Source organism: Brassica rapa, chromosome A06 (genome assembly GCF_000309985.2).
Source record: "Brassica rapa cultivar Chiifu-401-42 chromosome A06, CAAS_Brap_v3.01, whole genome shotgun sequence".
Taxonomy (NCBI): Eukaryota; Viridiplantae; Streptophyta; class Magnoliopsida; order Brassicales; family Brassicaceae; genus Brassica; species Brassica rapa.
The window spans coordinates 16,157,711-16,298,420 of NC_024800.2; the positions used below are offsets into that span (position 1 = coordinate 16,157,711).

At 39.0% G+C, this 140,710-nt stretch overlaps 10 protein-coding genes and 2 long non-coding RNA genes across 18 annotated transcripts; 6 read left to right on the plus strand and 6 right to left on the minus strand.

Annotated features, from left to right (window-relative positions):
* Positions 1 to 7,277: 7,277 nt before the first annotated feature.
* LOC117126104 (uncharacterized protein At3g60930, chloroplastic-like) lies at positions 7,278 to 8,222 on the plus strand. The gene has a single exon (XM_033273496.1). The coding sequence runs from the start codon at positions 7,278 to 7,280 to the stop codon at positions 8,220 to 8,222; it is 945 nt and encodes a 314-aa protein (XP_033129387.1).
* A 2,797-nt stretch (positions 8,223 to 11,019) lies between these two features.
* Positions 11,020 to 32,018, plus strand: LOC103873601 (putative receptor-like protein kinase At3g46340). The gene is made up of 5 exons (XM_018659747.2): positions 11,020 to 25,081; positions 25,264 to 25,390; positions 25,478 to 25,543; positions 25,834 to 26,023; positions 26,180 to 32,018. The coding sequence occupies exons 1-5, from the start codon at positions 24,815 to 24,817 to the stop codon at positions 26,586 to 26,588; spliced, it is 1,059 nt and encodes a 352-aa protein (XP_018515263.2). The 5' UTR covers positions 11,020 to 24,814; the 3' UTR covers positions 26,589 to 32,018.
* Positions 32,019 to 33,004: 986 nt separating this feature from the next.
* On the minus strand, positions 33,005 to 35,278 carry LOC103873705. Its single transcript, XM_009152097.1, has 4 exons — positions 35,122 to 35,278; positions 34,271 to 34,685; positions 33,500 to 34,157; positions 33,005 to 33,427 (listed from the first exon to the last, which is right to left on the minus strand). Exons 1-4 carry the CDS (start codon positions 35,276 to 35,278, stop codon positions 33,005 to 33,007), a joined length of 1,653 nt encoding a protein of 550 aa, XP_009150345.1.
* Positions 35,279 to 42,001: 6,723 nt separating this feature from the next.
* LOC103873704 lies at positions 42,002 to 44,785 on the minus strand. The gene is made up of 5 exons (XM_033274055.1): positions 43,740 to 44,785; positions 43,346 to 43,475; positions 42,924 to 43,211; positions 42,625 to 42,852; positions 42,002 to 42,530 (listed from the first exon to the last, which is right to left on the minus strand). The coding sequence occupies exons 1-5, from the start codon at positions 44,252 to 44,254 to the stop codon at positions 42,120 to 42,122; spliced, it is 1,572 nt and encodes a 523-aa protein (XP_033129946.1). The 5' UTR covers positions 44,255 to 44,785; the 3' UTR covers positions 42,002 to 42,119.
* Positions 44,786 to 45,527: 742 nt separating this feature from the next.
* On the minus strand, positions 45,528 to 47,464 carry LOC103873703. The gene is made up of 5 exons (XM_033273497.1): positions 47,247 to 47,464; positions 46,969 to 47,148; positions 46,786 to 46,885; positions 46,308 to 46,698; positions 45,528 to 46,227 (listed from the first exon to the last, which is right to left on the minus strand). The coding sequence occupies exons 1-5, from the start codon at positions 47,462 to 47,464 to the stop codon at positions 45,902 to 45,904; spliced, it is 1,215 nt and encodes a 404-aa protein (XP_033129388.1). The 3' UTR covers positions 45,528 to 45,901.
* LOC117126252 lies at positions 47,351 to 50,530 on the minus strand. The gene is made up of 2 exons (XM_033274044.1): positions 47,690 to 50,530; positions 47,351 to 47,596 (listed from the first exon to the last, which is right to left on the minus strand). The coding sequence occupies exons 1-2, from the start codon at positions 49,800 to 49,802 to the stop codon at positions 47,469 to 47,471; spliced, it is 2,241 nt and encodes a 746-aa protein (XP_033129935.1). The 5' UTR covers positions 49,803 to 50,530; the 3' UTR covers positions 47,351 to 47,468.
* Positions 50,531 to 54,256: 3,726 nt separating this feature from the next.
* LOC103873600 lies at positions 54,257 to 78,473 on the plus strand. 6 transcript variants are annotated; one of them, XM_033274075.1, is made up of 6 exons: positions 54,257 to 58,141; positions 58,295 to 58,418; positions 58,582 to 58,613; positions 71,169 to 71,191; positions 71,679 to 71,794; positions 71,880 to 78,473. In XM_033274075.1, exon 6 carries the CDS (start codon positions 73,958 to 73,960, stop codon positions 75,197 to 75,199), a length of 1,242 nt encoding a protein of 413 aa, XP_033129966.1. In that variant the 5' UTR covers positions 54,257 to 58,141; positions 58,295 to 58,418; positions 58,582 to 58,613; positions 71,169 to 71,191; positions 71,679 to 71,794; positions 71,880 to 73,957; the 3' UTR covers positions 75,200 to 78,473. The 6 variants fall into 6 exon arrangements, with proteins under 6 accessions (XP_033129966.1, XP_033129965.1, XP_033129963.1 ...); XM_033274074.1 differs by having other exon boundaries at positions 58,295 to 58,613; XM_033274072.1 differs by having other exon boundaries at positions 58,492 to 58,613; positions 71,169 to 71,794.
* On the plus strand, positions 75,233 to 75,880 carry LOC117126105. The gene has a single exon (XM_033273498.1). The coding sequence runs from the start codon at positions 75,233 to 75,235 to the stop codon at positions 75,878 to 75,880; it is 648 nt and encodes a 215-aa protein (XP_033129389.1).
* Positions 78,474 to 87,474: 9,001 nt separating the features above from the next.
* On the plus strand, positions 87,475 to 88,623 carry LOC103873701. Its single transcript, XM_009152093.1, has one exon. It carries the CDS (start codon positions 87,475 to 87,477, stop codon positions 88,621 to 88,623), a length of 1,149 nt encoding a protein of 382 aa, XP_009150341.1.
* Positions 88,624 to 94,596: 5,973 nt separating this feature from the next.
* LOC108872343 lies at positions 94,597 to 95,982 on the minus strand. Its single transcript, XR_004448819.1, has 2 exons — positions 95,659 to 95,982; positions 94,597 to 95,181 (listed from the first exon to the last, which is right to left on the minus strand). It is a non-coding gene; the product is annotated as an uncharacterized LOC108872343 (long non-coding RNA).
* An 8,897-nt stretch (positions 95,983 to 104,879) lies between these two features.
* Positions 104,880 to 107,817, minus strand: LOC103873599. 2 transcript variants are annotated; one of them, XM_009152000.3, is made up of 8 exons: positions 107,574 to 107,817; positions 107,043 to 107,430; positions 106,676 to 106,821; positions 106,410 to 106,505; positions 106,043 to 106,299; positions 105,755 to 105,975; positions 105,273 to 105,664; positions 104,880 to 105,112 (listed from the first exon to the last, which is right to left on the minus strand). In XM_009152000.3, exons 2-7 carry the CDS (start codon positions 107,379 to 107,381, stop codon positions 105,284 to 105,286), a joined length of 1,440 nt encoding a protein of 479 aa, XP_009150248.1. In that variant the 5' UTR covers positions 107,382 to 107,430; positions 107,574 to 107,817; the 3' UTR covers positions 104,880 to 105,112; positions 105,273 to 105,283. The 2 variants fall into 2 exon arrangements, with proteins under 2 accessions (XP_009150248.1, XP_009150247.1); XM_009151999.3 differs by having other exon boundaries at positions 104,939 to 105,664.
* Positions 107,818 to 115,514: 7,697 nt separating this feature from the next.
* On the plus strand, positions 115,515 to 125,704 carry LOC117126275. The gene is made up of 2 exons (XR_004448818.1): positions 115,515 to 118,472; positions 118,585 to 125,704. It is a non-coding gene; the product is annotated as an uncharacterized LOC117126275 (long non-coding RNA).
* The last annotated feature ends 15,006 nt before the right edge of the window (positions 125,705 to 140,710 follow it).

The window sequence follows — 140,710 nt, forward strand, 5'->3', positions numbered from 1 at the left end:
TGAAGATAAATTCCAGTCGATCCAACTCAGCCGTTCGCCGAGTTGGACTGGTTCAGTTTGGCGAACGGACGAGCTGAATCTTGTGGTCGATCCAGCTCGGCCGTTCGCCTAACTGAACTGGTCCAGCTCGGCGAACGGCCGAGCTGAATCCCAAGGACGATCCAGCTTGTTCGTTTCGTCGAGCTGATCATTAGACCTTTAATTTTTTTTCGTTCTTTTTCTACTTCTTCCTGTTTTTATGGAAGAGAAGATTTTCTCGGGAAGTTTTCTAACGTTGACCCCAACAACGAGCGAGTTGGACTGGTTGTTAGGTTTCGTGATCCATTTCTCTCGAGTCTTTTGCTCAAGAACTTTTGTCAAGAGTGTGTCGAGAAAGCTTTCGTACAAAAATGCAATTTTTAGACATTAATTCCGTCGTGACCGATTTTGACCCCAACAGTTAGCCCCTCAGCTCGTTAGAATCGTTAGGTTTTAGCGTGAGGTTCTAGCGAGTGGCTTGGCAAGTTAGGCAAGTTAGGCGGAATTAATGGTTGAAAAGGTCCGTTGTTAGTGGTCTTCTCGTTCTTTTAAGAGTGGAATGCGATAAGATTGGGGCTGCATCTTATGACGGTTGCCTACGTACCCTTGTTGAAGGGATCAAGCCTTTCGTAGTTCGTCTTGGAGTTAAGATTCTGATGACCTGTTTTCCAGCGAGAACTTTATGGTCTAGTTTATATGTCGTGTGGAGGTTATCTGGCATGTTGCTGCCGTTGGCATTTTATATTTGTATAGAGGGAAGACTACGAGTTGTCATCTCGTAATCTAACCCCGTGAACTGCTATATCCGTGATCTATTTCGAGAGTTTTACGCAGTGCGTAAACTTGCAGGATTTCTGAAGACGCTCGAATATTAGCCAAAAGACAAATTTTGGGTTCTCGTATCAGGGTGTTAGAGACCAGTGTGTTAGGTTAAGGGCAATACCTAGGTCTAATCACGGCTTTAGGGGGTGTGATGACTACTTCGACTTATATTTCCCGTATCGTTTTCGACCTGATTCCGTCCCGCTTTAAAGTCCGCGATATGTTCTTGGCTTATGTGACTTGTATGGTAGGAATTGAGCATATCTTCTAGGACAATTTTTAAGTCTCCCGAAAGTGCTAACCAAAATTTTGGATTTTTTATATAGCGCTATTACCCTTGTGTCGGGTGTAAGAGATCTATCTCTTTGAGATCGCTTAGTCTGTTTAGGACGTTAAGAGTTTGTCGTGATCATCAACAAAATTATCGGTAGATATTACCGTTTTGAGTCTTCACGAAGAATACATGTTTCAGAAGGTGTTAGTATGTATGACTGTTTGGTCTTCCAAGAAGGTGCCTTTATCGAGGAAGGTAATTTTGTCGAAAAATTGTTCTTCAGGCGTCTGCGACGTCTCGCAATGCTGAAGATTGTTTTTTCTTTCGTATAATGCGTTTCGTGTTTGAAATATTCACGGGCTTGAAGATGTTTCGCGATGTTGCAAGGGTTTAGTCTTAACCCTGCATTTGAGAAACATTTTAGTTTGTCTAGGGATGTTTGCAGCCAAAATTGTTATTCCTGCTTGGATGCTAATAATTTGATTTGTGATCGAGGAATTAGGACCGAGGGGTCACGTAAATTTGTCCCTAGGAAAAAGCATTTTCTTTCGTAGTGCTTTGTATAGTGTTGGATTTCCAAGATCTGTTTCGTGTATATTTGAGGATTTTTGTATAGCTCTAGGAGCTCTGTTACTAGTTTTCCTTACATGCTGCATTTTACGGGTAAAACATAGCGGGCTTTTAAAGTTAATCGTGGAATGTACTGAGCCTGGTCGATTGTCGACAAGTTTAGGTTTTCTGTTAACTGTTTGGTTGTTAAGACTGAGTTTTCTTATGAAGAATTTATCATATGTTTTCCGACTATGGGTTATACAGTAATTATTTTCTTAACAGTCACATGACATTTTTAGACAAATCACATATTGTCATTTAGCCATTAAGTGACAGAGCGATAGTTTCACAAATACTTTGGCTTGGCATGAAGGATGTGTTCATTCGAATAGCCAAGGACGTGGTAGGTCAAGGATTAGACCATGGTACTTTCGTGTTAACATTAAGGTCATGTTAGTTTACGATTGTCCTTAAAGGGGATGCGGAATTCTGGTTCAGACTTTTACTGGAAGGCGTAATTGACCGAGGGCGAAAGACCGCTTGTCGAGATTGATAGGCTAAGTTTGCCGGGGTTATCCATGTTAATATGGCCGATAGTCATGTAAAATGATTCTCCGCTCTAGGTTTCAGTTATACGACAAATATGTCGTATAATGTTACCTGTATTCTTATGAAAGTCGATTTGTTTTTGTCTAAGGAAGCCGAAGCCGAAGAGGTTTGATACACAACCAGTGCGGAGTCAGTTGTGTGACGATTTCCAGCTCGGAAGTCACTGAGGGGAATGAAAGGCAGAAGTCAGCGAGCCGCATGGCTAAAAAATGAGATCTATTAGATCGTAATGCGAAGAGATAGAGTTTAGATTGTTCATGCAAAGTCAGATCTTACAGCTTTGTATTTGCTGTACAAAAAATACTTCTTCGTAAAACCTATTATATTTACTTTTGAAAGTTTCTTCGTATGACTTGATTGTAGGAAGGATTTTTCGCGTAAGTAATGGACGGCCGGTTTACGAAGGTTGTAAATCGGTGATACGTATACAAATGTCACAATAGCGTTGTTTCTGTGGGTTTTACGAGAAAGGTTTCTGCTTTGATTTCGATCTTTGGTGAAAGTTTCTTGGAGTTACTCAGGGAGTGTTACGGAAGTTTATTTCGCCACGATCTAGTCGTAGAACGTTTTTCATTGGCTTTTGAGAGGATTCTCATGACATATATTCGTTTCTGGAATGAATTGGTAAACCAGCGGTAGATCTAGCCAACGATCGGGAAGAAAGTGTTCCCTTTAATGTGCTCGCTGCTACTTTTATTCTTGAGTTTTCTTCATCACAAATGTTTTCGATGCTTTTCCGTGACTTACTTGGTTCAGCGGAAACTGAAATAAATGCTCTGATGCTTGAAGATTTCTCGTAAACGTTTTCTATACGAAACTGGCTTTATAAAGCCGAAAAGGGTTTCAAGACTTTTTCTGATTGTCGAGTTTCAGTTTGATATTGGTACAGGTTTTCTATACGCATGATTGTGACAAGAAATGCACAATAGTCTTTGAGATTATGTTCGTGATCGTCTGTATATGTTGCTCGTGTTTAGACAAATTTTAGATTGTCGTTTACCTTTTTGGGACGATTTTTGTGTGGCATCGTGTTGCCAAAAAAAACTGCTGCCTATTGGAGCGAGAGTTTGCTTTAACAAAAGCATTTTCTTGATGATGAGGCAAAAGTTTGGGAGTATGCGAGTATAGTATACGTACCTACTCCCCCTATTTTAACGACATTAAACAGTTGAACTGATATTTTGAAGGGTTGTGTATGTTTCTTCTTCCGAGGATTAGAATGATCGACAATCCGGGTCGATTTAAAGACGACGCTGGGACTGTGATTTGGTGGTTCTCAGGTTGACGACCTGAAATATGTCGGTTTTAAGAAAATCGTTAGATACGAATCGGTTTTAAGACGACATTTGTATCTCTAGTTTTCTCTTTCTTTAGGAAGCGAGCTGAATATGTGTGGCGCTCGTTTCTCGATTTTCAGAGAGTTTAGATCGGTTTGCAAAACCTGGCTGAAGAGTTATGGAACGATATATCAAGACAGGAAAAATAGCCTAAGACTTAGTTCGCTAGACTATCTACCTCGGTTTTAAGTTCCCTAAAATTCTATGGCAGTCTCAAAATTGTTTTTAATTCTTAGTACTTTCCTACAAAAATTCCAAATCTGATTTTAGAAGATTTCAAGTCGGACATACCTTAGTTCTCTCAAAGATTTGGGTTTACTTCTTCTCCGTTTTGCTTGCTCATTTCGCCTTCCTCTTCTCGTGTCTATACGCGCTTTTCAATATTAGTGTTTATCCTTTGAAACTTGACAATTATCTTTCGAACTTCACTTTTATCTTCTCCCTTGATACGACGTCAATTTTTATAAAAATGTTCAAATTACTCGTATAGTTGAGGCAGCTAAGGTGTTAGGTTAAGCGTTGCTATTTTATACGATCAATTTGAATTCATACGAGAAAACAAGTCTTTGCGGTTTTTATCGTAAAGTTCCAATGGTAACTCTAATCGAGACAAAACAAAAGAAGTTTTGATCGAGATTTGAAGGAGAACGCAAAGATGGATGTATGGGCGAGTAGGATGCCCAAGAGGGCGAGTAGGAGCAAGCCAAGGAGTTTAGGCGAGTATTACTGGTTTTCGTTGTAAAATCTCAACGGAAACTTTGATTGAGACGAAACGAAAAGCGCTTTGATCGAGATTAAAAGAAGAATGCAAAGAAGGAGCTTTTGGGGCTGGTCCAACTGTCCAACTCGCCAAATGGGAGAATTAGACGACTCGTTCAGCGAGTTAGATCAACTAGCAAGTCCTCCAACTTGTTTTTAATCCTAAAATCTCAACGGAAACTCCGATTGAGACGAAACAAAAAGCGTGTCGATCGGAATTCAAAAGAGAAAGCAGAGGAGGAGCCATTGACGGCTGGTCAACTCGCCAATAGGAAGAGTTGAACGACTTGTTCGGTCCAACTCGCCGAACGGGCGAGTTGGATGGTTCGATTTGTCCAAATTGAGTTTTGATGGTACGTTGATGCGGTCGTTTTGTAAATGCTGTCAATTTTATTCTACGAAAGTCGTATCGTAACGTATTAACTTGTTTCACCTTTGCGAAGGATGTTCCATAAAACATTGTCGAGTTTAATTTTACGAAAGCCGTTTCGAAAAATGTTGTTGAGCTTTAATTTTATGAAAGTTATTCCAAAAAATGTCATGAGTTTAGTTTAACGAATGCTATTTTGTAAACATCTTTTTGAGTTCGGCTGTATAAGAGTCCTTTTTGGAAAAGTCGTGTTTTGCGGTTCTTCTGAAAGTTTAGTTTATGGGTTCAAGTATCAGAAACTTTGGTTGTGACGAGTTATTATTGCGGTCAAGCTTCACTGGAAATTTTCTCATTTCCCTAAGATCGATCCGAGGGAGTTTTGTGTAGTTTTTCCGAAATAAGCTTGGTAGGCAAGTATCGAGAATTCGCTGAATATGTTACTATATAATCAAAGCTTGAGTTTTTACGAAACCGTAGGTTTCAGAAGACGTTTAACAGTGAGGAATACGATCTCCTGTCTTGCTTAGTTTAGTCTTCGTCATCTGTTTAGGTTTCGAGTGATTCAGTAGGGATCAACTTCGTTTCTTTGAACATTATTCGAAAGAAATACAACAATGGAGAATTGACAACTCGATTTGCCGTTCTTCTTTTTCGGCGATTAACCTAGATTTTCTCCGCGACTAAGTCGAAGCAATTTCTCAGAAGGCTTTTACGAAAGTTATTTTGGAAAACGTTCTGCCATGAGTTATGAACCCGATTTGTTGTGCTTCCTTTTTACGCGAGTACCCTAAGTTTTTTCCAAGGTCTTGAGAAGAACAAAATTTTTTTGCTCAAACTCTTATGCTCTGAGATTTCTCCAACTCGGTAGTAAGACAATATTTGCAAGGTTTGATAGATTTTATCGTTGCTTGTCGGAACCAAAATTCGCACTGTCGATTTTCGTTTAAATTAGGAAAGTAGGAGAACCCTAGTTTCCCAGAGGTCCCAAATATCTGCTAATACCACACGCCAAGCAATCCGAACACGAAACGAGAACATTAATAAAATAAGAAATCGAAAAAGAGAGCAAGATAGTTCTTATTCCGATTCTGCTATTGAGCGTTTACAACAAGGTAAGTGCCTGGACTACGAGAGCTGTCGGCAAGATTCCTAGTTCTAAAAACCCTAAGACGGAAAAAACCTAATTGAATCGCAGCTCGAATAACAAAAACGGAAAATTGCCTAAAATCGCTCTAAGTGCTAAGTTTGCTGTGTAAAAAGTTCCCTCCCATACCTCTCGCCTAGGATCCCTTACATACTGGCTCCTAGGTCGGTTTACGCTTTTTCCCTTATGCCCTTAAGCCGTCCTAGCAAAAAAAAATGGAGATATTCCATTTTTCCCGATCTTCGTAATTATCTTCCAAAATCCTAAGACTGTAACGAGAGCTGTCGGCAAGATTCCTAATTCTAAAAACCCTAAGACGGAAAAAACCTAATTGAATCGCAGCTCGAATAACAAAAACAGAAAATCGCCTAAAATCACTCTAAGTGCTAAGTTTGCTGTGTAAAAAGTTCCCTCCCATGCCTCTCGCCTAGGATCCCTTATATACTGGCTCCTAGGTCGGTTTACGCTTTTCCCCTTCTGCCCTTAAGCCGTCATAGCAAAAAAAAATGGGGATATTCCATCTTTCCCGGTCTTCGTAATTATCTTCCAAAACTTCGTATTTATCCGCGGAAACTTGACAATTATCTTTTCTTGCGAACCAAGCGTAAACCGTAGGACAGTTTACGGGCTTTTGGTTAAGAAATCGTAAAGTGGGCTTCGAGTCATGTCTTAGGTCCCTTTGGGCCGTCTTTTGGCTCGAGGCGTTTATTACGATTTCTTTCGATAAAACGAACTTTTCGCGGTTTTTATCGTAAAGTTCGATTGATGACTTTAAATGTCGAGAAACATGAAATGGGTTTGCTACGGTCTTCGGAAGATAGCATCAAAGAGTAGACGAGAATGCATGGATTCGGAAAAGCTCGGTCGCTACGTACCGACCGAACGGCACGCACGCTCGGTCGTTACGTAGCGACCAGGCAGTGTGCATGTTCGGTCGTTGCGTAGTGACTGAGCTTGTCTTGTCTGTGTTCCGATCGTCACACTCGAACCTATCCGTGGCTGGTTTAGATACGTTTCTGTTACCTTGGGTCAGCTTGTGTTTGATCCAACCGAGACTTGAACAAGGTTTTATCTCGAGACCATGTGTTGTGACATTCTTTTTACCAAGCATAATTGTCGCAGAAAGACACTCACACTTGTTTTTGCGGAGGTTTGGATATTAACTTCGTCGTAACCGTTTTTGACGTGCGGTATGGTGAGTTTGAACGAGATTGGCGTATTTGGGCGAAGTTCATATCCAAAAGTTTGCAAGTAAATAGTAATTTTTCATGCCTATAAGAAGGGAGGTAACTTCTTCATAATTTTTTCACTTGCTTTTTTCATAAGGAGCTTTCTTGAAAGATCTCTCTTCTCTCCATCTTTTTCTTCTTGTTTTCACTTGAAAATTATGAAATGTTGAGTAGGAAAAAGACTTCGAAGAAAGGCACCTCGTCCGCAAATGTCCATGAAGAGCTCCTCGTGCCGAAGATCGAGTTTGTGCCTCATTCGGTAGATCCGACTAAGAACGAGAAGTGGTGGGTTGCGAGATATGGTTCGATCACACCTCCCAACGAGAAATCGTTCCCAGTCTTGAACCATCGTTTGGTCGAAGAAAATGCACCGAGTAGGAGCACTAGCGACTTTCTTCGGACGGTGTGGTCGTTCTACCGAATTCCAGACACGGTGGAATTCCGGCTTCCTCGTCAAGGAGAGTGTTCTAGTAGTCCCCCGGAGGGTTACTTTACTTGTTATGAAGCATTCATAGTGCGCTGCCGCTTGTGGTTCCCGATTCTCGAAATCAATGTCCGCGTGCTGGATCGTTTTGAGGTGTCGATAAGTCAACTAAACCCCCACAGTATCCAGCACCTTGTTGGCGTTTTGATCTTGAGTTACGAGCACGGTCTCTCCCTTTCCGTCGACCACTTCGATGCACTTTTCAGGTTGCAGATCGTTCGGAATACGGATAACTACCAACTCGTCCCTCGGAACTTCATGTCGGTGGTCAAGGGGTTTCTTTCCAACTTCAACTCGTGGAAGAAATTTTTCTTCTTCGTTCGTATAAACGCTGCGTCTGTCGAAGAGAGTTGCATTCTATTGTTCTGGAGCCTGCTAAACGATCGTCCCTTCATCAATCTGATTGCTCCGTTTCCTGAAGATACGATCGCAGTGAGGGATCTTCTCAGGAATGGTCCGTTTTTCTGGACCTCCTTCACGCTAAATAGAGTTCGAAAGGCGTTGAGGCTTGCGCATCCCGGTCCTGCTTCGGGCGCAGAAACAGACAGCGACTCCGAGCCTGATGCTCCGGGTTTCGATATTGCTCCCGCGGGCACGACGGGGTTGAGTTCCTCGAAGGATTAGGATATCGAGGATGTTTAGTGTTGGAGGTCACCTTTGGTTCCTTCAAACAATCTCAACAAGTGTGAATAGTTGACATGCTGATCCACTTTAGTATATTTAGTACTATCTGTAATCAATAAGTCTAGAATGGTGCTAAAGAGTGGTTAAATAACAAGTAAAAATCTAATAAATTCATTATCCCCTTGTTGACTCAATAAAACTCTTTTGAAAACATTTTGATAAGACTCATGAACACACTAATATCAGTAAACATCCCCCTAGACTTAAACAACACTGTCCCTAGTGTGTATCTAGTCGGAGTTATGGTGATAAATAAATCATAAGTACTCAATTTAACAAGTGAAAACGATATACCTGACCGGATTAAGTGTCGATCGATGGAAAAGAGGTACCATCGGTCGCTGCAAGTAATATACTGTCGAGCGATATCGACATGCTCTCATTGATCGATATACTGGGCAATCGTCTACCCGGATCTTTTAATTTTTTTTTTATAAATAATTAACTAAGACATAATATTAGTAAAACCTCCCCCAGACTTAAACAACGCTATCTCCAGTGTTATACAGTCTAAGATCGGTGGGGAAATCAATCATAAGGACAATATGTAACAAGGAAAAACGGTATACCTGACGTTGATGTGAGTGTCGACCAACACAGTTAAGTGGCGATCAATACTCTTGAAGCTCTGTTGATCGACACATTTAAGTGGCGATCGATCGATGCTAGTGATGCTCTGTCGATCGATGCTGCGCAGCCATCGTCGATCCTCGGGCAAACTCATCTTCCTCGGGTCTTTTCCTTTTACCTAACATAATTTAATCACTAAAAGTCAATAATAGATAACTACTAAAACCCATCCATTTTTTTCGATGAACAGTGTTTTGCTACAGTAACGCTGTTACAGCAACTCCCGATTTTTGGCAACAGTGTCGACCAATTTATTTGTTACAGTGTCGATCAATGCTACAGTGCTTCTGCTATAGTGCGGTTGCTACAGTTCCGTCGTTACTGTTTATTTTTTTAACCTGCAATAAATAAAAACTTTAATCGGTAACAATCTAAATTAAACTGAAAGAAATTACCTAATAGTGGGTTGTCTCCCACTCAGCGCTTATTTTTAGTCATTAGCTTAACTTTTGGATATCTGATTCAGTCTGACTAAGGATGTGAACTTGCTCCAGAACCAGTCTCAGTGTCTCTCTTTCTCATCTTGTTGATGCAGTTGATAAAAGCTCTTGCAGAAACTTCTCCTTTCTCTCTCAGCTATGAATCACATATCACTCTTACCTTGGTAAAGGATTCAGAACCTTCTCTGCAGCGCACTCTATACTCAAGACTACCCTCTTGACATTGCAAAGGAACTACTGATAGGGGATCTGCATCTGCATTCCTTTTATTTTTCTTCTTTCTATTATTTTTCCTTCCCAGACTTAGACTTTTCAGTCTCGGGCTGTTCTGAAAGTCCGAGGGTATCGACCGATGCTGAAAGCTACGTGTCGATCGATTCTGAAGACTGAGAGTCGTTCGATTCTGAAGGCTTATTGTCGATCGATTTTGAGGATTGGAAGTCGACCGATGCAGCAACTTTAATGTCGATCGATGCTGATTCTGATATTGCAGGCTCGCGATTGGAATCAGCTGTAGGTCCTGGATCTTCAAACATCTCTATGCATGAAATAAGCTCCTCACTTTTCTTCTTTTCCATGGGATCATAGAAGACAGCTTCATCAACATTAGTCAAACACATCTTATTTCTCTTAAGATCACAAACTGCCCCTGCTGTAGCCATGAAGGCTCTTCTAAAAAGAAGAGAAGATATCTGGCCATATTTGCTCTTCACGACGTGAAAGTCCACAGGGATAATGCAGTATCCTATCTCTACTTTGACATTCTTGATCATGCCTGCTGAGTTTTCCTTGGAGTTATCCACGAAAGTGAAACTATCTTTAGAAGGTTCCATCTTTAGTCCTAATAGCTCAGTAGTGTCTATGGCCATGATGCTGACTGCAGATCCAGTATCACATAGAGAGTCTGGTAAATGGTGGCTACGTATAGAGCATGGAATCAGGAACTTTCCAGGATCTTGTTCCTTCTTCAGTGTCCTCTTGGGTTTAGGGCTGACCTTGTTGAATAGGAGCTCAATGTCCTTATCAGTCTCTCTGCTCTCTCTGAATAAATTACCAAGTCTATACTTATGATATGCATCCTCAAAAGACATATTCTTAGGAACCCTCTTCACCCTCTTGTGAAATCCGTCAAGTTCCTCTTTGTTAACTTCTCGCCTGAGGTGCTTGGGAATATACGTAGCGACCGAGCAAGTACACGACTCGGTCATTATGTAGCGACCGAGTATGCACACAGCTCGGTCGCTACATATCGACCGAGCACGCACACGGCTCAGTCGCTACATAGCGACCGAGCTCAAGCCAACTCTCAACTCGCTACGTAGCGACCTGTAAGGCCTCAGAAAGGTCCTCCTTTGCGTTCTCCTTTGAATCCTCATCGAAACGCTTTTTTTCGTCTCAATCGGAGTTTCCGTTGAGATTTTACGACGAAAACAAGTAGGACACTTCTTGGATTGCTTCTACTCGCTATGTAGCGACCTGTCAGACCTCCACTCGCTACATAGCGACCTGTCAGGCCTCAGAAAGGTTCTCCTTTGCATTATATTTTGAATCCTCATCGAAACAAAAAACAAACGCTTTTCGTTTCGTCTCAATCGGAGTTTCATTTGAGATTTTACGACGAAAACAAGTAGGACTCTTCTTGGCTTACTTCTACTCACTACATAGCGACCTGTCAGACCTCCAGCTCACTACATAGCGACCTGTCAGGCCTCAAAAAGCTCCTACTTTGTGTTCTCTTTTGAATCCCGATCAAAACACTTTTCGTTTCGTCACAATCGGAGTTTCCGTTGAGATTTTATGACGAGAACAAGTTAGACTCGTCTAAACTCCTTGGCTTGCTCGCCCTTACTTCCATCTTTGCGTTCTCCTTCGAATCTCGATCGAAACATCTCTTGTGTCGTCTCGATTGGAGAACCATTGAAACTTTACAATAAAAAAAACCCGCAAAGACTTGTTTTCTCGCATAAATTCAAATTAATCGTATAAAACGGGAACAGTCAACTTAACACCTTAGTCGCCTCAACTATACGATTACGTTGAACTTTTTTATAAAAATCAACGTCGTATCTAAAGAGAAGATAACAGTCAAGTTCGGAAAATAATTGTCAAGTTTCAAAGGATAAACACCAATATCGAAAATGGCGAACATACACGAGAAGAGAAAAGGGAAAGAAGCAAACAAAACTGAGAAGAGACAAAACTGCATCTTCGAGAGAACTAAGGTATTTCCGACTTGAAATTTTTAAAATCAGACTTGGAATTTTCGTAGGAAATTACTAAGAAATAAAAACGCCTTTGAGACTGCCATAGAACTTTAGGGAACGTAAAACCTAGGTGGATAGTCTAGCGAACTAAGTCTTAGGCGATTTTTCCTGTCTCCATATATCGTTCCATAACTGTTCTGCCAGATCTTGCAAACCGATCTAAACTCTCCGAAAATCAAGAAATGATCGCCACGCATATCAAGCTCGCTTCCTAAAGAGAAAAAAAAAACTAGAGACATGAACGTCGTCTTAAAACCAATTCGTTACTAGCAATTTTCTCGAAACCGACATATTCCAAGTCGTCAATGTGGAAACAACCAAATCACAATCCAAGCGTCGTCTTTAAATCGTCCCGGATTAGCGATCATTCCAAGCCTTAAAAGAAGAAACATACACAACCCTTCAAAATATCGGTTCAACCGTTTTCTTTCGTAAAAAAAAGGGGGAGTAGGTACGTATACTATACTCGTATACTCCCAAACTTCAAAAAACTTTTGCAAATCGTCAAGAGAACGATTTCGTCAAAGCAAATCATCCCAAATAGGCAAACGACAATCTAAAATTCGTCTAAACGCAAGCAACATATCCAGACGATCATGAACATAATCTCAAAGACTATACATCATTTCTTGTCGCAATCATGCGTGCAGAAAACCTGTACCAATATCAAACTGAAACTCGACGATTAACCAAAGTATTGAAGCCCTTTCCGGCTTTAGAAAGCAAGTTTCGTTTAAAATTTTCTAGGAGAAAAATTCAATCACCAAAGCATTTCTTTCAGTTCCGTTGTACCAAGTGAATCACGGAAAACATCAAAAATATTTGCGATGAAGAAAACTCGAGAATAGATGTAGCATCGTGCACATTAAAAGGAGCACTTTCCTCCCGATGGTTAGCTAGATCCACCTTTGGTTGACCAATTCGTTCCCGAAACGAAGGTGTCATGAGAATCCTCTCAAAAAACTTATGAAAAACGTTATGTGACTATATCGTATTGAAATAAACTTCGGTAACACTCCATGAGTAACTCCAAGCAACTTTCACCTAAGATAGAAATCGCAGCATAAACCTTTCTCGTAAAACCCGCAGAAACAACGCTACTTTGACATATGTGTACATATCACCGATTTACAACCTTCGTAAAACCGGTCCCCGTTACTTACGCGAAAAATCCTTCGTACAATCAGACCAAGTCTTACGAAGAAACTTTCTAAAGTTAACATAACAGGCTTTGTGAAGAACCCTGCGGCTCGCTGGCTTCTGCTTTTTTTTCCCTCGGTCACATCCAAGAAGGCAGTCATCCCGCCACTGACTCCACACTGGTTATGTAGCAAACCTCTTGGGCTTCGTCTTCCTCAGACAAAAAAGACTCGATTTTCATAATACTATAGGTCACATTACACGAAATATTCGTCGTATAACTGAAACCTAGAGCGGAGAATCGTTTTATACGACTATCGGCCATATTAGCATGGATAACCCCGGCAAACTTTGCCTATCAATCTCGACAAGCGCTCTTTGGCCCTCGGTCAATTACGCCTTCCACTAAAGGTCCAAACCAATATTTGCCATCCCCTTTAAGGACGATCGTAAACTAACATGGTCTTAAATGTTAAAGTACCATGGTCTAATCCTTGACGTACATCATCTTTGGCTATCTGAGTGAACACATCCCTTATGGAGAGAGAGAAACCAGCGGAGAAATGGGAAAAACCAGCTCCCATACAGCTGTTGAAGAAGATCATTGACAAAGGGATCAAAAATAAGCTAAGTTTGGTGAGTAGGAAAGGAGTGAAATGATTGGAAGGAGCTCTACAATTTTGGTTTGGAACAAAAATGTAAATATTGCAGGCCTCACCATAGTTCAGCATAGGAGTAGTAGATAAATAAAAAAGAAAAAGTATAAATTCCACTAGTTGTACAAAGGTTTTTTTTATGAATAAAATTTAAAATTTATTTTTTTAAAAAAAGAGCATAGGAGCGAATATCCACACAACAATGAACGACAAAGAAGTAATGGCAAAGACGCAATAAAAAAAATACCGGAAGAGCAACAATCAGAGAGAATCAAAAGTGGTTACCAACGAGAGTTGGAAGTAAAAGAATTTTTTTCATACAAACAATATCAGAGAGAATTAAATTGGTTACCTCCTGTGTGAAATTTGAAGTCAACTTATCTCAATCAGACATCAAGCCAAATTCGTGATTAATTAGGGGAACCAGTATCTTGAACAGGATCTTGAAAATCATAAACCAATGTGACAAATACGCCACCCAGATCAGAATTAAGACACGAACTGGCTGACAACTTGAAACGCGCCGGACTCCAAAGGTGCTACTGTTGGAGGTGGGTTTCACCCCACTCCAAACCCAGTTCAAAATCTGACCCAATAGTCAGAAGGCCCACTAGAATAAGGTACAATCTATAACAGAACCAAGACCCATCACAAACCCGAAGAAAATTAACCCCGTTTTGACCAGTCAACTCAAAATGTCGGAGAGATCAGGTCAATCAATGACGACTTAATGGCGCCATGAACACGCCAGAAAAATACGCCACATACCACCAGTTATAAATGGAGAAGAAGGGAGAATGAGATCTTGTATTCCAATTTACTTTCAATCATATACTTTCCATTCTTCCTCGTTGTATCAACGTTCACAATCAATAAGAAAAAAAAAACATTTTTCTTTTCAGATTGTAGTAAAATAGCCATTTTGTTTATTACTTAATGGGGAATTAGGTGGTATGGCTACAAAAAAAAACAATATTTAGATCAGTAGTCAAATACCCTAGAATACATCGATACAGAGTGTATTTTATATAATATTACACTTTTAACCTTCAACGCAACCGGTTAAACCTACAATTTGAAAAAAAAAAATTTATTCAAGAGAGTTAAAGTTAAACGTGGTCATCAAAAAGTCACACATTTCTTCTTCTTCTTCTTCCTAATTATTGTTATACTATACAATTTATTTTACATTTACTTTGTTATATGGATCCTAACACCTTTATCTTTTACTTTTGTTTCTCAGGTTACCAATAGAAGATTAGGCTGCCAAGTAGATTGTTCGAAACTGGATTTGAGCCATCTGGTAAATATATTCTCATTTATATGTAATGATGCAATGTGTATATAAGTGGAATAGATCGTGTGTACGTAGAATGGAAAGACCATTCATGTGAAATGAAATATTTGATCTTTACTATTTGTTGTATTCTATTATAATTGCATAACATAGACATTTCATGATATCATAGACATTTCATGATATTATTTGGAGTTAGCATTAACTTTTTCCATGATATCATATACATTTTATAAATTCACCAATATGTACTATACTATTTATCTAGTTCCATTCTATTTAGGTTGAGGGTTTATATTTGGGTTTAGGGTTTATATTTGGGTTTAGGGATTAGTGATTATGGTTTAAGGTTAAGTATATAAGGGTTTATGGTAGGATTGTTATATGGTTAATTATTGAGGGGTTTAGGGTTTAGTGATTAGAGTTTAGGGTGTAGTACTTCCTCTCAAGTCTATTTTCCTTTCCATTTTATATAGTATAGGTGATAGTACAAAATATTATATATTATTTTCATATTTTAATTTAATCTAAAATATTTTACATTTAGATTTGGGTTTAGGAATTCAAGTTTAGGGTTTAGTATATCAGTCTTGGAGGTGTGTTGGGTTTAAGGTTAGAGGTGAGTTGGGGTTGAATTACAAGAGTAGTCTTCATTCCATGTTAGATAATATAGAATAATAGTTCAAAATTTATATTTTTGTTATTTTTGTTGTTTTCCTTAAAACATTGTAACTTTAAATTAAATTTAACATTTGGGTTTGAATTTAGAGACTCGAGTTTATTGTTTAGTATTTAAGTGTGCAGGTTAAGTTTAGAGTTTATAATTCTGTTTGGTATGAAGATATTCTGTTTGTTCTATCTGACATAGTACTTTTATAAATGGAATACAACACTTACTTAGAATAGTTAACCCGTACGTGGACAATATTAAATTTCAATTTTTCTTGGACATGTGCTCTCGTCGACGTTAATCCTTGGTCCCACTGTCACCGGTAACTTAGAAAGGATAAGGACATAACCGGATAAAATGTGTATGAAATGTTATCAATTTAATAACGTCAAAATCAAAGCTATTTATTTAATGTTGACTCAAAACTTGGCTAGATAGCAAATTCACCCATACTTAATTATCCAATACAACAATCAATAAAAAAACATTTTTTTCTCTTCACATCGTACTAAAATAGCCATTTTGTTTATTACTTATCCAATACATTAGCTCAAACCCTAACCTAAATTTTTCACTGGATCCCATGGTTAAATCAAAAGGAGATAGGCTGAGGGAGATCTGTACACCTAACGTAGTTTGGTCCATTCAAGGGCCTTTTAATTTTGATAAAAATCGAAATGTTAGAAAAGATAGCCAGAGGGAGATCTGTGCACCAAATGTTTTTGTTTCATGGTGAGCAGTTTAGAACCAAAATGATCTAAGTTGACCTCAAATTTCACACAGGAGGCTTCTAAAGCAAAACAACAATTCGAGTCAACTGTTTCTCTCAACATTTCTTAAAGTTAGTTTTTTTACATATCCCTTTCTTAATGTTAGTTAGTGGCTATACGTACTATTATATATATAGCATATACTTTCCAGTCCGTTTCAAAAACTAGACCACTTGAATTATATGTTAACAAAAAGCATCTAATTTAGTCATGTTCTCACGTTTTGAGGCCTCACTTGAGAAAGTCTTTTTCTTAATATTCTGAAAGTAGTTGTGTGCTCCCACTGCTTCTTATAAGCATCATATATCATTTAGAATTTAGGACATTACTTCTCTTGATTTTTATTGGGAAGTAACAGATATGGAGATTACCCATGGGATTTTGTTGCTATCATTTGTGTCAACGTTCGCTGTTATCCACCTTGTTCAAGCTCAAGAACATGAAGGTACCTACGTTTCTCTATTCGTTTACAAAAAAAAAGAAAAAAAAAGAAAAAAAAAAGATGTTTTACGAAAAACATTGATAATATCATTAATTTACACAAAAAGGGTCTCTATAATTTGTGAAGACATAAATTTTATGGACCCTCAGAAAGTGTACTGACAATACACCTATCAGTTAGCATATTAAGAATGTCTGAAACTTCAACCGTTGCTTTGATTATCATGCATGGCATGATGCAGGGATGGACACAATCCGGTTTAACGTTCCGTTAATTTTTTTTTTTTGGTTATATAGAAACTAAAACTGTATAAAATAACTTAGTTTGGCTTTGCTCCAGTCCAATGCAATTTCATTTTGTATTCGTTCTTAGATTAAAAATACTATAAAAGTAACCTTTTCAAAAAAAAATCAAAGTAATGTTGTTTAATACTACAGTTCTTAATATGATTATATTATAATTTATATTTGTGACAATAATTTAAATTAATTTAAACTAGATTTAATCAGCAATTTCAAAATGCAAAATTATTTGTTCTGTTGAATAAATTAATAGAAACTTTTATTTTTGAACAGAATTTAGATATTTTAATTTTGACGTACATTATTTTACCTTACACAGTACTATTATTAATTTAAAATATTTAATTTTAATGAAAAAATAATTTCTAAATTTAATTAAAATTTATATAAATATAAATATATAAGAATCAGTTAGTATAACCAGTTATTTTAACTTACACTACAAGAAAACATATTTTTTACGAGGGCAATATACATTGTAAATTCGTCGTAAACGGGGTGTTACGACGAATTAACCTCGAAAGACGTTTCGTCGTAAAACGTCTGTCGTAACGGAGGTTTTGTCGTAAATGACTTGTTAAGTTTACGACGAAATATATTCCTCGTAAAGCGCAGGGCACCTTTTCGTCGTAAACGAGACGTAATATTTCGTGGTAAACTCCCCGTAATGGTTTCGATGTAAAGCAGACGTAAATACATTCGTTGTAAAGAACACGTAAACTTTTCGATGTAAAACCCTCGTAAATCTTTCGTCGGTAATCAGTCGTAAACATTTACGTGGAGTTTACATCGATTCTTATTAATATATAATAAATTTGAATATTTTTTTAACCTCAAATATAAATTTGAATTTATTTAAAATTCAGAATTTAAAATAATTTTAATTTTAAAACGAAATATGAAAATAAAAAACATATTTTAAAAAAGCATTTAAAAGTCATATAATAATATTTAAATTCATAATACAAACTGAAATATAAAAAAACTACATATCATCGAAGTAGTCGGTGGGGTTGCTCGGCTGTTGACGGGTTGGATCGGACTCTTGGGGATCTCATACTGGCAACCCAAGAGCGGCTCGTCTCTCACTCAACATTCTCTACATAACCGGGTAGCAAATCCTCAAGAGAGTCTAAATGAACCTGCTGGCTATCCATTCGAGCTTTCATCTGAGAAGTCTCTTCATCCCCTCTCGAAGTGTATGATGAAGTTGCCCTTGCAACTTCGTTAACAGAGCCTATACCGACTATTCGTCCCTTCTTTTTAGGAGCCACCTATAAAATTAAAACATATATTAATATAGTTAATTATGTTAAAATATTAAAAATAATGTAAACTAAAATTTTAAGTTGTACCTCTTCGAAGATTCTGTCGGCGTCTTCGGTGGACAATGTGACGGGTAATCCATCGAGAGACTCCTGGGTTAGTTGCGTCTCCCGTTCTTCAATCCGAGAAGCCACTGCTTGGAAGAGTTTCTGAGATGCAGGATCCACAAAAACTCCGTCGGATGTGGCGTGAGTCATCTTGAATAGGTCAGACAGAGATGGTAAAACTCACGTCTTCTCGAACTACAAAAAAAAAAAATTAAATTAAATATTAAATTAATTGAAAATTTTAAAATAAATATTTAAAACAAAACTTACAGCTTCTAGACGGATTCCTGCATGAGGTTTTTGTCCGGTTCTGTGAAGCATGGGCAAATGACCATCTTTATCCTTCGTTCTTCGAGAAGCCGAGCACGAATTGGCCTTTTTGATCGAAGAGGGGTGCTGCCAATAGGCGATGAGGCCATCCCACACATCCTTCGTGAGCTCAGTGGACTTTCTCCCTCATACCTGTAGATCTCCCACTTGTCCTTCCAATCGGAGACTGTGTTGCAGAGGCGGATCTTTGCCTTTGCAACGAATTCCGCCTTCACCCTCTCGGTGATTCCCAAAGACCAATGCCACCTTTGCTGAAACACAAAAATTTTGAAGAAACTATCACATGATAGATTCCAGAGACATTAGTCCACATAAGGGAAACAATTCTCAAACATCTTAGAGACTAAACAAATAGCCAAACATCTAAAACGAAACTGTTGTGAGAGATAAATGAACAAGACTCTACGCCTTTTGTCACTAACCGAAGAAACGACCTCAATTCTTCAAAGAATACCGAAACATAACCAAAGGGTATGAACAAGGAAAATGCACCAAGATTAAATACTCCACCAGAAAACTGGAGAGATTGAAGAAGCTTAACCGGGACTACCAGCCACAAGCAATGACAGAAGAAAACGAGAACCATCACCCAGAGAAAGAAAAAGAACCACTCTCACTCAGCCATTAACACCAACTGAAGCAATCAAGAAAATAGAACCTTGATCATCACTGGAAGAAAGTCAAGAAGGACAGCCAATTGTTGCACGCAGATGCTCGCAAACCAAAACGACAACCAATTTTTACACACGGATGCTTGCAAACCAAAACGGGCCATCTACAAGAAACAGCTTGGCCACCTCCTCACAACAGAAGAAAAGAAGGCCGGAAAAGCTGCAAAGTTAGAAGAAACCACGTAGGTGACTAAGCAGAAAACTCCATCACCAAGATGACTCCGAAACAATAAAAGGCCAAGTGAGAGTCGCAGAACAAGAATCCAGCAACATTATCCAAACAGAAATTTGAATTCAAACACGAACAATTACAAACTCCATAAATCCACAGCTAAAGCAAATTGTATACAAAGTGCTTCCTTGTACCCCACCCCCCCCCCCCCCCCCCATAATCTCCACATCACATAAAATGCTACATAGTACAAAAATGCTTCCATGTACTCCCCTAGCTCATGTGTGGTGGTACATAAGAGCTTCCTTCTACACCCCGCAAACTACACACAAAATATCAGCGGATGCAAAAGTAATTCCATGTATCCGGCTAACCAATCTCATACTAAACGTTATATATATAAACCTTTGCTTAACAGCAAAAAAAATCGATCAACAGTTGAATTCTCTAATTTCTTATCTCTGGTTTTAACAAAGAATAAATTAAATAACAAACAAGACTCCAGTCAGACTCAATTCACACAGACAAAACATGTTTTGATCCTACAATTTCCATTATATCATGACTAAAAGAATAAATGAAATAGCCCTCATCTTTTCAACTTATTGGAAAAGATCAACGGAAGATATAGTTAACTGCAACACTAGAATTGACAGTTTAGGTTCAGAATCTCCAGAAATAATGTTTTTATAAATGGAAAATTTCCCAAGATAGAATCTTTCACTAAATGGAAAATTTCTCTGAACAGAATCTTTCCAAAACTAAAAATGGGGTGGTAACAAACTTACCAGAATACTGCTGGAAGCTCGTCCGAAAATCTCACCAGAAAATTTATCGATGATAGACCGTCAGATAATTAACAACAACTTTTCTCGCGTTAAATACTATTATGTTTTGAAGGAGTAAAGAAAAGGGATGAAGCTCTTAGTATAGGAGAAAGAAAAAAGAGTAGTTTTATGAACTTTGATGTGAACAAACCAGAAAAAGAAGTTTTGAACTTCATTTTTTATTAGGAGTTATTCAACTCCTATTAACTCAAACCAGAAAATGAGTCTATACAGAAATCATGGATATTGCAAATTTCTTTTTGAATAAAATATCACTGAATGTTTGGTGAGTTGGAAGAAAAGATACATTTATCAAATGTTTAGTTTTTGGCGTCTTTGAATGTTTCTTTTAAGATACTATTTGTAAAACAATTTCCAATTGCATTGAAGTAATATTTCTTAATGTGTAAGTGAATATGCCCATTCTAGACGATTTTGTTGCATTGTCAACTAATCTCCTATACATTATTTATGAAGTGTTTGTGTGTCATCACCACATTCAATTTTTTTTTTTTTTAAAAGATGTGATGGCTTTGAAAAAATGTGACATGGCACTAACCTAATTGTGACATGTACAATTTTATTTATACATATTTATGTATTTTGTAAGGTTTTCAATATGGTAATTCCTATTAACTCATATATCATCATTAATGTAAATTTTCTATATAAATATTTATATTGGGTGATGATAAAATATAACTCATATCAATGGTGATTTATTTAACTTCATGGTTATTTATTCAACTCATATTAACTCATATCATAACTCCTATGAGATTTATTAATATTCGTGGTGATTCTCCACTATTTTTTGTATTCAAATCAATATTATTACATTTTGATTCATCCTGGTTTGATTATAATGACGAATAAGACATCATAGTACCAAACATGAACATTGGAATCACTTGATTTAAAAGTGAGATAACTTCTCCATCATAACTCCTGTGAGATTTATTCAACTTTGTGGTGATTCTCCACTTGTTTATGTATCCAAATCAAACTTTTCACATCGTGATTCATCTTGGTTTAATTAAAACGACGAATAAATTGTCATATTCCCAAACATGGAAAGCTGGAATCACCTGATTTCAAAGTGGAATAAAAATTTTCATCATAACTCCTATGAGATTTATTCAACTTCGTAGAGATTCTCCACTAGTTTATGTATCCAAATCAAGATTCTTACATTACAAATCATCCTCGTTTGATTAGAATGATGAATAAGTTGTCATATTTCCAAACATGAAAAACTTGAATCACATGATTTGAAAGTGAGATCATTTCTTCATCATAACTCCTATGGGATTTAATTAACTTTGTGGTGATTCTTCATTATTTAATGTATCCCAAAATCAAAATTCGTACATCGTCAATCATCATGGTTTGATTAGAATAACGAAAATGTTGTCATATTCCCAAATATGGAAAGCTTGAATTACATGATTTAAAAGTGGGATACCTTCTTCTAAAGCTGCATGAACAAGACTCTACACCTTTTGTCACCAACCGAAGAAACAACCTCAATTCTTCTAAGAATACCAAAACATAATCTGAGGGTATGAACAATGAAAAAGAACCAAGATTAATTACTCCACCAAATAACTGGAGAGATTGAAGGAGCTTAACCGGGACTACCAGCCACAAGCAAAGACATAATAAAACGAGAGCCATCACTTGGAGCAAGCAAAAGAACCACTCTTACTCAGCCATTAACACCAACTGAAGAAATCAAGAAAGTCGAGGCCCAAGGATAAATCTTTGATCATCAAATGGAAGAAAGTCAAGGAGGACAACCAATTCTTACACACGGATGCTCGCAAACAAAAACGACAACCAATTCTTACATGCGGACGCTTGCAAACCAAAACGAGCCATCTACAAAAAAAACAGCTTGGCCACCTCCTCGCAAGAGAAGAAAAGAATGCTGGAAAAGCTGCAAAGTTAGAAGAAACCACGTAGGTGACTAAACAGAAAACTCCATCACCAAGACGACTCCGAAACAATAAAAGGCCAAGTGAGAGTCGCAGAACCAGAATCCAGCAACAATATCCAAACAAAACTCTGGATTCAAACACGAACAACTACAAACTCCATAACTTCACAGCTAAAGCAAATTGCATACAAAGTACTTCCTTGTACGCCCCATTATCTCCACACACACAAATTGCTACATAGTACATAAATGCTTCCATGTACTCCCCTCGCTCATGTGTGGTGGTACATAAGTGCTTTCTTCTACACCCAACAATCTCCACACCAAACATCAGGTGATACAAAAGTACTTTCATGTATCCGGCTAACCAGTCTTATACTATATGTTATACTCTTATATATAACAGTTCCTTAACATCAAACAAATAGATCAACAGTTGAATTCTCTAATTTCTTATCCCCGGTTTTAACAAAGAATAAATTAAATAACAAACAACACTCTAGTCAGACTCAATTCACACAGATAAAACATGTTACTATCCTACACTTCCCATAATATCAGGACTAAACTAGGAAAATAATAAATGAATAGCCCTCATCTTTGCAACTAGTTGGAAAAGATCAACGAAATATATTGTTAATTGCAACACGAGAATTAACAAATTAGGTTTAGAATCTCTAGAAATAAAGTTTTTATAACTAGAAACTTTCACAAGATAATAACCCTCACTAAATGGAAAATTTCTCTAAACATAATTTTTCCTAAATTAAAAATAGGGAGGTCACAAACTTACCAGAAAACTGCCAGAAACCTGTCCGGAAATCTCACCTGAAAATTCATTGATGATTGATCATCAGATAATTTAACAACAACTTGTCTCGCGTAAATCCCTATTATGTGTTGAAGGAGAAAAGAAAAGGGATGAAGCTCTTTGTATTGGAGAAAGAAAAAAGAGTAGTTTTATGAACTTTGATGTGAACAAACGAGAAAAATAAGTTTTGAACTTCATTTTTGTTACAGAAAATGAGTCTATAAGGAAATCATGGATATGGATGTTACAAATTACTTTCTCAATAAAACATCACTGAATGTTTGGTGAGCTGCATGAAAAGATACTTTTATCAAATGTTTAGTTTTTGGAGTCTTCGAATGTTTCTTTTAAGATTCTATTTTTTAAGAAAATTCCAATTTGCATTTCAGTAATATTCTTAATGTGTAGGTGAATGTGCTCATGCTAGACGATTTTTTATATTTTAAACTAATCTCCTATACATTATTTATGAAGTGATTTGCACATGTTCATCAGCACCTTCAATTTCAACAACGAAAAAAGATTAAACGGCTTTGAAAAATGTGATATGCACTAACCTAATTGTGACAAGTACAATTATCCTTATAAGTTATAAAGATGTATATATATTGTTTGGAAGGATTCAATAAGGGAATGCCTATTAACTCCTATATAATTATTAATGTAATTTTTCTATGTATATATTTATATTTGGCTATGACAAAAAAAATATTTGGCAAAACTTTTAAAATATACTAATAATAATAACTCATATATCACTGCTAGGTTTGATATGAAAACTCTGTAAAGAAAAACAATACTTGGCTAAACTAAAGATTCAACTTTGTATGTGGCGTTTTTCACCTTAGTTTCCTTAATTCATAATCAATCACAATTATTTGTGCTTTATGCATAAACCTTAACCATGGCCAAGTTCGGCAAGATACCAAAACTTTCAATTTCTAAAAACATTCTCATTCTGCCATTTTAGTTGATATGAGTCTCAATGATTTTGTAATTTATTTCTTTCAACAATGATATTATTCAGTTCTTGCCCGCAGAGAACTTTGATTCACTAATACAAAAGTTATAAATACGAAAACTGAAAATGAGCTAATTAAAAAAAATTAGTGTGCGAACACATTAAATAGTATGCGATGGAGTTAAAAAATTAGTATGTGAACACATTACTTGCCAAACGACTGTGAAACTGACACATGATCATTCTAAAGTTAAAATGATTGTGAAGCTGACACGTGTCAATGTGTGTGTGAACATATTTATTGCAAATGGTTCTGCTTTAATATACAAGGGATATTATTCCACTTGGTATGGTTTAGTTATGAAAAACCCTTTTTATTTGGTTTCAGTTATAAGATTTCAGATTAATAAAGCAAACAATCTATAAGAAAAAATTATAAGTCAGTTTGATTGACAATATTTTGAAATCATACCTTCCTACTTGTGGTGAACTCGTCATATCTATCAATCTTGGTTAGTATTGCAATGAGTTGGATCGGTGGGTCGCTGATTTTGAAAATTTATATTTCTCATTCATTAATTGTTAATTATTAGAAAAGTAACATCACTTATACCCACCATTCTAATGCCAAATTATACAGGTATGCAAAGATCATGATTTTGATCAATTACCATAATCTTTTGATGTAACAGGGTTTATCCATTTTAAAATTCCAATTTTCAAAATTCCAATGATATTCGTTATACCTGCTTCTGCTGTCGTAATCATTCTGGTAGTATTGGTTCTCATGTGTATGTGCAGAAAGAAAAAGACACCAACTCATGTAGAAGGTATTTGATGCATCAAACCAACAAATTATATATTACGAAGTATTACATGCACTGTTTTACACTAATTATTTCTTTTTCTACAGGCGTGCCACCTTCACCAATTTTATCTACTAGTAGTAGTATATCTGAAGAATCGATCAAGATGACAAAGAAAAAGTTTACATATTCAGAAGTTACAAAAATGACAAACAATTTTCAAACAGCTCTTGGCGAAGGACGCTTTGGCATTGTATATCATGGTTATTTGAATGGTTCAGAGGAAGTAGCTGTTAAAGTACTCTCCCAATCATCATCGCAAGGCTATAAACATTTCAAGGCAGAGGTATGTAATTATCTCAATATTCTTAAAAACTCGTAACATATACATATATGTGTGTGTATATAATGTACTATATATATTTCAGTGTACCATATTAAACTAATATTTCCATATGGTTGTTCATTGTTGATATGCAGGTTGAACTTTTACTTCGAGTTCACCACATAAACTTGGTCAGCCTTGTCGGGTATTGCGATGAACGAGGTCACTTAGCTCTCATCTATGAATACATGTCCAATGTAGATTTAAAACATCATCTGTCAGGTGAAAGATGTATATGGATACTATCATTCCTTTTTTTATCTTTGTTATTACAAAACCACATGGTCTTATTTTATTAATTTAATGCAGGAAAACATGATATATCTGTTTTAAAGTGGAGTACACGATTAAGAATAGCCCTTGATGCCGCACTAGGTTCTTACTAACCCTAACTATATTTTAGTATTTTGACAAAAGTATATTTTAATCACTATATTAGTTTAAACAAAACGTTCCTTGTGATTCAGAAAGTATAAATTTAAAATCATATTAACCCCACCTGAACGATTCAAGAATACTTTTAACACTGAATATTTTTTGCCATTAATTTTTGTTTTGTTACAGTGATGCACATAGCAGTGACACTAGTTATAAATTCAAAATAGTTTGATATTTTCAGATTCTTTTAATAATATGTAGAGATCAACTTTTGACATTTTTTGAAGGATTGGAATACTTACATATTGGATGTCGACCATCAATGGTGCATAGAGATGTCAAAAGTACGAATATATTGTTGGACCAGCAATTAACCGCCAAAATTGCGGATTTTGGGCTTTCAAGATCTTTCCAACTTGGAGATGAATCTCATATTTCTACAGTTGTTGCTGGTACTCCTGGATATCTTGATCCCGAGTAAGTATTTAAATGTGTTTGTTTATAACTGCATCATTATTAGCCGATGATGTACTTCCCTAGATGTGAACTTCACCATGTCATGTTGAAATATGGTGTCCTTTAGTTGGCGTAGTGAATACATGTGATTCATAATACATTTCATTGCCTTGTCAGATATTATAGAACAGGTCGCTTGGCTGAGATGAGTGATGTCTACAGCTTTGGGATTGTGTTATTGGAGATACTCACAAACCAACGTGTGATTGATCAAAACCGTGAAAAGCCACACATAACAGAATGGGTAGCGTTTGTGCTTAACAGGGGAGATATTACCAGGATTATGGATCCTAGTCTTCGCGGTGATTACGACTCAACTTCTGTATGGAAGGCTCTTGAATTGGCTATGTCATGTGCAAACCCTTCTTCCCAAAGACGACCAAACATGTCCCAAGTTATTAGTGGACTAAAAGAGTGTCTTACTTCTGAAAATTTAATGAGAAGTAAGAAACAAGACGTCGATTCTGATAGTTCCCTTGAAATGACCATCAACTTTGATACCAATGTTTTCCCCAGTGCAAGATAGTATTCGTAAAGAAACTTTATAAATGTTGATGTATCAAATTTTTCTTTCGCCATTTTCAAAAAGAAAAGTTTTATAACTAAAGAAACAAGAGATGAACATTCTTTTGATCTTGTATCCTATCGTGTAATTTCTGTCCACATGTATATGCAGTTATTTGTTTTTCATATAACATGTATGTATAGCTAACAATGATAGCGGCTGTTTGTATCACTCAAATTACCCTATGAGTAGCTTTACTCTCTCAAATAAGAGGTTCAGTTATATTACTTAGAGATCGAATCTTCATATAGTGTGGACACACAATAAACTCAATGCAATCACGATTAAGCTAGGCAATAATATATTAAAGCAGTAAATAAGAAAATCAGTTGGTTGTTCGGTTTGTAAGTATGAGAATAAATAGATAGATCTAGGATTTCAGGCAATCAGGATTATAGAGGTATATATGCTAAGGGTTTGTGAATGACAATCCTAAAAACTCGAATTCTAATGTAAAGATATCAAGATGTCGGTGCGAGTCTAATAAAGTGTCTAAGTCCAGTGCTCCAGCTTTCGCTTGCGATTACAGAGTGAGTGTCGATTGTTGCTAACTTTGTAGCGTTGGTCGACACTACCTTAGGGCGGTTTTATACTCCTATTCGATTAGTTCACTAGGTAATCCATGAGTATATTGGTAATTTATGGTGGCTGTTGGGCTTAAGTCGGTCATGAAAGAGACTCGGCCCGCGTTATGGCATCACCGTCAATCAACACCAAGGGTGCACCGTCGATCGACATTTCTTCATCTCCTTGACAGCTTCCTCTCGCGAGGCAGACATACTACTCTTCTGCTATAGGATGCTGATTGACCGTAAACTGATGGCACTGGAAATCTAACTAAAATTTCTATCTTGTGTCAAAAGATGGGCTCAATCGCACCGTGTAAAGGTCTTCATCCATAGATAAACATCTAACGCCTCTATGCAGTTATGTACCTCGAAAGTCTCCAAAAGGCTCCAAAATTACAAAAGTTCTCCAAAACGTACCTGAACCTGAAAACACTCTATAAGATACTCCAAACACATATATTAGACTCCAAAACACTTATATACCATGGCTGAAAGTGGTAAAATCCATGGTATATCATTCTACACTTTCTCTTAGGTAGTACATTTTTCTTTGCTGGAGCTTTATCAGCATTTTTATTTGCTGTAGCTTTATCGGCTTTGGTCTTAGTTGGATCTTGTTCGGCTTTGCTAGGACCGATTGCTTCACAACTTAAAGTGAAAGCTTCTCTGAGCTGTGAAACCTAACTCTCCATCTTCCCCATCCTCTCTACAAAACCAGCCTCCATCTTCTCCAATTGCGTACTGAGTCTATCCCCCAAGGAAGTGATAGATGTGTGGATGAGACCCTGAATGAAACTCTTAGTTTCAGGATCAAGAGTTATTTTTTTGCGGCAGATCCCTGACACAGTAGCTTCTTCTTTCTTGAATCGGCTCCTTCGTCATGAATCTTTCTCTTGCCTCTTCCTGCAACATTAGTCGCAGTGGTGTCCACTTCTGCTGCAACATCAGTATCATCTACACTCCCATCAGGTTCTGCCTCTACATCCACTTCTTCCATTTCACTAACTTCAGATTATAAAACTTTCCACTCTGTTTTGATCCAATCAAAATTCTTGCAGATCCTATCCTGAAGAAGGTCACCTCTTTCATCATGCTTCTCACCCTTCCTTACATACGCAGTTTGCAAAAGCACATCACCAAGACGATTCTGTGAGATGACCAAAAACAACTCACCCTACAAAAAAATGTCTCATTAAAAGCCACATGATATATACAACAAACATAATTATCTAGACAACTAATATACATACCTTCTCAGGAAATGAGTCCTTAAGTTGAATGATGTCTTTATAATAAACTTTTGCAGCTCCTTTCCAATTTCCACACCTTGGACCTATGAAGCTCTCACAGACTCTTCTGCCTAATATTTCTCCAAAATAAAGAACTGCTTCAATAATCCAAATCTGGATAGCATAGGTGAAACCCTTGAAAATGTAGCTCTCCTTGTTACTCAAATTCTTCCTAGTCTTCTCAATCGATCTCAGCAGGAAGTCAAACGAGTGAAGACCCCAATAGAACTTCCAAACCTTGTCAAGATCCATCACCAACTTGATGTACATATGAGGGATGTTAACCTTCTCATCTTTCCCCATCACCACGCCCATTATCACACACAAGTAGATCAACCTCAACCTATCAAGCCGAGTCCAGTTGTGAACTTTTTGTAGATGCACCTTCCTGATCGACTTCAAAGTTATCTTTCCAGCTACCTTTAGTAGCTTACTCCAAAACCCCCCGTCATCTTTCCATTTAACTACGTCACTGCTACTTTCCTGTGAAATCTTGAGGCCAGTCAGAGCATGGTACTTCTGAAGCGAAAACCGGAGAGGAGTCCTCGTAAAGACAAACCTCTTCGAGGTAATCAGCTCCTTTCACAAGAGGCTATGCACCAGTTTCCACGAAAGTTTGAGGCGATTTGATTGAATGGCCAGGATATGTGTGAAAATCGGATCTCTCTTTACTTCTCTGTATTCTTCAGACATAGCTTCCTTCAGAATTCTGAGTAGTTCCATGCGGCAGCAGTTGTTGATCTTCTTGACCTGAGGTTCGAAACCCTCTCCGTATAAAATTTTAGGTTGCTTTGATTCCATATCTTAAAAGACAAAAGAAATTGATCTTAGTCAAACGAAACTGATTTAAATCAAAATTGACAACTTAAGAGTCAAACAAAGACATATGCCAGAGACACTAACAATTTCATTCTATTCACATTTTCATTCTACTCACATTTTCATTCTATTCACATTTCAAATTTAATTACCAAAATTAAGGTTCACTACATCAACGTTTTGACAATCATGTTAATCAAAGAACCTAAAATCAATACAAACATAAACAACTTCATACTGAATCAGGATAAGTCAAAATTCAATCAAATTCACAAGTCAAAACAAAAACACTTTCATTATGTTCTGAAAACGAAATCAAACAAATATTGTTTCAAGTCAAAGAAACAAACTTAATAGTGAAACAGAGACTAAGACAAACCAAAAATCAAACAAATTCAAATGAAATCAGTTAACAAAACCATTCACAAAAGAAATTAGTTAGTCAAACTAAGAAAAGTGAATTCACACGCAATCAATTAATCACAATAAGACAACTCAGAAACGAAATCATCACATAATCAGTTAGCAAAAGAACAACAACATTATAAATTCTAAGAAAGAAACATACAAAAGAGTAACATGGATGAAGAACACAAACACATACACACATCCAAACAATATCCGGATCGAGGAACATGCAAAGAAGAAATATAAAGTTTGGAAATAATACCTTAGGTGATAGGGATATCGGAGAAAGACAGAAGCGGAGAGGTAGAGAGAAGCTCTGAAATCACCTTTTGTTTGTCTAGAGAGAGAGAGAGAGAGAGAGAGAGAGAGAGAGAGAGAGAGAGAGAGAGAGAGAGAGAGAGGCAGATAAAGGTATTAGAGTTAGAAGGAGAAAAAAACTCGGTCAAATTGGAAGGAAAAAGGTTGGTGTTTACCTTTGGTGCCAGCGATGTCGGAGAGAGATGAAGGGGTTCCAGTGGAAGAGATACTCGATTTCACCGGTGAAGTAACCGTTGATTTCAACGGAGAAGACACACAATCGCCTTCGTAGTCTCGAGAGAGAGAGAGTGAAAGGCGGAAAAAAGAAATTAGATTAGGGTTACGGGAAATTTTGGGTATTTTAAATCCTTTTTGTTTGATTAATAGGTTTAACTAAATTCAATTGAATTATAAATATTGTTTAATTTGATTAATCTAAGGTTAATTTTGGGATTATAGAAAATTTTATACTATAAGGACAATGTTTTTTTTTTGAAAAAGACTATAAGGACAATGTTAAGTTGGTTTTATACCTAAAGGGACAATCACTACAAAACAAATTCACAGTGATAGCACATTGTTATAGCAGTTTTACTGAATTGTTATCGTAGATAACTTTAAAATTTATGTTCTATATAATAGCATTAGATGAATGCTTTGGTAAAATTTCGCTAAGCGGAAACAAAAATTTAGTTTTTTTTTAACGACTGCATTGCTTAAAGTCAAATGACAAATGTTTCAAGAACAACGAACATACGAGAAACACAAATACGCTCAATCTAAAAAAGATCTATGAGCAAATAGAAGATGCTTCTCTAAAAAACTGTTGATGTAGCCAATCTGGACCTCCCAAAGCGAGGTAAGACTGAAAAAGACTGTTCTTCAACACACTTTTTTCTATCTCTCGAGCTACTCTATTTGATGCAATGGCTTCAGTTTCAAAAGCAATCAAACCAAACGAAGAGCATAATGCATGGATACGTTAGAGAATGATTCTGAATCTTGGCCAGTTTGAAGGTTTCATCATCGCCTCAACAAGATCATGGAGGTCAAAACCCAAAATATATCTTGATACCCAAGGTTCTGCATACTCTGAAGTTCCCATTCCAAGCATCTTAGCTCTGCCGTCAATCTGTTGGGAGAGAAAGTATGGGCATCTCTTGCATGATGCAGAACATTACTGCTGTGATCTCGAATAATAAGGGCAATACCACTGTGAAGCTTAGCATTACGCCAATTATCATGAATGTTACACTTAAGCAAAACCTGAAAGAGGAGGATCCCATCTTTTAACTTCTCCACAAACCCCATTCATCTGTATTGGGTTTTGCTGAGTAACATTGAGCTCATGCCAAATATGAGCTTCATCACTAGCCTTCTTTACCTGAAGAGTAAGCGACTCCTGCCGATCAGCATACAAGATTGTATTTCTGTTTCGCCAAATGGTCCACATAATCCATGGGATCGATCTTCTCTGGCTTACCGGAATGGTCTCATCTGACATTTTCCTAAGGTAGAAAGACAGAAGTTCCACCAGAGTACTGTCCATTGGAGGTATAATCAGTTAAAATCCTGCCAATTCCCACACCTCTTAAGCAACCTCACAATGAAACAACACATGATCTGTGGATTCACTCCTCTGCCTGCAGAGTTTACATAAGGAATCTACATTCATCCCCCTAGTATTAAGTCTCTCAGCTACCGCCAGATCCCCTGAAGCTGCTCTCCATAAGAAACTTCTTATCTTTGGTAAGGTAGGGATTTTCCAAATCTCTCTTTTCAACTCTAGCAATCCTGGCGAGCTCAATCCCGTATCCAAAGCTTGAGCTTCTTTATCCTTTGCAGCCAGAGCATAGCCAGTCTTCACTGTATACGCCCCATTCGAAGTAAAAGCCCAAATGTCTCTGTCTACAGAATCCCCCACTGGAAGTTGTAGAATTCGCTGAACATCATTTATTGGAAATAAATTATGTAACTTAAGCACATCCCACCGTCTCTCTTCCTGGATCAGAGAAGACACTTTCATGTTGACATCGATTGCAGCTTCTTTAGTAATAGGCCAGCGAGGAACATCATCCATGATCCAATTTTGCAACCACACATACGTTGCTTGTCCATTCCCAATCGATTTAATCAACCCTTTACTCAGCAATTCCCTCCCAAATAAGATACTTCGCCAAGCATACAATGGCCGATAGCCTTTCCCACACTCCAGGAAACTCTTATTAGGATAATACCTTCCTTTAAAGAGTCTGGCTAGCAAACTCTCAGGTTCATTGAGTAATCTCCATGCCTGCTTAGCCAAGAGAGCTTGGTTGAAATCCTCAATATCTCGAAAACCCAGCCCCCCATTCTTTTTAGATACACACACTTTTGCCCAAGAAATCTAGTGAATCTTTTTCTTCTCATCACACTCATCCCACCAGAAACTCGCCATGGCACTCATGATCTTTTGACAATGATGTTTTGTCAACTGGAAACATGACGTAGCATAAATAGGCAGAGCCATAGCAATAGACTTCAGGAGTACCTCCTTTCCACCAAGGGAAAGCTTTTTGGCAAACCAATCTTTCAGTCTCTTGCTCATCTTCTCACCTATAAAAGCCAATAACTTATGTTTGGAACCACTGAAACATTCAGGTAGCCCTAAGTATTTTCCTTCACCACCTTCATTATCTATGCCCAAAAATTCCACAAGTAATCTTTTCATAACCGGATCAATCCCTGTCCCGAAAGTAATTGCAGACTTTTGAAAGTTGATGACCTGACCAGATGCATCCCCATAAAGCTTAAGGCGACGTAGAAGCTCTGAACATTCTCCAAGAGAAGCTCGAAACATGAAGAAACTATCATCTGCGAACAGTAGATGCTGAATAGCCGGGCATTTTGGAGTGAGTTTCATGCCTGAGATCATACCAAGCTGCTCAGCTTGCGTCATTGTATGAACCAATGCCTTCGCACAAAGAATAAATAAGAATGTAGAGAGAGGATCTTCCTATCTGATGCCACGCTGAGGGATTATGTGACCATATGACTGACCGTTCAACAGCATGGAATAAGAGACTGATCGCACACAAGACATGATCCAGGAGATCCATTGATGATGAAAACCCATTTTGATGAATAAAGCCTCTAAGAAATCCCACTCAACTCTGCCGTACGCCTTTGACATGTCGGTCTTGATGGCAATGAAGTCAGATTTACATGCTTGATTAGTTCTTAGTCCATGTACCATCTCGTGTGCAATCAGTAAGTTATCAGAGATCAGACGTCCAACAATGAAAGCTCCTTGCGTAGGGGAGACAACATGAGGCAAGATAACTTTAAGATGGTCGCACAACACTTTGGAGATAATTTTATAGACCACTGTGCAGAGACTAATCGGCATGAGATCCTTCATCTGATTTGGGTTCTGGACCTTGGGAAGGAGGCACAATTATGTATAATTCCAGTCTGAGGGGAGTTGACCGGAATCAAAGAACCTATGTACTTCTTCAGTCACTTGTGGACCAACAATGTGCCAAAACTTCTGAAAGAACTGGTCTGTCATATCATCAACCCCAGGGGAACTATCACTCTTGATAGCTTTAACAGCCTTCTTAATCTCAGAATCAGAGATATGTCTAATCAGGCCTCTGTTCATACGTTCTGTGACCCTTGGTTCCATACCTGCCAGTAGCTCCAAAGTATCAGCAGGGCCATTGGATTGGAAAAGGTTCTGAAAATATGCAACTGCCATCTCTCCCATTTTCTCATCAGAGAAATTCTCTACGCATGCATCATCTATAAGGGAATGCACTTTGTTCTTCATCTTGCGTGTTTCCACACAACCATGAAAAACTTTTGTGTTTTTGTCCCCTAATTGGAGCCAAGAGTTCTTGCATTTTTGCTTCCAAAATGCTTCTTCTTCTTCAAAGGCTTTTTCGAGCTCCACATGTAGCACTGGCAATCTATCAAGATCAGGTCTATGCTTACTCTCTTCCAGCTCAAGGTCTCTCCTTAGCTTCTTAATGTTCACGTTAAAGTTGACATGAGCCGACCTTTTCCACTTTGAGAGTTCCTGTCGACAGGCCGCAATACGGTCCGAACAGAACCACGACCTGAAAGAAATTCCGTAGACCAGCCCTTTCTGATGATCTCCGCCACTTCTGGTTTCTTGCACCAACGCTTATCAAACATAAAGCATCCTGTTCTCCGCTGTCCCAGATTCGTCACATTTATGAAAAGTGGTCTATGATCTGAACCCGTTTTCTCTAAATACATGGACTGGGACTGTGGAAATAACGTAAACAATTTCGCGTTTCCGAAAGCTCTATCCAACCGACATTGGAGCCAAAGCTTCTCCTTTATCCCATTCGTCATGACTTCTCTAACACCTCCCCATGAAAGCCGATTCCCAAAGCTAGGCACCTCTTTCAGTCTACAATCATGTGCCAAGGCTCTGAAGTCAAAGAAAGAGCTCTCTTGTCGTACTGGCCCTCCAACTTTTTCAGAGTTGTTCATAATTTCGTTGAAATCCCCAACAAGAAACCAGCCACCATTTCTCTGCAACCCAATATTCTTTAAAACCTCCCAAAAAGCAGCTCGTCGTTGGCGGACAGGCTCCCCATAAACAAAGGACATGAAGAACACTACGTCTCCATTCTTTACTTCCGCATCATTTAACCTTGCAGAGGCTGATAAAATCCTTACCACATATTCACTTTTCCAGAAAAGAGCTAATCCCCCACTCAGTCCCACTGGGTCCACCAGATGATAATGGTCATAACCCAACGAACTGTGAAGTTTTAGAATGTGATCACTAGGAGAAACAGAAAATCCGGAAGATGTTCACGACACATCTCCTCCAGGCGTCGAACTATCAGGTTGCTCCTCAATCTCCGACAGTTCCAACTGAGCGTCGTCATTGAAGATTGGATGGTTTCTGGTGAACCATCAAACCTTCATTCTGTTTCAACAATTTTGACGACACTTCTCCATCCTCATTTGCCTTATGTTTCCCCGCACCTTCCTCTTTGTGTCTACTCAATTCATTCTGATCTTGCTGCGACGTTCATTTTCCATTCTGATTCCTCCGAGTCCAGGAAGATTTACTTCTCTGTGAGCTCTTACTTCTGTTATATCTCTCTCCCAAAACGTGAACCCCACTTCCCATCACAAAGCCTCCAATCTCCGGCATAATCAAGGCTTGTGCTTCAACTTCCAAACACAGGTTCTTAGAACCTTTGACAGCTTCCACCAGAGGTCTTTCTTCCAAAGCAGAAATCATGTTGCATTTCCTTTTGGGCGTATCCCGAGAAAATGATTCAGCAGCATCAGTTGATATGTTCTCTTGCACTCTGCTAAAATCAAAAACTCTCCCCCCTCTCTCTGCTCATCTCAGTTGAAAGCCTTGGGGCTACTTCCAAACGTAAGCATGATCTTTGTGCTATGGGGTCGTTAGAAATCTCGTTCAAAGTTTGTTTCTTACGAGCTTCTCTGATCCTTCTCTCCTCTGGATCAGCACAGTTCATGTATATCTTCATTTGCTCAAAGTCCTCCGGGGCAACAACTGTTGGAAGAGGTTCAAAACCGGGTGGAACCGACGGAGCTAAAAGCAGCATTAGCTTGTCAGCAAGGTTGTCATGATGTTGACGAGATCCCAAAGACTGACCAACCAAAACACTCTGCCTCATCATCACAAAAATTTAGTTTTGGAACCAAATTTTTCATTAGAGGGAACTAAAAATTTTGTTCGGAGCCGACACTTAGAAAAAATTAGACAAACTAACAATTACAATTGACTTTTCTCTCTCTACCGCTTCGCAAGGCGATTGCTAGACTCTCTAGGAGATTTTCGATCGATCACGAATCCTGTACCAAAATTCAAGCTTTCGACATGCAGTCTGAAAATCAATCTCCTGATCCCAATCAGGACAACTACCAGCAAGCAGATCCTACAAAAATCATATGGAAAGCTCTCCAGGATCAAGCTTGGAGCAGAGAAAGAGAACTGGATCGTTCATGAGGATGCTCAAAAGAAGTTCGCAAAAGACCATCGCCTCTGTCTGGTAGCTAAAGGTCTTAATCCTTTCCATAACAACCCAGTGGGAATAAATGTAGCTCTGCCGAGGATTTGGCAACTTGTCGGGAAGGTAGAGAGCCAAATCAATGATGATGGAACCGTTAACTTCTACTTTCAAAAGGAGCATCATCTCCACAACGTATTAGAAAAGCAACCTTACACCTACCGTGGGTGGATCGTGGCTCTGGACCGTTGGTCAAATAGAAATTACCCGAGCTTCTTGAGGGAGATCCCTTTCAAAGTAAGAATCTATAATCTTCTCGATATGTATCGTCGCCATGGAATGGTGGAAAGTATTGGATCAAAACTGGGACATGTTGATGAAGTCTCTATCATAGAACCCTCTACTACAAAGGATGCTGAAATCTGGGTTAAAATCCTTTTTGATGAAGATGATGTTATTACTCTTGCAAGAACAGTGGAACTTCTGAAGGATCAGCCACCAGTTGAACTCGAATTTCGCTACTTGGGCATTCAAAAGTTATGTATGCTCTGTGGAAGTCTAAAGCATGGATATGAAGCTTGTGATGTTTCTCCTCAACTGCAACAAAGACAATATGAGCTAATGGACATTGGCTCTAACCCTTATGTAACTGCTCAACAAAGAAGTGCGGCAATTGAGGAGTATATTACTCAAGGGAGGCGAGTCAGTCATCTGGTACTGCTGTAAGTGAGTACATCAACCTGAACCAGAGTCATGATGGTAGCGTCCAGACAGATCAGCTCAACAATACAGAAGAACAGGAGCGGACTGTAGGTACGGTTACCCTTGTGCAAGAAGTGTTGCCTACGCCTAGAGGAACAAGTTTCCAGGAAGTGCAGCAAAGCCACTTGGAGCAACTCCCACCTTAACATATGGAGATATTACCTACCCCACCTGAGCAAGGCACAAAGAGGAAGACTCCAGATGATCCTCACCCTCAACATACTTCATCATCAGCGAAAAGACAAGAGACTGAACATCCTGATTATGGTTTGATGGTTCGCCTCAAACCATCACAGGCGCCATGAGGATCTTACACTGGAATTTCCAAGGTTTGACAAGCCCCTTGACAATTCCCCACTTAAAGGACATCAAAAAGTCCTATAATCCAGAAGTAATGCTTCTCGTAGAAATTAAGAATGTAGATATTTGGTACAAGATTTAGCTAGTGATTTAGGTTATAAGAATTTTTTTGTAATCCCGGCTAAAGGTAGTAGCGGAGGTGCGGCTTTCTTTTGGAGTGATGGGATTGGGCTTAGTTTTTTGGGTAACCCCTCTCTGGATAATTCTGACATGTGTGTACAAGAAGGCACCAATACTTTTTGGTTGTCTTATATCTATGGAAACCCAGTTGTAAAGTATCGCAATCGCCAATGGCACAATATTATATCTTCTGAAAATGCAGGCTATCTGGAGAATAAACCACGGCTGATGTTAGGTGACTTCAACGATATAAAGACAAGATATGAGAAGCAGGGTGGCTTTACTAGGTCAGTTACTTCTTTATCTCCTTTTAATAGAATGCTTTCTGCCCTTGGTTTTCATGATATTAAAACCATTGGTGGAAATTTTACTTGGATTGGCAAAAGGTCAAAGTACTCGATTATGTCTAGAATCGATAGAGCAGTAGATAATAGTGATTGGCTTGAAATGTATCCGACAGCTACTGTGACCCTTTTGCCTTGGAAAGGATCTGATCACAGACCTTTGCTTCTTAACACTAAAGGTACGAAGTGGAAGAAGGTCAGCCTCTTCAGATATGACATGAGATGGAGACTACTGCCTGACTTCAATCAAGTCATTGAGCAAGCCTGGTATCAAGACTGTGCCAACGTCACATATGGAGACATTCATGCTATCATTGTGGGAACCGAAATTCGCACTGTCGATTTCCGTTTAAATAAGGAAACTAGGAAAACCCTAATTTCCCAGAGGTCCCGGATCTCTGCGGGAGCCAACGACAAGTGACCAAATATATGCGGAAATTATGAAAAGATAACAAACGAGTTTAGGGAAAAACAGCTGATCTTATTTCTAGTCCGCGTAAGAGCGTTGCGATCATTACAAGAGATCGTGAAAGCTTTGGCCGCAAAGGCTGTCAGCAAGTTACTTAGTTCTAGCGGCCTAAAAGCTCAAACCTAGTTGAGTCGCAGCTCGATAACGAAAGACGAAATAGATAAAGAAAAGGATTTTGATTGATTTCGGACTGAACCTTGTTAAAGGCTGCCTACGTACCCCTTTCGAGGATCAAGCCGAACGTAGTTCAATTGATAGAGCTGGACAAGAGATCAAACTGCCTGGGTGAGTTCATCTAGTAATCGAGTGCCAGTCATAGAAACCGAACTTGTCGAGAATAAGCCTAAAGTTTCTAAGTGCAAAGAATTCCGAGTCTAAAAAGCTCTCCCCCATGCTCCTCGCCTAGGACTCCTTATATACTAGCTCCAAGGTCGGTTTACGCTTTTACTCTTCTGCCCTTAAGCCGTCATAGCGTAAAAATGGAGATATTTCATTTTTCCCGATTTTCACAATTATCTTCAAAACTTCCGTATTTATCCGCGGAAACTTGACATTTATCCTTCCTTGTGGACCAAGCGTAAACCGGGCTGTGGTTTACGGGCCTTTGGTTAAGAAATCGCAGGATGGGCCTCGAGTCGTGTTTTAGGTCCCTTTGGGCCGTCTTCCGACTCGAAGAGTTTACTACGATTTCCTTCGACAAAGAAAGAACTTTCCACGGTTTCTAATCCGCGAAGTTTGATCGATGATTTAGAATAGCGGAAAACATAGACTGAGCTCGCTACGGTCTTCGGGAGATAGCATTTGAAGGTTTGACGAGAATGCATGGACTGGTGTCATACCGATGTTCGGAAGAGCTCGGTCGCTACGCAGCGACCGAACTTTGGCTCAAGCCCGATCGCTACGTAGCGACCGAGCAGGACGGACGCTCGGTCGCTACGTAGCGACCGAGCGGGACGGACGCTCGGTCGCTACGTAGCGACCGAGAGGGACAGACGCTCGGTCGCTACGTAGCGACCGAGCGAGACGGACGCTCGGTCGCTATGTGCATGCTTGGTCGCCGCGTATCGATCGAACTTGGCTTGTCCGCGGTCTGATTTCCATACTCGAGTTTGTCCGCGGCCGATTTGGATACATGTCCGTTGCCTTCGGACAATCAGTATTTAGTGGTTCGATTGATATTTGGACGATATTTTACTGCAAGGCTCTTCGTAAAGATATCTTTACGAAGATTACTTTTCGTAAAAACGTTTATACTGATTTTTACGGACTTTCAGACATTGATTCCGTCGTGACAGATTTTGACCCCAACAGTTAGCCCCCCAGCTCGTTAGAACCATGAGCTTCTAGCGTGAGGTTCTAGCGAGTGGCTTGGCAAGTTAGGCGGAATTAATGGTTGAAAAGGTCTGTGGTAAGTGATCTTCTCGCTCTCCTAAAAATAGAAAACACGATAAGATTGGGGCTGCGCCTTATGACGGCTGCCTACGTACCCTTGTTGAAGGGATCAAGCCTTTAGTAGTTCGTCTTGGAGTTAAGGTTCTTATGACTAGTTTTCCAGTAGGACCTTTATGGTCTAGTTTTTATGTAGCGGTTATAAGGCGTGTTGCTGCCGATGGCATTTTGTATGGGTGTAGAGGGAAGACTACGAGTTGTCGTCTCGTAATCTAACTCTGTGTGAATTGCCATATCCATAATCTGTTTCGAGAGTTTTCCGCAGTGTGTAAACTTGCGGGATTTTTCTGAAGACGTTCGAATATTGGCAAAGAGACAAATTTTGGGATCTCGTATCAGGGTGTTTGATACTATGCCTAGAGATGTTAGAGACCAGTGCGCTGGGTTTAGGGCAAGACCTAGGTTTACTTTCGGTTTAAGGATTGTGCGGTGACTGGCCGGCTATCGTTTTTCCTGTTGCGATTTCTTCCTGATTCGTATCGATTTAAAGTCCGCGATAGGTTCTCGGCTTATACGACTTGTTTGATACGAATCGAGCATCTCTCCGGAAACCGGAAGTGCTAGACCAAAATTTCGGATTTCTTTTATAGCGCTATTATCCTTGTGTCGGATGTAAGAGAGTCATCTTCTACGAGATGGCTAAGTCTGTTTAGGACGTTTAAGAGTTTGTTGTGATCAGCAACAAACTTAATGGTAAAAATTACTATTTTGAGTCTTCGCGAAGAATATGTTTTGAGAAGATGTTAGTGCGTATGACTGTCTAGTCTTCCATGAAGGTGTATTTATCGAGGAAGGAAATTTCGTCGAAGAACTAATCTTCAGGAGTCCGCGACGTCTCGCGATGCTGAAGATTTGTTATTCTTTCGTATGCCACGTTTCGTGCTTGAAATGTTCGCGGGCTTTGAAGATATTTCGCGATGTTGCGAGGGTTTAGTATTAGCCCTGTGTTTGAGAAACGTTCTGGTTTGACTATGAATGTTCGCAGCCAAAAATTGTTGTTCCTGCTCGAATGCTAATAGCTTTATTTGCGATCGAGGAATTATGACTGAGGTGTCGTGTAAATTTGTCCATGGGAACAAGCGTTTTCCTTCATAATGCTTTGTGAAGTGTTGGCCTTCCGAGATGTATTTCGTGCATTTTTTAGGATGTTTCGTATAGTTCTAGAAGCTTTGTTACGATTTTTTCCTTACATGCCGCGTATTATGGTTAAAACGTTGCGGGCTTAAAGTGAATTGTGGAGCGTATTGAACTTGGTCAATTTTCGAAAAGTTTAGATTTTCCGTTAACCGTTTGGTTGTTAGGACTTAGTTTCGTTACGAAGAATTTATCATATGATTTCCGACTATGGGCTATACGATAATTTATCATATCATATAAACGATTTTACGAAGGTCGTAAATCAGTGATATGTATACATATGTCAAAGTAGCATTGTTTCTGCGGGTTTTACGAGAAACGTTCCCGCCGTGATTTTGATCTTAGGTGAAAGTTGCTTGGAGTTACTCATGGAGTGTTACCGAAGTTTATTTCAATACGATCTAGTCGCAGAACGTTTTTCATAGGTTTTTCGAGAGGATTCTCATGACACATTCGTTTCTTGAACGAATTGGTCATCCAGAGGTGGATCTAGCTAACCATCGGGAGGAAAGTGTTCCTTTTAATGTGCATGATGCTACATCTATTCTCGAGTCTTCTTCGTCGCAAATGTTTTCGATGCTTTTCCGTGACTTACTTGGTACAACGGAAACTGAAAGAAATGCTTTGGTGATTGAAGATTTCTCGTAAAATTTTAAAACAAAACTGGCTTATTGAAGCCGGAAAAGGCTTCAATACTTTGGCTAATCGTCGAGTTTCAGTTTGATATTGGTACGAGTTTTTTGTACGCATGATTGCGACAAGAAATGATGTATAGTTTTTGAGATTATCACTACAAGAAAACATTTATTTACCGACTGCAATATCAGTAGTTATTCAGTCGCAAAACGTAACATAACGACTGATTTGCGACTGATCAACGTGGTCGCAAATTGCTGTGTCGCTAATACGAGGAGTCGTTAATAAGTCGCAATTTTGCGACTGAATTACGACTATTTTGTCACTGTATATTGTAGTCGTAAAATAGACGCAATTAAGTCGCAAAAAATACCGACTGAACTACTACTATCCAAAGACCAAACTATGACTGTTTATCAGTCGTTATGTAGACGGGAAATTGTAGTCGCTTATTAGTCGTTAGAGGGGAGTCGGTAGATAGTCGCAAAATTAGCGACTACCCAACGACTGATTATGTACAACATTAGTGACTATATAGCGACTGAGTTGTTGATTTAGATGTGTAATATGTGGTTATCTAGCGACTACATTGCGACTAAATTTTGTGACTTATTAGCGACTCCAAGATTCAAAAATCACAAATCAGATTTTTTTGATTTTTTTTTTTTTTTTAATTAATTTGTTCATTTGCAGTAAAACAATGACAATAATAAAAACGAAAATTTTAATATAAAACAGAGAATTCATAACATAATGTTGCAAAAGGCACTCTAAGGAGTTAAGCATTAGCATACAAAATATTATAGTAGTACAAGAGTAGGGAACCTAAAATTCATCTTCATCTTCACTTTCACCTTCCCCTTCATCTTCACCTTCTTCACCTTCACCTTCACCTTCACCTTCACTTTCACTTTCACTTTCACCTTCACCTTCACCATCACCTTCACCTTCTTCACCTTCATCATCATCTTCACCTTGATTAGCAGCCATGAAGGCCAAAAAATTTGGATCAGTTGCAGCCAGATACTTCTTCACCAAGGAAAAACTTTTGAGCTTTTTTGCTTGCTTGGCAGTGTAAGCCGCCTGCTTCTCAATCTTCCGGTGAGCATCGCTGAGCTGTTTTTCGAGGTCTACGTACGAAGAAGAGGATTCACAACGCTTGCGCTTTCCGTTGACAATAGTACTTTCTAGGCTTCCTATTCCATAGTGTCTTCCTCTTTTGTCTGTGACAGTGGACTACAAAAGCAAAGGAAGTAGAAAGATATCAATCAAATCAAACAATATGTAGTAAAAAATATCCTTAAAAAAAAGGGATAGAAAAGCAATTTACCAGAAGGAAGAGCTCATTATCCTGGTCTAGAGAGAGTTGTGGAGGGTGTGAAGTACCATCTGAACTCTCTGAGTTTTCAGCTTGAAGGTCAGCCAGCTTGGCTTGCTTGTTCTTCTCATAGGCCTCTGCAACTAGCTTTGCTTTCTTATCTACAAAGCTGCCATTTTTTTTGGTGTGTGCCTTGATGAAAACTTCACCAATAGTCACTGGTCTGCCCAATTCTTCAACCTGAAATGGTAAATAAAATAAAGGTTAATGAGCCAGAAAAATTTCAACTTGGAGACAGGAAAAAAATTTACCATTTCTTGTTCGATTTGGAGGTAAGACTTCTGGCCAGCATTGTGCTTGTGAGGACCAAGACCATTTCGGTCAGACAACCGAGCAGCTGATGTTGTCTCGCTTTTTTGTTGGGCTTTAGCAGTGTCCCAGTAAGCTGTCATTTCTTTCCACAGATCATTCAAAATCCAGGATGGTCGAACTCGAGACTTCCTACGCTTGCTAACCATGTCCTTCATACGTCGCTGACATACCTGCCCGAACTTCTCTTGAACCACACCAGTATATATGGGATTCCAAGTGTGAGTTTTCTACAAAAATAAGACAAGGCTGATGTTAGTAATCAAATAAATCAACAGTTTAGTAGTTTAGAAGAAAATACTAAACTGCAACTTAAAAACAGTTGCAATCCCATACAATAGCAATTAAGAAAAAAATACTTAACTGCAAATTCAACAAAGAATTTTTCTTTTTTGTCCTGATCGACGCAAGTCCAACTGTAGAAGGGACCATCAAACTTGTTTGTAAAGACTTTAGTGATCCTCCGAGTCAGTTTACCTTTGTCCCGACCAAACCTAGAAACACAGAAACATTAGTATAAGGCCGAGAGTCATATCGTATAAAAACAATTATCAATCATAGAAAACTCACAATATTCTAACATCTCAAAGCTAAACAATTTCGAACTCTCCAAACAAAATTAGCAAAATACAATTACCAATGACAGAAACAATATCATAAGCAAACTGGATATGTCCCTTGAGTATTTCACAGAAACAATTATCAATCACAGACACAATCTCATAAGCTTAAAATATTCAGATAGATAAGTAACTAACCACATGGTTCCAGGCTCGAAGGTGGGAGAAAGGCTCATGGTGTAGCGCTCTCGGCCGGGCTGGGAGAGAAGGGCGTTGAGAAGCCTCGTCTGGTCTTCAGACAGATTCGGTTCTACTGGAAATGGTGAGTTGGGGACTGGTTCATCCTCATCTGGACCTTTTGGAGCTTCAGTATTCTGTGAGTTTTGAGCTTCAGAACTCATAGGAGATTGTCGCCTAATAGAGACCGTAGGTTGTCGAGGTCGAACATTGGCTGAGGTTTGAGACCCTCGAGGTTGTGGTGGTGGAGCTAGTTGAGAAAGAGGCGTTGAAGCAGCTCGAGGTTGGGTCCTCGGCGTAGACTCCTCGAACAGCTGTCTCAGAGGTGGGTAGTCACTCACCGTTGGTCCAGCTCTGCGGTTGCCACGAGGTGGAGGCTCTGTTGTCCTTGGAGTGAACTCATACTGCGACGGTAGAGGAGATGGTTTAGACCGTTTTGAGGGTTTCCGAACCTTCTTCGTTGATGTTCCGGCCATCGTCTTCAGTTTCGAGAGAGAGCGATTAGAGATTACGACAGAGAGTTTCGATTAGGGTTCTAAGTGTTTGGGGATTTTCGAGAGAGAGTTGTGTCGCTAGAGTAGAGAAAGAGTGATTTTATTAACTTTGGTCTTTGGGTTTGTAGAGTTAATTGGGCTTAAGCGGGGAATGAAATTTATGGGAGGGAAATTATTGGGACTAAAGGGGGGAATTATTTAGTTGATAGGAGGGAAATTAAATTAGCAAATTTTGTGGACTTTAGGGGTTAGGGATGGGTTACGAAGGTTTAGTGTGTTGGGGGTTAGGGATTTTCTTATAATGAAACAAAATGAAATCATAATGTACTTTTATAATATAGTTTAAAACACAGTTTACAAAATTATATTTCAATACACATTAAAACAAAATTTACAAAATACTAGATTAAGACCCCCTTCTTGGACGGGATGAATATTATATATAAATTATTTTGAATTATTATATATTTTTTATATATTATGAAATAATAAATATATATTGAATAATAAAAAATTTAGTAACTATTACGTATGTAATTAAATAGGTACAAATACTTAAATAAATTTTATTAATCGAGACAAATACTTTTTCTATTTTATATGTTATAAAATTAAGTTTACATGATATTAACATAGATATAAAGTACATTTTTAATATTGACATCTGCTAAAAAATATTTTATACTCATATTATTTTGATCGTTTGTATTTCTCTATAACAAATTTTTTAAATAAATGATAACAATAAAAAAATTATGGGATGTTTAATAGTTTTAGTAATTTATAATTTTAACAATATACAATGCAAAGTTTAAAATCTAAATATTAAGTTGTCAATAATTGTTCAAAATGTTTATCAAAAAAATTCAAAGCAAATTCGAAATTAAAATACTTATGTATTTTATATTTTATATGGTATATAATTTATTTTTAAGAATATTAATATACATATATATAATATTTATTAAATGAGACTTCCTACTTCTGTAATTTCATAATCATTTGTATCTTGTTATAACATAAAGTTTAGACCATGGATCACAAAAGTTTCAATGTGAGATTTTTAACAACTTTAGTCATTTATATTCGTTTTTAAAAATTCAAAATATAGCATATACGAAAAAATCTAAATTTTTATTATATAGTTAACATGATTGTTTAATTTATTTTAATTAGTTAAATTTTTTAAAATGATAGAGAATATAGTAATTTTTATCAAATCTTTTATTATTCAAAATCATTAATTGTCATATATACTTTAGCCACAGTAGGTAATTCCGTGATTTTTATTTAAGGAAACAATGAAGAACATTTATGATTAGTTTATGGTTAGTTTAATAAAAAGTTTATTATACATTTATATGGACCAACATATTTTTCTAAGGATTCTAAGAATGATTGTGGTGATGACATGTGGCTACAAAAATATGTTGTGATGCTTCTCTTTTAATATATAGGGGATATTACAACACACTAAAACAAAGCTCACAAAATTATATTACAATACACATTAAAACAAAGTTTACACAATTATATCACAGTACACACTAAACAAAAGTTTAAAACAAAGTTTACAAAATTATATTACAAACACACATTAAAACAAAGTTTATAAAATCATACTACATTTTAATAGGGTTCTTCTCCATCTCCATCATCAGAAGAAGACGATGATACATTACACTGGAATTCATCCTCTGGTTCATCATCTTCCACATCAATATCAAGATTTATAGGTTGTACCCGAGCATGAACCAAATGGTCGACTGCAAGTTCTTCAATTGTAGTCATTAAAACAGCATCATCATTTTCTTGTTGCAACAGTGTCGGTTCTTTATCTTCATATTCTCCTGAAATGATTCTCCTTGGATTCACTTTTAAAACATTGAGCCACGACTGCTTTGGTTTCTTAACGTACGGATACGGTATATAACAAACTTGATCTGCTTGAGACGCTGTGCAATATCAAATAATAAGAATATAATTAAATTAACTATCAAATTATAAAAATTTAATTACAATATAAAATACGTACCTAGAATAAATGGTTCGTATTTATAGTATTTCCGCGATGAAAGAACGTCGACGATGCCTCCATTTCTCCGTCGAGTGCCTCTACCAATTACCGGATCATACCACTTACACTTAAAAAGTGTGATTTTCAAATTGACCGATCCCTCATACTGAATTTGTATGATATCAGTCAATATCCCGTAGTAATTGGCTTCATCGGATGCATTTGTGTAACTTTCTCCTTTAACACTCACACCATAGTTACATGTCTTTCTTCCCTCGCCATGCTTCTGCGTATGGAACAAATAGCCTTTTGTGAAGTACATGGGCCATGTTCTGGCCCTAGTCAGGGGTCCATTCGAAATATCTTTAACCCACACAGGAAAATTATGTGTGTTGCTCCAATAGCTAACCTGCAACATATATACATATATATATAATTATAATATATATATAATTATAAACATTTAGTTATATAATGGTATGTTAGTCAAACGTACATAATCTTTCACCCATATATGATATTCGTCAGCTCTCTTCACAGAGAGGTCTTTTTCGGAGAGGTCTGGATATTTTGCATTAAGAAAATCTTCAAACATCCTATATTAGCCAAACACAAATTAATATGAGCAACTATAGTTGGATAAATCAATATGGAAGATGATAATATTATCAAATTATACCTCTCAAGTGGCTGAAAATAATCACAATTGCGTAAAACATATGCATGTGCGCATCTATAGTCTTTCTCGGAAAGCCATATTTCTTGTATTTCTCCACTTGGACGTCCTACGTGCGTAAATATATCAGGTACTCCAGGGACATGATATACGGGGACTTCACCTTCATCAAATCTTGTGAACCTGCACAAAGGATTATGAAAATAATAAATATTATATATAACAAAAAAACATTTTTAAACACATTAAAATTAAATATGAGGAATAATGATAGTGTTTACCTTGATTTGGTTTGTATATGATCAGAAAAGTAGTGTTCTGAGAAGTAAGCTATCTCCTCGTTGATATATGATTCGACAATCGAGCCGGCCGCAAATCTTTTGTTCTTGGCTTTTGCTTTCAATTTTTTGAAATTCCTTTCAAAAACATACATCCACCTATATTGCACAGGTCCTCCTAGTTCAGCTTCGTATGGGAGATGTATAGGCAGGTGTTGCATGACGTCAAAAAATGATGGTGGAAAGATCTTCTCCAAATTGCAGATGATCATAACAATGTTTTTTTTTAAGAATTTGGACATGATTTTTCTGCAAAGTTCTCGAGCAAAGGTCACGGAAAAATCCTCCAACAGCTACAATATTCAAAATACATTTCTTAGTAATACATACTATAATTATATATAAAGCTGTATCATTTCGTAATATATAAAACTATACTTAAGTACCTGATAACGCAAGATGAACATTCTGGTCAAGGAGTTCTGAAAAGATAAATGGAAGTAGCCGCTCCATAAAAACATGGCAGTCATGACTCTTCATGCCAGAAAATTTGTTGTTTTCTATATCAACACAATTAGCTAAGTTTGAAGCATATCCATCTGGGAATTTAACCGCATGTTTCACGCATTCCAATAAACTTCTCCTTTCGTCTTCGTTTAGTGTGTAGGGAGGAAATGGAGCTTGACCAGAACCATCAAGATGTAAGTGTGGCCGATCACAAAATATTTCCATATCCAATCTTGAATTGATTGTGTCTTTCGATTTACCCTTAACATTCATAAGAGTATTCATGATGTTGTCAAAAAAATTCTTCTCTATATGCATCACATCAAGATTATGTCGGAGAATTAGGTCCCTCCAGTATGGCAACTCCCAAAATATGCTTTCCTTGTGCCAGTTATGGTACTTCCCATAACCAGACTTCTTCTTTTCATGACCGTTTCCACCGCAAACAGACGTTTTTGGAGGATTGACACCCTTTAATCGTTCTGAATAAACTTGTTCACCAGTTAAAGAATCAGGTGGATCTTCATTTACCGCGTTTTTCCCCTTCAAGAAATCCTTTCTATTCTTTCTCAGTGGATGATTAGGAGGAAGAAATCTTCGGTGACAATCAAACCAACACGTCTTCCTTCCATTAGTCAGATAAAAAGCCTTTGTATCTTCCATGCAAATTGGACAAGACAATTTACCATGGGTCGTCCATCCTGATAGCATGCCATACGCCGGAAAGTCGCTTATCGTCCACAGTAACACGGCTTTTAGATTAAAATTTTGATTTAAAGACACATCATATGCTTCGACTCCAGTTGACCACAATTCTTTTAACTCCGCAATCAAAGGTTTGAGGAAGATATCAAGACTAGCTCGTGGATGATTTGGCCCAGAATTCAGAATTGTAAGAAACAAATACTCTGTATTCATGCACATATCAGGGGGTAGATTATATGGAGTTAAGATCACAGGCCACAACGAATGATTACGAGACATCCCAAATGGATTGAATCCATCTGTACATAATCCAAGATAAACGTTGCGAGGTTCTTCGGCAAACTGGGGATGCATCTCTTGAAAATGTTTCCATTCTGCCGCATCAGATGGATGACACATTTCTCCCTCTTTTGATTGGTGCTCAGCATGCCATCTCATTGCCGCTGCTGTCTTCTTGCTCTGATACATTCTCTTCAGCCTATCAGCTATAGGTAGATACCACATACGACTATATGGTACCTTGGTTCTACGTCTTTTGTCCTTAGGCTTCCTTCTGTCCGCACCACAAAATTGACACTTTTCCCATCTTTCATCTTCTTTCCAGAAGATCATACAATTGTTAACACAAACATCAATTGTATAATATGGGAGCCCTAAATTCCGCATCAACTTTTCGGTCTCGTAGTGTGATTCGGTTGCCGTGTTTCCTTCTGGTAAATAGTCTGTCAACATTTGACATACTGAATCTACACACTTTTCACTCAGATTATAATCTGCCTTGTTTTGCAAGACCCGAGCAGCTAAGGATAACTGCGACTGCCCTTCACGACAACCATCATACAAACAATTTTGTGCTCCTTCTAACAAATCGTAGAACTTCTTCGAATGGTTGTGTTGTGGGTCTACTACATTTTGATAACTATCATCTTGTTGATAGTTATCAAAACTCACATTATCCCGAAATGCATCATTCACCATATCAACATAATTATTATCTTCATTACTTACTTTTTCACTACCACTTAAATGTGTCGGGTCAACATAACTTGTTCCTAATTCCATATCAATTTCTTCTCCATGCTTATACCATACATAATAGTCTGGCATAAATCCTCTATTATATATATGTTTCCAAATTTTTGGTCCCGGAAGAAATTTATCGTTCCGACAAACACTACATGGGCAGAAAAACTTACCGCTATTGCTCTGTGCTAGAGGCTGACTGCTCGCAAATGTCATAAATTGATCCACCCCCGCTATGAACTCTTCTGACAATTTCCCCGTATCTTCATCGATCCTCTTGTACATCCACTCACGAAAATTTGAATAATTGTAATTTCCAGACATTGTACAACATAAAACTTTCGTTTTCTAACTTTAGTTTTCCTAGAATTTTTGATTTTTTTTTCTTGTAGTGATTTTCTACGAGTGAGGAGAAGAAAATGGGCTAAAGCATGTATATATATAGAAAATGTCCGACCAATCCGCGACCAATTACCGACTGCCTGACAAAAATTAGGTACACTTGCAAAAAAAATGTAAATCACGTGTTGTACCGGTTTTTAGCGACTGATTCGCAACTGAGTTATGACCACATATATCAGTCGCAAAATAGTCGCAGAATTTAAGACTGATTAGCGACTGCGTTATGACCACATGTATTAGTCGTCAAATAGTCGCAGATGTTACGACTGATCTGCAACGAACGGTTACCGACCCCATAACAGTCGCTAATTAGTCGTTATTTTACGACTGTCTTGCGACGAATTCTCATGGTCCCTAATAAGCGACTAAATAACGACTGAATATGCGCAGTTGCAAAGCAGTCGCCAAAAAGTCGGAAGATAGTTGTTAAATTTGGCGACTACGCTATTAGTCGCAAAGTGCAGTCGCCAATCACAGGTTTTCTTGTAGTGTATGTTCATGATCGTCTGGATATGTTGCTAGCGTTTAGACGAATATTAAGATTGTCGTTTGCCTATTCTTGACGATTTGCAGAAGTTTTTTGAAGTTTGGGAGTATACGAGCATAGTATACGTACCTACTCCCCCCCTTTTTTTTACGAAAGAAAACGGTTGAACCGATACTTTGAAGGGTTGTGTACGTTTCCTCTTCTGATGTTTGGAATGATCGATAATTCGGGATGATTTATAGACGACGCTTGGACTGTGATTTGGTTGTTTCCACGTTGACGACTTGGGATATGTCGGTTCCGAGAAAATTGCCAGAAACGAATCGGTTTTAAGACGACGTTCATGTCTCTAACTTTTTCTCTCTTTAGGAAGCGAGCTTGATATGCGTGGCGATCGTTTCTCGACTTTCGGAGAGTTTAGATCGGTTTGCAAGATCTGGATGAACAATTATGGAACAATATATCGAGACAGGAAAAATCGCTTAAAACTTAGTTCGCTAGACTATCCGCCTAGGTTTTACGTTTCCTAAAGTTCTATGGCAGCCTCAAAGTAATTTCCTACGAAAATTCCAAGTCTGATTTCAAAAATTTCAAGTCGGAAATACCTTAGTTCTCTCGAAGATGCAGTTTTGTCCCTTCTCAGTTTTGCGTGCTCATTTCCGTTTCCTATTCTCGTGTATGTTCGCCATTTCCGGTATTGGTGTTTATCCTTTGAAACTTGACATTTATCTTCCGAACTTGACTGTTATCTTCTCCTTAGATAAGACGTCGATTTTTGTAAAATGGTTCAACGTAATCGTATAGTTAAGGCGGCTAAGGTGTTAAGTTAACCATTGCCGTTTTATACGATTAATCTGAATCCATGCGAGAAAATAGGTCTTTGCGGTTTTTTCTTTTTTTTTTATATCGTAAAGTCTCAATGGTAACTTCAATCGAGGATGGAGGTAGGGTGAGCATAAACAAGTCAAGGAGTTTAAGATGAGGTTTACTTGTTTTTGTCGTAAAATCTCAACGGAAACTCCGATTGAGACGAAACGAAAAGCGTTTCGAGGAGAATTCAAAGGAGAACGCAAAGGAGGACCCCTTTGAGGCCTGACAGGTCGCTATAGCGAGTGAGGATGTCATCTCGGTCGCTATAGCGAGTGGAAGGGAGCCGAGACGAGTCCCACTTGTTTTCGTCGTAAAATCTCAACGGAAACTCCGATTGAGACGAAACGAAAAGCGTTTCGAAGAGGATTCAAAGGAGAACGCAAAGGAGGAACCCTTTGAGGAATTACAGGTCGCTACGTAGCGACTGACAGTCTGAGAGGTCGCTACGTAACGAATGGAAGCAAGCCGAGAAGCGTCCTACTTGTTTCGTCGTAAAATCTCAACGGAAACTCCGATTGAGACGAAACGAAAAGCGTTTCAATGAGGATTTAAAAGACAACCCAAAGGAGGACCTTTCTGAGGCCTTACAGGTTGCTACGTAGCGACTGACAGTCTGACAGGTCGCTACGTAGCGAGTGGAAGCAAGCCGAGAAGAGTCCTACTTGTTTTCGTCGTAAAATCTCAACGGAAACTCTGATTGAGACGAAACAAAAAGCGTTTCGACGAGAATTCAAAAGAGAACCCAAAGGAGGACCTTTCTGAGGCCTTACAGGTCGCTACGTAGCGACTGACAGTCTGAAAGGTCGCTACGTAGCGAGTGGAAGCAAGCCGAGAAGAGTCCTACTTGTTTTCGTCATAAAATCTCAACGGAAACTCCGATTGAGACGAAACGAAAAGTGTTTCGACGAGGATTCAAAAGAGAACCCAAAGGACGACCTTTCTGAGGCCTTACAGGTCGCTACGTAGCGAGTGGAGAGTTGGCTTGAGCTCGGTCACTACGTAGCGACCGAGCAGTGTGCGTGCTCGGTCGCTACGTAGCGACCGAGCAGCGTGTGTGCTCGGTCGCTATGTAGCGACCGAGCAGCGTGTGTGCTCGGTCGCTACGTTGCGACCGAGCCGTGTGCGTGCTCGGTCGCTACGTAGCGACCGAGCAGCGTGTGTGCTCGGTCGCTACGTAGCGACCGAGCAGCGTGTGTGCTCGGTTGCTACGTAGCGACCGAGCAGCGTGTGCGTGCTCGGTCGCTACGTAGCGACCGAGCAGTGTGCGTGCTCGGTCGCTACGTAGCGACCGAGCAGCGTGTATGCTCGGTCGCTACGTAGCGACCGAGCAGCGTGTGTGCTCGGTCGCTACGTAGCGACCGAGCCGTGTGCGTGCTCGGTCACTACGTAGCGACCGAGCAGCGTGTGCGTGTTTTTCCGCGATTAACGTAGGGGTTTATCAGCGGTTTTTTTTGGGAGAACAAGTTTTATCTTTCCGAAATGTTTTCGGAAAACGTGTTTTGGTAAAACCCTTACGCATCGAGATTTCTTTACGGGGTTTTGATAAGATTTATCGTTTCCCTTCTTGTTTACAGGGAGAAATCGCGAGCTTGTTTTAGTGCTCTTCCTGTGGCGGAAGGTCGCGACTAAGTTTTCGATTTTGTTGAAAACTACGGCGTTTGCGTAAGCGTTGGTCATAGGAGCAGTCAGTGCTGCGAGTTTGTCTTTCATATATCCAAACATCGTTTCGATCAAGCGTTTTGTGGCCATGAGTAAGAGTAATCCGTAACCCCCCCTCCTTCTAGCGCCAAACTGTGGGAACCAAAATTCGCACTGTCGATTTCCGTTTAAATAAAGAAACTAGGAAAACCCTAATTTCCCAGAGGTTCCGGATCTCTGCGGGAGCCAACGACAAGTGACCAAATATATGCGGAAATTATGAAAAGATAACAAACGAGTTTAGGGAAAACAGCTGATCTTATTTCCAGTCCGCGTAAGAGCGTTGCGATCATTACAAGAGATCGTGAAAGCTTTGGCTGCAAAGGCTGTCAGCAAGTTACTTAGTTCTAGCGGCCTAAAAGCTCAAACCTAGTTGAGTCGCAGCTCGATAACGAAAGACGAAATAGATAAAGAAAAGGTTTTTGATTGATTTCGGACTGAACCTTGTTAAAGGCTGCCTACGTACCCCTTTCGAGGATCAAGCCGAATGTAGTTCAATTGATAGAGCTGGACAAGAGATCGAACTGCCTGGGCGAGTTCATCTAGTAATCGAGTGCCAGTCATAGAAACCGAACTTGTCGAGAATAAGCCTAAAGTTTCTAAGTGCAAAGAATTCCGAGTCTAAAAAGCTCTCCCCCATGCTCCTCGCCTAGGACTCCTTATATACTAGCTCCAAGGTCGGTTTACGCTTTTACTCTTCTGCCCTTAAGCCGTCATAGCGTAAAAATGGAGATATTTCATTTTTCCCGATTTTCACAATTATCTTCAAAACTTCCGTATTTATCCGCGGAAACTTGACATTTATCCTTCCTTGTGGACCAAGCGTAAACCGGGCTGTGGTTTACGGGCCTTTGGTTAAGAAATCGCAGGATGGGCCTCGAGTCGTGTTTTAGGTCCCTTTGGGCCGTCTTCCGACTCGAAGAGTTTACTACGATTTCTTTCGACAAAGAAAGAACTTTCCGCGGTTTCTAATCCGCGAAGTTTAATCGATGATTTAGAATAGCGGAAAACATAGACTGAGCTCGCTACGGTCTTCGGGAGATAGCATTTGAAGGTTTGACGAGAATGCATGGACTGGTGACATACCGATGTTCGGAAGAGCTCGGTCGCTACGCAGCGACCGAACTTTGGCTCGAGCCCGATCGCTACGTAGCGACCGAGCGGGACGGACGCTCGGCCGCTACGTAGCGACCGAGCTTGGCTCGGGCTCGGTCGCTAGGGACGGACGCTCGGTCGCTACGTAGCGACCGAGCTGTGTGCATGCTTGGTCGCCGCGTATCGATCGAGCTTGGCTTGTCCGCGGTCTGATTTCCATACTCGAGTTTGTCCGAGGCCGATTTGGATACATGTCCGTTGCCTTCGGACAATCGGTATTTAGTGGTTCGATTGAGATTTGGACGATATTTTACTGCAAGGCTCTTCGTAAAGATATCTTTACGAAGATTACTTTTCGTAAAAACGTTTATACTGATTTTTACGGACTTTCAGACATTGATTCCGTCGTGACCGATTTTGACCCCAACAATCATCAACAAATGTCGCAAAGCTTTGTCAATCTAGAGGAGCAAGAAGAATACTAACTCACGGAAGGTGATTGAACAACTAAAGATGGACATTCAAAAAGCCTATGAAGCTCCTACTATTGATTATGTTCATCTCCAAATGCTGAAGGCTCAGCTTCAACTACAGTACAGGATGGAAGAGGAGTATTGGAGAACCAAAAGCAGAATTCTCTGGTTACAAGCAGGCGACAAGAACACGAAGTATTTTCACGCCAAAAAAAACAGAGAAGAAGCTACAATAGAATCCTTCACCTCCAGGATGAAGCAGGGAAACATTACTCCACTGTCAAAGATATCCATTCTCATATCCTCACCTATTTCAGGGATTTATATACAAGAAAAAGAATTATTATAGATCCTCTTCTCATGAATGGTATACCTCTGACAGTTACAGAAGATATCAACAAAAGTCTTACCAGTCTAGTAACAGAGAAGGAGATAAAAGATGCGGTCTTTGCCATGAATCCCGAGAAAACACCAGGTCCTGATGGCATGACGGCAGCTTTCTACAGACAGCATTGGGAAGTCATCAAACCATGTGTTCTCTCATACGTTAAACTTTTCTTTGAACAATCCTATCTTGACCCTAGAATTAACGAGACCCATATATGCCTAATACCTAAAATCGAAAATCCCATCACTATCAAGGATTACAGACCCGTCAGCTTAGCCAATGTAGCTTATAAAATCATCTCCAAAATATTAGCTGAAAGGTTGAAACCCTGGCTTCACAATATCATCACTGAAAACCAATCAGCTTTTATTCCGGGTCGTCTTTTCACAGATAATGTCCTCATAAGCCATGAACTTATGCATTCACTCCACACAAAAAACTTAAAAAAAATAAGTTTATGGCTCTTAAGCTTGATATTGCAAAAGCTTTTGATAAGGTTGAGTGGTCCTTTATTTATTTGGTGATGGAGAAAATGGGTTTCTGCAGACAATGGAGAGATTGGATCATGAAGTGCATCTCAACGGTCTCATACTCAGTTTTAATCAATGGAGAACCATCTAAGACCATCAAGCCCCAACGAGGACTGCGCCAAGGTGATCCTATTTCTCCATATCTATACATCATCTGCACTGAAGGCTTATCACGTTTGATCAAACAAAACATTCAGGAGAAGAAAATTCATGGGTTTCAAGCTTGAAGAAGTGGCCCTCCTATCTCACATCTTCTCTTTGCGGATGATTCTCTCCTCTTTTGTAAAGCAACAGAAGAAGAAGCCATTAACATCTCTAAAATCCTCAAGACTTACCAAAAAGCTTCGGGCCAGGAAGTCAACTATAACAAATCGGCTATATTCTTTGGAAAAGGTACTCCTCAGAACCTCCAGGAAAGAATTGTTAATCATATTGGCATAACAAAAATAGGAGGTTTTGGTCGACACTTAGGCTTGCCTGAGTATGTTGGTAGAAATAGGAAAGAGGTTTTCCAGTATATAGTCCAAAGGATTGAAAATAAGTTAGAAAATTGGTACTCGAAATTCCTGTCCCCAGCCGGTAAAGAAGTGTTGCTGAAAGCAGTGATCACTGCTCTCCCTGCTTATACAATGTCCTGTTTCCTGTTACCTAAAGTTCTTATACAGGAAATCACCAAAGCTATGAGGCGCTTTTGGTGGTCGGCCAACAAGGACAACCATTCTATATCATGGATTGCATGGGACAAAATCACTGCTTCAAGGAAGGAAGGAGTTCTGGGTATTAGGGATATGATGGCTTTTAATAAAGCCTTGCTAGCTAAACAAGTCTGGCGCCTAATTAAACAACCTTCTTCATTGCTAGCAAGGGTTTATAAAGCTAAATACTATCAGAAAACGAACATACTGGACTCCAGGAGTTATCAAACCTCAAGCTATGCCTGGAGGAGTCTAGTTCAGACCTTTCCTCTAATTACACGAGGGATGAAATGGATCATAGGAGACGGTCAGAGGACTAGAGTATGGTTTGATAATTGGCTTCCTGGACCGCATAATGTTGCTCCTGATGGTCCTGCTTCCTCTGCTTTACCAAATTTGTTGGTCAAGGATCTTCTTGCTCCTTGTCACACACGATGGGACATTTCTAAGCTTCAGGCTTTGTTCCATCCTGAATATATTCTTAAAATTTTGAGTATTCGCTTGTCAATTACAGGGGCACATGATACTGCATACTGGATGTATAGCAAGATTGGAGCCTATACCATTAAAACGGGCTATCACATTCAGAAAGCTATTGACAAGGAGAATGCTCATAATTCGGTTCCTTCCGATCCTGTAATAGCTCAGCGTGATAAATGTTTATATAAGTTATGGAATCTGAAAATCCTCCAAAGATAAAGCTCTTCTGGTGGAAGTGTATCCACAATGGTCTTCCTGTTGCAGAAAGTCTTAATATCAGGGGCTGTAGAGTTTATAGGTACTGCCAGTTATGTGGGGAGGAAGTAGAAATGGTGAAACATATGCTTTTTGGCTGTAGAGTTGATAGAGAAGCTTGGAACCTATCACTGTTGAATACTTGTCCCCAATTTGATCATCTGAATACAACTCTTAGTCTCTTACAGGAACTCATTGAACGTATGCAACAAGGCTTAACTGATACACTTCCATTCTACCTCGGGTGGAGATTATGGAAGATGTGCAATAAGGTTGTTTATGAGAACAAAAGAGATCACATTATCCAAGTTATCCACGCAGCGATGATGGATAAGCAACTGTGGGAAGAAGCGCAAAATCATAACTCAGTCAATAATCCACAACATTCAGCTGTAACCCAAGTTCAGGTCGCCTTCCCTCTGAGCTCGCTTCTCCATTCTCTTCCCCAACATATAGACCATTTATGTCTTGTAGATGCATCCTGGAAGTCACCAGAAGATCAAGCTGGTATAGGGTGGTCCTTAACAAGCATAGAAGGCACTCCTAGACTTCAAGAAAGCTCTGCAATTGAGCTTACCTCATCATCATTGGTAGCAGAAGCAATGGCCATGTTGCTAGCGGTTCAACAAGCGCAAACACTCAGGTACGATAATGTTATTTTCATAGGGGACTGTGGGGAGCTATTCAAGTGCTTAAGAATGGAAGCTATAGATGGGAGAATGCATGCAACTTACATAAACGAAGCAACTTCCATAGTTAAAGATATAGTAAACATTGCTAAGCAAAATAGTTTCCCCTTTCTTTATGTTCCTAGATACCTTGTTGTAACTGCTGATCACTTAGCAAAAAAAGCCAGGTGGAATAAACAACAATATGTAATCACCTGGCACTAGCAATGGGCATTCTACAATTCTCATTTCTTATGAAATGAAAATGTTGACAAAAAAAAAAAGACAAACTATTTTCCAGATTCCTTTTTCTATTGTTCAAAAAAAAATCCCCAAACAATCCCGATATCTTTCTATCGTCTCTGGCTTTCTCAGCCAAACCTTAAAACTCTATCTCTAGGGTTTTTTTCTTCTTTCCTCTTCTTCTTCGTTTTCGATTTTAACTTCTGGTGTTGGAAAGTGACAACGATTCTCTAGCTTCTTCTTCTTTTGGTTTGCGATTTATTTGTTTATTGGTTCTGAGATTTCCGGTGGAATCTTGGATGGCATTGGAACAGCAATTGAAGAAAGAAGAAGAAGATCACTCGAGGAAGAATAACAGATAAACGGCAATCTCTTCCAGGTTAGAACCCTAGTCTGATAAAGAATCATATGTACTGCAATGTGTCTCTTCTTATACAAAATCACTGGCCGATAATTTGTCTCTTGTTAATATTTTTAAGCTCCTGTTGTGTGTGTGTGTTTTGTATACTGAACTTGAGTTCTCTGTGTGAAGGCAAGCTGTTGCGACTCGGTGCTGTACCACAGGACGTGCTCGTAGCGTCAGTTTCATCGTCTTTACTGATCCTTGTGTTGCGGAAAGAGTCACCATGGAGAAACACACCATCGATGGCCGCACGGTACCAATCATCAACCCATCTTTTAACTTTATCTTTTGCATATTCAGTTAAGTCGTAACAATCATTTTTATAGGTTGAGGCAAAGAAGGCTGTGCCTCGAGATGATTTGGTTTGGATCAGGTTATTTGAATTTCAGTAACTAACAAGTTTCAAATTGTTGCAGTTTCCCTGGGAAAGCCGTTGGAGTCTCAATCGGTGGTGTAACGGCCCGGTTCCTGGCCCATAAATTTCTTTGGGAATATGGGCTTCTCTACGGCCCATTTGACAAAGACCTAGGGTTTTTCTTTCCCCTTTTCCTATAAAAAGAGATGCACCCTCCCTTTTTGCCTCATTCAGAAACTGAAGCGAAGCTCTGTAGAGAATTCCCGGAGACCAGAAACCCTAGCCGTCGAGCTCTCTTCCTTTCTCTCTTGCACCGTCTCTCTCTCTTCTCTCTCTCTCCCGCGCGTTGCTCTCTCTCCTTGCCGTTGCTCTCTCTCTCCTCGCCGTCGCTCTCTCTCTCCTCGCCACCGCACGCTCTCTCTCTCCTCGCTGGTGCCGTGTGGTGGTGGTGGTGACCAGATCTCAACCTTCTCTCATCCTTGTTTCCAGATCCAGATCCAGATCTAGGCTAAGGTGGAGTGTCTTGAACCCATCTTGTTCTCATGTTCTGTATACTCTTTTATGCTGGAGTTAGGTTTGATTAAACCATGTTTGAGAGCTAGGATAATAGAACATGGATATTACTAGGTTGATAAATGAATGGATCATGATGCATAAGAACCCTCACACTGTTAAATGGGACTTAATGAACTGAATTGAATTGTTGTGGTGATGATTGATTGGTAATTGATGCTTGTACGTTTGAATGTGTAGTCCCATGAGTGGTTTGCGATTAAAGCTAGGATGGTAGAAAGAAGTGAATGCTAGGTTGATAGATGAGAAATGAATGTTAAGGTTATTGGGTAGAATCTGTGTGTCATGAGTATTGTATGTGACACCAAGAACGGGTGGCGTCTAGTGAATGAGTTCAAGTCCAAGACTAAGTGAAAAAGGAAAGTGAATGAGAATGAGAAGAGATAAGTGAAAGTGATAAGGATGTGAAAGGATAAGTGAATGTATAAGAGAATAATGTCAAGGTTAAGCATGGGTCGGGAAATCATATAGAGTCTAAGGAAAGTATGTGTGGCAGTAGTTCCACGCTAGGTATCCATAGGAGATGTGGCGAATCCACAAGAATATGGACGCACCCATAGGAGATGTGGCGAATCCACAAGAATATGGGGTAGAAGCCTAGTAGGAGCTACCCACAGTGATAAGAAACGAAGTGCCAACCGCGAGAGGCGGGATATAAAAACGTGCATTGTAGAGTCCTTAGTCCATGGTCGGGTAACGGGGTGTTAAAGGTGTCATAGGATTGAGTCGGTGTTGGGGTAAAAAACGGTTACGACAAATTTAACATTCAAAACGTCCGAGGAAGAAAATAAGAATTTCTCCAAAGGGTACTTTTCGAAATAGATTCTTCCTTACGAAAAAGCTTTACGGAAGAAAGAATCGAGACGTCCGACGAAAGCTCAAAAAAGGTCGTTACGCAGCGACCGAACGTTCGTCCCGCTCGATCGCTACGTAGCGACCGAGCTCGAGCCCAAGACTCGGTCGCTACGTAGCGACCGAGCTCGGCCAAGCTCGGTCGCTACGTAGCGACCGAGTGATCGTCCCGCTCGGTCGCTACGTAGCGACCGAGCTCAAGCCAAAGCTCGGTCGCTACGTAGCGACCGAGCTCGAGCCAAAGCTCGGTCGCTACGTAGCGACCGAGCGCTCGTTCCGCTCGGTCGCTACGTAGCGACCGAGAGCTCGTCCCGCTCGGTCGCTACGTAGCAACCGGGCTCGAGCCAAAGTTCGATCGCTGTGTAGCGATAGAAACCTTCCGAACATTGACAGACATCAATCCATGTATTCTCGTCAAACCATCAAATGCTATCTCCCGAAGACCGTAGCAAGCTCAGTCTATGTTTCCGCTATTCTAAATCATCGATCAAACTTTGCGAATTAAAAACCGCGGAAAGTTCGTTCTTTATCGAAAGAATTCGTAGTAAACGTGTCGAGTCGGAAGACGGCCCAAAGGGACCTAAAACACGACTCGAGGCCCATCCTACGATTTCTTAACCAAAAGCCCGTAAACCACAGCACGGTTTACGCTTGGTCCACAAGGAAGGATAAATGTCAAGTTTCCGCGGATAAATACGGAAGTTTTGAAGATAATTGTGAAGATCGGGAAAAATGGAATATCTCCATTTTTATGCTATGACGGCTTAAGGGAAAAAGAGTAAACGCGTAAACCGACCTTGGAGCTAGTATATAAGGAGTCCTAGGCGAGGAGCATGGGAGAGAACTTTTTCAGAGAAAACTTAGCACTTAGAGCAATTTAGGCAATTTTCCGTTTTTGTTATTTCGAGCTGCGACTCAATTAGGTTTAGCCGTCTTAGGGTTACTAGAACTAGGAATCTCGCCGACAGCTCTCGAGCCCAGGCTTATACCTTGTTGTAAACGCTCATACGCAAATTCGGAATAAGATCTTCTTTGCTCTCTTTTTCGATTTCTTATACTTTATCGTTGTTATTCTCGTGTTCTGATTGCTTGACGTGTGGTAATTAGCAGATATCCGGGTCCTCTGGGAAATTAGGGTTTTCCTAGTTTCCTTATTTAAACGGAAATCGACAGTGCGAATTTCGGTTCCCACAGTTTGGCGCTAGAAGGAGGGAGGGGTAGGAATCAATCTAACCCGCAAAAGCCACTCAACGATCAGGAACGGTATGCAAGATTCGACGTGTGCGAACGTCATCCCATTCAAGGGGGGAGCAACGGTCGATCGAGCCAAACCTCGAAACGATCTCCTTGTTATCGAGTTGACGATTCGAGATATCGACGTCGCTAGAGTGCTGATCGATACCGGAAGCTCGGCCGATATCATCTTCAAAGACACTCTTGAAAAGATGAGGATCAATCAATCCGAAGTCACAAAATGCCCAAGCCCACTGCTAGGACTTTCGGGGGAAACAACCATGGCCTATGGATCGATTAGTCTCACTGTCAAAGCCGGAACCGTGACGAACGTCACAGAGTTTCTAGTCGTTGACCGTCCTGCATCTTACAACGTTATCATGGGAACGCCATGGCTGAACACCATGCGCGCAATCCCATCAACCTACCACCTTTGCCTCAAGTTCCCGACCCCTAACGGAGTCGAGGTAATTTGGGGAAACCCGAGAGTTTCACAGGTTTGTTTCGCCGCGGAACTAAAACGAAAGAGACCAATCCTCGAAATCACTCCTAGAAAAGCGGAGAAAAAGATATCCAGCAAAGATACGAGAAGTCAGGATTCAGCGGAATTCTTCTGGCAGTCTCGCAGCATCGCAGCTCTAGATGAAAAACGCGAGCCAACATGCAACCCGTGGTAACGATCTGTCTCGACGAAGCCTTCCCAGAACGCTGCGTCGAGATTGGAGCCAATCTCCGCTAGCCTATAAGGACAGAACTCATAACCTGTCTTAAAAAGAACCTTAATACTTTTGCATGGGCTGCGGAAGATATGCCGGGAATCGACATTAACATAACATGTCACGAGCTGAATATCGATCCAACATTCAAACCCGTCAAACAGAAAAGACGGAAGCTAGGACCCGAACGTGCTGCCGCAGTAAACGACGAGGTCGAAAAATTGCTTAAAGTTGGGTCGATAACAGAAGTAAGATACCCGGACTGGCTCGCCAACTCCGTAGTAGTCAAAAAGAAGAACGGGAAGTGGCGAGTTTGCGTGGATTTTACCGACCTAAACAAGGCATGTCCAAAGGATAGCTTCCCTCTACCACATATCGATCGATTGGTAGAAGCAACAGCGGGCAACGAACTCTTATCCTTCATGGATGCCTTCTCAGGTTATTATCAAATTAGGATGAATCCCGATGATCGTGAGAAGACTGCGTTCATTACCGATCGCGGAACTTATTGCTATAAGGTAATGCCCTTCGGCCTCAAAAACGCTGGTGCAACTTACCAACGACTCGTGAACCGAATGTTCTCCAAACAACTCGGAAAAACGATGCAGGTTTATATCGACGACATGCTCGTCAAATCCCTCAAAGCAAGAGATCACGTGTCACATCTCGAAGAATGCTTTCGACAATTAAATTCCCATAACATGAAGCTCAACCCGACAAAATGTAGATTCGCCGTGGCATCAGAGGAATTCCTCGGCTACTTGGTCACATACCGCGGTATCGAAGCAAATCCAAAGACTGACCGGCAGAATCGCAGCGCTCAACCGATTTATTTCACGATCAACAGATAAGCGCCTGCCCTTCTACGACGTCCTGCGAGGAAATAAAAAATTCGAATGGTCGGAGGAGTGCGAAAACGCCTTCCAACAGTTGAAGCGCTATTTAGCTACTCCTCCAGTCCTTGCAAAACCCGTGGAAGGGGAACCTTTATTCTTGTACATCGCTGTGTCGGCAACGGCCGTAAGCGGAGTCCTGATCAGGGAAGAACGCGGGGAGCAGAAACCTATTTTCTACATAAGCAAAACCTTGCTGGATGCCGAATCTAGGTATCCGTTGATGGAAAAATTGGCATGCGCGGTCGTAACATCGGCCCGAAAACTAAGACCATATTTCCAATCCCACACGATTGTCATCCTCACGACTTTTCCCTTACGGACAATTTTGCATAGCCCAAGTCAATCAGGCCGATTGGCTAAGTGGGCGGTCGAGTTGAGCGAGTATGACATCGAATACCGACCGAGGACAAGCGCAAAATCACAAGTGCTCGCAGACTTCTTGGTCGAACTTCCAACGGGAACAATAACCAATGAGGACCCAAATTCCACCTGGCTCCTCCACGTCGACGGATCCTCATCCAAGCAAGGATCGGGTATCGGAGTCCGTCTCACATCTCCGACGGGCGAGATCTTGGAACAATCGTTCAGGCTGGAATTCCATGCCTCGAACAACGAGGCCGAATACGAGGCATTAATTGCAGGGCTACGTTTGGCTCACGGATTAAAAATACGTAATCTCCACGCTTACTGCGACTCCCAGTTAGTGGCCAGTCAATTCAGCGGAGAGTATGAAGCCAGAGACGAAAGGATGGACGCGTACCTCAAACTGGTCCAAGGTCTAGCTCAAGTCTTCGACTGTTTTGCCCTTACGCGGATCCCTCGTTCCGAGAATGTCCAGGCGGACGTCCTCGCGGCCCTAGCATCAAGTTCCGATCCAGGACTCAAAAGGGTAATTCCGGTCGAGTTCATCGAATATCCGAGCATCGGACCACCAATCGTCGTCAATCTCATAGAAGGCCAAGACGACGAAGAAGAAACTATCACACCACCACCATCAGAGCAATCTGATTACGGCTGTGATACCCCATGGCTTCAGACGATTCGAGACTACATCGTCGACGGGCAACTACCCGCCAAAAAATGGGCAGCTCGCAAGATCCGAACACAGGCCGCAAGCTACATAACAGTGGACGGCGAAATCTACAAATGGAGATTCTCCAGACCACTCATGACGTGCCTGGAAGGAGAAAAGGCGGGAAAAGTAATGGAGGAAATACATTCCGGCTCCTGCGGCAACCATTCCGGCGGAAGATCACTAGCCGTGAAAATCAAACACCATGGATACTATTGGCCGACAATGATCGGAGATTGCGAAAAATTCGCACGAAAATGCGAAAAATGCCAAACGCATGCACCAACCATCCGACAACCGGCCAAAGTTCTTTCTTCCATCACATCGCCCTACCCCTTTATGCGCTGGGCCATGGATATTGTCGGACCTCTGCATAATTCAAAGCAAAAGCGTTTCCTTCTAGTCCTTACCGATTTTTTCTCAAAATGGGTAGAGGCGGACACGTACGCAAGTATAAAGGACGCCCAAGTCGAGAATTTCGTATGGAAAAACATCATCTGTAGGCATGGAGTTCCTTACGAGATCGTAACCGATAACGGGTCTCAGTTCATCTCCACCCGATTCGAAGCATTCTGCGAAAAATGGAAGATACGACTCAACAAGTCAACTCCCAGATATCCGCAGTGCAACGGACAGGCTAAAACAATCAACAAGACCATTCTCAACGGACTGAAGAAACGCTTAGAGGCCAAAAAAGGCAGATGGGCCGACAAACTCGAGGGAGTCCTCTGGTCTCACCGTACCACCCCAAGGAGAGAAACAGGAGAAACTCCCTTCACTCTGGTATACGGCACGGAATGCATGATTCCCGCGGAAGTTGAATTTCTCGGTGTTCGAAGAAGGTTATTACCCGAACGAGAGGAACTCAACGATGCTATGCTCTTGGATGATCTCGACCTCATTAACGAGCGCCGAGATCGAGCGTTCATCCGAATTCAAAACTACCAGCACGCCGCTGCAAAATACTATAATTCCAACGTACGAAATCGTAGGTTCAATCAGGGAGATCTGGTCATTCGCAAAGTCTTCCAAAACACCGCTGAACGAAACGCGGGAAAACTTGGAGCAAACTGGGAAGGTCCCTATAAAATCGAAATAGTCGTCCGACCAGGTTCTTACGAAATAGCCAACATGCAGGGCAAAAAAATTCCTAGAACCTGGAACGCGATGCATCTCAAAAAATACTATCACTAAACAAACCAACCCGCAATCACTGAACTACGAGACGGCTTGATCTCCGCAAGGAGTACGTAGGCAGTTTGTCGAAAGGCAAATTCAGCTGTCCCCCCTCATTAAAAAGGGGGGGAGTGGGTACGTATACTCGTATACTCGTATACTCCCAAAAATCGAAAAAATTTCTTACCACTCTCTTGGTGTTTTCGACTTATCAAAACATCCTCACCCGTAAAATCATAACGAGGTCTTCGGAAATTAGTCGGCTGCTTGGGAGAAGCAACCTTTAGCATCGCGAGACATCGCAAAAGATGCCTCAAAGGTTATTTCCTCCGAACAAACGAAACCTCCGTCACAAAAAAGACATATATATGCACACATTAACACTTATTTTGCGCAAAATATTCAAACACAACGGCACTCGCCACCAAGTCCGATGCTGATCACATCGAACTCACAAACGTCCTAAACAGACATAGCCATCTCACGGAGATGACTCTCTTACATCCGACACAAGGATAATAGCGCTATAAAAGAAATCCGAAATTTTGGTCTAGCACTTCCGGTCTCCGGAGAGATGCTCGATTCGTATCAAACAAGTCGTATAAGCCGAGAACCTATCGCGGACTTTACATCGATACGAATCAGGAAGAAATCGCGACAGGAAAAACGATAGCCGGTTAGTCACCGCACAATCCTTAAACCGAAAGTAAACCTAGGTCTTGCCCTAAACCCAGCGCACTGGTCTCTAACATCTCAAAGGCATGATATCGAAAGATAAGAGATTCTTAAACCATGCCTCTATATTTATGTTCGACATCTTCAGCACCCCCGCAGAGTTCACACCTCGCGGAAGAACTCTTGAAACATTTCTCGAATGAAACATTTCACAATCGAAGAAGGACATGAGACGACAACTCATCACCTTCCTCCCCACTATTCACAAACTCATAAAAAGCGCTATCCGATTATCATACCATAAAAAGAAAGCCGCGGAGCGGCAGGGATTCAAAGCCACACACGGCCAGTCCCGAAATACAAACAAGGCCATTCAAGGCCGAAACATAAAAACATAAAAAAAAATCTCTCGCAAGAGATCTAACCCAAGTCATCCTCAGAATTCACGCCCCCTCTTCACCCGCTGCCTCGTCCGAGCCTGGAGCCGCACCACCTCCGTTTTCTCCGACCATCGGGTCTTTCCCCTCTGGGTCTTCTGAACACGTCGGAAGGAAGCCAAAGCTCGGTCCCTACGTAGTGACCGAGCGCTCGTCCCGCTCGGTCGCTACTTAGCGACCGAGCTCGAGCCAAAGCTCGGTCGCTACGTAGCGACCGAGCGATCGTCCCGCTCGGCCGCTATGTAGCGACCAAGCTCGGCCAAACTCTGTCGTTACGTAGCGACCGAGTGATCGTCCCGCTCGGTCACTACGTAGCGACCGAGCTCGAGCCAAAGCTCGATCGCTACGTAGCGACCGAGCTCGAGCCAACGCTCGGTCGCTACGTAGCGACCGAGCGCTCGTCCCGCTCGGTCGCTACGTAGCAACCGGGCTCGAGCCAAAGTTCAATCGCTGTGTAGCGATAGAACCCTTCCAAACATTGACAGACATCAATCCATGCATTCTCGTCAAACCATCAAATGCTATCTCCCGAAGACCGTAGCAAGCTCAGTCTATGTTTCCGCTATTCTAAATGATCGATCAAACTTTGCGAATTAAAAACCGCGGAAAGTTCGTTCTTTATCGAAAGAATTCGTAGTAAACGTGTCGAGTCGGAAGACGGCCCAAAGGGACCTAAAACACGACTCGAGGCCCATCCTACGATTTCTTAACCAAAATCCCGTAAACCACAGCACGGTTTACGCTTGGTCCACAAGGAAGGATAAATGTCAAGTTTCTGCGGATAAATACGGAAGTTTTGAAGATAATTGTGAAGATCGGGAAAAATGGAATATCTCTATTTTTATGCTATGACGGCTTAAGGGCAGAAGAGTAAACGTGTAAACCGACCTTGGAGCTAGTATATAAGGAGTCCTAGGCGAGGAGCATGGGAGAGAACTTTTTCAGAGAAAACTTAGCACTTAGAGCAATTTAGGCAATTTTCCGTTTTTGTTATTTCGAGCTACGACTCAATTTGGTTTAGCCGTTTTAGGGTTACTAGAACTAGGAATCTCGCCGACAGCTCTCGAGCCCAGGCTTATACCTTGTTGTAAAGGCTCATACGCAAATTCGGAATAAGATCTTCTTTGCTCTCTCTTTCGATTTCTTATACTTTATCGTTGTTATTCTCGTGTTCTGATTGTTTGACGTGTGGTAATTAGCAGATATCCGGGTCCTCTGGGAAATTAGGGTTTTCCTAGTTTCCTTATTTAAACAGAAATCGAGAGTGCGAATTTCGGTTCCCACAGTCGGTCTGGTAAGATGCGTCAGTTAAGTCTAGGGTTTGACGTGTGTGGCAATGAGTGAGATCATTGTATTGATTGATCATTAGGTTGCTAGAATTGTTTGGACTTAATGATGACGATATGAAATGATAAGATGCATTAACTGATTGTAGTAGCTAGTCAGTCCTAGTTCCCGCATAGAGTAGGATAGAGTGTCATGCGTGCAGGCTGGTCTAGAGTCACTTCGCTGAGTAACTTGTTGCTCATTCCTCCATTTTCATTTCCCTATGCGCAGGACTGTAAGTAGAAGTATATGGATGTGGGTGTGATGGTATTTCAAAGAAGGTTATGCGTTCGTCGACTCTTGGGACCAGTAACGGGACACGTAGGGTTGTCTAAATGAGTAGACATGTGTACATAACGCCCTTTCGATAACTCCGGTGGGACGCCGGGGGATCGGGCCGTTACAATTGGTATCAGAGCTGGATAAGATCCCTTAGTTCTGTCCTAAGGGATCAGCATTTCCGACGTTTTCAAAAAAAAAAAAAAAAAAAACTCGTTTTCGGAAAAAAAAAATGGATTGCTAATATTACTAAGTATTTTTGGATTGTGAAAAGATTATTTGAAAATCCCACTATATCCATACTTCTATTATGGTTCTGATTGAAATTTTATTGCAGGATGTTTTCGCTTGACCATTATGAGTGGAGGATGCCGCGTATGCACTACGGACGGAGGAACACCAGGGAGTATGCCCAAAGGCGTCACCATGACATGGAGGGTAACTTGGTGCTACCCATGTTCCCGGATCCTGAAGAGCAGTACAGGGAGTTTCCATTCAGGTACCCGCACGAGCAGACTGTGAGGCGTAAAGTGTTGATGCCACATTTCCAGAGGATGGCTATGGAGGAACGCATACTACAGGGCCATGCAAGGTTCCAGCTTGGAACCGAAGAGGGGCCCCCGAGGAAGCGTGGCCGTCCATGCAAGCCGCCAAGTGCAGCGGGGGGAACCCCGAGGGTGTTCACCGGGAAGTGCCAGTGTGGAGTGCTGATCAAGAATGCTCAAGAGGACCAATCAGTCGCTTGATACACCGAGGACTTCATCAACCAAGCCAAGCTGTGCAAGCCAAAGAATGCAGAGACATGGTGCGGATGGTATAAGAACGGGCTTCGCAAGGAAATCCAGGCGCAGTTGAGGGGTGTTTTGAAGCCCCTGGAGTTCGCGCTAGTGAGACGGATGGCGGGTTTCACCATAGAGGCAGAGGAGAAGATTGCAGCCAATGTGGCCGCTCTCTCGAGCATGGAAGGAGGGAACCCGGGTAGGGACGCCAAAGGCCAGGAGGTGCTGGTCGGGGAACTCGCTAAGGGAAAGCGGGGACGTCTGCGGAAACCTCCTACAGAGACATGTGATTGTGATGTACTGGTCCAGATGGTTCAGAAGCCATGCAAGATGAGAGATTACCTGGAGGAGTTCTTGGATACGGCCAAGAGGTGTCAACCGAAGCCAGCAGAGGAGTGGTGTCATCTGTTTAGGGCTGGGCTACGTGGAGATATTCGTGAAGAGCTCGTGGGGGTTCTGGAGCCTCTGGAATTTTCACTGGTGAGAACTATGGCCAACCAAGCACTGCACGCAGAGGAGTGGTTGGCGGAAGGTGAGGCGGAGGCCGAGTATGATCGCGTCGTGGAGGGTGATGAAGACCTTGGACCCGAGACCCGCTGTGCCCCGCCATGTCAATGTGGCTAGACGAGATCCTAGGGACGATTCGTAGGAGTAGGACACGTGTTTCGCTATTGGTGTTATTTCATTTATTGATTATTAGTGTTGGTGTTCTTTCCATTCTTTACGGCATTCTGTGTTTTGTGCAGATGCGCTGAGTTTTCTTTTACAAATTATTGTAGTCCTACTCCTTTTATTTATCTATGACATTCATTCATTGGTTTTAAAGATCCCAATAGAGTTATCATGCCTTGTATGCCTCCCTTGATTGTTGTGTGAATGTGTGAGTCCATTTCGATGACAAACGATAAGTCCGAAAGATGGGGGCCTTGGAATTCGGGGACGAATTCCGATTAACGGGGGAAGATTGTAACGGCCCGGTTCCTGGCCCATAAATTTCTTTGGGAATATGGGCTTCTCTACGGCCCATTTGGCAAAGACCTAGGGTTTTTCTTTCCCCTTTTCCTATAAAAAGAGATGCAGCCTCCCTTTTTGCCTCATTCAGAAACTGAAGCGAAGCTCTGCAGAGAATTCCCGGAGACCAGAAACCCTAGCCGTTGAGCTCTCTTACTTTCTCTCTTGCGCCGTCTCTCTCTCTTCTCTCTCTCTCCCGCGCGTTGCTCTCTCTCTCCTTGCCGTTGCTCTCTCTCTCTCCTCGCCGTTGCTCTCTCTCTCTCCTCGCCGTTGCTCTCTCTCTCCTTGCCGCCACACGCTCTCTCTCTCCTCGCCGGCGCCGTGTGGTGGTGGTGATCAGATCTCAACCTTCTCTCATCCTTGTTTCCAGATCCAGATCCAGATCTAGGCTAAGGTGGAGTGTCTTGAACCCATCTTGTTCTCATGTTCTGTATACTCCTTTATGTTGGAGTTAGGTTTGATTAAGCCCTGTTTGAGAGCTAGGATAATAGAACATGGATATTACTAGGTTGATAGATGAATGGATCATGATGCATAAGAACCCTCACACTGTTAAATGGGACTTAATGAACTGAATTGAATTGTTGTGGTGATGATTGATTGGTAATTGATGCTTGTATGTTTGGATGTGTAGTCCCATGAGTGGTTTGCGATTAAAGCTAGGATAGTAGAAATAAGTGAATGCTAGGTTGATAGATGAGAAATGAATGTTAAGGTTATTGGGTAGAATCTGTGTGTCATGAGTATTGTATGTGACACTGAGAACGGGTTGCGTCTAGTGAATGAGTTCAAGTCCAAGACTAAGTGAAAAAGGAAAGTGAATGAGAATGAAAAGAGATACGTGAAAGTGATAAGGATGTGAAAGGATAAGTGAATGTATAAGAGAATAATGTCAAGGTTAAGCATGGGTCGGGAAATCATATAGAGTCTAAGGAAAGTATGTGTGGCAGTAGTTCCACGCTAGGTATCCATAAGAGATGTGGCGAATCCACAAGAATATGGACGCACCCATAGGAGATGTGGCGAATCCACAAGAATATGGGGTAGAAGCCTAGGAGGAGCTACCCACAGTGATAAGAAACGAAGTGCCAACCGCGAGAGGCGGGATATAAAAATGTGCATTGTAGAGTTCTTAGTCCATGGTCGGGTAACGGGGTGTTAAAGGTGTCATAGGATTGAGTCGGTCTGGTAAGATGCGTCAGTTAAGTCTAGGGTTTGACGTGTGTGGCAATGCGTGAGATCATTGTATTGATTGATCATTAGGTTGCTAGAATGTTTGGAATTAATGATGACGATATGAAATGATAAGATGCATTAACTGATTGTAGTGGCTAGTCAGTCCTAGTTCCCGCATAGAGTAGTATAGAGTGTCATGCGGGCAGGCTGGTCTAGTCACTTTACTGAGTAACTTGTTGCTCATTCCTCCATTTACATTTCCCTATGCGCAGGACTGTAAGTAGAAGTATATGGATGTGGGTGTGACGGTATTTCAAAGAAGGTTATGCGTCCGTCGACTCTTGGGACCAGTAACGGGACACGTAGGGTTGTCTAAATGAGTAGACACGTGTCCATATCGCCCTTTCGATAACTCCGGTGGGACGCCGGGGGATCGGGCCGTTACAGGTGGCTCTGCTGCTCAAGCTGAGGTGACCTGAAAGCTTGATTCTTTCTGTTCTGTATTATTGAAAAAATGCCATGTTCTAAGTTTCTGCTTTATAGAAATCATAGAGCTTGAAAAGGGTAATCATTATAGTAGTGTAGAATCCTTTGATATGGTGATACTTATATTAGTAATCCACGAGTTTTGTTCAGTAGAGAAAACTCTGTGTGTGTGTGTGTTTTAAGCTAGTTTTCCATTGATTCTGAACAGGCACCTGCTCAAGGTGAGGTGTCTTTACATGAATGCTTGATTCTTGTTCAAATCTTTGTTTCTGTTCTCTATTATTAAACAGTGAGATGCTCTAAGTTTCTGCTTAATAGAAACCATAGACCTTTGTGTGTGTGTGTGTTTGAGGTAGTTTTCCATTAAACAGTGAGATGCGACCTTGATAAGGGTTTGGAAATCTATTATTAAACAGTGAGAATGCTCTGTCCACGAGTTGTGTTAAGCTTTTCTCCATTGATTGTGAACAGGCACCTGCAGCTGATGACGATGATGACATATCTGTTTGGTGACGAGAGTGAGGAGGAAAAAAGAACTGCAGAGGAGAGTGAGGCTGCTAAGAAGGACACCAAGAAGCCCAAAGAGAGTAAGCCTCTCTTTGTTTTACTGCAAGCATGTGTGTGTCTATTGCTTTTGTTGGGATCTCATGTGGTGAGTAATAATTGTTGCAGCAAACCTGGTTCCAGTTGGTTACAGTATCAAGAAGCTCGCGAGCATCAACTATACACCAAGCTCGAATGACAAAAGCTGAGAAGTATTATTTCTTCAACAGATCAATACACAAGCTTTTCAAAAAATTGTATGATTAACGGATGTAACATATCAAATATACATTTGTTGAAATGTTTATTTTTGGCTTATTATGTATCAAATCTCAGTATCTCATCCAAACACGTTTCTGATGCAGAGTTTTTACTAGAATTAAGTTGGCCTAACTTGTTCTCTGATTTTGTTTATCACTAGGTTTGATGGTTACATGTTCTGTTTTGGAGTTCATGTATTAACCTTGTAATTCTTGGATCGTTAATGAAAAAGCATATAGTATTTCAAACATAAACCACAAACTCTAAAATTTAAAACAAAAATATAATTTTATAATTTTACTTTTTACTTTGGATTTTTGAAATATTAAACATTACTAATAACCATATAACTTCAAACACAATCTTAAATCCACACCCTAATCCCTAAACCCCAAACTTACACTCTACATACAAAGTTATAAATCTAATCCTTTCAAACTTATATTATAAATTTTAAACTTAAACTCCAAGTATATTCTAAAACTCAAATCATATAATTAATTCTAACTCTTAACCATTAACCCTAAACCACATACCTCATATTAACATATATCATAATACATGAAATCTTAAATTTTAAATAATTTATAATTCTATAAGATAAATATACTAATCCAAACTATATATAAAATTTAAAATTATGCATTTCCAAAATAAATTTAAACCACAAAATAACAAACAACAAAAATATATAATAAAAGAAACATTCTTATTAAAATATTATTATTTTAATATTTTACTCAATCACACAATCACAAAATTCAAATACAAAATTTAGATTTTTAAAAATTTAAATTATGATATCAAATTATTTAAAGTTTAGATAATTTTTTGGGGATTAACTCTATATACCCCATACCCCCTTAAATGAATTTTTACTGCCCCCTCTCTATTCTCCCTACCTTTTTATCCTTACACTCCCCAAATTAGCCTTTCATTTATTTCTCCAATTAAATAAACCAACCATAATTCAATCACCTACATGGCCCACAAAACAACCTTAACCAATCCGATTTCTCCTGACCCACATGTCTCCTTTTTCATCGTACAACTATGTTCCTCTCATCCTCTATAAGCGATTTTTGAAGCTAAAAAAATAGACAATTCAGGTTCGTTTTCGATAATTTTTTTTTGTGATATTACATTTAAATATCGTGTATATGATGGTTAACGTTAAAAAAGTAAGATTTGATGAAAATTTAAGAGATTAAAAACAATTTCAAAAATTATGTTTAGGGCTATCGGGTATTTTAACGTCCGTTTTTGAGGAATGTTTTGCTGAAATGTTATTAAAACAAGTGTATATCTCGGATAGTGTAAAAAAAAAGAAGATCCGATGAAAATTATGAGTGATTTAAAAAGATTTTGAAAACTATGTTTATAGATTTTGGGTATATTGTATGTGTGTTTTGATGATTTTCTGTGTGTAATTTCATTTAAGATGAATTATACATCATGGGTAATGTAAAATCATAACAATAGGGTCCTAAAAGCGAATTAGCTAGTACAAGGATAAGTTCTGGGTATTACTGGTATAACTAGTTTTACTAAAGCAAAAAAGTTTAACTGGAAATACTAGAATTACTATATTGATATTTCTTACTAGTATTACTGAATTAAATTAGTATTAGTAAGAGAAGATTGTACGGTGTGAGAATTAATTCTAAGCATCTTAATAATGAGAATTCTAATGATATTCTATTTTATTTTAGGAAAATGCAAAATCCGTATTGCACAATCATTTATTTTGATTGTGGAGGATATTATATGAAAGATGGGACTGAAATAAAATGTATCTCGGAGATGGTGAAGGAGAAGATGAAATCCACACGATTGTGTTGATGAAATCAATGGAGGAGATCACTTACTATGGTTTGGTTGAGTGTATTTGCAGAAAGATAAGGGTAGATGAATCTAAGGTGTAAGTGAAGATTAGTTACTTTCCAATGGTATTGTATTCATACAAGCCATCATACATCTGGAATGATGAAGACGTTTTTGGTTATCTACTGCAAGTAAATCATGAGAAGTGTAGAAGTGTTCTACATGTGGAGTTCATCAATGAAGAAGTGCAACTTTCAGAAGAGGATGATGAAACTGATAGCTATGTCGGTGTATCTGATAGAGAGGCTATAGAGGCTGGTGATGAGGATGGTACTGAGAATGATGAAACTGATGTCTATGTCGGTCTATCTGATAGAGAGGCTATAGAGGCTGGTGATGAAGATGGTAATGGTGGTGTGCTCACTTTTCACGAAGACATTGAGATGCATGATGGTGTCAATCAGAGATGGGATGATGGTATGGATTTGGTTATAGGTCAAGAATTTATAACCAAGGAGGCAGCAAAAGTTCTTATTCAAGCAGCGTCATATCAGAAATCTTTTGAATTTGATATAATTAAGTCGGATACTAAGAGATTTGTGGTTAAATGTCGAGGAGCCAAAGATGGGTGCAATTGGTTTGTGCGAGTTGCAATGTTAAAGAAGTCAAATATTTGGACGGTTAGAAGTTTCATCAAGCAGCATACATGTTCTGTCGTTACAAGAACACTGCCTGATAGAGAGGTTGGTGATGAAGATGGTACTGAGAATGATGCAACTGGTAATGAAGATACTGGTGGTGTGCTCACCTTTCACGGAGAGATTGAGATGGGTGAGAATGTCATAGAAAGAGATGAGCATGTGTTTGAAGATACAGAAGTAAGACCACAAGTTGTCTATCAGCCACGGGATGATGGTACAGGTTTGGTTTTAGGTCAAGAATTTAGAACCAAGGAGGAAGAAAAAGTCCATATTCAGACGGCTTCACATCAGAAATGTTTTGAGTTTGATATAACTAAGTCGGATACTCAGAGATTTGTCGTTAAATGCCGAGGAGCCAAAGACGGCTGCAAGTGGTTTGTGCGAGTTCCAAAGTTAAAGAATACAGAACTTTGGACGGTTAGAAGTTACATCAAGCATCATACATGTTTTGTTGTTACTACAAGAACACTGCCTAATAGAAGGAAAGGCACATCACAAATCGTTGCATATGTTTTGGCTCAAGATTATACTGGTACATTTGACACACCAGTTACCAAAGTTCTGATCGATTTGGTTCATCGAAGGGTTAGTGTGCATGTTTCATACACCTCAGCATGGAGAGGAAAAAGAGAAGCTGCTAATGAAGTGCGAGGAAGTCCATAAGAGAGTTTTACTTTATTATACTGTTATATGCACATGCTGGAGCAGAAAAATATTGGCACAAGAACTCGTGTGGTAGTGGATGAGGCCAACAAATTTAAGTATCTGTTTTTTGCCCTGGGAGCTAGCATAGAAGGGTTCAGTGCGATGAGGAAAGTCCTCATTGTGGATGGAACACACCTAAAAAATGTTTATGGTGGAGTTCTCCTTGTTGCGACTGCTCAGGATCCTGATCATCACCACTACCCAATTGCGTTTGGTGTAGCAGATGGTGACAATGATGAAAGCTGGATATGGTTTATGGAACAGTTGAAATCAGTGATATCTGATGTCCCGGGATTGGTATTTCTTTCAGATAGAAACAAAAGCTTGATCAAATCAGTACATCTAGTGTTCCCTGAGGCCGAACAAGGGTATTGTATATGGCATTTGTCTCAGAATGTTAAAGTCCACGTCCATAACAACAAAGATACTTGTGCAAGCAAGTTTAGAGACTGTGCACACGCTTATACGGAGGCTGAGTTCAAGTACCATTATCATGCTTTTCGCCGGAGGTATCCTAGTGCAGTAGCGTATCTTGACAAAAGTGTTGAAGAGAAGAAGTGGGCTAGATGTTACTTCAGAGGAGATAGGTACAATGTTGACACCACCAATTCACACCACCAATTCAGTAGAATCTTTTAATGGTGTTATCAAGGAAGCGAGAAAGTATACCTTACTACCAATGTTTGATGTTATCATTGCGAAAATGTCTGAATGGTTTAACAACCATAGGAAGGAGGCAGCTGAAATACCATACACACTGAAGCTTGTGCCTATTTTGGAAACCGAAATGTCTAAAACATGTGTTGATGCGGGGTTTCTTACAATTGACGAACTAAACAGCTTCCATCTTGAGTACAATGTGCATGGTACTGACGGCAAGGTTTATACTGTTGATATGGCTAGGAATACTTACAGTTGTGAGCAATTTGATAAAGACAAATATCCTTGTTTGCATGGAGTGGCTGCTGCCACATTCATGTCGAAGGCAGCGGGAAGGGAACTTCATCTATCTGAGTATTGTTCAAAATACTATTTGGTGGAGCAATGGGCTTTGGCTTATCACAGGACCATATATCATGTTCCTCATATGTCTGATTGGGTTATACCAGAAGATGTTAAAGCAAAGAAAATACTTCCTCCAGATTTTGAAAAGAAGAAAAGAAAACCACAACAAACAAGATTTCCATTAGTAGGAGAATCCCGTGGAAGAGGCAAAAGAGGCAGACGGGGAGCTAGAGGAGCCAGAGGCAGAGGCAGAGCCAGAGGAGAAGGTATGGCATCATGTTTTGAATGTGAGAGTAGTTCAGGTATTAACTAAGGTTTACTGGAGATTACTCGGCTTATTATGTGAAATCTGGACTACTAGTGATTTCTGGTATTATTATGTGCAATTTGGATTACTGATTCTGACTAGTATTATTATGCACAATTAAGATTACTGGGTTTTACTGATATTATTGTGTGCAATTTTGATTACTAGGTTTTACTGGTATTATTATGTGCAATTCGAAACCAACATATATCACTAGGTTATGTGTAATTTAGACTATCTTTATATGATTATTTTCAATTCTTAGGTTACGTACATAATAAATATATAGATTAGACTATTTTTGTTAATTATTTTCAATAGTTTAAGAAAATCTTAACGGTTTCCCGAAAAACTTCCTTAACTTTCATTGTTAGTATGTGAATGGTTAACAATATAGTAAGGAAAATTTTACAAAATACATATTTCTGGTAAATTGTTTATGTAAATGTCTTCTATGACGATAATAATAGGGAAATGTCATTGGTTCTACTACCAAACCTTCATCTCTGAGATAGTTTTACTAGAAAAACGTAAAAATCGCCAAAGTCTTACTATCTGTATGGTAGTATTACTACCACCTTAAGGATTACCATAGGTATTACTAAGTTTTAAAAATAATATTCTGATATTTAGGACGGCTGCACGTTTTACATGTGAAATGCATTTTTTAATTCTTTTTTAAATAATATTTTCTCTTTTTTAGTGTTTTACATGTGTTTACTAGTTTTTGGTATATTGTTTTTCCTTTTTTAGTGTTTTTTGGGCGTAATAAACCCAGTAATTCTAGTTATCTATCTTACTCATTTTTGGGCATAATAACACTTGTAACTCTAGTTTTCCAAACCTGTTTCAAACATCCAAAATACCAAGTTTAAACATTCTACAACCTAGTTTCAAACATCCAAAATACTTAACATCCCAAATACATAACATCCAAAATACATAACATCCTAAATACATAAAAGCCTAAGGCTTTGTTTTACGCTTCTTCCCCTCCATGAAAGGAGTCTGCACCCACTGTGATTTCCTCTATAATCTGCCACTCTTCTTAGGTGTATCAACAACGACATTCTCCTTGCAACTATGCATGATCCAAAGACTCGGTGCTTCCTTGTAAATGACCATGATCCACCTTTGCTTTTCTTCCTCAGTGTATTCCTCAACAACTTCCCCAGTCTGTTCCTCGACAACTTCCCCAGTCTGTTCTTCAACAACTTTCACAACCTCTTCCTCTTTTTTCTCTTCATCCACAACTTTCTCCCTGCTTTTTTCCTCTGTTTCCACAGCCTCTTTCTTTTGTTTCTCTTCTTTGACAACTTTCTCACCTTTTCCAGGTTCATCCTCCATACGCTTAATTATTGGTCTCCTTGCAGCCATTGCCTTAGTCCTACCACGTGGCGGTGTTGGAGTTCCCTCTGACTGATTCCCACGTGGTGGTGTTGGAGTTTCACCGGTTCTGTTCGTCTCAACCCGAGGCTCATTGTCATTATCTTTGGGAGTTCCCTCTGTCTGATTCCCACGTGGTGTTGTCGGAGTTCCTTTTTCTATCTCTGCCTCCCGTGCCTCAGATTCCACCTCATCAGTCTCATTTTTCTCCTTTTCTTGCTCCCTAGTTTCAGACTCTTTCCCTTCAACTTCTTCTTCTTGATCATCTTTCCCTTCAACTTCTTCTTCTTGATCCTCTTTCCCTCCAACCTCTACCTGATCATCTTCCCCTTCAGCCTCAGGTTCCACCACTTTTTCTTCATCTTGCTCATCATCCTTGTTGGGGTCAAAATCGGTCACGACGGAATCAATGTCTGAAAGTCCGTAAAAATCAGCATAAACGTTTTTACGAAAAGTAATCTTCGTAAAGATATCTTTACGAAGAGCCTTGCATTAAAATCTCATCCAAATCTCAATCGAACCACTAAATACCGATTGTCCGAAGGCAACGGACATGTATCCAAATCGGCCGCGGACAAGCTCGAGTATGGAAATCAGACCGCGGACAAGCCAAGCTCGATCAGTACGCGGCGACCAAGCATGCACACATTCCGCGACCAGATCGTATTGAAATAAACTTCGGTAATATTCCATGGGTAACTCCAAGCAACTTTCACCTAAGATCAAAATCACAGCGGGAACGTTTCTCGTAGAACCCGCAGAAACAATGCTACTTTGACATATGTATACATATCACTGATTTACGACCTTTGTAAAATCGGTTATATGATATGATAAATTATCGTATAGCCCACAGTCGAAAATCATATGATAAATTCTTCGTAACGAAACTAAGTCCTAACAACCAAACGGTTAACGGAAAATCTGAACTTTTCGAAAATTGACCAAGTTCAATACGCTCCACAATTCACTTTAAGCCCGCAACGTTTTAACCATAATACGCGGCATGTAAGGAAAAATTTGTAACAAAGCTTCAAGAGCTATACGAAACATCCTAAAACGTGCACGAAATACATCTCGGAAGGCCAACACTTCACAAAAGCACTATGAAGGAAAACGCTTGTTCCCACGGAAAAATTTACACGACACCTCAGTCATAATTCCTCGATCGCAAATAAAACTATTAGCATCCAAACATGAACAACAATTTTGGCTGCGAACATTCGTAGTCAAACTAGAATGTTTTTCAAACGCATGGCTAAAACTAAACCCTTGCAACATCGCGAAATATCTTCAAGCCCGCGAACATTTCAAGCACGAAACGTGGCATACGAAAGAATAACAAATCTTCAGCATCGCGAGACGTCGCAGACGCCTGAAGATTAGTTCTTCGACGAAATTTCCTTCCTCGATAAAAACACCTTCATGGAAGACCAAACAGTCATACGCACTAACATCTTCTCAAAAAATATTCTTCGCGAATGCTCGAAACGGTATTTTTTACCATTAAGTTTGTTGCTGATCACAACAAACTCTCAACGTCCTAAACAGACATAGCCATCTCACGAAGATGACTCTCTTACATCCGACACAAGGATAATAGTGCTATAAAAGAAATCCGAAATTTTGGTCCAGCACTTCCGGTCTCCGGAGAGATGCTCGATTCGTATCAAACAAGTCGTATAAGCCGAGAACCTATCGCGGACTTTAAATCGATACGAATCAGGAAGAAATCGCAACAGGAAAAACGATAGCCGGCCAGTCACCGCACAATCCTTAAACCGAAAGTAAACCTAGGTCTTGCCCTAAACCCAGCGCACTGGTCTCTAACATCTCTAGGCATAGTATCAAACACCCTGATACGAGATCCCAAAATTTGTCTCTTTGCCAATATTCGAACGTCTTCATAAAATCCCGCAAGTTTACACACTGCGGAAAACTCTCGAAACAGATTATGGATATGGCAATTCACACAGAGTTAGATTACGAGACGACAACTCGTAGTCTTCCCTCTACACCCATACAAAATGCCATCGGCAGCAACACGCCTTATAACCGCTACATAAAAACTAGACCATAAAGGTCCTACTGGAAAACTAGTCATAAGAACCTTAACTCCAAGACGAACTACGAAAGGCTTGATCCCTTCAACAAGGGTACGTAGGCAGCCGTCATAAGGCGCAGCCCCAATCTTATCGCGTTTTCTACTTTTAAGAGAGCGAGAAGATCACTTACCACAGACTTTTTCAACCATTAATTCCGCCTAACTCACCTAACTTGCCTAACTTGCAAGCCACTCGCTAGAACCTCACGCTAGAAGCTCATGGTTCTAACGATCTGGGGGGCTAACTGTTGGGGTCAAAATCGGTCACGATGGAATCAATGCATGAAAGTCCGTAAAAATCAGCATAAACGTTTTTACGAAAAGTAATCTTCGTAAAGATATCTTTACGAAAAGCCTTGCAGTAAAATCTCGTCCAAATCTCAATCGAACCACTAAATACCGATTGTCCGAAGGCAACGGACATGTATCCAAATCGGCCGCGGACAAGCTCGAGTATGGAAATCAGACCGCGGACAAGCCAAACTCGATCGGTACGCGGCGACCAAGCATGCACACAGCTCGGTCGCTACGTAGCGACCGAGCTCGAGCCAAGCTCGGTCGCTACGTAGCGACCGAACATCCGTTTCGCTCGGTCGCTACGTAGCGACCGAGCGTCCGTCTCGCTCGGTCGCTACGTAGCGACCGAGCCCAAGCCAAGCTCGGTCGCTACGTAGCGACCGAGCCCGAGCCAAGCTCGGTCGCTACGTAGCGACCGAGCGTCCATCTCGCTCGGTCGCTACGTAGCGACCAGGCTCGAGCCAAAGTTCGGTCGCTGCGTAGCGACCGAGCTCTTTCGAACATCGGTATGACACCAGTCCATGCATTCTCGTCAAACCTTCAAATGCTATCTCCCGAAGACCGTAGCGAGCTCAGTCTATGTTTTCCGCTATTCTAAATCATCGATCAAACTTCGCGGATTAGAAACCGCGGAAAGTTCTTTCTTTGTCGAAAGAAATCGTAGTAAACTCTTCGTGTTGGAAGACGGCCCAAAGGGACCTAAAACACGACTCGAGGCCCATCCTGCGATTTCTTAACCAAAAGCCCATAAACCACAGCCCGGTTTACGTTTGGTCCACAAGGAAGGATAAATGTCAAGTTTCCGCGGATAAATACGGAAGTTTTGAAGATAATTGTGAAAATCGAGAAAAATGGAATATCTCCATTTTTACGCTATGACGGCTTAAGGGCAGAAGAGTAAAAGCGTAAACCGACCTTGGAGTTAGTATATAAGGAGTCCTAGGCGAGGAGCATGGGAGAGAACTTTTTAGATTCGGAATTCTCTGCACTTAGAAACTTTAGGCTTTACTCTCGACAAGTTCGGTTTCTATGACTGGCATTCAATTACTAGACGAACTCGCCCAGGCAGTTTGATCTCTTGTCCAGCTCTATCAATTGAACTACGTTCGGCTTGATCCTCGAAAGGGGTACGTAGGCAGCCTTTAACAAGGTTCAGTCCGAAATCAATCAAAAACCTTTTCTTTATCTATTTCGTCTTTCGTTATCGAGCTGCGACTAAACTAGGTTTGAGCTATTAGGTCGCTAGAACTAAGTAACTCGCTGACAGCCTTTGCGGCCAAAGCTTTCATGATCTCTTGTAATGATCGCAACGCTCTTACGCGGACTCGAAATAAGATCAACTGTTTTCTCTAAACTCGTTCGTTATCTTTTCATAATTTCCGCATATATTTGGTCACTTGTCGTTGGCACTCGCAGAGATCCGGGACCTCTGGGAAATTAGGGTTTTCCTAGTTTCCTTATTTAAACGGAAATCGACAGTGCGAATTTCGGTTCCCACAATCCTCACTGTTCTCCTTCTCTTCCTCACTTGTTTCAGCCTTTTTTTCTTCAACTTTCTCATCATCCTCACTGTTCTCCTTCTCTTCCTCACTGGTTTCAGCCTCTTTCTCTTCACCTTCTTCTTCATCATGTTTCCCTCCAGCCTTTTCTTCATTCTCAATTTCCTTCCACATTTTAGCAGCTTGTCTTCTACATCTCTCCTTCATTCGCTTCAACTCATCAGTCTCACTCTCACTGTTTTCTTCCTCATCAGCCTCACTATTTTCCTTCTCTTTTTCACCCTCTTGCTGACCATCGTCATCAGCCTCTTTCTCACCCTCTTGCTCAGTATTCTCGATGTTATCATTCTCTTTCCCAGCTTCTTGCTCAGCAGTAGCTTTCTCCTTCTCAGAATTAGCTTTGTCCTTCTCTTCATATGTACCGTAGTCCCACTATCGAAAATTCATGTCTTCATCAAGACTCGGCTCCACCTTACTCTCAATAGAAGTTAGCCTGTCTTCTATTTTCTTAGCCCTTTTTCTCAATAGCCGCTGGTTCTTCTCAACACCACTCATCCTTGAGCCTAGAGACTCCAGCTTTGTGTCCACCGTTACCTGAAGTCCAACAAATCCTTCTCCCATGAATTCCAAAATCCTCTCTTCCATACCTTGCAACCTCGAATCTAAACCAGAATTAGAGGATGATCCTTCAGCAAACGTCACCTTTTCTTTGTCTTTCTTTTTTGGCAACACTCGTCGTGCAACTTGATCTAACTCATATAGCTCTTTCCACCAAATAGTCTTCTGCTTCACATTTAACCAGTAGTTCCAAGTATCACTTGGGCTGCCCTGACGGTCATACTCTCGCTCCTCATCAATGATACGAGCCAGCATAATTTGCTCACCAATAGTTGGAACTAACACACTGTTGATAACCTGAAAATAAAACAATAAGTTAGATCAGTTAAATTATCTTTTCTACTAGCTTCTACTATAACTATATACATGTACCTTTGTTTCTCCAACCGCATCATATATGTCTTCTAAAGGATAACCCTTAACACTAGACTTTGCAAACCGGCTCTTGCACATCCTTGGACAGTCTACACTAGCGTCGTCTGAATAGATTTTAAACGTTTTCTCCAGATCCGGAATACACTCAAAAGCCAGAACCTAGTACATCCATTGTCACAGTGTCAGATTTCAATTATATAACAACTAAAAATTAACTAAACTATACGCTTTACCTCTAAAGGAATTATGAAACTAGGAAAGGCGCTTGCCTCTTTCACTTCACCCTTCAGATGGTTCATCATGTGCTTAATCTCCTTTATTGCATCCTCAAATGTTAGACGACCCCAGGGAAATGATCTGCAAGCATCTAAATCGTCCATCACCCTTAATATAAAGAGGTCTAAATGTCCATCATCCTTCGTCTTTCCTCTGATAACCCGACCAAGAAAAAATAAGACAGTCTTCTTCAAACTATCTGGACACGGCGGCATAGACAACATCTTCTGCTTCACATCACTCATGGTTATCTTCTTTCTGTCATGGAAGTAATAATCCACAAACTTATAGCCCCCCAACTTCTCGTAGTTTGGTGGATAATCACCGCAGTCTAAGCCAGAGATGAGGGCATGCTCCCTCATAGAATAGCGGATGGGTACACCATTAACCGCAAACCATGCAACATCATCTTCAGGAGTACAAATGGTGCGTAGGAGTAACATCCACATCACCTGAAGCTTCAGGTTATCTTCGTCTGGCATGTGGAAGAAATGCCGAAACTGAGGATGGCTTGTGAACCACACAGCCTCAAGCTTATCCTTGATGAGCTTTATTGTCTTCGTCACAAAGCACTTAGTTTGTATCTTGGAACTCTTGGGGAACTCTCTGTTTTTGAAGTAGAACTCAAGGGGTTTATTTGGTTGCATTTCCTTCAATCAAAATACATATATACATGTTAGTAATGCTAGTAATACAAAAAGTACTAGTACTACTGCTAATTACTACTCAGCATTTCTCACAAACAATAACAATGAATACAAAATATATACCTCTCTTTCAAACCCCTCCGTATCGGACCCCTCCCTTTCGGACTCATCTGAGGCTGAGAGCGATTCTACACTCGGTGCTCTCGCTAGCTCTCTCACTGGCCTACTCTTCTTACTCTTCTTACTGCTTTTCTTACTGCTCTTATGAACTCTCGGTTCCGGCTTTTTTGCAGCCGAGTCCGGTTTTCTGATTCTAAGAGATTGACGACGACTTTCATTGGGGACTACCTTTTTATTTGCCTTCATAACTTTCATGTACAAGACATTACAACACTCAATCACTCTAAATTCAAACCGCAAAACAACAACACAATATCAACTAAGTTTCTCCAATACAATTTTATTAACAAAAATTAAATACAATTTATAACTCAAATCGGAAACAATAGATTCGATATAATATATACCTAAACAATAGATTTACCAAGTTCTTATCCAATTTCAAAGCCAATACCTAAACATAAGACACATTCAAAGTTTTCCCCAAATTTGTTTTCAAATCTACATACAAATTCGACCAAATAACAACCAAATAAAGGGAAACTAATCACTTACCACAAGGAACGTAGATGGAGCCTCGATTTCGACAAAGAAGGATGAAGAAACAAAGCGGTCTCGACTTTAGGGTTTCAGACAAGAGAGACAAAGAGATAGTTGAGACACGAACGAACAAGGAAGAACGAAGATGGATTTTCGATTTAGATGGAGAACGAACAAGGAAGAACGAAAATGGATACTCTAGGGTTTCAATCTCCGATTTCGCAATAGAGAGTGTCGAAAGGGGAGAGACGACCCGAAATGATTGAAAAATTTGGAGAAGAGAATGTTGAGTAATTCAAAACAACATCGTTTTGGTTTAGATGGGTCGGGTTTTAGGGTTTGTTTTGTGTGGGTCGGATCTTTCCGGTTGGATTTTGTAAATAACTAATTTATGTTAGGGCAATCCGTCTTTAGCCACTTTTTCTATTTTAAAAAAATGAAAAAGAAATTATATTATAATAAAGGGATAAATGGGAATTTTTTTGGGGGGGTAGAGGGTATATGGAGTTATTTTCCTAATTTTTATAATAACTATAAATAAATAAATAAAACAATTTGTATTATTTTTTTTAGCCATTTATTTATTTGGATCAAAGGCCCATAATCATTCTTCCATCTATCCTCATCCTTTTTTGTAATTGGTTGATTTGCTTTTGGTGTGGATCAGCATTTACTTGATCCTAGACCATCAGATCAAAATTAATCCAACGGACAATGTTTTTTTTCTTCTATCATGTTCTTTTTGTGATAATCTCTCTTCTCCCTTCTCCACTTCTCGGAACGGGCGAGCTCATCAGCACTACCACTCCGTTTGAACACAAAGAGCGTCCATGTTGAATCGAAGAGAAAAAAGGAAAATGAGGAGATTCGAGTTCTGGAGTCTGTCAATGAACTCTAGGTCTTTCCCTTACGAATCTGGATTTCTTCGTGGATCTCCTTGTTTGATTATGGGGTTGTTCGTTTGATCCATCTAGGTGAAGATGCAAATAGATGTTCGTTTTGTGCATTATAATGCTACATCCAGATGGATCACCCAGCTGAAGTTTTAAAAACTCATCTCAAATTCTCACCTAAATGAAGGTGAGTCTTGATGGTGCATCTGGATGCAAATACAGCTAGTTCAGTCCAAAATGATAAATGACAAAAATGATTTTTTAAAATCAAAATATTATTTTCAAACCGTAAATTCTATTTTTTTTGCAAATACATTTTTCTGCCAGAACAGAAAAATACATTTCCCGTAAAAACTGAAAAACACACTTTCCCGCCAAAACCGCAAAATGCGTTTTTCCTCAAAAAAACATAAAACGCATATTTCCATAACCAGTAAAACCACACTTTTCGGCCAAAACCGGAAAACACATATTTTCCGCAAAAATCGAAATAATGCATTTTCCCGCCAAACCCTAAAAACGCATTTTCCTGCCAAACCCCCCAAAACGCATTTTCCGGTCAAAACCGCAAAAAGCATTTTCTCGTCAAAGCCGGAAAATGCAATTTTCCTGCAAAAACCGGAAAAAACAATTTTTTCTCGCTGAAACCAAAAAACACAATTTTCTCGCCGAAACCGGAAAACACAATTTTCTCGCTGAAACTGGAAAAACGCATATACCCGCCAAAACCGGAAAAACGTACTTTTCCCGCCAAAACCGGAAAACACACATTTTTCCGCCAAAACCGTAAAAACACAAATTTTTCCGCCGAAACCGGAAAAACACATTTTTCCGCCGAAACCGGAAAACGCATTTTCCCACCAAAACCAGAAAACATTTTTTTCGCCGAAACCGGAAAAGCGCATTTTTCCGTCAAAATCGAAAAATACATTTTCTCGCCAAAAATGAAAAAAATGCATTTTCCTGCCAAAACCGAAAAATGTATTTTCAAAACCGAAAAACACATTTTTCGCCAAAACAGGAAAAACGTACTTTTCCCGCAAAAACGTATTTTCCTCCAAACCCATAAAAACATAATTTCCGTCAAAACCGTAAAAATGCTATTTTTCCACTGAAAAAAAAATATATTTTAATCATTTTATTAACAAGTCCACCTGGATGCAGATGGAGATGCAAGTTAAAAAACGAACATACCTGCATTCAGATGATTTATCTGTATGCATTGACGAAATGAAGAAACGAACAACACCCTGATGAAGCATCTGGATAAGACATCTAGATGGACCATCTGGATGCATCTTCCAGATGTACAAACGAACAGGACCTATGACTTTATCAATTTGTTTGAGTGTTTGCGTAGGCGACTTACGCATCGATAACTCTGAGTGGATGCGAAACGAATATTACTCACCCTCTAGGTTTCGGTAATCTATCGTTTCTCTCTTTTCGATCTGTGGTTAAAGGAGAAAGTCGTTACCTTTTTTACTGTATGTGGTACAAAAGATTGAATCTTTATCAGTGTGAATGTGTTTATAGCTTCGTGTCATTGTGTGGCGTTGGATGTTGAAGGTCGTTGCTACACCTGGGGACGCAACGAGGTAATGCTCTGGTTTCGTTTTCCTTCTTGTTTGCACTCTCTTGTTTACTTATATAAAATTTTGATGTGTTTCAGAAAGGTCAGTTAGGTCATGGTGATATGATCTAATGTGACAGGCCAATGGTTGTCTCAGGACTCTCTAAGTGAGTTTTTGTTTCCTTGTTAATAAGTGTTTGAGGGAGATTGGTCTTAACTCTTTGGTTCAACGTGTACCTGGCTGCTAAAGCTTTGAATGGATTGTGTTTCTTGTTGAAGGTACTAGAAGGAGAACAAACAACTTGATACTGAAATCCACATGAACTGTTGGAGATAAACTTAAATCTATTTGTGTTAATCCTATTTAATATGTGTTTTAGATAAGGATGAATCCTAATGAGATTAGGATAATAAACTCTATATAAGAAAATGGTGAGATGTGCCATGAACTTGTGAGATTTAGAGATTGTTGTGAGAGCTTGAGTTTTAAGGTATTTTCTTAAGCTAATAAAGAGAGTTTGATAATCTTTGAGTCTCATATTGTTAACGATAAACCGATATTTGGTATCAGAGCTTGAAACAACGCGTAAGAGATGGGAGACATTGTTCCTGTGACCGTGAAACCTAAAGTAGGGAACTCTACGATAAGTTGCCCCATGCTAGACTCGGCAAACTACACTGTGTGGGCAATCCATATGAAGCTTCTACTAAAGGTTTACAAAGTATGGGAGATCGTGGAAACAGAATCAGTTGAGAGCGACAAGAACGACATGGCTATCGCTCTTATTTTCCAATCCATTCCTGAATCACTTATCTTACAGGTTGGGGAGTTGACTACGGCGAATAAAGTGTGGGTTGCTATCAAATCTCGCCACCTAGGAGCAGACAGGGTGAGAGAAGCTCGTTTGCAAACCCTAAAAGCAGAGTTTGATCGTTTAAAGATGAAGGAAACAGAAACCATCGATGACTTCGTCGGCAAGCTATCAGAAATAAGTTCCAAATCTGCATCGTTGGGTGAAAACATAGATCAAACAAAGATGGTGAAGAAATTTCTCTCAAGCCTGCCAAGGAAGAAATTCATACACATTGTGGCGTCGTTAGAACAAGTTCTTAATCTCAATGACACCACGTTTGAGGATATCGTTGGACGACTAAAGGCTTATGAAGAACGGATAAGTGAAGACGATGGAAGTGGTCAAGAAGAACAGAGCAAGTTGATGTATGCGAGTTCAGACAACCAGAACTACCAGTCGAACCGAGAGTATAATGGACGAGGTCGTGGAGGAAGATACTATGGTAGAGGCCGTGGAAGAGGAAGACAGTATCGCGAAACAGATCTGTCTATAATCACCTATTTCAGGTGTGACAAAACCGGACACTTTGCATCAGGATGTCCAGATAGATTGTTGAAGCTTCAGGAGGCTTATGAAAACAAGTCTGAGAAAGGTCATGATACGCAAGAGGCAGATAGATTACTAGTTCATGAGGTTGTGTTCTTGAATGAAAAGAATGTGAAACCAAAGGAACTTGAAGTGAGCTCAGAGAATGATAGAGTGTGGTATTTGGATAATGGGGCAAGCAACCACATGACAGGAAGAAAGAAGTATTTTAAAGCCATTGATGAGTCGATAACAGGGAAGGTGCGCTTCGGAGATGACTCGAGGATTGACATCAAAGGCAAAGGTTTTGTACTCTTCATCACTCAGGACGGTTCAAAGAAACTACTAGCTGACGTCTACTAAATTCCTGATCTCAAGAGCAACATTTTGAGTCTTGGCCAAGCAACAAAGGCTGGATGTGAAGTCAGAATGAAAGAGGGAGATCTTACTTTAGTTGATAAGAAGGAAATCTTGTAGTAAAGGCCAAAAGATCTGCTAATCGCCTCTACAAAGTACTCATGGATATAGTGGATGATAAGTGTTTGCAAGCTACAACAGTGTCTGAATCAGGTATCTGGCATGCGCGTCTGGGGCACATAGGAGCAAGTTCGTTGAAGACAATGATACGAGACCAACTGTTGCTAGGCTCTTACCAAAGCTGAGCGTTGAGACAGACCCATGCCCATCGTGTTTACTTGGCAAGCAAGCCAGACGTCCTTTCCCATTTTGCTCCAGTTATCGTGCTGAGACTGTACTGGAACTGATACATGGGGATCTCTGCGGTCCCATCAACCCACCCACAGCAGGAAACAACAGATACATTTTTGTTCTCATCGACGACTACTCTAGGTATATGTGGTCGATACTTCTAAAAGGGAAACATGAGGCACTCGAGAAGTTCAAGATATTTAAGTCGATGGTAGAAGCTGAGATAAAGGCGAAAATCAAGACTTTGAGAACTGACAGAGGAGGAGAATTTACCTCAAATGAGTTCAAATCTTTTTGTGAGCTTTCAGGGATCAACACACAGCTCACGGCGCCGTATTCACCTCAACAGAATGGCATAGTAGAGCGCAGAAACTGAACTTTATTGGAAATGACAAAAAGCATCCTCAAACACATGCAAGTGCCAAATTTTCTTTGGGGTGAAGGGGTTAGGCATTCAACATACCTTATCAACCGTGTTGGAACCAAAGCCTTGGAGTTATCAACACCGTACGAAGTACTGAAGGGACGGAAACCAAACATTGAACACCTCAAGGTGTTTGGGTGTGTCGGGTATGCTAAGGTAGATGCACCTCAGTTGAAGAAGTTAGATGACAGAAGCAGAGTACTTGTGCACTTGGGTACAGAACCTGGATCAAAGGCATACCGACTGTATGATCCAACAAGCCGAAGAATTGTGGTGAGCAGAGATGTGATCTTCGAGGAAAACAAAAGGTGGAGCTGGAGTAGTCAACCACGGGAAGTTGCTGATGAATTTAGTAACTTCAAGGTGGTATTTGGAGAGTACGGGAATCACGGTCTAAATGAGGAAGATAATATAGATAGTGATAAAGCTATGGACTCGAACCATGACGAAGACGATGAACCGCCTCAGAGATCAGAACCGTTGGCTTTACCTGACGCAGAAACAGAGGAACCACAAGTGGAACTCAGAAGGTCAACCCGAATCACTAAGAAACCAAGTTACCTTGAGGATTACGTCTACGTAGCAGAGATTGAAGGGGAAAAACTTTTGCTGATGGTGAACGATGAACCGTATTACTTTGTTGATGCAGCAAAAGAAAAGGTGTGGAAGGATGCATGTGATGACGAGATCGCATCCATAGTTAAAAACAACTCTTGGGAGCTTGTTGATCTTCCACCAGGAGCTAAGGCAATCGGACTAAAGTGGATTTTCAAGATCAAACGTAACTCTGACGGCACCATCAACAAACATAAGTCTCGTTTGGTAGCAAAGGGATATATCCAACGCCAAGGCATAGACAATGAGGAGGTTTTTGCACCCATGGCGCGCATAGAAACGATACGACTTATCATCGCATTAGCAGCGTCAAACGGATGGCAAGTTCATCACCTGGATGTAAAGACTGCATTCCTGTACGGAGAGCTGAAAGAGAATGTCTACGTGAGTCAACCAGAGGGATATGAAGTAGAAGGAAGCAAAGAGAAGGTATACAAACTCAAGAAAGCATTCTACGGCCTAAAGCAGGCTCCAAGAGCATGGAACGAGAAGTTAAACCATACTCTTGGAGAGTTGAAGTTTGTTAAATGCACCAAGGAACCATCTCTGTATCGCCTACGAACGGGGAAAGATCTCCTACTGGTAGCCGTGTATGTGGATGATCTATTGATTACTGGGTCTAAAGCAGAGATGATACATGAGTTCAAGCGAAACATGTCTTTCAAGTTTGAGATGACTGATCTGGGGTTACTAACATACTACTTAGGTATTGAGGTACTGCAACATGGTGAAGGGATCTGTTTGAAGCAGGAGAGTTACGCAAGAAAGATACTGGAAGAGACGAGCATGAGTGAATGCAATGCTACATTAATTCTGATGGATGCAGGTTTGGTATTGTCAAAAGCTAAAGAAGAACGAAGCGTAGAAGAAAAGGACTTTCGATGTGTTATAGGGTGTTTACGATACCTACTGCACACTCGTCCTGATCTTGCCTATTCAGTTGGAGTGCTGAGCCGGTATATGCATGAACCAAAGGAGACACACCTCGCAGCTTTGAAGCAGGTATTACATTATGTAAAGGGAACTTCGAGCTACGGTTTGGAGTATAAAAGAACAAGAGAGTCACAATTGGTTGGATACAGTGACAGCAGTCACAATGTATGTGTTGATGATGGAAGGAGCACTACTGGTCACATGTTCTACCTCAACAATTGTCTGATAACATGGTGTTCCAGCAAGCAAGAAACCGTTGCTTTGTCGTCCTGTGAAGCTGAATTTATGGCAGCCACTGAGGCGGCTAAACAAGGAATATGGCTGCAGGAACTACTTGCTGAGGTTGTGGAGAAGCCATGCGAAAGGGTCATGATCAGAATAGACAACAAATCAGCCATTGCATAGACGAAGAATCCTGTCTTTCATGGACGCAGTAAGCACATCCATAAGAGGTATCATTTCATCAGAGAATGCATTGACAATGATTAGGTTGAAGTGGAGCGTGTTGCAGGAAGTCTTCAGAAAGCTGATGTGCTGACCAAAGCACTTGGAAGAACAAAGTTTGGTGAAATGAGAGAGCTGATTGGACTGAGAGATCTGGCGAGTGAAGTTTTCAAGTTTAGGAGGGTGAATGTTGGAGATAAACTTGAATCTATTTGTGTTAATCCTATTTAATATGTGTTTTAGATAAGGATGAATCCTAATGAGATTAGGATAAGAAACTCTATATAAGAAGATGGTGAGATGTACCATGAACTTGTGAGATTTAGAGATTGTTGTGAGAACTTGAGTTTTGAGGTATTTTCTTAAGCTAATAAAGAGAGTTTGATAATCTTTGAGTCTCATATTGTTAACGATAAACCGATATGAACTACATCTACGGTGGTCACGTCTCAAACTACATGAAAATGTTGAATGAAGATCAGCCAGAGAAGTTTCAGACTCGCTTCAGCCAGTACTTGAAGAAAGGAGTTGATGCTGAGGGCATGGATGAATTAGTTTAGTTTTGTAAAATTAGGTTTAGATTTTGGTATTGGTTTTGGTTCTGGTATGTGTATTTTTGTAAAACAGGTTTTAGTTAATAAATAAAATTTAATTTTAAATTGATTTCGATGTAATTTTTAATTATTTAATTTTTAATAATATTCACTCAGTAACATATATATTATGAAAATAGCATTATACCTATTTCATTATAAAATATTTTATAGCAAATAATATAATAGCAACTAGGTTAAGACCTACGCCTTACACGAGATGAATATTATATATACATTCTTTTTATGTATTATATGTTTTTATATATATTAAATATTAAATATATATTAAATAATTAAAATTTAGTAACTATTACATATATAATTAAATTGGTGTAAATACATAAATAAATTTTATTAATCCACACAAACACTTTTTTCTATTTTATATGGTATAAAATTAAGTTTAAATGATATTAACATAGACATATAATACATTTTTATTATTGACATCTGTTATAAAATATTTTATACTCATATTATTTTTGATCATTTGTACTTATTTATAACAAAAAATTAAATCATTAATAATAATAAAAATTTGTGGGATTTTTAATAGTTTTAGTAATTTATAATTTTATAAATCATTCAATGCAAAATTTAAAATCTAAATATTAAGTTGTCAATAGTTGTTCAAAATGTTTATCAAAAAAATTCAAAGCAAATTTCGAAATTAAAATACTTATGTATTTTATATGGTATATAATTTATTTTTTTACAAAAATATTAATATACATATATATAATATTTATTAAATAAGACTTCCTACTTATGTAATTTTCAAATCATTTGTATCTTGTTATAATCGAAATTTTAAACCATGGATCACAACATTTTTAATGTGAGATTTTTAACAACTTTAGTCATTTATAGTCGTTTTTAAAAGTTCAAAACATAAAATATACGAAAATCTAAAATTTTATTATATAGTTAATGTGGTTTTTTAATTTATTTTAATAAGTTAAAAAATTTTAAAAAAGATAGAGAATAAATTAATTTTTATCAAATCTTTATTATTCAAAATCATTAATTGTCATATATACTTCAGCCATATTAAGTAATTACGTGATTTCTATTTAAGGAAACAATGAAGAACATTCATTATTAATTTAGTTTATTAAAAAATTTATTATATATTAATATGGACCAACATATTTTTTTAAGGATTCTAAGAATGATCCTGGTCATGACACGTGGCGACAAAAATATGTTATAATGCTCCTCTTTTAATATATAAGGGATAAGAGATTGTTATTGTTGATGGATCTACAATCCCCCTATATATTAAAAGAGAAGTAACTTTAGTGAGGTCTGATGACTTGTCGCTCATAGGTGAAGTTTCAAAAAAATTGTTATAATTTGATTGGTCGATTGTTTTTAATTTTTATTTATTTAAATTAGATCTAAAAATTTAAGGTAAGTCTAAAAACATTTAACATCACTTGCCATATAATCTAAATAATATTAAAAATAATAATTTAGGGCAACTAATTCTCGAAATTATAGAAAGATTAATAATGTTATATTTATTACTTTTAATATTTATAAACTATAAAATATAATTAACGAATTTTTATATAAGATAATTATAATAGTTTTATACTCTACTTAATGAATTGTATTCGAATATAATTATATAATAACTATTTTAAATATTACAAAATCCAAACATGTTTATTAATATGATTTTTAAATATTTATCGTTGTTTACAGAATAAATTTATCAAAATTTTAAAATTAGTTATATAGTGTTATAAATTATTTATAAAAATATAAATCCTACTATATATTGATTGAGAAGTCACATAAGTGATTTTTTATTACGTGTTCATCATAAATGAACTCTTCAAATTGTTATAACTTGATTGACCAATGAATTTTAATTTTATTTATTATAATTATATCTGAAAAGAAAGGATAATTCAATTACCACTTTCCAAATAATCTACATAATATAAGAAAAATAATTATTTATGGTAACTAATTGTTGAAACTATAGAGTAATAATGCGACCAATTTTTTTATATATTTATAAATTACATAAAATAATAAAAAAAAGTGTTTATTTGAATTGATATAATGATTTTATATTTGCATAGAAAAAAATATATTTGTATATAAAGTATCATAATAACTATTAATGTCTAATAATTCAATGCATGCTTTATAAATCATTTATAAAATTATAAATACATTTATAAAAACCATACATTTTAAATTATTATAAGAGGTTCTAAGTCATTTATAGAAGCTTATACATTAATTTATAAAATGCATTTTGAAAATTTATCCTCCTATTATAATATTTTGAATTTCTTTCATTTTAATGGTAAAATTCCTCAACTATGTTTACTTAGTGTAGAAACCATAAACTAAAGATTTACTGGTAGTAATAGTAATTATGACCTGCTAGAGTTTAATTCATTAAATAAAGTTAGTTTAGGGAGTTTTTCGTTAAATACTTAGTTTGGGTTTTTTTTATCCAAAACAAACTTAGTTGGAGGTTTTAACGTTAAAATTCCTTATTCTTTCCTTATTATCTATTATTTAAATCTTTATAGTGGAATTTGTTTTATCAAAAACCAGTTGCAATCAACTGACGAGATATCTTCTTTCCTAATATCATGCATTTAATATTTAAATATATATATATATAGCAAGATTTGAGTTACCAAAATTATGTATATATTATAACCAAAATATCTTAAAAAATTTATTAGAAGATATTCTATCTCAGAGCTGAATTAAAATTTATTTGAAGATATTCTATCTCACAGCTTCTCTTGAAAACTAAGTCATTTAGAAACTTAAACTAATTTGCTATATAAATATCACACCACCCTCATTAGTTTCACGCATCTATCTTTTAAGTTTTCATATGTTTTTGATCGTTCTAATTTAAATTCTACTTTTGTGATCTTGCGCAGGTGTATGATAATCAATAAGTAACTCATAGACGGGAACACCATTACTGGTAATTTTATGGGAGATTCTTCTTCTCTGTTTATTTTTGTTCTCTTCCATCTTGTATATCTATCTATATTTTTGGATCAGTAGTGATTCAACTAACAAAAAGAGACGACTATGTTTATCCAGGAAATGATCATTGTGAACATAGCTTGGGCTTCGGCAAGACAGATGGGCCAGAAGCAATACTGATGTGACTTGGGCCAAGAACACGCAGGCCCACTCCAGCTGAAACACCTAATCACATATAAACATGACGAGCGTATGTTGATTAGGTTAAGCCGTACAATACAAGAAGATTGTTACAGAGCAGACAGCAACAAGTATTCAGATCAAGGTGAAGTGCAAGGGGAAGGAGACAACAATACAAGATCAATAGCTTAGGCCTAAGTCTAGTTGATCTAAGGAGTTTGTTGTATTCTCTTGTGAAGAGTATTTGATACTTGTGTAACAACCTATCTAGAACACTACTTTGGTGTTTCTAGAATCTCTTTGATCTAGTGAAGTTTGGGAGCAGAAGTTCTCCCACGAGACATACCGTGCCGAGGGCCGGGAACTCGTTAAATTGACTGTGTCATTGCTTTCAGTTTAAAACCTAGATCTAAAAATAACTTGGAACCTAAGTAACCTAAGCTAAATTCTCTTACAAGTGGTATCAGAGCATCCGGGTTATTAAGGCTACTTAGGAGAGAGAGACAGAGTCATATCCACTACCTGTTCAATGGTGACTTCGAAGGAACGTGTGGATATCGACCGGTTTGAGGGTGATGGTGATTTCACCCTATGAAAGGTGAGGATGCTTGCTCACTTTGGAGTGCTTGGACTTAAATCCATTCTCACTGATGAGAAGCTTCTAAAGGAAGGTTCAGACACCAAGGATGAATGTGGGAACCGAAATTCGCACTGTCGATTTCCGTTTAAATAATGAAACTAGGAAAACCCTAATTTCCCAGAGGACCCGGATATCTGCTAATTACCACACGTCAAGCAATCAGAACACGAGAATAACAACGATAAAGTATAATAAATCGAAAAGAGAGCAAAGAAGATCTTACTCCGAATTTGCGTATGAGCGTTTACAACAAGGTATAAGCCTGGGCTCGAGAGCTGTCGGCGAGATTCCTAGTTCTAGTAACCCTAAGACGGCTAAACCTAATTGAGTCGCAGCTCGAAATAACAAAAACGGAAAATTGCCTAAATTGCTCTAAGTGCTAAGTTTGCTCTGAAAAAGTTCTTCCCCCTCTGCTCCTCGCCTAGGACTCCTTATATACTAGCTCCAAGGTCGGTTTACGCTTTTACTCTTCTGCCCTTAAGCCGTCATAGCATAAAAATGGAGATATTCCATTTTTCCCGATCTTCACAATTATCTTCAAAACTTCCGTATTTATCCGCGGAAACTTGACATTTATCCTTCCTTGTGGGCCAAGCGTGAACCATGCTGTGGTTTACGGGCTTTTGGTTAGGAAAATCATAGGATGGGCCTCGAGTCGTGTTTTAGGTCCCTTTGGGCCGTCTTCCGACTCGACCCGTTTACTACGAATTTTCCGCGGTTTCTAATCCGCGAAGTTTGATCGATGAATTAGAATAGCGGGAAACATGGACTGAGCTTGCTACGGTCTTCGGGAGATAGCATTCGAAGGTTTGACGAGAATGCAAGGATTGGTGTCGTATCGATGTTCGGAAAGGTTCAATCGCTACACAGCGACCGAACTTTGGCTCGAGCCGGTTGCTTCGTCGCGACCGAGCGGGACGAGCGCTCGGTCGCTACGTAGCGACCGAGCTTTGGCTTGAGCTCGGTCGCTACGTAGCGACCGAGCGGGACGATCGCTCGGTTGCTATGTAGCGACCGAGCCTGGCTGAGCTCGGTCGCTACGTAGCGACCGAACGGAACGATCGCTCGGTTGCTACGTAGCGATCGAGCTTGGTCGAGCTCGGTCGCTACGTAGCGACCGAGCGGGACGATCGCTACGTAGCGACCGAGCGGGACGTAGCGACCGAGCTTGGCCGGGCTCGATCGCTACGTAGCGACCGAGCGGGACGTGCGCTCGGTCGCTACGTAGCGACCGAGCTTTGCTCGGGTTTGGTTGCTGCATAGTGACCGGACGGCGTGTATGCGCGGTGACCGAGCTTGGTTTGTTCAATTTGAATCCCAAAGGATACTTCTTCGTAAAAACTTTGTATTGGTTATTTTTACGAAAATTACATCTTTCCTTTTACTATCTCTTTCGGAAATACGATCTCCGAGGATTTTCGGGTGGTAATTCCGTCGTAACCGTTTTTGACCCCAACAATGAACCCGAGTCTGCCATGAAGGACTCGGGAAAGGGATTGGCTGGAATTGTTGACCCTGCACCTGCGATAGATCCTGCAAAATTTGAGAAATCAGAAAAGGCTAAAGACCTGATTGTGCTGAATGTTGGGAATAAGGTACTACGAAAAATTCAACATTGGGAGACTGCTGCTGCAATGTGGAGTACACTGAACAATCTCTACACAGAGACTTCCGTACCCAACAGGATTTATCTACAGCTCAGGTTCTACACTTTCAAGATGGTTGACTCAAAATCTATTGATGAGAATGTTGATGATTTCCTAAAGCTTGTAGCAGACTTAAATAATCTGCAAGTTCAAGTATCATAGGAAGTTCAAGCTATCTTGCTGTTAAGTTCTCTACCTGCTAAATATGATCAACTCAAGGAGACCCTCAAGTATGGGAGAGACACACTGAGCCTAGCTGAGGTTACTGGTGCTGCAAAGTCTAAAGAAAGAGAGTTGATCGAGAGTGGTAAGTTCACCAGGTCAGGTGGAGAAGGTCTGCTTGTACACAGAGGCAGATCAGAACAAAGGTCCGGAAAGGGCAATGGAAAGACATACAAAGGTAGATCACAGAGTCGACATGGGAGATCCAAGTCTCGTTCCAGGAACAACAAAAACACTAAGGGATGTTTTGTATGTGGAAAGGAGGGTCATTGGAAGCGTGATTGCCCTGACAGGAGATCAGCCAAGTCGCAAGACTCGGCGAATGTAGCAGAAGAGGCAAAGCAACCTCTAATACTTACAGTCAGCACGCAATATACTAAGGACGAGTGGGTGATGGACTCAGGATGTTCATTTCATATCACACCTGATAAGAGCTTCTTATTTGATTTGGAAGAATTTAAGGGAGGCAAAGTGTTGATGGCAAACAACACTCACAGCAACATTCAGGGAATTGGGAAAATTAAAATTCTAAATCCAGACGGTTCTTTGGTTATCTTAATAGGAGTTATATACATGCCAGGCATGAGCAGGAATTTAATTTCTTATGGAATGTTGGAAACAGCAGGATGTCGATATGAAGGAAGAGATCTCACAGTTAATTTCTTCAAGGATGATAAAAGGGTTCTGTCTGGACGGTATCACCTGGGACTGTATTATCTTCAAGGAACAGTCTTAAGTGGAGAAGCTAATCTATCCAGAGCTGAGAAGAATATGACTAATGTTTGGCATTCACGCCTCGGTCATATGAGTCTTAATAACATGTCAGAACTTGTCAAAAGGGGATTTATCGTCGACAAGGATGTTAAGACACTGGATTTCTGCGAACATTGTATCATTGGGAAGTCACACAAGCAAAGCTTTCCCAAAGCTAAACATGTGACTAATGGCATTCTGGAGTATGTTCATTCTGACTTATGGGGTTCTCCTTCTACACCAGACAGCCTTGCTGGAGCTAAGTATTTTGTCACTTTTATTGATGATTTTTCAAAAAAGGTCTGGATTTATTTTCTGAAGACTAAGGATGAGGTGTTTTATAAGTTCAGGGAATGGAAGGCTGAAGTTGAAACAAAGACAGAGAAGAAAATCAAGTGTTTAAGAACAGACAATGGTCTGGAGTTCTGTAATAAACAGTTTGATGAGTACTGCAAGAAGGCTGGGATTAAGAGGCACATAACCTGTACTTACACTCCGCAGCAGAATGGAGTTTCAGAAAGAATGAACAGAACAATTATGGATAAAGTGAGATGTATGTTAGCCGAATCTGGCTTGGACCAAAGCTTCTAGGCAGAAGCTGCATCTACTGCGATTTATTTGATTAATAGATCACCTAACTCTACGCTGGAATTCAAAATGCCTGAAGAAGTATGGTCAGGTTATAAACCTGATCTGGGACACCTCAGAACGTTTGGATGCACTGCTTATGTGCACATAACCGAGGACAAAACGGGACCCAGAGCCATCAAGGGAGTGTTCGTAGGATACCCTATGGGCACTAAAGGTTACAGGGTCTGGATAGAGGAGGAAGGCAGATGCAGAACAAGCAGAAACGTTGTCTTCAACGAGGATGAGCTGTATAAACACACTGTTGCTAAAGGAAAAGAAAGCACAGAAGTGACCAAGAAAGAAAAACGAGCTAAGAAGAAGGTTTCATTCAGTGATGATTTGATCAGAAGGCCTTCTCCTTATGTCGAATCCGAAGCCACATCTGATCAAGGTGGAGAAGAATCATCGTCTAGCTCTAACAGCTCTAGTGACGAAGAACAAGATCACGAGGTTGACAGTGAACGTGATCACGACGTTGAGAGTGAGAGTGGTGACACTGAAACTCTTGACACCTATGTTCTAGCACGAGATAGAGAAAGGAGACAGAACGTGAGACCACCATCACGATATGAGGATGGGAACTTTGTGGCTTATGCGCTCAATGTGATTGATGATTTGGAAGTTCAGGAACCAAAATCCTATGCAGAAGCAATGAGAAGTCGTGAAAGTAAGCAATGGAAGCATGCTGCAGAAGAAGAAATGGAGTCTCACAGAAAGAATAGAACCTGGGATCTCATTGATATGCCTGAAAAGGCAAAGCTTGTGGGATGCAGATGGCTACTCAAGCTAAAGCCAGGAATCCCAGGTGTTGAGGATGAACGATACAAGGGCAGATTAGTTGCCAAAGGATATTCACAGAGAGAAGGAGTCGACTACAATGAGATCTTCTCTCCAGTGGTAAAACATGTTTCCATCAGGCTAATGCTTAGCATTGTGGTGAATTTAGACTTAGAACTAGAGCAGATGGATGTGAAAACAGATTTTCTACATGGAAGCTTGGAGAAAAGAATCTTAATGGAACAGCCTGAAGGCTTTATAAAACCAGGAACAGAGAACAAAGTGTGCTTGCCGAGAAAGTCTCTGTATGGTTTGAAGCAGTCTCCAAGAAGATGGAACCACCGGTTCAATAGCTTCATGAAGGATCAGCTATTTGAGCGTTGCAGTAAAGATCTATGTGTCTATATGAGAGACGTTAAAACCGACAAAGCCATCTATCTGCTCCTCTATGTCGACGACATGCTGATTGCTTCAGGAAACAAGAAAGTGATCAAGGATCTTAAAGAAAAGATGAGTGGAGAATTTGAGATGAAAGATATGGGAAAAGCATCCAGAATACTGGGAATGGACATCATCAGAGATAGAAAGAAAGGAACATTGATTCTGTCTCAAAGAAAGTACATTGAAAAAGTGATAAAAACATTTGGAATGCAGGACGCCAAGGCTGTAGTCACTCCCACCTCTACTCAGTTTAAGCTTCGAAGTCTAACAGAAAAAGAATGGAAAGAAGAGGCAGCACATATGGAAAGGATTCCATATTCCAGTGCCGTAGGAAGCCTAATGTATGCAATGGTCGGGTCGAGGCCTGACCTAGGATTTGCAGTAGGCTATGTTTGTCGCTTCATGAGTAAACCAGGAAAGGACCACTGGTCAGCAGTCAAGTGGGTTCTACGATACTTAAAGGAAGCAATGAACTCATCTCTAACATTCAGAAAACATTCTACACTAGAAGTTGAAGGCTATTCAGACTCAGACTATGCAACAGACATGGACAGACGACGCTCAGTTACAGGTTATGCTTTCAAGTTTGCAGGCAATACAGTTTCATGGAAATCATGTCTACAATCAGTTGTTGCACTTTCAACTACAGAAGCCGAATACGTGGCTATGAATGAAGCAGCTAAAGAAGCAATGTGGCTAAAAGAGATATGCACAGAGCTAGGATTCAAACAACAGGGAATCAAACTCTACTGCGATTCTCAAAGTGCCCTAGCTCTAGCAAGAAATCCAGTCAATCACGAGAAGACTAAGCACATAGCTACCAAGTTCAACTTCATTCGAGACCTAGTGGAAGCACGAGACATAGTTCTACACAAGATTCATACAAATGTTAATCCTGCAGATTTCCTAACTAAGACAGTACCTGGTCAGAAGTTCCAGCTTTGCTGTGAACTTTTGAATGTCCACTGATGAGATAGGAAGACGCTCCAGGTGACTATGGTTGTCTAAACTTCACCCTCGCAGATCACAAGTAACAAACGCATGTTAGTGAATACGAAGGAGGAGTCAATTGATGGCCAAAAGTATTGTGACAAGAGACATGAGATGTTACCTGGAGCAGAAGTAGAATCGAGAAGAGTCCTCGGTTCAGGTGGAGGAGTTCACCAAGCAACACCAACCAGTCACGAGTTTGGTGTTAGGAATGTCGTCACCAACCATTTCTTCAAAGTGCTTTCAAACCCACAACGAGCTACAAGAAACAAAAGGAGTTGTGGAGAAGTTCAGTTGATGAGAAGCAGGGAAGCAGCGCGTTTAGAGCTCACCGAGCTAAGGTAGATTACTCAGATCAAGATACAGAATCATCAGGATCGTACTAGGGATGTCATACTTGAAGGTGCCCTGAAACGTCAGATGGATCAGATCAGAGTAGATCAAAAACACGCAGAAAGAGGGATGAGGACTTGTCAGTTCATACCTCGGTTCACAGAAGAGGTGGAGCGTGACAGTGGAGCTCGAGTAAGAGCCGGAATCATGTCGGATAAGACATGCAAGACACAAAGAATTAAAGGATCAGTTAAATTCCCAAGAAAGCTCTCGACTTTCTTTACAGAAGACCCTAATCTCAAAGCTAAAATGGAGATCAGATGTACCTGGAGATAACAGAGGAGCAGAGGGACGTCGGTACGACGGAGCTGATCGAGATCTCTCGGAGATCGGAGCCAAGACCATTTCTCTGGTGGAGGTTCGCGAGAAGAGAGACGGCGAGAGAGAGAGAGAGAGTAGAGACGAATGTCTTTCTTTCGCAAGAAGAAAAAAGAGACCAAGGCGTGAGGCTGTCGGCACGAGGGGTTCATTGAGGTGGGCCAGGATCGGGCCTTAACCAAGCTGGTGGAGATTTGTGAACATAGCTTGGGCTTCGGCAAGACAAATGGGCCAGAAGCAATAATGATGTGACTTAGGCCAAGAACACGCAGGCCCACTCCAGCTGAAACACCTAATCACATATAAAAATGACGTAAGTATGTTGATTAGGTTAAGCCGTACAATACAAGAAGATTGTTACAGAGCAGACAGCAACAAGTATTCAGATCAAGGTGAAGTGCAAGGGGAAGGAGACAACAATACAAGATCAATAGCTTAGGCCTAAGTCTAGTTGATCTAAGGAGTTTGTTGTATTCTCTTGTGAAGAGTATTTGATACTTGTGTAACAACCTATCTAGAACACTACTTTGGTGTTTCTAGAGTCTCTTTGATCTAGTGAAGTTTGGGAGCAGAAGTTCTCCCACGAGACGTACCGTGCCGAGGACCGGGAACTCGTTAAATTGACTGTGTCATTGCTTTCAGTTTAAAACCTAGATCTAAGACTAACTTGGAACCTAAGTAACCTAAGCTAATTTCTCTTACAATCATCCCTTTCGAAAAAGGTAATTCTTTTTTTTATAAAGTTAAATCACTTATCAAGAATATAATATAAGATGTGTGTGCTAATCAAGTGCAATTTATTTATTGTGCGTGATCCTTTTCGGTACGTCTTAGAGCCAAAAGTAATCTCAAAGCTTTTTAAAAACTTTGAAACTCATTGACGTTGTCCTATCAATTATATAATTTGTTATCTTTTGGGGATTGTTTACATCTTTAAATATTTTTGTTAGAATTACCTCTTTTCTGACTCAAGGCTTAGAGAAGGAAACCGTAAATCATATATGCTGTTACAATGAAACCAATGATAATAAATCTTAGGTAATTCAAATCTCTCTTTTATATTTCATGGCTGATTTTTTTATTGGGGTTATGCGTGAAATATTTGTTTTTTCTCAATTATATTTATCTGATGTTTTAAGATTAGTGTTAAATGTGATCGTTTTTAAACATTCTAATGTATTCTTTGTTTATATGAACATGTATAAATTTCAATATGTAACATCGAATCTTTCATATTAACCATATACATGTAACATAAGTATTATATAGTTGTAAATATATAATTATCAATTTAATATTAATGTTAATGCCCGCACATGCATGCGGGCGGTCCACCTAGTAGCACTAAAAATGAATCGTAGTCAATTTGTAACAAACAAAACTAGTGCTATAGTTAAGTTAATAATATCACCCAGTTATTTCTATCGTATTTGCACATTACGTAGCGTAAAAAAAAGTGCTATCATAGAGAGGGTACCTATGATGGCTGCTGATGACATAATATATGAGAAAACACTATGAAAGTCCTATTATAGCGTGAGCTAAGAATGTACATATTTTTTTGTAGTGAATGATGCTGACTTTTTGTTTTATTTTGACAAATTTTCCTACATTATTTAGGACAAAGGTGGAGTTTCAAGGAAGCCAGTTGTCCTTCTATAATTTGAATTTGATAGACTACCTTGCCAATGTGATTGAAGAGGATTTTGAAGAAGTGTCCAGTTCTGTTTGCTACTACTGAAGTTTTAAAGGTCTCAAATCCATAGTCCAACTGTCTTTAGGGTTTGTGATTTCCCCTAATGCCAATATGCAATCCAACGCAGAATAAATAATATTTATTATAAACAAGTTTTATATAGGGTTTTTGCACTAGATAACCACAAAACAAATGTTATTTAGCTATATGGATATGTCACTGTTCTACTTTTATAATCCCCATCTTACCCCTACAGACATAAACATAAACTTTTCTGTCACCTAGATATTACATATACAATTCCATTTAAATCATAATTATATATTTTTTCTAAAGAGAAAATTTTTTCACCTTCGTTTATTGTTGTCGTTGATTCCAAAGAAAGAGAGAACATTTTAATATCCAGAAAGAAAAGAAAATCACGATTCTATATTCCCTTTGTTTCTCCATTCCTGCTCTTTTAATTTCCCCTTTTTCTATTATCCAAAGAATTTCTCCCATCTTCACATAAATCCCTATTTTTCCTCCACTAATGGACGAGTTTGAAGTTAGAGATCCTGAAAATGTACAATGATGATGATGAAGAAGGAAAAGATCTCTCCGATCTAAGAAATCCAGACTCGGATCTGTTTATAGCACCGGAGGATGTCAACGTCGTGTTCATCAAATAACGTTACTTTACAGATTAGACTGAACTAACAGGTGACAAAAAAAACAGAGGACAACGAGCTGGCCGTAGTGTCAGGGCTTTCTCCACCATTATCTTGTTATTGGTGAACACGAGTCTTACACATGAGAGAGAAATAAACAAGTTTAAATCTCAATTTTATTTGATTTTGGAAATTTGGAACTAAAGTTCCAATCGTTAGTGTGAAGAAAAAGTAGAAGAATCATCACTATTGATACAAGAGAAGAAGAATCATCCATTGTAACCGTGTTTGTATTTGCAAAGAACAATGTTATAAAATTCTACTGACATAAATATTGCCATAAAAGATTTTGTAACCGATTTTCATAAACATTGTAGGCCTGTTAGTGAACGCCGAGGACAAACTTGAACTTTTACCCACCACACTCCTACCAATCTTGCAAATTCATAAAATCATTACATGGTTCTGCAATTACCGACATATATTTGTATATTGAGCTAATTTGGTCTTTTATATAATACCCAAATTATTATTTAAATTCAATGTAAAGGTGTAGAACAGTAGATTTTACGGCTTCTGCTCTAAACTGCAATTAAACCGCATGTCTTCTTCTCCACTTTCTTTTCGTATAATGTTTTATCATATTATAAAATTTAAACGAACATTTCTTATTATAAATCTGACTTTACAAAACAGCACCAACAAATCTTGGACACGGCTTGTCAGCTTATTCCTGCAGATGGTGACCAAAGTCTGAACACCGTACTAAACCGTAGTTCTTCTCCCAACGTACGATAAACCGAACCTCACACCATTAACCCTAAACAATGACCCAAAACTAACTTTAACCGATTGATTCTTCTTGTTATCCCTCCACGCTGAATGAGAGACCGGTATATAGAATATCAATGCATACATACCACACACTTCTATGTACACGAATGGCAGATAGGTAAGATAGACACTGGGGCTGGTCTTACCTCTCAGAAGCCTAAAAGGGTCTGCTCTCAGGATCGACAAATCCAGCCAGCAGTGCACCGAAGAGCCAAAGCATGAGTACAAACACTATTGCTGTCCGCAACACTTGGCTACATACGTTCGGGCTCGGTTCTCCCTCATAAGCTAAATTAGGTGTCTGGACGTCGTAACTCCAGCTGCTGATGTCTAGCTGCTCTGTCTCTCCCGAGGTTCCTATCTTGCTTCTCGTGTGTGTTTGTGGTTGTGGTGAATCTTGTTCGCTGAGATTTGAGCATCTTTTGCAGTTGCAGTCGCTGCCAAGGTATGAAGGAAGCGTCTGGAGATATTCAGAGAGGACTCGGTGGAAAGTTTCCCCTTCAATTCTCAATTTCTTGCGTGTGGTTGGTCTGAGAATCTAAGAGAGGGGAATATAATATGATATGAAACGATCAATAGATCCAAGAACAAAGAGTAATATCAAAGTTAGCTCAGCTAGGATTTTTACTTGTATGAAAGTCTGAGAAATGACTCGGACAACAGGAGGAAGGCGAATGATGAATAGGCAGCCGAGACGGTTAGGGAAGTGATCTTGGAGAATTGAAGAACATGATCTCAACATCTGCATTGGAATCCTCAGAGGAGACAATCCTTCACAGTCCACTAATACCGTAAGTTCCGAATTCTCCGGGTTTAGAAGATGCAGAACGCCGTGCTCTACCTGAGAAACTGAGAAAAAACAAAACTTGATTAAAAGAAGAACATAGCAAAGACAACGACAATACTAGTGACGTACTGATTGCCTGAGCGAAACGAGGTCTTTCATGAGATGGCAACTTTACAAAAGCAAGCCCCAATCGTACAATGAGGCAAGGTCTTTGGTTCCTGTCGTATCCATGCCAAAAAACTAAACTTGACCATGTCTCAAGTTCTTCTTCTGACAGAAGTCTGTAAGTCTCCCTCCAATGGATTGTTTTTTTTATTGAAGATAGTAAGGAAGTGAAGTCTCCGTTTGACACTCTATAAAATCTATGAAGCTCATCCTCATTGATTCTACATTAAAAATGAGACTAAAATATTATGATCTAAATGCATACAATTTAACGTAGAAACTCAAAGTAAAGAGCATTTCTTCATATAACAACACTAAAAAGTCAAAGTACCTCTCAGGCAAGCTAAGTCTCTGCTTTTCCAGTTCTTCGTAGAGTTGTTTAACCCAGTCTTGTGAAGATACAGGATGTGTAGCCTCATCTTCAATCCTGTACATATTAGTAAAGTTAATATAAATCTAGATTATATTCAAAATACGACTATGAAGGTTTAATATTATCAGGGGATGTACAAAACTTTCAAGTGGCTCCAGATTAAAGTTGTAGAGTCTCAGGGTATGATAGTAGAATATGATAGATAAGACACTGACATCAGTTACCTTATGTCTGATAGAGACGTCTGTGGCTCAGATTGTGATTCTGAAGATGCATTAGATGCAGTACCACCTGGGGCTTCTTGCTTTGACTCTGACTGGTCTGTGAAAGCCTCTGCAATCGTGAGGACCAATAATGGCCGAGACAGCATCTGCATAAAAATTACATTGAGATTCACAGTAGATCAGTATAGATAGAGAGATATCAAATACGCATACCAAAGGGCCGCCATCTAGTGGGTTTTGAGATGATAGCATGATACATAAAAAAAAAACTTAAAAAGAGTAAAACAAGATAACAGAACTACAAGTGAATATAACACTAATCAATGAATTGCTACCAAAGCAGATTACAGGAGTTATTATTGCAAACCTGCATTGCCCTGATGAAATCCTTGAAGGGAGCCCATCTCCGAAACCACTTAAGAGGAGGATAACAGAAGCATTGCAACGCCTGAAGAGTGGTCCATAAATGAGGACACTTTGCCTTCGAAACTCTCCGAACGACTTCTAAAACAGCGACTTTGAGAAGAAAAACAGCTGCGTTTTGCACGGTTCCAGTGCCATTTCTTGAGAAAGAGACATGCTTACCGATCGTCTGGTGAACAGCTCTTGGAATAGCAGCTACTAGGCTTCTCTTAGGAAAGTCTTTCCCAGCCGCCCTCACAGAGTTTCTACTTGTAACAGAATGCTGTAATAATGGGTCTCCCATTAAAACAGTTTCAGATCACCTAATGAGGTAGGTCACCACCAATTCTGTGCTGCAAACAGATTGAAAATGTTCGCAAATAAGAAGCTGATCACTAATCTGAACTGCAATTATGATGATTCAACAATGATAAGCTATAATCCTCCTGGAAAATAAGAGAGTTATATGAAAATAATAATAATAAACAAAACGAACCACGAAAAATCCTCTATGATCGGAGAAAAGCTCTCTGGTTTCTTCGTTAACCTCCGAATCAGTTGACGGTAATCAGATCGGAAGAATCAAGCTGTCGGCAGGTTCCGCCTTCTCTCGAAATGAAACTTCGAGATTGAATAATTGATTAGGAGACACGGTATATGACACGTGTACTTGATGGTTCAAATTAGGTCTGAGACGGATCGAATATTGAGACAATTTGAAGATATCCGGATTTTTATCCGATGCATCCATAATTTTATTATTTTTATCCGGGTCTGGAGTTCTTGAATATTTAGATGTTAGATATCTTTCTAAAAATAATATTCGGCAGATATCTAGATCTGGATTTGGATCCTTAAAAGAAATAAAAAATAATATTAATATATATAAGATATTAACAATAATTTTTAAATAAAAATATATATAATGTATTTAATTATTTCTAAGTATAATATTCCCTCCGTTTCAATATAGATGATGTTTTAGGTGATTGTTTTTGTTTCACAATAGATGATGTTTTTCACATATCTAGGCAACTTTAACTTTATCAAAAACTGTGTAGTCAATTGTGTTTTTATTATTTTTGTTTATAATTAGATAAATTAGTTTTAAATTATATTTTAATTATTTTTTGTTTAAAAAATATAATTTCTTAATATGTGTACAAATAACCAAAACTTCATCTACTGTAAAACTGAGGGAGTATTACAGAATTTACATAAAATTTATATACGATTATAAAAATGAAAATATATTAAATAAAATTATTTTTTATATATAGATATTACTATTTTAAAATATTTATTAATAAAACTTACGGATCCGGATATTTGGACTTAAAAATTAAGATATCCGGATCCGTCAAACATTTTATTATCCAGATCCGGATTCGACCCCTCCGAATTTTCGGATCGAATCCGAATCGAATCTCAGATCAAATCCGGATCTCGGATAAAAGTCTCAGGCCTAGTTTAAATGGTAGAAAACATGAATAATATTACTAAGAAAATGGTAAACATCAAAATTTTCATATTAAAGTCAAAAAAGGTTTTAGTGTAGGCCACATCTTGGTTGGGCTTGATTTGACTTTAAAGAGAAGATACTTACAATCAAATAGACTGAAAAAGGTTCATATTGTATTTTGCATAACTTTCTGGTTTTTGAATATTTTATTCTAAATCAATGTATCTTTAAAGCACTCTTGAGTGTATAGTTGAGATCAATCTATATTATTAAAACTAAAGTACATTTAGAAATTGTTTGGAAATATAAATAACAGTATAAAAAGAAATATAATGTTGTTTAGAAACAGGAATAACAGTCTATTAAGAAAAAAAATAATGAACTTATGTTATTAAAAAAAATTGGAAGTCCACTATATTATGAAAAACTATCTATCTGGACCAGTTTTATAATATACAAAAATAGCACAATCTAATTAAATAAAGACATCTTTTGTCTAAATAATTATAAAACAAAATTTAAACTTCATATACATATTTCAAATAAAAATAATAATTTAAAATTGATTCAAAAATATACATATATTCAACAATTGATTTTCACTAAAATATTTTCCAATAATCATTATAAAAAAATGTTTTCAATATATCTAAGAAAAATACAATACAAAATCAAATTTCAAACACCAACCTAAATTATGGTTTGTATATTTCACATTGAGTTTTAAAAATTCAATATACTAGGATAAGATCTGCCCCTTATGCATGTTATATATTTATATGAAAATTATTTAAGAAATATCGTATGAAAAATAAAATTTATATTATTGATCGAATTAATATTTTTGGCCCTTAAACAATTTTTTTTTAAAAAAAAATCAAGTTTACTAATGAACTGATCATATTTTTAAAAATATTTTAGGTCAAAAATTATTTATCGCATAAAAATCTAACGTTTAGACCGAAGAATCTCATGCCTACTATTGTGTTACAATGAAACTATGCCAGCTCGGTTTTATATCATGATTTAACAATTTAAAAGTTAATTATAGTTATGAGAAGTTTACGTTCACGTGTCAATCCTATATATCTTCGATATTTTTCTATTTTTTTGTGTCATTTTGGTTATTCCTCGATATAAATATTGATTTTTAAGTTTATTCTCATTTCTTTCTTTTATTTTGGCCTGAGATTTAGAGAATGTTTAAGATTCAAAATTATTAAAGAGATACATACTTAGGTTAAAATATGCGTTTTGTGCAGAATAAATTATAATTATATATTAAATAACTAAGAAATCAGTTACTATTATGTAATAAATTAGCTTGCACATATAAATCAAATGACTGCTCTTTTTTATCTGCAATCATTTTAAAATAAATAAATCAAAATAATCAATCTTATCTATAGGATATGATATATAATTAAATTTAAACGATATGAAGTATATATAAACACTTATTGCACTCCCGGTGTCGTCCCGTCTTGCAACTGCTCCGCCATCTCTACACGTCTTCCCGTCGATCTGCTGTACCAGAGTCACCGTGACTCGACTTCTCCGTGTTTCAGGTCGCCATAGATCGAGGAGCTTCAACGTTGGACCGAGCACACCACATCGAGCCATCTGATAAGCATGAAGCGGTCGATTGGTGCCCACGGATCGAAGCTTAGGCCGAAGGCGTCGAATCGACCAGACCGGGACAAACACTTCGATCGATTCATCCTCCTCGTTGCTGCTCGTGCTCGGAAGTTACAGGCGAGGCCGAGAGTTTCACTTCGAACATATCAGTTCTTCATCTTGACCGCATTGGAGTTCACGATGATCCTTATCAGATACCATAACCCAAACCTTTTCGTTCAAAACCTCTTATTAAAACTCAAATTCTCTTACATAAAACCAAACTCAACTAAAAACTGAAATGTCAAATGAAAACTTAAGGAAAAATGTTTAAAAAGAAAGGAGTCATAAAAGAAAGACTCGAGAAACTTGCACCATACGGACATCTACTCCCGCTCCCTCTCGGCCATACATGTAAAAAAAGGGGTGAGTACAGAATACTCAGTGAGGGCAGGTTCTGGGAACCCACGATCTCAACTCAGGAAGAGCAAACAATCACAAGTCATGAGCTAATAAGATCTATTACACAGAAACCCAACTACCCGACCATGAGCTAAAGACCCTACTATGCACGTTTTTATATCCCGCCTCTCGCGGTTGGCACATCGTTTCTTATCACTGTAGGTAGCTCCTACTAGGCTTCTACCCCATATTCTTGTGGATTCGCCACATCTCCTATGGGTGCTTCCATATTCTTGTGGATTCGCCACATCTCCTATGGATACCTAGCGTGGAACTACTGCCACACATACTTTCCTTAGACTCTATATGATCCCTTATCCTTACATCTTTCACTTATCATTCACATCACGTCTCAACATCTTATCATCATTTTCTTGACCACCCTAACATGCCTACGTTCTTATCACTTCAACACGTACTATCGTCTAAACAAGATCAATCACATATCACATCACACATACACACAAGATCTAGATCTGATTAACAAAGGACTAAGTCCCATTGGTTACTCAACATGAGGCAAGTTCACAACCAAGTCCTCACCTTAGCTTTTTGCAGAAGTAGATCTGGATCTAGATTTGGGAATCAGTCACTTCTCGAGATCTGGTTTAAGAGTCGGATTCACACAAGAGAGAGATGGGTTTAGGATCTGTCATTTCCAATGACTTATAGCTAGAGATCATAGTCTTACCTTAGGGTTCAGATCCCAGTTGCTTGCACGAAACTGAATCAAGGAGGCGGCGGCTAGGGGCTCGGTTGCGGCGGCAAGGGCTTCGCGGGCGGGTAGCGGCTGGCTTCGCCGGAGACGGAGCGGCGGCGGCGGCGGGGTTCTGCGCAGGCAGGGCTTCGCTTGCTGTCTCTCTTGTGGCTGAACCCTAGGGGGACTTCTTCTTTTATAAGAAATGGGAGGGGTTATGTCTAGGGTTTCCTCTTCTTGGGCCTCCAGCACTTGATTTTCTTTTTGGGCCAGGCCCGGGATGTTACAATTCTCCCCCACTAGAAAAGGATTCGTCCCCGAATTCTTGACCTCATCCTGATCCCGTTCCGCGTTTCCAAATAACCCGGGGTAGTTAGCCTTCAAGTGCAACTCATGTTCCCACACATCCTCGTGGGTTCCATCCCTCTCCCAACGTACGAGCACCATCTTTTCCTTTCGTCCACGGTTATCTACTTCCTTTTCCTCCACAATCTTTATTGGTTTGCTAACCAATGTCAAGTTACGTTGCGCATCTGTTGGCGGGTGCGGCAAGATCAGCTCAGGCTCCCGTATAACCTTCCGTAGCACGGAGATGTGAAACACGTCATGGAAATCTGATAATTCCGGCGGTAGTACCAGCCGATACGCGACTGCACCGATCCTCTCCTTTATCACATATGGGCCCATGTACCTGGGTCTCAACTTTTTCAACCTTCCGTTTGGGTCACTCCCTCGGAAGTTTCTCATTTTCAAGTACACCTCGTCCCCTACTGCAAACTCTAGTTTCTTCCAGTGTTTGTCGGCGTAACTTTTCTGGCGGTCTTGTGCTATTTTCAATCTGTCTCTGAGGAGTTCTACTTGCTTGATCGTTTCTCCAACTAGTTCAGGAGTCATATCTTGTTCCTCCCCCAATTCGGTCCAACATAAGGGGGTCCTACAGGGTCGCCCGTATAACGCTTCATACGGGGACATTTCAATGCTCGCATGGTAGCTGTCTTTATATGAGAACTCCACCAATGGTTGATATTCGCTCCATTTACCTCCCCATTCCAAAACACTCGACCTCAACATATCCTCAAGTGTTTGGATGGTCCTCTCGGATTGTCCATCCGTCTGTGGGTGGTAAGCGGTGCTAAGGTGAACCTTTGTTCTCAATGCTCTTTGAAACGCCTGCCAAAAAGTTGAGGTAAACTTCGGGTCCCGGTCAGATACTATGCTTACAGGTACCCCGTGCAACTTCACTATGGTGTTTAGGTACTCTCGAGCTAAGTCCTCGGTCTTATCGGTAGTTCGTATAGGTAGGAAATGAGCTGTCTTTGTCAGGCGGTCTACTATCACCCATATGGCGTCCTTGTTCCTCGTGGTCCGTGGTAGACCCGTGACGAAATCCATTGTCACCATATCTCATTTCCATTGTGGTAAGGGAAGCTCCTGCAGAAGTCCTCCCGGAACTCTGCGCTCCGCCTTAACCAGCTGACAGGTCTGACACCGGGCTATCCACAAGGTAACATCTCTCTTCATTCCTTCCCAGTATTAGTACCGTTTCAGGTCTTGGTACATTTTTGTCCGTCCCGGGTGAATTACGAATCGTGATTGATGAGCCTGTGCCAGTAACTCGTCCCTCAAGTTCCCTCCATGTGGTACGCACACTCGGCCTTTAAACAGGATAGTACCATTCCCCGCCGTACGGTACCCGTTCACCTCCTTGTCGACCATCCCTTGGAGTGTGGAGTCCGTTTCCTGGGCCTTACTGATTCGACTCAGTGGGTCAGCTTGTTCCACGACCTCTAACCCGGCGCCCTCCTCGTTCATGGTCGTCGCACAGAGATGTAGTTTCGTTAGGGCCGTGGTGAGCTCCTGAGTTTCCCTTGCTCCGGAGACATCCGATTTCCTTCGGCTTAAGGCATCTGCCACCAGGTTTGCTTTCCCGGGGTGGTAGTCGATGACCAGATCGTAATCTGCTAGCAGCTCCATCCACCTGCGTTGCCGTAGGTTCAAGTCTCCTTGAGTGAACACATATTTCAAACTCTGGTGATCCGTGAAAAGTTGCACCTTTTCTCCGTATAGATACGATCTCCAGATTTTTAGAGCGAATACCACTGCTGCTAACTCTAGGTCATGTGTTGGGTAATTAGTCTCGTGTTTCCGCAGTTGTCTGGATGCGTAGGCGATCACCCTTCCTTCCTGCATGAGTACGCATCCCAGTCCGACCCCGGAGGCGTCGGTGTAGACCACAAATGGCACCCCTGGCGTAGGTAGGACTAGTACTGGGGCTCTAGTCAGCATCTACTTTAGTTGTTTGAATCCCTCCTCGCACGCCTCTGTCCATTCGAACCTAACCTCCTTGCCCGTAAGGCGGGTGAGTGGCCTGGCTATTGTGGCAAACCCTAAAACGTACTTACGGTAGTATCCTGCCAATCCAAGGAAACTTCATACTTTGGTAGCGTTGCCTGGTGTCGGCCATTTTGTGATTGCGGTGATCTTCTCGGGATCCACCGCTATCCCTGCCTCGGAAATCACATGCCCTAGGAACCCAATCTTACGTTGCCAGAAGCTACACTTGCTAAGCTTAGCATATAACCCCTGCTCCCTTAACTTGTCCATCACTATACTCAAATGGCGTATGTGGTCCTCTCGGCTCTTGGAGTAAATTAAGATATCGTCGATGAAGACAATCACACACTGATCCAGATAATCTCTGAAAATATCATTCATTAGCCCCATGAAAGCTGCCGGCGCATTCGTCAGCCCAAAGGGCATTACTACGAATTCGTAGTGTCCGTACCGGGTACGAAAAGCCGTCTTCCTAATATCCCCTTCGTGAATAGGAATTTGGTGATAACCCAAAGCAAGGTCGATCTTTGCGAACCATGTGGCCCCCTCCAGCTGATCCATAAGTTCGTCTATACGGGGTAGGGGGTACTTATTTTTAACGGTCACCTTGTTTAATCCCCGTTAGTCGATGCACAGTCAAAGGCTCCCATCCTTCTTCTTTACAAAGAGCACGGGCGCCCCCAAGGCGAGCTACTCGGACGTATGAATCCCTTTTCCACTAGTTCTTCCAGTTGTTTCTTCAGTTCGGCCATCTCTGCCGGCGCCAATCGGTAGGGGGCCCTGGAGACCGGGGCAGTTCCGGTTTCTAGCTCAATCATAAAGGCATTATTTTGTTGAGGTGGGGGTCCGCGTAGTGGTTCGAACACATCTGCATACTCTGCTGCTACAGGAATACTTTCCAGATCTGGCGCTTCGGTCTCACCCACCATTTCAATAGTGGCTAAAAAGGCTTCTCCTCCTTTCCGGATTGCTTCTTCAGCATGGGCCATCGATACCACATATATCCCGGTCCTAGTTCTCATTCCTCTGTACACGATTTGCCTCCCATCAAGTGGAATCCTAACGCACGCTTTGGCACACTCGACCACGGCTCTGTGCTGTGCTAGCCAATCCATTCCCAATATCACCTCGTAACGCCCCAGTTCTAATTCCAGCAGGTCTCCGGGTAAGTTCACTCCTGCGAGGATCACCGCTACCTCTTCATATCTTCTCCTCGGGGCCATTTTCTCTGTCCCTGCAGTCTCGACTCCCGTCACCATGGTGTTGAAGTTCCCCATAAAGTTCCACTCACGCGTAAGTCTAGGGCTTACAAAACTGTGAGTTGCCCCGGTGTCGAAGAGAGTGAACGCCGTCACTCCTCCGACCGCGACAGACCCTACACAACACTAACGCTAAGCTACGCGACTACTAACAGTTCTTTTCATATAACATAATCGTAGCGTCAAATCAAAGACATACCCGCGATTGGTTCGGCTCCTTCGCGACCCTCGACGGCGTACGCTCTTGGCCATGCGGCTTGTCCTCTCTGCTGTTGGGGTTGCGCCCCTCCCGCATTCCCTCCTTGTAGTGTTGGGCACTCCCACGACCGATGTCCCTCCTGGCCGCAGTGGTGACAGCGTCTGCATTGGGCCTGTCTCTCCTTCGGGCATTCCCTCGCCATATGGCCGCGCTCGCCGCAGTTGTAGCATGCTCCCGCCCTGCACTCCCCCACATGGAATCGTCCACACCTTTCGCATGGGGGCCTTGCCGGGGCAGGCTCAGCCGTGGGCAGTGCATCACGGGGCCGTTTGGCACCCCGGTTCTGGGAGGTCTGGTTCTGCCTCCGCTCTTCCTCGAGCCCTGATTCTTGTTCTGCGGCTTTCTCGATCAGTTCATGGACATCACGATAGTCCCGTACGTTGCAGCTATTCTTCAGTTCTACTCTCATTCCTTTGAGGAACCGGCGGATTATTATCACTCAGGTAGTGACCCGCAAATCTTCGAAGTCGGTTGAACTCATCTCCGTAGTCTCGTACTTTCCTTATCCCCTGACGGATGTCCTGAAACTTGCTTTCCATTGCGTCCATGGCTTCTAAGGGAAAATACTTCCCATTGAATGCTTCCAAAAAATCATCCCAGGTCAGTCGTATCCTGTGTGGCCTTTCGACCACTTCGTCCCACCACACTAGCGCGTCGTCCTTAAGATAGTGGGCAGCCAGGTCCCTACGGAACTCCGGTGGGCACCTTGCAGAAGCGAAGTTCCTCTCGAGTTGACGTCTCCAGTTATCCGCGACAATTGCGTCGGCCTTTCCATTGAAAAACTCCGTCTGCATACTCTTCATGTGTCTCAGAATGTCCCAGTAGTTGGGACCTGGGGCGTGCACCACTGCAGGCGCTGCCGGGGGTGGTGGCCGTGGTGGCGGATTCTGGCCCGCCCCAGGCGGTATGGGGTTGTCCCCCGCCTCTGCAGCGGCTTCACCATTGGGCAATTGACCCCCATAGGCGTCACGGTATCTTTGTAGTTCTGCCAGGAGTGCTGCATTCACTGCGTTCAGCATTTCCACTGGGTTCCCATTCTCGGGTGCGCCCTCTCTTCGGCTTTCTGCCTTGCTGGAGGCCTGAGACGTAGACCTGGTGACCCGTCGTGTCGCTCTCTGGACGGCCGCAGCTGGCCTTGCAACTCTTGCATTCTTGGGAGGCATCCTGTTGACAAGCGAGGGAGTATTAGCCACGGTTCTACTCAAATTCTATTGTCCACCGAGTAAGCTAGGAGTTCCATCCGAGTGGTTCGTTTTTTTTTTTTTTTTTTTTGAAACCCTTTTGGAAACACTTAGAAAAATATTCGGAAGAAGTTCTTTTGAAACCCGGTTTTTACCTACTTCTACCCGGCTTTTTCCCTACCCACCCGGGACAGCACCGGGTGGGTTTAACCCGCTCTGATACCAATTGTAACGGCCCTGGCCCAATGATCCTTATCAGATACCGTAACCCAAACCTTTTCGTTCAAAACCTCTTATTAAAACTCAAATTGTCTTACATAAAACCGAACTCAACTAAAAACTGAAATGTCAAATGAAAACTTAAGGAAAAATGTTTAAAAAGAAAGGAGTCATAAAAGAAAGACTCGAGAAACTTGCACCATACGGACATCTACTCCCGCTCCCTCTCGGCCATACATGTAAAAAAAGGGTGAGTACAGAATACTCAGTGAGGGCAGGTTCTGGGAACCCACGATCTCAACTCAGGAAGAGCAAACAATCACAAGTCATGAGCTAATAAGATCTATTACACAGAAACCCAACTAGCTAAGATGATTGATAGGCATATTCGTAACTGGTGCTTAACGGTATCTGCGACGGGCCATCAAAATTATGAAGCTCTGCTGCAGCTTTGATTTGCTTCAAGGGTTTAGACGCTGTTTTTGTTTAATTGTTATATTTTTCTGGTTTCTAGAAAATCAATTAGGTCCAACACGATACATTTGATGTACACAAGTTAGTTTTCTTTTTAATGAATTTTACATATATTGAAAAAAAGATATGAAATTTCTTCACCAAATCAAAGTCTTTGTGGGTGGCATGGGTTAAGAATCATAATGTTCCAAAAAAAAAAAGAGAGCTTCTATCTCACAGTAGCGTTGAACTGTTTTTCGATAGCGATTAGAAGTATGCTTCAGCTCAAATGTGTTTTATTAGATACACTAGGAGCATTGTCCCTGCGCAAGCGCCGGGTTGTAGACAGAATTCTTGTTTCATCTCAATATTTGCTAGGGTTATTGTAGTTGTGAATTTTGCGTTTTGAGTTGTTTTTCAAGTTTTTTTTATTGTTATAGGGTTAGAATTGTGATGATGAACTGTGTATGCATTGTTGTCCACTTATGAAGGACTAAACTGTGTTAGTAATGTGATTGATATAGTTTGTGTTGTTGTTTGTTGTGTCACTGAGACTTATTGTTTGTTTGTCTTTTTAATTTGTTTATTGACTTGTTGACAGTACATAAATTATATTAAAGTTATGGAGAGTACTTTTTTGTTTCTGGATATTTTTTTCTCCAGTTTAGTTGTGTAAGTTGTGTGTATTAAGAAATAATTTTTATTATCCTTATTATGTTTGTTATATTTTTTTGTTTTATTTTTAAACTGAGCTAAAATTATTTTTTTCTTTTAAAATCTAAATATCCGAACCCGATTCAAAATAACTGAACCCGAACTAAAAATACCCGAACCCGACCCGAAGTATAGAAATACATGAACGGGTTCTCTATCCTTATACCGAAATACCCGAAAATCCGAAATACCCGATCCGAACCCGAACGGGTATCCGAACGCCCACCCCTATCCTAAACGCTAAAAATGACCAAAATCAATAGCTAAAAACATGTAAAAATGCTATACATCATCTGGTCATGTAGAAATCCTCACTAATTTGATGCGGATAATATCAGATATGATTATTATACATAAAGGACACAATCTCTTAAATGTAGTTCGTTGTTTGAGCTAAAACCTCTTGTGTTTTTTTTTACACTTTTTGCAGATTTCTTGGAACTTCAGGTCAGATCATCCCTGACAAGCATTCAGAGGTTGAGAGCAAGCTGGATTTTGTCAAACGAACGCTGAGGTGGAGACATCTTACTCCCACTGCACCTAATACACGTTGAGAATTCACCTCCTCCTGGCAAAATATACATTTCGAACAAAGTTCCATTTTGGAGTCTATTTGTTTGATTTATTTATTTACAGGTTGTTATTCTTTCACCGATCTAGACCTTTCCATGATTTAAACTTGCCCTCATGTCTACTTCGTTTGGAATCAAGAGAAATATGACAACCTTTTGGTAAAATGTACAATTTCCTTGCATAAAGATTGATTATATAAGCACATAGTAGATAATTTTTTTTATTTCTTGGGTAAAACAATGCTCTAAGATTGCTGGGTAATATATTAATGTTGAAGGGTCAGAAGGTCAGCTGGTCAGGTTGACATCTGAGTTGCTGTTGCAGCGAGTTGAAATTTAAGCAGACATCATCCTCACTGGAGCTCCATTTTTCTTTCATATCTCAAAGTCACCAATTGTTTTTTTTTTTGGCAGGTGAACCTAAGGAATCTGAAGTCACATCTTTTTTTTTTCACTGAAATTTTCATTACTACCATAAAAAAAAATACATCGGTGAAATACTGAAGCCGGCGGAAAACGTAGAAATCTCCGGAAACTAAACCCAAACACGGGAAGCTATAACCCAAACAGACGGGTCTTGTTCAAACTACCGAAACATCACCTAAACCATTACATTCCCTCAAAAACCCAAAAGTTAAACAACATTGGATAACAGAACAAAGACTTAATTGTCTATGACTAGCCGGAGATCTTACTACGAACTGAGCAAGCGAGCACACAAAGTTTGTGAAGGAGAGCAGAACCTCATCTGAACCTCCTGTTCAAGATGACAACACCAAACCACAAAAACCTCATCTGAACCTCCTGTCCAAGATGACAACACCAGAGCACAAAGACCTCATCTGAATCACTTGTTCACGATGACAACAACCAAACCACAACACTCCATAGGCCAAACATAAAACCAGAGGGAACCACACCTGTAAAATTTCATCTTCAATCGCCCCTTCATCTGGACACCTCCACACTTCAACCTCATTTTATTGCTTCACGAGTTGAAGCAACCGAGGAAGAACGACCAAAGGCAAACCAGGAACAACACTTATTCAAAGGGCGAGAATATGATACCTTTAAAACACGGCAGGTGAAGAGAAGAACTGAACTTGTCTTCATCTCAAACCCCTAAAACCTTCAACTGCTCCTCACAACACCACCTCACTGCTTCACCGTTGCAGAACCAAAGACCAACCAAGACCAACTCTAAAATCCAAGACAGGTTAACCGGGTTCAACCCCTAACAAAGAGTTGCAACACTACCCAAAACCGATTGTAGACACAACGGCCACATCACAACAGAGACACCAAGGCTCAGATTTTTACCTCGCTAGGAGACGCAGATGGAGGCCGGAGAAGGGACCAACCCTTAACCACCACCGACAAACACCACTCTACGCACCCAGAACTACAAGAGGTTTACAGATCTGAGAAACCAAAAGCTCTTACAGAGTATATTCAGCACACGGGCAAATGGAGCAGCTCTAAAAGAAAGAGGAGAAGAGATCTAAGAGAGGAAAGGGAGAAAATACAGCTTTCAAGATCAGATCCGGCGACCGCGAGGGATGACGGCCGCCGAGCTAGGGTTCTATCACGAGAGCGTTTCAGAAGTTTTTTTTTTAGACTTTGTGATGTGTCACATTCGTAGCTTTAACATCCAGTTATAAAGTTAATCACAACACTGAGTTGCTACCTTTGGTACACTCCCCAAGTCCTACCAGACAGATGTATGTATTTTCTTAAGAAATACTTTTTCAAATCTTTGGAAGGTAAAAATAAGTCCTACTAATTCTAACAACGTCCAAACACGGCGCTATGCACCGGAATGCCCTAATATAAAAATATCTTAGAAAATTTACCTCAATAGAAAATAATGTGTTATGTATGGTTAGTAATTAATTACATTTTGATATGTATCTTCGTTAAATATATTATTATATATTGATGATCAAACTTTTTTTATCAAAATTTGGGTATTTATAATTTTAATTTTTTTAAAGTATTAAATGGATCCATAATTATTATGTTTTCACGTACTCTTAACCTTTTTGTAACGAACATACTCTTACTATTTATGTAATATATTCATCATAGATGTTTATAATTTTAAAAAAAGGTATTTATATAATCATCATACTAAAGCTATATCAAAAATTAAAACATTGCCAAATTATATTATCAATATAAATAGACTGTACATACCTTGTAATAGTTAGTAAATTTTGTAATATTATTATATAGAATTGTATGGCAATACTCATCTGAAGTTAACAAGTGTATAACTAATAATTAGAAGAAGGTTATATATTCGATAAGAAAGTCCATATAATAGGATACAACTAATAGTTAATTGATATAAGTTATGTAAAAATTTGACTAAAAACGGGATTTTTTTAATGTAAGATTGTTGTGAGTTATTCTTGGGTTCACCCCTAGGGTGACAAAATAGTTAATTGACAAAATGGCCGATTTTTTTTATTATTTCAAATTCGATATCTTTTAAAAAAGAAAATAAAATATTGTCAAGTTATATTATGTTTTTTAAATAAAAACTTAAAAACAATAGTAGTTACAAAAGAAAAGAATTTTTTTAAAAAATATTGTTAACGTCGTCAGCAAAACACTAAACCCTAAATCCTAACCCCTAAACCCTAAATCCGAAACTCTAAACCCTTGGGTAAACCCTAAACCCTTGGATAAATCATAAACTCTAAATTAAAAACACTAAAATCCTAAACCCTTGAGTGTTTTAGTATTTAGTGTTTTTGATTTAGAATTTATGATTTATCCAAGGGTTTAAGGTTTCGTATTTAGGGTTTAGGGATTAGGATTTTGGCTTAGTTTTTTCCTGACGACATAAAAAATATTTTTTTTTTGTAATTACTACTATTTTTATTTTTTATTTTTTTATCTTTTTATTTTAAAAACATAATATAACTTGACAATATTTTGTTTCCTTTTATAAAAGATATCAAATTTGAAATAACATAATCTTATTGTTTGGTGAACCTAGAGATTCACCCTAGGGGGTGAACCCAAGAATAAGTCGTTGTTGTATGCAATTTGTTACGCTAGTGGGTTCCGTGACTGGAGGCTTGATTAGATATTTAACAATAATTAATATAGGGTATATCAAATTATCTTACTATATATTAATTGAAAAATCACTTTATTGATTTTTACTTACGTATCGATCATAAGTGAACTCTTACAAAATTGTTATAATTTGATTGATCGATGATTTTTAATTTTTATTTATTTTAATTAGATCTAAAAAGAAAAAGTAAGTCTAACACCAATTAATATCACTTGCCAAATAAAATACAAAATATTACAAATAATGATTTATGGTAACTAATTGTTGAAATTATAGAAAGAGAAATTAATTGATCCTTTTTATATTAAAAAAATACATAAAATAATAAATGACAACCGTTTATATAAATCAATATAATCATTTTATATTCGTATTTAAAAGCATTATATTTTATAAAAATTATCATAATAACTGTTAACATCTTCTAAAGTTCATATTATATGCTTTATAAATCATCTATAAAAACATTTATCAAATTATTTATTTTGGCTTATTGTATATTTTAAATTATTATAAGAGCTTGTAAATCATCTATAAGAGCTTAAAATCAAAGCTATATATCCTACTATATATTAATTTAAAAGTCATTTAAGATATTTTTGTTTATGTGTCGATCATTTATGAAATCTTAAAAAACTGTTATTAATTGATCTACATAATATTACAAATAAGTCTATAAACAGTAAATATGTATCACTTGCCAAACAATCTATATAATATTATAAATAATTACTTATGATAACTAATTGTTGAAACTATAGAAAAAGTAATAATGTTTGATCGATTTTTATATATTTATAAACTACAAAAATAGTAAACAAAAAGGTTTATTAAAGTCGATATAATGATTTCATATTTTTATATAAAGCATTATATTTGTATATGACCTTATATTGTATATAAAGAACTATAATAACTATTAATATCTAATAAAATTCATACATGCTATATAAATCATTTATAAAAATTATAAATAAATTTATAAAATTATTTATCTTGGCTTATCATATGTTTTAAATTATGATAAGAGGTTTTAATTTATTTATACAAGCTTATAAATTAATTTATAAAATATATTTTTAAATTTTATTTTATATTAAATGATAAATAACTTAATTGATTTTTTCTTTGGTGTTAATCATATGTAGAGTTTGAGAAAAAATATATTATAATTTGATTTGTTAATGGATTTTAATTTTTATTTATTTTATGAGTACAAAAATTAGTTCTAGAATTAGTTATTTGCACAAAATAATTTATGGTAATTAAATATATGATTTATATAATATATATAATGCTTCATAAAATAATTTTTAGCAATCAAATATTTCTAAACTATATAAAATATTTCAAAAGTTTCAGTGTTATATACCTTCAAAACTTAAGCAAATTTATTAAAAACTGAATCATGAATATTATGCATAACTAATTTTAGTATAGTTATCAATACAAAATATCAAAAACTATTTAAAATAGTCTTGTTTTTTTAACAATTATTCTTAGAAAAAATATTTAACAAAAATACATAATGATAAAACCATATTTTAATTTGAAAAATTATAATAAATATATTGTTACAAAACATTCAAACCCGCGAAACCACGTGCATCCACCTAGTAGAAACTTAAATAAAATTGCTAACGGTCCAATTATGACTTTTTGTCAGGAGATAAAAATTACATATGTTTTAATAGTATTGATATGAAAACTTAACATTAATGATTTCAGAGTGTTTTCACAAAACGAGAACATATAAAATTAGCGCAAATCTTTTTTTTTTTACAACATTAAGCTAAACTACGAAATAAATCTCCGGATTCGAAAAGTCAAACCATAAGGGAGTAATTGACATAAAATATAGTTGAAGGAGAACTACTCACACTCTGTGCAAGGTTGTCCGCCAAAGTATTTCGTGTTTTGGAGATATGTCTGATCTTGAATGTAGAGAAGAAAGTCTTATTCATCGAAATTTTTCTATATGTGTAGAGAAAACAGCCAGTCTTCAGTTGTCGACACTATCTTCAGAAATTGAGAACAATCTGTTTGCAAAAACTACATCTGAGAACATGAGGGTCTTTATGCATTCCATAAGCAAATCAGGGCTTCACATAATTCATCATGTAAAGGTGATAGACTTCACAGGAGATTCATCACATCACCAGATCATATGTTTCTACAGAACCAGTCCTACGGAATCTGAAGTCACATTCATGCTCCCTCGAAGCACCATCTACATAGCAATGTCAGGCATGCCCCAAATATTAATAGTTAATAACCGGCAGGACCGTCGGGAGAGTATCCTTAACCCAAAGTTGCACCTCAGCCCACAGCGCCCCTTCTATCTCAGCTACACGCAGAATTTTCTGCTGGATTTCAATTCTTATTCTATAAATCTTATCATTTCGTTTCATCCAAATGTACCATAATACCCACGGAAAGTAACTAAATTCATCGTCCTTCAAAAATCTTCAAAACAAATAATCCATGCTTGTAAAACTGAAGATGGTGGAAAGATTCATGGACGTGATGAGATTCATGAGAGTTCCAAAGTTTGTAGTATTGGTGGGTATTCGAAGAAAACATGGTTAATGGTCTCTTCCTACGCTCCACAAATACTACACCTCAAATCGCACTTAATCCCTCGTGCCCTCAGATTCTTCGAAATCGGGAGAATCTTATATACCACTTGCCAAACAAAGTGTCACAATTTTGGAGAACTCTGCAATTTCCATGAAAAGGCCAACAAGAATTTGGTGTCCTAAGTTAAGGCTGTTATCTGAGTATAGGTACTCCGTTTTATATCCTGATTTAAGTTACCAGATTTTGTGAACATCCACCCACAAGCAATTTGTCTAATATTCCTACTAATCGTCATGTTGTTGACGATCTTCACATCATCATGATGAATATGAGCATTGAAAAAATTTACATGCCAAGAACGATCAACCGGGTTAATAAGGTGGAAAGGTGTTCTACTGTTAAATAATGATTAAGAAACTGATTAAGATTTTTTGTTAATGCTGACCTCGGGCCTCAGGCGAGGAATGGGGATCCAAAGATCATTACATACTGAAATGGAATTATCTTTTCTCACACTTTTGATTAGCTTTTTATTGATCAGAGATCTAGCTGAATAGATACTTCTCCATCCATAAGATGATGAAATAAGATCTGGGGTGATTCAAAGGATATGTATTCCGAAAATATCTTTCTTTAAAAACTTTTGAACACAAACAGTTTGATTTGTCTAAAATTAAGTCTATGTTAAAATTTTGAGGTCCCTAAAACTCAAGCCTCTTTCTTTTTTTTTATGTGTATAAATGTTATCCTTTGGATACGAATGGATATTTTTTTATTTCCACTGTTGCTCCACCAAAAATGTGCAACGGTACTCGTAATTTTTCTTAATGTGATTCTTTTAGAAAAAAAAGAAAACATGACATGACATGTGTTGGCATCGGCGAAATTACTGATTATATCAATACTTCTTTATCCCATTTTGTGAAAAACCTAACTGTTCATCTATTCACTTTACTAGGGGCATTGTCCCCGCGCAAGCGCGGAGTTGTGGACAGAGTTCTTGTTTCATCTCAATATTTGTTAGGGTTATTGTAGCTGTGAATTTTATGTTTTGGGTTGATCATTGTTTTTCAAGTTTTTTTATTGTTATAAGGTTAGAGTTGTGATGATAAACTGTGTATGCATTGTTCTCCACTTACTAAGGACTAAATTGTGTTAGTAATGTGATTGATATAGTTCGTGATGTTTCTTGATATGTTACTTAGACTTATTGTTTGTTTGTTTTTTTTTTTAATTTGTTACTTGTACTGTTGAGATTACATAGATTATATTAAGGTTGTTGAAAGTACCTTTTGTTTATTGATATTTTTTCTCCAGTTTAGTTGTGTAAGTTGTGTGTATTAAGTAATAATTTTTTTTGTTCTTATTATTTTGGTTATATTTTTATTTTATTTTTAAACTTGTTGCTTTTACCGGACCTTTAAAACAAATATATGAAGACTTGTAAAAATAACTATAAAATGAGTGACAATTAGTATTTGGGCTTTAATGGATTTTAAACAAATATATGTATTTCTCATAAGAAGACAATACCATTGGCATGTTGACATTGAGCATGTAAGCTATTTTCATAAGACAAGAGGAGTGCGCAGGTGGAGATGTTGTTGCCGCTTTTGTGTCTGTTGGGATTGTCTCTTGTATCTCCTGGTGTGGCTGTGTTTGTTTTTCTGTTATTTGATGGGTAATATGTAAACAAAATCATTGTTAGTTGTATTTATCAGAGTTTGTAATTTACTATGCTTTTTTTGTTTAGGTAATTTGACTGATCTTGGTTGTCGTCTTCGTCTTCTTCGTAAGCATCTGCGAAAGTAAGTTTGTAAATTGTTAAATAGCTGGCCGTGTAGTTTGTATTTGTTTAGCTGGCTCAATGTATGTGTCGTTGAGTTTTAGTTGAGTTGATTGGTTTGGTATATTTGTTTTGAACTTTATTTGTAAGCTTAGACAAAGAGAGAGGTGATCATTAATGACTCGTCTTTTTTGAGATTCTAGTTTTTGGTGTTTTGATTGTTTGGGTTATTGTGGTTTCTTTTAAGCTGTAAAATAAAGATTTGTGTAAAATTAGATTGATAAGTAAGAGAGATAAATAGACGACCACAAATCTTGGGTGGAAAATATTTTTGTTTATTGATGTTAGCACAATATAGACAGTAATATAAAATAAATTATGTGTTGACTATTTCTTACTGATCAATGAGGAGACGGATAACGACTCGAGTTGTTTCTTTGGTGAGGTCAGAGCCCTGGACAAAACATATTTGCCCAACCACATCTGCGAGTTTAAATATCATTTATGATATCGAAACATAATATAAACCCATATACAATATGATAATATACCTGGGGTTCTAGGTTTCTGTTCAAAATTATTTGGAGATTGTCGAACAATCTAATCCTGACTGGAGATTGATCTCAGGAGCACCCGTGATGACTTCATCAATAATGGTTAGTGAGGTGAAACGAATGAGGAATGGATGATCAGTTACTTGTACATGCTTGAGCACCTAGCAACCTCAAAACGATCGACTTTCACAATGGAATCTGCTTTCAAATATGGTTTGTAATGATTAGCACGTCCGACGGGACCCATGAATCACAGAATCTGCAAATAATATTATTCAACAAAGAATCAGGAAATCAATTAAATCAATTATGTTAAATAAGTGTGATAGATCGAAGATTAACTTAACTTTTCATCAAGTAAGAGAACCGTGATTTCCACAAACTTCCTGTCTTTCTTGAAGTTCAGGGGATCCCAGAAGCGGAGAAAGCCAGAGGCTATGCTCTGACTACTACGACCAAGATGGAAAGACTCGAAGGTTGAGTGACAGACACCGGTTTGAGAAACTGGAGAGGCAGAGAGAAATATTTTCTAGAAGATGGTTAAAGTTAAGAGGAATCAATGAGTTTTGTGAAGATGCATATTGGGTTCATCAAATATGAGAATCATATATATAGGGTTTGCAGAAAGGGGCTACAAATCAGGAACATTTATGATTAAGCGATTTAAGATGGGGACATGAATAGTTCACCGGTGAAAAAATAGATTACAAACAGACACAAGAGACAAATCTCTAACTCAGACTTGTTTGAGACAATGATGAAAAGAACTCAAACTCATGTTAAAACGACAACAGTTTACAATATGAGAAAACTATAATTGTTGCAAACTTGAGCTTTTTTCATATAACATGATGAATTTCATTTAAAAATAAAACTCATAATACACTTGTAGGCCCGATCCTCAGAGGAAGTCAGAGAAGCAATGGCTTCCGATCTTCATAAATATATATTAGGTTCAGCCATCAATGTACAAAGTATCATTTAACTTAGTGGTAAAAATATTGGTGTTATATCTCAATAATCCGGATTCGAATCATGGGTTTGATATTTTTTCACACTTTTTAAAATTAGGGTCCACAAAATACTAACGTGACATACTGAGAAGTGAGCAAAAATTCAACTGTTATAATATAGATTACTTATTCGCTCATTTAAATAGCCGAAAATTTGGATTTTTGAGCCAACCAAACTCTCTGGAATGTTTAAATAATTATGCATCCCACCCAAATTAGCCAAAATCAAATATGGGGAGAGTTGAGTGTGTTGAGTTAGAATTCTATGTGCGAGTTCCTCTGTTCTTTCTCTTATTTAATAGTTTAAAGTTTTCTTAATGTTTTCATTAACTCCGTCAAAGTTTGTATTAGTTGCATTTTTTCATACAGTGAGTTTGACAATTTTAGGTCAAGAAGCTTACTTAGTTTTTTGAATCATTCTACAACATCTGGAGTTGATTTATTATTCGACCGCTTAAATTTGACGATGTCGTTCAGTTAATATATATATATATATATATATAAAAGTTTAATGCTAGACATTAATTATTTGATTATACTTTAAAATGTTTGTATTGTATTCTTGGTTAATATATACTAGATTTTGACCCGCACGCCCGTGCGGGTATATTTTTTTAAAAAATAGATGTTATTTGATTTTTATGTCACTATATAGGGTTGGGCAAAAAACTCGAATTCGAAGAATTGAACCGATCTCAATCCGAATAAGTAGTACTAAATCCGAATCGGAATTGATTAAATATCTGAATTATTCAAATTTTGGTATTTAAAGAACTGAAATCTAATCCGAACCGAAGTATTTTGGGTATCCAAAATAGATTTATATACTTATATATATTAATTATTTTTAGATTTAATATATATAAGAACATCCAGAATATATATGATACTTTTAAGTTTGCTTAAATGCTTAAAAATATATACAAATAATCAAACGTAAATATCTTAAATAGTTAAAATATACTCAAAACTCCAAAAATACTTAAATAATTATTTATCCTCTATCCAAATATTTAAACCAACCCTACTTAAATTGATTATCCTAATCCGAACCAAATCCTCAAAGATTTAAACTGAACACAAAATCCTAAAAAAACCCGAAAACTAACCCGAACACCCACCCTTATATGTGTCATCATAGGTTACAAAATATGTGTTATCGTATAATTAATCGTATTTTATGCGTACCATGAAATAAGTTTTCTTATAATTAATAATATTTTATACGTACAATCATATAAATAATCTCATATATTATATTTTAAAATTTAATGTGAAATATAAAAACCATAATTTAAGTTGCTGTTTGAAATTGGGCTTTGTATTGTATTTTTCTTATATATATTGAAAATATTTTTATAATAGTTATTGGAAAATATGTTAGTAAAAATCAAATTTTGAATATATGTATATTTTTGAATGAATTTTTGATATAAATCAAATTTAAATTATTATTTTGATTTGAATATATATATCAAGTAACATAGACCCATTATCTTTTAATATAATGTAATGGACTTTCAATTTTTTAGTAGCATAAGCCCATTATCTTTTTTTCTAATTTACTGCTATCCAAATTTCCAAACAATACTATTTTTTAACTACTATCCATATTGCCAAACAATCTCAATGTGTACTTCAACTTTAATAATATAGATATCTAATGAACTTTAATTTGTGTTGAGATATACAGTCAGAACAATAATAAAAGAGAAATATATAGAAAGAACTAAAAGTCAATCAAAATCAGTTGCATTTTTCAAAATATATCTTTTAATAGTGTATTATAATACTATAAACTATTACAAATTAAATACAAGACTTTACAACTGATAATTTATCTATTTTATAATAATTTTTGATTGATTACACCATGAACTGTCTATGAAGATCCATGTATAACATTTCTATTTTCACTAGACTAAGAATCTCTTCATTAATCTACATAATTTACATTTTTCAAAATTTCAAATCGAGACTTAATATTGTATAACCATTAATAAACTTTCACTAAAACTATTGAAATAAAAGGGTTTTTATGCTACTTAAGCATATATAAATCAGTTCTTTCTAATACATATAAGAAAGATAATATTTTTTGTGTTTATAATTACATAAAAAGTACACTTGAAACACATTTTGGCAAGAAGAAAGAATAACCTTTTTAACTATACTATATATTATAGTTATTTACCTAAAAATCCCCTATCTTATCTTCTATTTTGTTATGTTGTTGCCATTTTTGATCTCATTGTCCATCGGCAGTGGCAGAGTGACATGAAGTGGCAGAGTGACATGAAGTAAAAAGGGGCATCTGCCCCCAACTCATTTTAAAACATTTGACTAATTTTAAATATGCTCTTATGTTTTTAACAAATCTATCCTTAGTTCTATGAACAATTTTAATTGTGCCTTTACAAAAAAAAAATTATAGCTCCGCCCCTGATCATTTGCGTGTCGTCAAACTGATTGAAATAATTATTTACATTTATGATATTTTTTATCATCTGTTTCATTTATAAACGAAAGCTGAAAACAAACAAAAAAGCCTAAAAAAGGCCAGCAAATAAAAAAAGTCAAAGGCCCAAACAAGCAAACCAAAAAGAAGTGTAATGAAAGATGGTGGTCTAGCTCAAGCTCATCCACACGTTGAGATGCTAGCGAGGATGGGACACGTACCCGAGAATTGAACCGCCACCACTCTTCATGACTGGAGGGTCACCAACAGAGGATCTAGTTTGGGTGTTCCACCGGACCCACACCAGAACATGAACCCAACCGAAGACGACCACCAACTAAGAATACTGGAAGCGAAAGCACCACAATCCACAACGTCTTAGTCTTCAACAACAAAGATCCAGAAAAAATTTAGTGACAAAAGCCAAACTTTCACCTCTTCAAATCACGGAGATTCAATCGACTACCAATTGAAAACCAGGAGTTGATTGAACCATAGGTAGATCAAATAGGAGGAGAACAAACCTAAACTGGGAAAGTCCTAGAGATAAGCCAGTGATACCACGGGAGAAGAATATGGAGCACCAGAACCAAGTGCCAGAGGCCATGAGAAAGGAGAATGTGCGGTAGTAGCCAAAATTAAATAGTTGATGGTAAGGAAGTGATCCGGTTTTCAGACACAATTCCCAAGTCATATGGACAGGATGCCGGGGAGAACCACTGGCAAACAAAGCAAACGAGAGAGAGAGAGAGAGAGAGAGAGAGAGAGAGAGAGAGAGAGAGAGAGAGAGAGAGAGAGAGAGAGAGAGAGAGAGAGAGAGAGAGAGATGATGTTGAATATGAGTTTGGTCGGTTCTAAAGAGAGGAACAAACTTGATTGTTGGTTATTTCAAATGCCCTTTTTTGATCTATCAAGAAAAGGATTATAGTTGTGTATGAACAAGAGAGAAAAAGAGATAGCACTTGGCCAGAGTGAACCGGAAAGATACAAATTGGCGAGATTAAAGCTAAATAGAGGAAACTCTAGTTCTAACCGTCAATCTTTGTGATGATGTCCAAATAGTTTTCTTGGTCTCTCATATCCCTCTTTTATACGTGTTTCCCATCTCTTCCTGCCTTTAAGTCGGTTTGACCTAATAAGTTTGGCTGAACCTAGTGGGTCGAGCGCTGTTACGCGAAAACCCGATCTCTCTGATAGGTATCAACCTTGTAAGTAAGCTGACGTGGAGACTCATTAGAAGAAGGTCAAGGAGAGCTTTGGAATGATACATATGGTTTGCAGTTACAAGCTTGAAGAATAAAGGAAGAAGAAGTCTTTGTAATTCAAGGGTATAAATAACTGTTGTGTAGTGCTTAGAACGGTATCGAGAATTATAATTGTGAATTCCTTGGCGATGTGCTAGGAGCTACTCAGGTGATAGAGTTCCTCCATTGTTGTAATTCTTGACTCCATTCATCAATATACAGAGTTTTCTAGAAGATCGGATCTTTGATCCTATCAATTGGTGCGGTGAAACTGGCTCGGATCTCACGCGGAGGAGCTATGGTGGTTCGACATTCAACTGATTGTCGATTTGAGCTCGGATTTTAAAATCGAAGTGCGATTAGCGACGGGAACAACGGATTACCGCGACGAAGTAAGAGAATCAAAGACGCAAGTGACGATCGTTTGCGACGGTGAATTATGGTGATTATCGCGATGTCTGAAGCAAAGGTGATACTGAATAGTCCAAGAAAAGCATTGGAATCACCTCAGAACCAGGTACATTCCTTGAATCGGAACAAAACCGGATGGATTCTCTTCTAGGTTATCGATCTGAAAGCTTTACTGTGGTAAATGGAGATCGTATGTGGAAGAATATGTGTATGCCTGTTTTTTTCAGAGAAGCAACCACGCTTGTGGTTAACAGAGGTAGAGAGATGGTTCAGTTTAGGAAGGTATGAGGATGAAGAGATGCTGGAATTAATGGGATTGAATTTGGAAGGTCGAGTTAAAAAGTGGTTTTGCTGGGAAAAGCGAAACGGATTTCTAAGTTGGAATGAATTTAAGGAGAAACTGGTGCTGAGATTTTCAGAATCAACTTCTACCGAGAAAGCTGTTTGTGACTGTCATGGGATTGAAAAAAAAATTGCAGTCACGGATTGTGTGGACAAGACTCTTCCGGCAGAGTTGAGTTCAGGCAAAGAATTGATTCATGAGCCAGAAGGGTGGAGGTGGAACAGTCACCAATTATAGAAGAAACCGAGGAGAAGTTTGGCGTTACGGAGTCTGGGGATTAGGAGTCTTCTTTGAGGCATAAGATATGCTTACGTGACCTTGTTTCATTTAGGGAAGAAGTTAGTCCAATATCAGTGGATGTCAAGGTGCTTGAAGTTCAAAAAGTTGCAGAGATGTTTCAGAACATGACTGAGAATTTGAAACCTGCAACGGCAGATATGGTTACGAAGAACGTCCTTATTGCACTTGAACAGAAGCTTTATGCGTTTCAGGAGCTTAAAATGGGGCATCCATTATATTCACAAGCTCTAGTTGTCAGAGAAAAATATCCTTCGGTGCAATTATGAGTGGAACTGTGATTGAAGATGCAGAAACAGCCAAGAATATTCAGATATTGGGTGCCTGTTGCAGCTTTATAGTGATCATGAAGTTGGAAGAGTAACAAGTAATCTCCAGCAGAGGAAGTTCTATAAAGGTTGGAAGTTCAAGTATAAACCATTGAATTTGCAGAGAAAGCATGATTCCAGGGACCTACTACAGTTGATTCTTGGTGACTCCATATATAAACTGAAGCACAAGGGAAGAATGAAACACTTACAACCTGTGTCAGATTCTGTTTTGGACAGGAGAATGATAGAGCAAATTCACCCGGGTCATCTCCAATGTTTTCTGGTAATAGGAGAGGTTACTTGGGATTGGTTTCATAGCTCTCAGTTACAAATATTGTTTGGTTTTATTGAGGAGCAGAGATTGAGGAGGGGGTTGAAGGTTGTTTCTATGTTACGTGAGCTGGGTATTGGCTGTGCAATTACAGTCTCACTGAAGGAAAAACAGTCCAAGAATTGGTGGCTTAAGTACAAACTGCACACCTTGCTACGAGATGATCATGTTTCAGTGGGATATACGAGGGCTTAAGCTGTTCAGTTTCCGACAGTGTGCAACATTGTTCAGTACATGAGCTTGGACACATGCGATCACTTCTTTGGAGGACTATGCAGCGTGTGATTGTTATGATGCTTTCAGGAGATGTAGTTAAGAAAGTTTTGGTTCTGCACTATTTGGTACTACATGACGTGATTCAATTGGACGAAGTGATGTTTCGGTTCGATACTAGTGTTGTATGGGTCTGGCTCGCCATACTACAACATCATGAACGAAGAGATTTTGTATGTGTTATAAGAGGAGAAGATGACACTTTGCAGAGCCTTGAATATGGAGGGTTGAGCGCTTATTTTTTCAGCAAAATTACAACACAGTTTTGCTCAGTTTACTTAAGTCATTACTGCGCTTACATCTTGTGGAGTTACTGGTCTGTTCATGAAGTTGGCGCATTAAAGATCCAAGTGGCTGTTCCTGCAGATCGGTTTGTTGATTGGTATTGTTCTCAAGTGACATGGATACATCCTTGGAGTCGTACATACTATACATAGCAGACTACAAGGGTCGTTCTGAAATCACAGGCTCATCTATGGATCTCAGTGACGTTCCAGGCGTTTGGGAGAGCAGAAGTGTTGATTTCATTGTCTTCCGGGTGCAGCCAACATTTGTGCTTCGTGATACGTATTGATAGGCCTTTTGTTCTTTTGCTTCCAAGAGATCACACAAGTCTCTCTACTACAAGCTTGAGGGCAAACTTGTTTTCAAAGGGGGGAGTATTGATAGGTATCAACCTTGTAAGTAAGCTGACGTGGAGACTCATTGGAAGGTAGGTCAAGGAGAGCCTTGGAATGATACAGAAGGTTTGCAGTTACAAGCTTGAAGAATAAAGGAAGAAGAAGTCTTTGTAATTCAAGGGTATAAATAACTGTTGTGCAGTGCTTAGAACGGTATCGAGAATTATAATTATGAATTCCTTGGCTATGTGCTATGAGCTACTCAGGTGATAGAGTAGTTGAGGAACTGAGGTGATAGAGTTCCTACATTGTTGTAATTCTTGACTCCATTCATCAATATACAGAGTTTTCCAGAAGATCGGATCTTTGATCCTATCACTCTCTCAATCTCTCTCTTGATCTCTCGATCTATCACTCGTTTGAATCTTGACAAACAAAGAAAGAAATAAATCGACACAAGAGTTTGTTTATCCAGTGTTATCCTGTGATGTGCAGAGATTACTCACTGGGGCTAGAATCAATCCAGCAAAGCCACTAGATCACTGACTCGAACTCTTTGAACAAGACGCTCTCGCGAAGATGACGACCCGAGCTCACTATTCTGTTTCAGACGCTAACCACCTCTGACTTATCTTTTTATATTTAAAGGATGTACAAAACCGGAATTAACCAAGACTCTAACTAACTCGATTACTCCAAACTGGATAACATAACCGAGTCAGCTAAAACCTTTTGTTTCCCTCAGAGTGTTTACAAGACTTAAGTATAAAGCTATCAATACTCAACAATCTCCACCTTAGCTGAAATACTGCAACTCTGAGACTTCTAAAACTCCACCTTCAACACAAGTCATGATCTCTTCCCCGTGGATTCACCTTCTAGGATTTACACCTCTAGCTAGGGCCTCGGCTTATTCAGGGTTTGAGGACTCTGAGCAAGTCTAATGCTGACTTGAACTTGCTCACATGTACACCTTTTGTCAATATATCAGCCGGGTTCTGGCCTGAATGAATCTTCTGAATATCTACTTCACCACTCTCAATAATGCTTCCTCGCCACGTGCTTCGTCATCTCGTGAAAGACATTGTTCTTGGACAGACATATCGCACTCTGAGAATCACACCAAATCTTGACCGCTCCATGACTGAAACCAAAATCTTCTAGCAACCCTTTAAGCCAAATAGACTCCTTCAGGGCTTCAGTAATTGCCATGAACTCAGCTTCAGTTGTAGACAACGCCACAACTGACTGAAGACTTGACTTCCAACTAATCATGTTTCCTTCAACAGTGAAGACATATCCAGATGTTGATCGCTTCTTATCCAAGTCACCAGCAAAGTCTGAGTCGCAATAGCCCTGTATCTCCTTTGCCTTTGTATATACCAACTGAAGATCCTGAGACCCCTTAATATACTTCAATAACCACTGAACATCTTCCCAATGTAGCTTCCCTGGCTTACTCATGTAGCGACTCACCAGACCAATACCATGAGCTAAGTCTGGCCTAGTTCCAACCATGGCATACATAATGCTATCCACAGCTGAACAATACGGTGTAACCTCCGTATCAACACACTCACTCTCATCCTTAACCGCAGATAGTTTGAAATAAACGCAAATAGGAGTTTGAGTACTCTTTGCTTCTCTCATTCTGAAGTTATCAATTACTTTCTTCAGATACACAGACTGTCACAACCTGAGACTCCCATTCTTCTTGTCTCTTATAATGTCCATACCCAAGATACGCCTCGCAACTCCCAAATCTTTCATTTCAAAAGTTTTGCTGAGCTGATCTTTTAGTATCTTGATATCAGCCATCTTCTTTGCTGCAATAAGCATGTCGTCAACGTATAGTAGTAGGTATAAATGATCACCCTGAGACACCTCCTTCGTGTAAACACACATATCATGTTCACTTCTACTGAAGCCTTGATCCTTCATGAACTGATCAAAACTTTTGTTCCACTGGCGTGGTGACTGCTTCAGACCATATAATGACTTCTTCAGTAGACAAACTTGATGTTCCTTTCCTTTAACCTCATACCCTTCAGGCTGATACATGTACATATCCTCCTCCAAACTCCCCTGAAGGAAAGCCGTTTTAACATACATTTGTTCCAATTCAAGGTCTCGATTCACCACTAATGACAGAAGCATCCTAATGGAAATATGCTTAACCACAGGCGCAAATACCTCTTGATAATCAATCCCCTCCTTCTGTGTGAACCCTCTAGCCACTAGTCTCACCTTATGCCTTTCAGGAACAATGCCTTCTACTCCCGGCTTTATCTTAAACAACCACCTGCAGCTAATAATCTTTCTGTTAACTGGCTTGTCAACTAGAATCCACGTCTCATTACGTCTGAGAGAATCCATCTCATCATCAGTGGCTGTGTTCCACTTGATCCAATCTCGGCTAGCCTTTGCTTCTGTAAGATCATGTGGTTCTTCTATATTCACCATTTCTGTGATATATAAGGCAAAAGCTATTTCTTCCTCTGAACAATCATAATCATTAAGTCTGATTGGAGGTACCACATGTCTTCTTGGTCTGTCTCTAGCCAGTTGATAGTTTGACAGGCTTGATATGGCAGATGCATCAAGGTTTCCTTCTGATTCATCTGCACTGGCCTTCTCTGAGTCGACTACAGTTACTCCACCTTGAACGGTGTGTTCAGGTTCCAATGTGCTCTCACTGTAGGCTTCCAATCTTTTAACATCTGTAGACGGATTAGCATCACCCCGACTCTCTTTTACTACTTCACGCATTATCAATGCATCTTTATACATTTGACCCTCCTGAAATTTCACATTCCTGCTTACCACGCACTGATCACCTTCCATCATCCAGACCTTGTAGCCTTTGGTTCCTATAGGGTAACAAATAAAGATCCCCTTTAAATCTCTAGGCTGAAGCTTACCTTGATTTACATACACAAAAGCCACACATCCAAACTTCCTCATATGTTTATATCCCGGTCTCTTATTTAACCACACTTCTTCTGGAGTTTTAAAACCAATACTTGTTGATGGAGACCTGTTGACCATATATGCTGAGATAGCTTCAGCTTCTGCCCAAAATTTATCATCAAGACCAGACTCGTATAATAGACATTTGACCTTCTCCATTAATGTCTGATTCATACGTTATGCAACGTCGTTTTGTTGAGGCGTGTACGTGCAGGTTCAGTGCCTAGTGATTCCATGTTTCTTACAGAAATCATTGAAAGCGTTGTTGCAGAACTCAAGACCGTTATATGTCCTCAAATACTTCACTTTCTTATCAACCTGATTCTCAACTAGCTTCTTCCATTCACAGAATTTCAAGAAAGTCTCGTCTTTAGTCATGAGGAAATAGAGCTATACCTTCCTTGAGTGATCATCAACTAGTGATAAGAAGTACTGGCTTCCAGACATAGATGGCTCAACATTCGGAGAACCCCATAGATCAGCGTGAATGTACTCCAATATGCTTCTAGTTTCATGTCTACCAGCTTCAAAACTTACACGTTTAGCCTTTCCACCAGCGCAATGTTCACAGAAGGCTTCTTTACCAATATATATTTTCTTCAGAAACCCTTCCTTTACAAGAACTTGCATGTTCTTGTAACTCATATGTTCGAGTCTACTATGCCAGACCGACACTTGAGACTTAGAGCCTTCTGCGTGACAGATCTCCTTTGTCACTGTCTCACCATCCAGTATGTATAGACTATTTCTCAATATGCCTTGTAATGCAAGCTTTCCATTTTTGAAGAACTTAATTTTACCTTATGCGCCTGAGTGAGTAAAACCAAGTTTATCCAAAGTCCCGGTTGAGATGAGGTTCCTCCTGAGTGTTGGTGGTACATATCAAACATTATTCAAAGTTTTGACTGAGCCTCCATGAGTGTTGACTCTGATTGATCCAATACCAAGTGTTTCAACCGTGAGATAATCACCCAAGAGAATCTTACTGGAGACTTCTTCTGAGAACTCCACAAACCAATCTCTTCTGCAAGTCATATGGTGAGTACACCCTGAATCAGTGACCCACTCTTCTCTTGAATTATCCAATGAGACATTCAGAACATCGCCAGTCTCTAGCCTCTCAATGATCACCGCTGACTCTCCATCATTATCACTTTCCATGCTTCGCTTTCTAGCATAACAATCTTTCTTCAAATGTCCTTCCTTCTTGCAGTACCAACATACAATCTTTCTCCCGTTTGACTTACTCCTTGTTCTATTTCTTCCACGTGAGTCTCTTCTAGAGCTCCTTCCTCTATCGTCTGTGTACAGAATTGTACTTGACTCTTTCTCAGTTTTGCTTATCTCCTTTACCTCATGCTGCCTAGACCTTGTTGCAGAGCAGACTTCTTCCAGTGTTAGTGAGTCCTTCCCATACTTCAGAGTATGTTTGAGTTGATCATAACTCATGGGAAGAGAGTTCAAGAACACTATTGCCTGAATCTCATCAGTCACACTGACATCCAGGCTACTCATCTCGGCCACAATCTTGAGAAACTCATCAGAATTAACCTCAATAGTCTTTGAGCTGTCACACTTAAAGGTGTAGAACTGAGACTGAACGAAGATCTGATTCGTCAATGAATTCGACATGTATAACTTTTCAAGCAATGACACATCGATGCAGCAGTAGTACAATGCTTGATCTTTTGCAGTACCTGATTGCTGATATTCAAGATTGTCATTTCTTTGGCTCGCTCATCTTTCTCCAGTCTGATCGGATCTGAGATCGTCTTTGTTTGCGAACCTCCAGATTCATCGTCATCATCATCCGAAACTTTCTTTCCTTCTTCCTTCGTTAGAGGAACCTCGATCTCAAAGTTATCACTGAGAACCACCTCCTTCAAACCAGAAACTCTGAAGTGAGCCATCATACGGATCGTCCAAAGCGAGAAGTCGCCTTCTCCGTTGAACAGCTCCACCTCCGCCCGAATCTTCTTCATCGTCATCGGAACCTCCCCGGATCGTAACAGCAGAGGCTTTGATACCACTTGTTACGCGAAAACCCGATCTCTCTCAATCTCTCAATCTCTCGATCTATCACTTGTTTGAATCTTGACGAACAAAGAAAGTGATAAATCGACACAAGAGTTTGTTTACCCAGTGTTATCCTGCGATGTGCAGAGATTACTCACTGGGGCTAGAATCAATCCAGAATATCCACTAGATCAGTGAATCGAACTCTCTGAACAAGACGCTCTCGCGAAGACGACGACCCGAGCTCACTATTCTGTTACAGACGCTCTCGCGAAGACGACGACCCGAGCTCACTATTCTGTTACAGACGCTAACCAACTCTGACTTATCCTTTTATATTTAAAGGATGTACAAAACCGGAATTAACCAAGACTCTAACTAACTCGATTACTCCAAACCGGATAACATAACCGAGTCAGCTAAAACCTTTAGTTTCCCTCAGAGTGTTTACAAGACTTAAGTATAAAGCTATCAATACTCAACAAGCGCTTGGACCTAGTTTTCATGCCGAACTTCTGATCGTTGAGCTCTCGGGCCAAGCTGCTAGGCTAACCTTTCTGGCTGAACCAGTTTATTCGACGGGGCTTGTTGAATGATGTCATCCCTCTCCAGCAGGTGGACCACACTATTTAAGTGTCTAAAGATTATCAATTCTCTCTAGTGTTAATAAAATAACTAGCTTTTGACACGCGCGTCCGCGCGGGTGTTTGTTTTTCATAATCATATGTTTGTAACTTTTGAAAATTTAATAAATTTAATTGTTTAAACTTGTTATGTTATGTGAGTCGACGGCGGCATGGAGATTGGAGATTGGAGGCCATAGAGGAAGAAGAGCCACAGTGGCTTGGTGAGCACGGCCGGAGAACACTTTGAATCGACGACGGCGAGACCATGAAACACCTCAGAAAGCCTTCACGGATCACTGTGCGATTTTGAGAAGACGCTCGGTCAATTAAATATTTCTGGTGTGTTGAAAAAAATCTGATTTAGTAATTAATAAAACGATCGTGTTTTAACCAGTAGCAGAAGATTATAACTAGTTAGAAAAGTCTGGGATAAATACAAAATTTACTCTTGTTTTAATAGTGTAAATATCATTTTATACACGTTTGATCAATCATAATATATATGATGATACAAATCATACAATCAATCAAACCTTCAACCTAAATAAAGATGAAATTTTGAAAAATAGATGACAAACAGTTACTTGATAGCAAAACAATAATCGCAAGACAATGTCTATTACATGATATATAAACATGATATATATTGGATCGGATTATGAGGTTAAGTATTTATACATTAGGTTTTTTAATCTTGTCAAATTAACGTTGAATTTTTTTTGGTTTTGTGTATGCAAAACAAATCAAACCGCAACATGTTGGGGACAGTGACATATTTTGGTTCATTTGGTTTAGTTTCCAATTAAATAGGAGAAGGGGGCGTCAAATTAAGTTTGGTTGTTTAGAAAATTAGCAAAACGACAGTTTCTTAAGGATCATTGGGTTTAGTTTCTAATTAAATCGGAGAAGGGACATTAATTAAAGTTTGGTGGTTAAAGAAATATTTAAAACAACAACTTATTAAAGCAGTGGCAAAAGATTGTAATTATTTTAAAAAGCTGAGGGGTAAGTACTATTTGTACTTCTGTTTTAGTAATATAGACTAGGTTAAGATCCGCACCTTGCACGGAATGAACATTATATATATAAATTATTTTATATATTATATGTTTATAACATATTATGAAATAATAAATATATATTAAATAATTAAAAAGTCTTTATCTACTACTTATATAATTAAATTGGTGCGAACATATAAATAAATTTTATAAATCGAAAAAAAAAAATTTCTATTTGATATGATATATAATTAAATTTAAATGATAGTAACATATATATGGTATAATTTAATATTAATATATATTAGATGATGCTTTTTGCTCATATTTTTTATCATTTATTTATGTTGTAGCAAAACGTCTAAATTAGTGATAACAAAATTTCCACTGTGGGATTAATGGTTTAAGTAATTTATAATATTTTAATAAATTAAGTTGTCAATATTTTTTCAAATTTTTTATCAAAAACATGTTCAAAG

What these genes read in the sequence shown, in the direction of transcription:
- LOC103873599 (XM_009152000.3), bottom strand. Translation starts at nt 107,381, where the DNA reads ATGGGAGACCCATTATTACAGCATTCTGTTACAAGTAGAAACTCTGTG. An exon ending in ACGTCTCTATCAGACATAAG is followed by an intron (nt 106,506 to 106,675) that starts GTAACTGATGTC and finishes TAATATGTACAG; the next exon opens with GATTGAAGATGAGGCTACAC. An exon ending in TCGTTTCGCTCAGGCAATCA is followed by an intron (nt 105,976 to 106,042) that starts GTACGTCACTAG and finishes GTTTTTTCTCAG; the next exon opens with TTTCTCAGGTAGAGCACGGC.
- LOC117126105 (XM_033273498.1), top strand. Translation starts at nt 75,233, where the DNA reads ATGCTGGAGCAGAAAAATATTGGCACAAGAACTCGTGTGGTAGTGGAT.
- LOC103873703 (XM_033273497.1), bottom strand. Translation starts at nt 47,464, where the DNA reads ATGCAACACCTGCCTATACATCTCCCATACGAAGCTGAACTAGGAGGA. An exon ending in CATATACAAACCAAATCAAG is followed by an intron (nt 47,149 to 47,246) that starts GTAAACACTATC and finishes TCCTTTGTGCAG; the next exon opens with GTTCACAAGATTTGATGAAG. An exon ending in ATACGAACCATTTATTCTAG is followed by an intron (nt 46,228 to 46,307) that starts GTACGTATTTTA and finishes GATATTGCACAG; the next exon opens with CGTCTCAAGCAGATCAAGTT.
- LOC103873704 (XM_033274055.1), bottom strand. Translation starts at nt 44,254, where the DNA reads ATGGCCGGAACATCAACGAAGAAGGTTCGGAAACCCTCAAAACGGTCT. An exon ending in TTCGAGCCTGGAACCATGTG is followed by an intron (nt 43,476 to 43,739) that starts GTTAGTTACTTA and finishes CTGTGTTTCTAG; the next exon opens with GTTTGGTCGGGACAAAGGTA. An exon ending in AATTCTTTGTTGAATTTGCA is followed by an intron (nt 43,212 to 43,345) that starts GTTAAGTATTTT and finishes TTATTTTTGTAG; the next exon opens with AAAACTCACACTTGGAATCC.
- LOC117126104 (XM_033273496.1), top strand. Translation starts at nt 7,278, where the DNA reads ATGTTGAGTAGGAAAAAGACTTCGAAGAAAGGCACCTCGTCCGCAAAT.
- LOC103873701 (XM_009152093.1), top strand. Translation starts at nt 87,475, where the DNA reads ATGGGAGACATTGTTCCTGTGACCGTGAAACCTAAAGTAGGGAACTCT.
- LOC103873705 (XM_009152097.1), bottom strand. Translation starts at nt 35,278, where the DNA reads ATGATTTCTGCTTTGGAAGAAAGACCTCTGGTGGAAGCTGTCAAAGGT. An exon ending in GGGAGAGAGATATAACAGAA is followed by an intron (nt 34,686 to 35,121) that starts GTAAGAGCTCAC and finishes GGATTTTATCAG; the next exon opens with CCTCTGCAAGGTTAAATGAT. An exon ending in GTCCACAAGTGACTGAAGAA is followed by an intron (nt 33,428 to 33,499) that starts GTACATAGGTTC and finishes CTCCTTCCCAAG; the next exon opens with GTCCAGAACCCAAATCAGAT.
- LOC103873600 (XM_033274071.1), top strand. Translation starts at nt 73,958, where the DNA reads ATGGTATTGTATTCATACAAGCCATCATACATCTGGAATGATGAAGAC.
- LOC117126252 (XM_033274044.1), bottom strand. Translation starts at nt 49,802, where the DNA reads ATGTCTGGAAATTACAATTATTCAAATTTTCGTGAGTGGATGTACAAG. An exon ending in TGTTCATCTTGCGTTATCAG is followed by an intron (nt 47,597 to 47,689) that starts GTACTTAAGTAT and finishes TGAATATTGTAG; the next exon opens with CTGTTGGAGGATTTTTCCGT.
- LOC103873601 (XM_018659747.2), top strand. Translation starts at nt 24,815, where the DNA reads ATGCATCAAACCAACAAATTATATATTACGAAGTATTACATGCACTGT. An exon ending in CAGAGGAAGTAGCTGTTAAA is followed by an intron (nt 25,082 to 25,263) that starts GTACTCTCCCAA and finishes GTTGATATGCAG; the next exon opens with GTTGAACTTTTACTTCGAGT. An exon ending in AGCCCTTGATGCCGCACTAG is followed by an intron (nt 25,544 to 25,833) that starts GTTCTTACTAAC and finishes CATTTTTTGAAG; the next exon opens with GATTGGAATACTTACATATT.